The following is a 144179-nucleotide window of genomic DNA, read 5'->3' as shown; positions in this document are numbered from 1 at the left end:
TTATTCATATAGAACAAAAGTTGTATAGTCAAAATTCTTAACTTAACAGTTTTTACACGATGTGTTCCTTTGCCGCCGAGAATGCTACGAATCATAAAAGCAGATTATGCCATTGTACATTTAGTGGTACTTACCCGGGTTTGAACCCGATATCTCGGTAAGTTTTACGTCCTCTAACCACTGTGCCATTTTGGTACTTATTGCCAGATTCGATAATATCTGATAAAAACAACTGAACCCGTATTTAAAAGGCCAAAAGGATCACAATGCGGTTTTAATCAGAGAGGACAGGAGGAAAAATCGCGCTATTTGTACACGTCGACGCGTATACGATTCAGAGTTTTTACCAGTACTTTCAAGTAAAACAATCATTTACATAAAATAAAAGCGTATATTTCACGTTTAAACGTTCGGATGCTCGTACATTTTGTACGTATAATTTTCATTCTGCCATTTGATGGCACACTCGGAGGTATATATAAATAGAAGATTTATAAATATCTGAAGTGAACTAACGATAAGTCGACTAACGAATAGACGATACTACGTTAATAATCGATTATTATTATACTAATTTTTACCCGCGGCTTTGTACCGCGTATGAGGGGGATATGCAGATGCAAGTTTCATTTGTGTTCCTCTGACAATGTGTAGGCAACTTACAAACTTAAAACTCTTAATTATATTTTCCCAATTTCCGCATCTGTCGGCAAGTAATAATTTTATCCATTTTTATTATAAAGCTTTTCATTCATAAAATACACAGTATGTCGTAAACTCGGTACAAAACATTAATAAAGCTTAATTAAAATAAATCATAGTTAAAATACTCTTATCGTATATACTGTATGGACTTACATAAATTTTAATCTTTATTATTAAATACAGGTTCAGTTGTTTTTTAACAAATATTATCGAATCTTGCATTAAGTACCAAAATGGCACAGTGGTTAGAGGACGTAAAACTTCCCGAGATAACGGGTTCAAACCCGGGCTTGTACCAGTAAATGTACAATGGCGTAATCTGCTTTAGTGAGAAAGTATAACGTAATAACATAATATTATATACTAGTACATATACATATGCTTTGCATGACTTACTTGTTACTATTTTATCGTTGTTATCCTCATTAATTTCCACATACTTTAATTATTTGTATTTTCTTATATATTTTATATTTATTTATTAGCATGTCAGTGATTAACCAGCGCAACGCTCGGAAGCAAATTTTCACTTCACAAAAATATCGTAATTTATAAGTATTTATTGAGTTATATAAAAATAAGCCAAATAAAATTATGAAGGCCAATTAATTAAATGTTCGGAAAATATCCCCTTAGTAATAACTAATAAGGTAATTTTTCGTTTTGATCGAGTTTCTTTTCGGAGGTATACAATACATCCTCCAAAAATTCACGCTTCCAGAATTGTATTAAGAATTTATTTATGTATAATATGTACCGACGACATATTTTTTGTACGAGCGATTGAACAAGATTTCGTAGGAGATTAATTAATTATTATATAAATCGTCACCACTGCCCACAAATATTATCATCGGTTAAGATTCACGCGTTCTTACCACTGGGCCATTTAACTTATAGTTTGACGTTAAATAAATAATTTCGTTTAATTTTCGATAGTTAATTAATCAATGGGTTCAAAACATTTTTTTAATTGTATCATTAATCTGTGACGGCATTAAGTATTTGTTTCAAATATCACTATTTCATATGAATTGATTGTATCTATTATTGTATGTGTATATTTAACATATATAATGATAATATATGTACATTTAAATTGATACACCACCATGTTGATAATCAAATTTTCAGAATTCTTAGTGAGGTTGCCCGAAAAAAATACTAAAAAAACATATCTATTTAAAAAAATGCTTAGCTTACTTTTAACTTCTGTATGATACATAATAATGTCCTCCAGACCGATTTCGGCCACGGCGGCCAATCTCAAGAGAGATTAGCCAACTACGCAGGAGACATTATAGTGCACAAGTGTATGCGCAAACACAGGTGCACTCTCTTTTTCTTAACTCTCATAATCCGATGGGACGGCAATCCGACACGACCGGAAAGAGTTCAGGCACAGGACCAACGGCTTTACGTTCTTTCCGAGGCACGGGAGTGTACACACTTCCAACTTCCAGGGAAATTTTTCTGATAGAAAAACCCAATAACTTTTTATTGGCCCGACCCAGGACCTCCGGGTCTGCGGCCTTATATCAAGTCACTAGACCAACGAGACAGTCGTATGATAAATATACAGTAAACAATTAAGTAAATAATAAAATGTACACATTTTCAACTGTATTAATATATCATATAAGTAAATAAGCGAATGTTTGCTGTGCTACCAACCTTAACAAACGCGTTGGTGCATGTAAAATATAAATTCTCGTTTCAATAATAAATTCTTTTTGCGAATTGAAAATGAATGCGATAACGATTATATCATTGTTGGGTAATATCACATATTGATGGTTAATATTTAAATTAAGCGATCTCACGCACACGCTAACGCACTTACAATAACAAATCTTACGCTGACGTCATCTGATGCTCGAACTCTCAGTTGCCCCTACCGTGTACAGTACACGGTAACACGAACGCTAAAATGTGTACACATCAATAATTTTATTTTAATTAATTAGATTATTTCATAATGATAAGGTTGTGTCGTACAAGATTATACGATTAATGTAAATTTAATTGTTAAATTTTTAACATTTAATACTTAGTTATCATAAGAAATATTAGTTACTGTGCTGTATATTATAAATATTTAGTACTATTATTTTAAGGTTTCAGAGTGAGTGAGCCACGGACCGCAGCGCGGCACATCAATGATAAAAAACAGCTTAAATAAGTTTAAGTAATGGTTCAAATCTCTCCGGTCATCATCTTATTGAATTAAAGGAAATATGGAATAATACAATCGAGACATCAATTCGATATCATAATCGTTACTTTATATTATGAAGAAAAATACGTAAATACGAAAAAAATTAAACAGTTTTTATCAATAACTTTTTGAAACATTCGTGACCTGATTTCAGTGAAAATTAAACGCACAGTTTTCGTTTGATCTCGTAAAAAGAAAATTTAATAGAAAACATTTTGTCGTTTTTACTCATATACTTATCAATATATATTATAATCAATATTTATTGTTTTTGGAAAAAAGGTCTAAATGATATTATTTTATTTATAAAACTATTTGCATAATAATTACCACTTATGAACAATAATATTTAATTTACGAAACAATTGGAAATTTAAAATAATTAAGTAACACATCTAATTATTATTACAAAAGATAATTATACAATTATTATTATTACAAAAGATAACTACGTAAATTCCATTAATGACCTTTTTTAAATCAAATTTAAAATAGTCCCTCCCGATCCCCACCCGACGCAAAGCTGCCCATAATGCAGGAAGCATTTCCACGCTGAATAAAAAGAAAAAAGAGTTATGACGAGCCGGTTGGCGTGGTTGATGGATGCTTGCCTTTCACACCGAAGGTTGTGGGTTCTATTCCCATCCAGGACAGATATTTGTGTGCATGAACATATCTGTTTGTCCTGAGTCTGGGTGTAATTATCTTTATAAGTATGTATTTACAAAAGAAAAATAGTATATGTAGTATATCAGTTGTCTGGTTTCCATAGCACAAGCTCTGTACAAGCTTAATTTGGGATCAGTGAAAAATGTCATATGTTATTATTTTTGGAAAAAAGAGTTCTTGCCTAAAGAATATTCCGCCAAGGTTTTCTTAATGATAAATCTCCTCCCATTGATGTTTCTCCTATTGAGCCCTCTGGAATTAGTTGTACAGATAGCAAGAGGCTTGACGGATTGATGCTAGATCTCTGAAATTGGGGGCAAGCCCTTGTGACGCCACATCTGACACATTGACCCCGTGTCACGTCACCCCTGACAACGGCTTAAGTGACGAAAGTCGCGCTGGAAATTGTTAAATCAGATAAGCAGTAGATAAACAAATTATATATGTTATTTTTTTACAGACCCTTAGAATAATTATGAGAAATATCGAAAATAGCCCGTTTATCACTGTTACATGTATACTACAACATATATAAATATATATCAAAAGGATAAAGTCTATTTTGTTTCTGAAAACTAGACATTATGTATCCCTATACGATTTTATCAGCTACAATATAAGGCTTCGGTATAGGTGGCACGGTTGCAAAGTCACTGTGACAATGAAATTACTTGAAATTACGGCGAATATAAACTCACTTATTATACTTTTCATTGGTAGCACAAAACAGCGATAATGAGTTCGGTTAGAAGGGTGAGTGAGCCAGTATAATTATAGATATAAGGAACATATTAATATTTAATTATTATTAATGGTAGTGCATTAAGAGTGTATATGGTATGCTTAGGAATAGTTAATATATGGTGGTGTCCCTTACCAAGTGGCTCATTATTATCTGCTCTCCTTTTTGATGATATAGTTATATTTAAAAGCCAGAATTTTTTTTTTTATTATATTAAATCGTAGTTCATTTACAGGGTTTCTTTAATGGATTATTATATTGATAGAGTGTAACAACAGCCGGAATAGCTCAGTTGGGAGAGCGTTAGACTGAAGATCTAAAGGTCCCTGGTTCGATCCCGGGTTTCGGCAAAAATATCTTTTGCATAATAAACTATTTACATAAATTAATTATTAGAATCGTTTTTACACATTTTATTAATAGATTTTAAAATTCCATTTTGAATTTGAATCCCATAACATTGACATTGAAGTGGGCTTTCTAATTGTTATTTTCTTTAATATATGAATGCATATCGCAAAATCCTAAATTTAAATCCTGAGTAATAAAAAGTAATTAGAAGTATTTGTAACACAAAAATCTTACTTTCACTCTGAAATTAGGAAATAGGTAGTATCCCGATCCCTTAGAAAGACTAAATTGTCTAGTGGCCAGAACGCGTGAATCTTAACCAATGATCGTGGGTTCAAAACCAGGCAAGCACCACTGCATTTTCATATGCTTAATTTATGTTTATAATTCATCTCGTGCTTGACAGTGAAGTAAAACATCGTGAGGAAACTTACAGGTGTCTAATTTTACTGATATTCTGCCACATGTGAATTTCACCAAACCGCAATGAAGCAGTGTGGTTATAATTAGCTACAATCCTTCTTCCAAAAAAGGCGAGGAGGTCTTAGTCCAGCAGTGAGACATACAGGCTGTTACTACCTTAGAAAGCAAGTAAAGCTGTTGCGTTTATCGTGTCGAATAGCCTTCATATATAATTAAGTGAATAAAACATCTATACTTATATTATTAATAGGTAAAGTTTGTGGGTTTGTGAGGTTGTAAAGGGTAATCTCTAGATTTACTGAACCGATTTTGGAAATTCTTTTACCAATAGAAAGCCACATTATTTATGAGTGTCATAGGCTATATAATTACTCAAAAAATGAAAAGACTTTTTCGTGGGTAAATATATGATTGAGTTCTAGAGAAAAATTGTAGAGCTTGATAATGTCGACAGCGTATGTCTAACTTTCATATTTAAGTCACAAAAAGTAGTTTTTTTCCCTTGTACTGCATAGAATTTGGACGAATGGTTAAAGATAATACAACATAGTTATGGAACCGCGATCGCGTCGTAATCAATTGAATGATATTTCTATTCGACGGTTTTTTTTATACACATTACGGTAATATATTTAGAAATAAATTGCTTTATCACAAAGATAATTTTATTTAGAAAAAAATCGTTTTTTTAGTAAGTTTTTTTTTGCATAGCTTAAGAGATAATTTAAAATATCAAATATGCAAGACAATTTTATTAATGTTCGGCCAACGTGACTTTTGGCAGTCAGGTAATAAATCAAAGCACTCAGTACTAACCGAACCACACTCATAATTTGATCACAAGTAAAAATGTTTACCGCCAAACGAAGTGGGCACGGGTCAGCTAGTCATATAATAAACTTATGTTTGTACACAAGAACTGCTTCCATTGCATTTGATTAGCCCGCTAATCCGCCGATTAATAATATACTACTAATGTAATACTTTTAACGAAAATTAATAAATTCAATGTAAGTTAACTCTTGTCACTATAAACGCCTCTTAAATTATGCCCATTTGCCTTCTTGCTATTGAAAAACAACAGTTAAAAAAACGACAAATGTTGTTACGCAACTTCCGTTTCCTCTTATCTCCCTTTTTTAAGAAATTGTTTTTCCGCCCCATGTAATCTGTCACTGAATTTGTCGTGTTCGGGCCTCTAAAAAGTAAAAGAGAATATGAGAAAAGTATTTTTAAGAAAAACCTGTATATGTCAAAAAAAATGCTACTGCTTTACTTAAATGAGAGACAATTGTAAAACGTCGTATATTTAAATATTTAATTTGATTTTTTATTTAGATCGTCCGTGTGAACTTTGAAAATAGCATTTGGATACACTAAGATATATATTTATAATCATTCATATACAAACTCCCCATACTAGCCTATTATACTTCGTATTATACTTCGTATAATAGGCTAGCTTCGTATAATAGGCTATAATAGGCATCTCCCCATACTAGCCTATTATACTTCGTATAATAGGCTAGTATGGGGAGATGTTTAATTATTTAATATTCTATTTACAATGCACATTTTTGTAAAAGATCCGATTCTATCGATATCCACTTCAATATATTCATATTTTCTCAGTTTAACTCTCGATGTCACGAAATGTATTACTGTACTGTGACGAGCCGGTTGGCGTGGTTGATAGATACTTGCCCTTCGTGCCGAAAGTTGTGGGTTCGATTCCCACCCAGGACAGACATTTGTGTGCATGAACATGTCTGTTTGTCCTGAATCTGGGTTTTTGGGTTCTTGGGTAGTATACGTAGTATATCAGTTGTCTGGTTTCCATAGTACAAGCTCTGCTTAATTTCGGATCAGACGGCCGTGTGTCTCAACTCAGTAGTTACTCTTTCCCAACCATTAAGTTAAATATATAATTATTTAAAATTGAAATATAGAATATATGTCTTAACTGAACCTTACTAAATTTGTGATAATAATTCATTTTATACTTGGCGATGAGCTATAGTGCAAGCAAACTTGCACATGTCTAACCAAGCCGCAGCTCCAACACTTCACTTTCACAGGAGGAGGCCTGTTCCATTTTTTTTTGTCTCGACCTTAAGACTATCTTAAGATTAACTAAAAACTATTATTAATTATTTTGCGAACAATTTCCCATCGATCGGATTATTTATTTACTTACTAAGATCATCAGCAGATATTTAGACTTAACATAAAGACGGCCATAACAAGCATTATAAGGTACAATAATATACATTTATATTTTCTATATTACTTAAAACAAACAATAATTTTTATTATCTTAGCATGAGTTCAGAAAAAAAATAATTACTTACATCTTAATTGGTGGTTATAATATTCTAGTTATTCACATTGAAATAACTGATGTAAATTCTATGATTAAGACATACCTTATACAATTTTATATCTAAAGTTACATCATATGTTCAGTAATAAGAAACGAATCGTAGATAAAATGACAAGATAAAGAGACATTACTCTCACCAACCATGACGTGTGAGAAAAATTCGTTTGTTCTTCCAACAACTCAATACTGCGAAAGAAATTGGGAATTTGTCACGGTCTTACATCTTATTTTCAAAGTGGTATAAAAGATAAGGATAAAACCGACTTTCTTATACTGTTGACGGATAAACTTGTAATCTTACGTATAGGCTTTTTATTACAAACACGTAAAAATGTATAGAAGGTTGTACTCCAGTTTTCTGCTTCAATAAAAAATGTAATGATTGATTTTTCTTATACAATTATATTGATGATTTATTGTCGTGAGCAAGCCCGTCTGGGTAAATCCCGTCGTCCACCCACTCATCATTTATTTTAACAACCAAATAGCAATACTTAGTATGGTTGTGTTCGGTTTGAAGTGGGAGTCGGTCAATATAACTACAAGCACAAGGAACATAATATCTTAGTTTTCAGGCGATATAAGGAATGGCTAATTTTTCTGACAGCCTCAATGTCTATGGGTGGTGGTGCCACAAGCATCAGGCGGTTCTTTTACGCGTCAGCCTACCTATTTTATATAAAAAGGTAAGTTTTGTTTGTTTGTAAAAATACGCGGGGATTGTTGTATGATGTTTTAGAATATTAAAGATAAATAGATTGTTTGGCGAAAGTTTATTGGTTAAAAAATCTCTTAAGATACGATCCTTATTTTAGTAGAAGTTATTTATAGTCTTCCATAAGTATAAAAACAGTTGTATAATGCTGTCGTGTCAGATTTCCGTCCCATTGTGTTTTTGCACACATTTGTGCAATAGACTAATTGTTTCCTTAAAAGATAAAGATCACCAACTTTGCAGTTGTACTGATATTTTTGAAAGAACAGCTACTATTGATCTGACGTCATGATTTGTATTTATATATTATTAGTTAATAAAAATTAAATCAAATATCATACTTGTAAAGGCACTAATAAAATTCGATTTAAAGATAATATTTAGTGGTTCTTTCTTTACTGTGATTGGTGCAAGGTAAATTGATTTTTACTAAGAAAAATAAGCAAAAGCATTATTATTAAAAGCCTTATTATTAAAAGCCTTATGAAAACAATAGTGTTTTCATAAGGCTTTTAATAAATACAATACATCCATCTGCTTGTCAAAGTTGAGCTCAGTAACTTTAGAATAACTCTAAGTTTTACCTAGCGCCTCAACCTTCATGGATATTTAGACAAGGTAGCTATGAAGCCATTATAACTTGACTCTTAGTAAGGCAAAGAAGTAAAGTGATTAAGAGCAAGGTGTATCGTCTTTGATATAATATTAAGCCAACTCCAGCGCCCTAGAAGTTTAGATCTTTAAATAATGACAGTACTGGAACTAAAAACATTCTTATAAGCAGCTATGGTATAAATTTATGTAAAATAGACGGTGTGTAGAAGTTTAGTGTTCTGATAACCCATCAGAACACTAAACTTTATAATAGTCTGTAATTAACTGATAAGGAGTGATGCTTCTATAATATATTATGAAATTGAGCAAATGCAAGCGTTCATTTTAATAAGCAATTCTAAATGAAAATAATGGCAAATTTATAACTATGATATAATAATAAATGCTCTACCGCAAAATATTATTGTGCTTTCCTCTGCTGATTGGCGGATATCCATATCTATCTTTGTATTACTTGCTTGATAATGGCCACCACGTCTGCTGTTTGTCAGATTACGATATTTCATGGAGTAAGATTATGGCGTACGAATAAATAAATAACGCTTAAACAATAATATATCCAAGCAAGTTTATGTAAGGTAACGGGATCGAGCTATATAATAAAACGAATCCTACTTTTAAAGTAGACTTGTCAAAGTGCTATTTACTTCTTGCATTCAAATCGCAATCGCATATGACGTCATCGTAAGAGCTTTCGCTGGGATATTGTTCATCTCAAACAGACATGATACTGCACTTCGTTTCGTTCAAACGTTTTGCAAATATATGACGTTTATATGACAAATAGAGTTAATGCTATTGTTGATTTGCGTATATTTCGTTCATTACTATGAATAGGGATATAAAATTTAGCTTTTAAATTACAGGAATAAAATAATTATATATGAGAACTGCAATATGACGTGGGTCACATTTACTAAAATGAGCATATTATTTTATTAATTAATTATATAAATATACTGGAGTACAGTGATGAAGTTTTGACCAATTTTGACTAAAGTCATATTCAAAAGAGACTAGCTATCTGCACAGGACATGCACATGCATTCCGACTTCACAATTCCCTCACTCTCATAATGCGATTAACAAAAATCCGATGCGACCGCAAAGCTTTCGGGCGAAATTCAACTGCTTTACGTAATTTCGGAAGAACGACACTATAACACTGTCAATTTCAAGAGAAAAATTCAACAACTTTTTATTTGACCTTGAACCTAGGACTCCGAAATCAGCGATCTTATAAGCTAAACTAGACAGAGGCTGTCAAATTTTACTTAATATTTATTTAAAATACATATATATATATGTTCCATATTTATATATTTTATATAAATATTCATATACCGTAACCGTAACAGCCTGTGAATGTCCCACTGCTGGGCTAAAGGCCTCCTCTCCTCTTTTTGAGGAGAAGGTTTGGAGCTTATTCCACCACGCTGCTCCAATTGGCTGCTGGGTTGGTGGAATACACATGTGGCAGAGTTTCAGTGAAATTAGACACATGCAGGTTTCCTCACGATGTTTTCCTTCACCGTAAAGCACGAGATGAATTATAATCACAAATTAAGCACATGAAAATTCAGTGGTGCTTGCCCGGGTTTGAACCCACGATCATTGGTTAAGATTCACATGTTCTTACCACTCGCTCGGTTCGCCATCTCGGCTCTAATCCGGATCGAAATACAAATTGAATTTAACTTTTTAGTACAATTAGGAATTTATAAATTTTTCAATATCCCATAATTCTATGAACGCATTTACAAATCACAACATTTTTAATAATCACTTTTATTTTTCTTGAAAAAAAAACTAGTTTAATCTGTAAAGTTATTTTGAAGCATTACCTTACATTATTTTTTATTTAAAATCATGCCACCATTCCACGCGGCCACGAATTGTACAGTAACTATTTTTAATTTTTATTTGTATTTATTTAAGGTTTAAATGTAAATAATTATGGCCCAATAGTAAGAACGCGTGCAAGCACCGCTAAATTTTCATGTGATTCATTTGTTATTATAATTCATCTCGTGCTTGACGGCGAAGAAAAACATCATGAGGAAATGCATATGTCGAATTTCAATGAAATTCTGCTACATATGTATTCCACCAACCCGTATTGCAAGCCGTATTGTTTGGAGCTTATTCCACCACCCGTAAGCAGCGTGGTGGAATAAGCTCCAAACCTTCTCTTCAGAAAGGGAAAAGAGGCCTTAGCCCAGCAGTGGGACATTTACAGGCTGTTACTAGTTCCTATTACCGATAAAAATAAAATTAGTAAAAACTTCGAGATTTATAGATAACAATCGTCTTCTAAGTGACAGTAAATTTAACGCGACTGATTAATATTATTATTAAAACTAAAATAATTAAATTCTGAAAAAGATGAAATAATTTTTTTTATTATATATAAATTATATAATTTTATCTACAAAGATAATAGGGAATTTCGATTAATTTAATTAATAATGTACTAAATAACCTAAATGTATAAATTCGCCACTATTTAATTTGAGTAGCTGTTGATCTAAAATCTATGTTAGGTTGTCTATTATGTGCAATAAATGATTGCATTGTATTAGTAAGAATTTCTAAAGCATTGTGTTCAAAAACCTTTTTCAGTCTTCTTTAGATCAGAAATATTTGAGAAATTGATACTTTATTCAAACTATTTATTATATTTATTTAGAAAACGAGAGATAAGTTATATAATATGCTAAAAAACTTGTTCGCTAGAGCCTAAGGATGTTCTATACCGCATTATTTTAAAATAAAACAATTAGATCCCACTGTATTCCATGCTATGTTCAAAAACTTCCGTAAACTGTATTAAACAAAAAAGAAATCTTGCCATCGCGATGAAGAAATATCACAGTTATTACATAGCGTCAAAAGTACTCATAAGTGGAATCACAATGAATTCATACAGAAGTAATCACGGGATCAAAGTAGTTCCTGTTTCTTGTTTAGTCACCTCCAAAAGTAGCTAACAAGCGATATGTAAATTACTTAAGCTTACAAATATCACAATTAAATACGTAAAATTTTTAAAATATTGTTGTAAGCAGTGCTTATTAAAGGCATGTTTTCACAGTGAAGTAAAGATAGAAGATTAAGTAAACACTTGCAATTGATCGTATAAACACATTGCATAGCGTGTGTCCATTCAACAATTAGTTTTACAGGCTACGTGTGGTTGAATGGCAGAGAGTGAATGGAATCACGGGCAACAAAAGCAACCTAAGGGAAAATAGTTCTCAGCTGTACCATATGCCAATGTTGTAACAAATTTAGAATTCTTAATTCGTGATTATAGTTGGGATGTCAATTTAAGCAAAATACACCAGTTCAAATCCGTTTTCATGTGCTTGATTTGTGTTTATATTTCAAAGCTGAGGGAAAATATTGTAAGAGAACTTGCATGTATTGTATTATATTATGTTACATATATATCTTCTGCTCTGCCCCTCGTTTGGCGTCGGTGCAGTATATCCTTATCTTCAATTTCACATTTCTAATACTGGTTAAAGATTTGAAAACATTTCACAACCAGACATCAGCTTGACACTAACTAGGCTATTGTTTGAGGAAACTACAAACGCTGGTTATTCTGCCCCAATTATAGTACGGTTTCCTTGATTTCTCAGAACACCCTAGAGATAGTTAGAGAGACTTGAATCTAATCCCAGTACCTTATTGGATTAGAATATTTTTTAAGTATATTTGTATCCTCCTCGAATTACGGATACGGAAAGGCACGACGACTAAATTTTTTTATGCTTAATTTGTGCTTATTTTTTATTATAATTAATTTTGTGCTCGATGCTCTCGAGAAATTTCGTATGGATGTGTCGAATGAAATTAAGCCACAGATGTATTCACCGACCTGCACGGCATTAGCGTGGTGGAAATAGTCTAATCCTTTTCCTCATAGAGCTATAACCTCATACACGATTATAATATTTTACTGTACAAGAATATTTACGAGTTTTAAAATTATTTAAAAGTGTAATTTAAATCCCTCGCAATACTCTCGTACAACTATGTCGAGATTTGAGTGTCAGACTGACACGAAGGGTTACACAGATGGAAATGGAAATTGCAACTGCTCCACGTGCGGTTATTTGGCTAGAGCTAACAAAGTAATTTCGAATGACACCTATTTCTGTGTATCATAGTACTACTACTAACATACCTAAAATAACCGGTGTATAACGATATCGTGTATTTTTAAGATTAATTTGGATGTTTTCAAATACCAATTAGTCTGTTTTGAGCATATGCATTTGTATTCGTTATTAAGATATTTTTTAATTACCTTTGAAGTCATACAATGTCGTAAAATATAAATAATTGAAAACAAAAAGAATAATCGAAAATACACTTGCGTAAAAGTCTGTGGAGAAAAAAGTATATGCAGAGTTATGAGAGAGAAATGACCGACGGCATAAGAGATAGCAATGTTGTTTGCCGTCACGGCTTACGAGTCGACAGTACCCGAAAACGTTACGATAGATCACTCACATGAAAAAAAAAATTCTTAAAAATTATACGTTGAATAGAAAATTTCAAACTAAAAACATTCAGATATTCAATAAGCTTAAACGTATGCCGTCTGTTAATTACTGGTCCTCACCCATACCGCTATCAACAGGAAGCAATATTCATAAAAGCAATCCCGAAGTTAGGAAATATTTATTACCGAGGATAACGCCCAGGTTTTACGGGCATTAATGCTGAATAATGAGCCTAATAGCGGCACCTCGAAGCATTGAAAAGAAAATTATTATCACCGATGCTTTGACCCTGCTAATGACGTCATTTGCCTCTATCATCTCCATCTGTATAGAAAGAGTCTTCATGGCTGCTTATTTTCCATAATAATAGAATACGGTAAATCTTGTTCTTGATGTGTCGAATTCATAATGACTTGTTGATAATTACAACAGCATTGTTATATGTAGCGTTACCTAATTGTCTATTATTAGTTGCTTGCATTATTATGTAAATGTAACATCTATATTTATATCAAATGACATTATGATATTTTTTTTATTATTGACTCGCTTATATTCAATTACTAATTTCTGCCCGCGGCTTCGACTACGTGTAAAGGCGTCTCATGGAGGTAACCTCACTCTTTTATTTATAACATTAGAAAGGATTATACAATCAGTATAACAATCCATTGCAGGTAAGCACTGCAAACAAAGTTCCAACTTGAACGTATAAAAAGATCAAAAAAATCTAGCTAATTAAATATAATGTAAAGTAAAAAGCAGTAATACATGATACTAGCTACCCGTCCCGGCTACGCTCGGGTAGAATAAGGATCAGCATAAAACGCTTATGCCGTTATACGTATAACTCTAATGGTTTACGCGGCACAAGTCAGTAGAGTAAGTCTCAGTCGGCATTCCCAACATATTCAATATTTATCGTCATATTTTAGCGAATTTTTACCAAACTATAATGAATTATATATCCAATCCTTTTTAATCATTCCATTTATTGGCGAAAACCATATGAAAATCAGTTCAATAGCTTTTGAGATTATCCTGTTCAAACAGATAGACGGGCAGACGCAGTGGTGTACTTGTTTTATAATATGTAGTGATTATAAACATGCCATCATTAATTTAATTAAAAATAAGAATGTAACGGGCTAAAAAAATATTAATATATTCGCAAAATTATATTTAAAAGAAATAAATACACTAAAAATTTAAATGAAGAAGCGAGCTGTTTCGACAATTAACCTTAACATAACGAATGATTTAAATTTAAATATAAAGTTGTAATAAAAAGACGATTATATAATTTTATATTTCTAATTAAATTGCCTTTTTATTCATCATATAGGTATACCAAATATCGTTAAGTTACTGATAATACACAGAAGTGAACAACGCTATATTTTCGCGCAGTTTTGTAACTCATCATAGTAACACATGTTTAATTTGGCTCAGTCATCCTTTAAATCGGAACACAATGATTCTAATTATAGCTGTTTGGCGGCTGCATAAATAATGAATTGATGGCACCTCAGACAGGCTTGAACAAAACCTTGCCACCAAGTAAATTATATTAGACTTACACACCTTAATAAATTGAGTTCCATTACATTTGTCTTTAACGAAATCTTAATTCCACGCATGTTTAATGCATTTTAATTTTGTTTGGTTACTATTGACGAGACGATTCGTTTTGCTCACTTACTAAAAAAACACTTCGTAAGTTTTGAAGTCAAATTGCAGTTTGACGTAATATTTTATTGGAACACCTCAACAAGTCGTTACTAGTAACTCAAAAACGATCTGTTACAATTACGATTCGTGTATTATTTTAACAGTAAGTTAGATATTTGCCCATTAAAATTTAAATTAATATTTATAGTTTCCATGGCAAATTTTGTTCGTACTAATCCTTGCATTTGTAGCCGTGACCACAATCGCAATAATGAAATATAAGTGCAATTATAATAAACAACTTATTCAATTAACCCTGACATTTGAGCTAAGCTTGGCTTCTGACGCAAATAAGTTGAACTCCTGCCTCGTATTCGCAATTTAAAATGTCATAATTATGTTCTGAATATTTTGTATCATAATTACTTCTACACTAAAATTAATTGGCCGTTTTAGGCTGGAGACATACATCGATACGTATTGATGTGATTTAACCAACATCTAAACATACAAATTTTAACATTTATAAAAGTAATAAATAAATAAATATAAATACATTTTCAAAAGTCAATTTAATGTGAAATACCGAATGTGATGGTTATTGAAAGGATTTGTAATTAAAATTATGTAGTAAATTAAAAATGCAGTAAAAAATTAAAATATACAAATATATGAACTAAGTATATGGTATATGCAATACACACACACAAAGAAATTGAGAATGGCAGCGAAGAGATACATGACGTCATAAAAGAGCATCATGACGTTTGCCGTCACGAAATCCGAGTCGGCCTTACCCCTAGGCATGCTATAGATGTTTCACGCAATTGTAATGGTCTGAACAATAAGCATTTACTAATAGTAACAATATATCGTTGAACTTTTGTCTTTCATATAAGCAGTGGGGTGTAGTGGGGAGCCTAGTGTGAATACTTTCGGGGCTCCATCAGCCGACCCATAACGGGCGGTGTGGCTTCGCTAATCACGGGCTTTCTGCAATTTCTCACCAGTGGCTGAGGCCACTGTTGTTGTCTGAGGCCTGTACATGGGCGGCACTGGTGAAAGCGACCACGGTGTTACACACCCCCAGGTGTGTAACACCGTGGTCGCTTTTGCTCTGCATAGGGGAGACAGAGTAAACCCAGCAGCACCTGGAGTGACAAAGCAGCCCTATTTAGGGAGGCACTGCTTTCCCCGCTCAGCCGGGGAGGGGGCTAGAAAAGGTGCCCTAAACAAAAGCTCTTCCTAGTAATTTTTTTTTGAGGGTAATAACCAGGGCTACCTTCGCATCCTTCAATTTCGTGGTCGACGTTACAGAAAACAAAAAATAAAAACATCTACACTAACATTCGGCGCGTGGAACGTGCGAAAACTCCTTGACCGTGATGAGAATGCTTGCCCGGAACGGAAAACCGTCTTAGCTCGAGAACTTCGACGCTATAACGTGGATGTGGCTGCACTCAGCGAAACACATCTAGCCGAAGAAGGGGAGCTGGTAGAACATGGTGGCGGGTATACTTTCTTTTGGAAGGGACTTGCTACCTCGGAACCGCGGAGGTCGGGCGCAGGATTTTCAGTTAAGAACCAGCTCATTAATCAATTACAAGAGTGTCCAGTGCACATCTCGGACCGCATCACCACACTGCGCCTCCATCTTGAATATGACAACTACCTGAATGTCATCAGTGTCTATGCTCCAACGCTGGATAAATCTGATATCATAAAGGGTAAGTTATAAGATTTATAATATAATAATATGTCGATTTGTTTTTAATTTTAACAAATTTTCATACTCATTTAATTAGTGTAAACAAATCTTCACCACATAATGGAAAATATGATATTCAAGCATATTATATTATTAAAATTTTAGGTAAAACCTGAGCTGTATTTGTTGACTATAAACAGATCCCATCACGCACCAAAACTGTAATCCGCTGGTTATGCAAACAAGGACAGTTTAAAGTCGTTATAAAATATGTTTTATCTATTGAAAATTAAGCTTTAAACGAATATCACTCTTATGCAGTTACGTTTAGAGTTCATATTGAAATTCGAGCGTAATTTAATTTCTCTCCACACTTATGTATTCTACGGCAGCGCTTAGAAGGGTGGACATTACAACTGCCTTATGGACAGCGGTATTGGTTCTGACAAAGAACTTAAAAGCCGAGGTAATGTACTAGGTAAGTTATGTGCTATACGAGTTCCAGATTTGATGCCATATAACATTTTGAATTTATTGAATATACGTTGTTTTATGTATGTACGTTAGTTTATGACTATTGAAAATATTACGTAAAAGGTACTAATCTCTCATAAACATTATGGTAATGACAAAATAGCCCAGTGGTTCGATTGTATTTATTATTTGATTCGTGCTAGGCGATTCTTACTAATGTTTAAGCGATAATGGATACATGTGTTCATATAAAGTATATAATGATGGATTTAATAAAGGTAATTGATTTTATTATCAACAAATTATAATAAGTTTAGCAGTTATATTAAACCTCTTTGGTAACTGATGACAGGACATTCATCTGGAAAACGATAATAATGTTGTTCGATATTTAAATACGAAATTATACTCATCGAAAATAAATTGTCACAAACTTAAAGCGTTATACTCTTTAGGCAATGAAAATGTCAATAGTAAAAATTGACACTCAGAAAAAGTTTTTTACGACTATTATGTTCGTTAAAAACGAAACAACAGATAATTTTGTAAACAACAATCACTTATATCTAACAGCGGCGATAAAATTATGAGTGAACAACAAAACGTAGTTCAAATATATTTTTCGATATCAAAGAATGGCCATTCAGTCAACAACAATTGAGAATAATGATGGAATAATTAGGAAAACTGGGGTTGGAAAACGGCCAAGGGAGCAAGTTCGTTTTCCTTTGTATTACATAATAAACCGTATCCGTCTCGAGTTCGCACGGGTGCTATTATGTTTTTCTCCCGGGATATAAAAAAAACATCTATAAAATTAATATGATAAATATTATATGCATTTTTTTTAATTTACTTGATAGGTTCTTACGCTTTCATGTCTTAATTGCTCGTTCGATTATCATGTAATTTACAGAAACACACATGTACAAAAAAGGACATGGTATCTAACACCTCACACGAGAATGAGACGGGACGGCTTCAAGATAAATAATATATAAAAAGGCAATGAAGAAAATCTTCGTTTCGTAATGTAAGCATGGTAAGGATTTCACACGATTTTGCATTTATTGATGTGTAAACATCTTAGCGCTCAATACACGTCTGAGACTTCGAGCGTTATACAAGTAATCGTCAGATGACGTCAGAGTAAGATTTGATATTGTAAATGAGTTAATAAGCACCACACACTTACATCATTTTTTATTCTTGTACCCTCTTTAACTTCAACTTCATCCAATTGAATCGTTCCAAGTAAAAAAAAAATTTTTGACGAGCATATGGGCCACCTGATGGTAAGTGGTCACCAACACCCAAACGGGTATTATTTATTTATATTACATTGTAAGAAATGTAAGCCATTGCTTACATCGCCAATGCGCCATCAACTTTGGGAACTAAGATTTTATGTCCCTTGTGCATGTAATTACACTGGCTCACTCACTCTATAAACCGAAACACAATAATACCAAGTACTGCTTTGCGGTAAACTATATGATGAGTGGGTGGTACCTACTCAGACGAACTTGCACAAAACCCTACCACCTACCACTAAAATATTTTTTTATATTTCCACGTTCTTACGTCCTTTGAATACTTATAACCTAGTCGATTTTAGAATGTTTTTTAATAAACATAAAGTCCTAAAACTATAAATATGTAAATAAAAGACTTGATTGTTTTGGGATTCGTTCGAATCTTTGATGAGAACAAATAATAAAAGGCTTAGGCAAACTTAAGGGTGGACCCTTTTTTGAGACGAAACATTGTAAAGAATCTGAAGTAGATTTAATTTACTGGTTTAAATTTCTAAAATTCGTTAATTTCAAATTTTCCACAAAATTAAATTTGAGATATTATATATTTAATCTCTATTTAGTTCTAATGTTAGTTTAGTTGTAAGTATATAGCGGAGCGTTCAATCAATCAACAGCCAATCGTTGTCCACTGCTGAACATAGGCCTCTCCCAAGGTGCGCCAAAGCTCCCTGTCCTCCGCCTTCCGCATCCAGTTGGTGCCCGCCACCTTCTTAAGGTCGTCGGTCCACCTGGCTGGAGGGCACCCTACGCTGCGCTTGCCGATTCGCGGTCTCCACTCTAGGACTCGTCTGCTCCAACGGCCATCGGTCCTACGACATACATACGTGACCAGCCCACTGCCACTTCAGCCTGCTAATTTTGCAAGCTATGTCGGTGACTCCGGTTCTTTTCCGGATAATCTCATTTCTGATCTTATCCTTCAAAGATACTCCGAGCATAGCTCGCTCCATAGCACGCTGAGCGACTTTGAATTTGTGGACTAGTCCCGCAGTTAGTGTCCACGTTTTTTTTTTTTTTTTTTTAGCGGAGCGTTAGTTGAGATTAATTAACAGACATCATATATACTCATATTACATAAATATAAATAATAGACGAGTGCCTTCAGTGTTATTCCTGGACATTATAAGTTCTGTAAAATGTGAAGATATAATCTTTAGATAAAATTTAAAATTTACCATTTAGACGCATTTGTATTATACATAGAATAATTATTTACGTAAGCTTTAAATTGTTATAACTTTTGATAGACAAACGATTTTAATGAAATAAAGACAAAATCGTACCCGGGAATAGTTTCGATATTAGATAGACAGACAGAGAAACATATTAAAAAAGCAATTATTTTTATATTCCACATACATCACATAGTTGTTATTTATTTGTATAGATTACATAACAATACAAATCTAATATCCATTACTTTTTATAAGCTATTATTCTTTGAGATAAATAAATACGGAAATGTATTAAAAATATCAGTAGCTATTATGTGTTATAATATTCAATTATAATTATTTTTTAATAATAAGTTTCGTTCCTTCGTCTTATTATATATTTCGACCATTCTTGTTCGAGGTGTATTTAGTCTGTAGCACTGTCAATTCTGAAAAAAATGGCGTCTTAAATATTCCCGAAGTTGTTATCAAAAGTTTTGAAGTGAAATTATCGTGAATTTATGTAGTTAAGTGAAAATGTTTACTATAAACAAATATACATTTCTTAACAAATTTTTTAGTACATAATATCGCAGAGTTATCTAGAATTCGCAATGAATTTATTAATGTATTAATGTAATTTAATGTAACAGCCTGTTAATGTTCTACTGCTGGGCTAAGGCCTTCCCTCGCATTTGAGGAGAAGGCTTAGTGCTTTTTCCACTACGCTGCTCCAATGTAGGTCGGTGGATACACATGTGACAGAATTTCAGTGGAATTAGACACATGCAGGTTTCCTCACGATTTTTTCCTTTACCGACTGATGCAAATTCAGTGGTGCTTACCGGGTTTCAACCCACGATCATCGTGTATAATTCACAATTTCTGACCACTGGGCTATCTTTCCTCAAAGTTATGCCTCAACGTATAAAGGTTTGCCTATTATTACTATTCATTCCATTGAAATAGACAAAGCTTATATATTAAATTGTTTTTGGTATTTGCGGTCATTGTATTGCGGTTTTAATATCATTAAATCCTTTATATTATTTTATACAACCCATTGAGTTGGGTGAAGAGAAGACAAAAATCCAAAGAAGATCAATTCAACAGTGATTAAAATACAGAAATAATATAACAATCAACATACAAATAAGATCTTGTTCATGTCCCACTGCTGGGTTTAATGCTTCCTTACAATGATTTTCTTCACTGCCGACCAGGAGAAGAATTATAAACACAAATTAAGCACATGAAAATTCAGTGGTTTTCCTGAGTTTAAACACCCGATCGTCAGTTAAGATTGACGCATTCTATTCACTAAGCCATTTCGGCTTTTCCTACCATAAAAAAAACAAACGAACGTACAAATCATTACACTTGGATGTACAACTATTAGTTAAACTAGTCTGTACGTCATAAACTTTAAAAATTCAACATTTATGTTTTCACTCATCACCTTAAAGGATATCTTAAAAAGTACTAAACATCTCTTTATAGGTGCCACAAGAGATTCTTATTAAAAAAATCAACGTGACATTTCATTTATAATTAATAAGAAGTTATTGAAAATATTTTAGCCCTTGCAATATTATATTTTGTAACAGTAATTCTTTGAAGACTTAATGTAAAATATAAATGAAACCACTTATTAGAAAATAGTGAACTAATTAGTTTGAAGGCGTTTAATACAAGCGCAATATTCTTAATATAAAATAGCTTATAATAACGCTTACCACGACATGTACTTCTAAATTTCCATCTCAGAATACAGCATCGCACTACAGCGGTGCACATGCATTCATAATCATCTGCCATAAAAACACACGTGAGAAAAAACTGCTTAGGTGTCAACTTACAATTTTTAATTTACATCTCCTACCGAGACTAGAGGCGTTAAGAACATTGACCATTTTAACATGACACCTCTTCTTTGATCTTGGCACCGTGCCCGGTGTGGAAATCCTATTGTATTTTTAGCAGAAAACTCAAATACATTCGTATAAATTACTCGAGTAACGGGTAAGCCTAATGGGATTCGTAATATCTGAATTATGTACAATTTTACTGCTACTGTATTATGTGCCATGCTTAAACACAAGACCTTGTAATAAAATATTAGTTTTTCAAAGACATTAATTAGGCCTTAGTTATAAAAGTTGCTTAGCGACTGTTTAGTTAAACACTGATTTCGTTCTATCATTATTGATTTGACATTAGAAAGAAGTAGACGCGTTGTTTAACTACTCACCCCCTAAACATTTATATGTAATTAATTTTTATTTTTATTTAACGTAAAATCCACTGATAACGAAAATAACTCAGTTGAGTAACCCCAATAGCATAGGCAGGCAGGTCTTGAAGCAGCGAGGATCAATATCAATAACGCTTACTTTTAGTAATCATAGTAGAAACAGTAATGTTTTAGATATGGCAAAATGAGGCATTTTAATTTTCTCCGAGATTTATTTTAGCCCATTTACCATTAGGTGCAGAGTTCTATTATCCATCTTAATTTGTAATTGTTGTTATAAATATATAAGCATGGAATAAAATATATTCTACCGCGAGACATCTATACTTAGTTTGTTTGCGCTCTAGTTTGAAGGGTAGGTTAGTTAGTGGAACTACAGGCACAAGGGACATAACATATTGGTTCCCAAGGTTGGTGGCGCATTGGCGATTTAAAGATTATTTAATATTTCTTACATCGCCAATGTACTAATGTGGCACTTACCATAAAGTGGCCCATTCGCTAGTCCGCCTGCCTATAATATAAAATGCATGAAAATTAACGCTTATATATCATCGGACTTTTTAATAATCTTTCACAAATGAGAGCCTTAAAGCCAGACGAACGAATCTATGTCCGATAGACTTATATTGAAAAGAATGAAACGTTACAATAAGGACCCAATTATAACCCATCACCAAAAACACATTGAATAAGATGTGGACAATGTTTCTTTTCTCTTATCGCACTATAATATAACCACCAAGGACAGTGCCCAAGATAACCCATACATTCTATTTAAATCATCTACAAAGAGGCACAAGGCCAATTCAATCTATTAAGAATAATATTCTTTATTATTCTAATACTTTATATAAGGGTTAAAATTCCTTGTCTTATTTAAAATTATTTGCGGTAATTTATCAAAACACGTAATGAAATAATAAAAGCCGTGTGTCTGTTCATTTAATAAATTTATCAAAAAAAAAAAAAAATGAAGGCGATAAAAAAAGAAATGAACACGAAAATGCATTATTATATGCGTAATAAAAACGGACGTAGTTGCGGCCATCAGCTAGTTATAAAATAATATACCTAGGAAGGAGGTGTTGACTTTACGGAGCTAAAAACAAATTGTAACCTTAAATAAATACGTTAAAATAAAAAAGGTTGTCCTTTTACTCTTAGTGCGAAATATCAATATTGCAAGCGCTACATCCCTCGCCATATTTCGGTCCCCCTGGTCAAGCGTGTCCCGCAATTTAATGATGTTTATTGGTACAGGCAGCGACCGAAGTACGCCGATGTATTTAGTTATAGTTTTATGTAGTAATAATAATCTTTATTGAAATAATTTTATACATACTTTCAAAAATGGAATTATAATGGCACTGAACTTGGAAGAACCGTATCTTATGGGCCAGTACCATCCCATACAGTGATTACATTGTACATTAAATTACTGTTTGATATGAAACATTTCATGCGTCGTGTTCACCACCACTCTTTATGCCTTTGTGTGTGTGTGGCTTTCTATATATTTCGTTGCTTCGTTCGTTACTATTATTACAATAAAATATAGATTTTTTGTTTCTTTTCCACATTAATTTATTGTTTTTATTTTAATAGAAATTAATTTCTAAGTTATACATCCGCTGGGCGTCGTGCCATCGCACATTTTATTTAAAAAAAATCCAAATTGTAATTGTGATAAAAATATGTTAGTATCATTATTCTTCTCGGTTGTTTACTTCATTGGTGAAGGTCGTGTCCACTCTGATCTAGGGTTTGGGTCACGATCTCTGTGAATTTTCTCCAGTCCTTCCAGTCCTCAGCTTTCCTCAGGGCTGTGTTTACTTGAAGACCAGTGAGGTTGGTAACTTGGTCAGATCACCGTGTGGGGTAGTGGCCACTTGGTCGTTTCCCCTCTACTTTGCCAAGCACCATCAATCTCGAGGCTGTCAGGCTGCCTTCGCGCTATATGCCCAAAATAACGAAGGACACGCTGGTAGCAAATAATTGACAGTCTCGTTTTTATGTGCAGTTGTTGCAGGATCGAGACATTGGTTTTCTTGGCCGTCCACGGTATGCGCAGCACTTTTCGCCAGAGCCACATCTCGAACGCGTCGATCTTCTTCCTCTCCAGTGAGCGAATTGTCCAGGATGTCCGAGCCATAAAGAAAGATGGAGAATATCAGAGTCTGAACGAGCCGTTTTTTCGTTTTAATCGATATTTTCCTGTTCTGCCATATTCGGGTTAATTTGCTCATTGCAGACTTGGCCATTTGAGATTGTCGCATCATTATAAGAGTTTATAAATTCATTTTCACTAACAATAGGGTACTTATATTAATCATGTTTTTTATTCCTTAATGCGTGATACTTAACTAATTATTTAAAACTATGGTAGTTGGTTAATTTATTTACTTTGGTAAAAATGGTATACAGCAATAGAAAATATTGCGAGGAATTTCGCAAATATGTTTCTAAAGAAATAAAGAGTCCTTATATATCCAGCTAGCAAGTTGAGCTCCGCGAATCCCTTTAATGAGAAAGGGCTCTTTGCTACTTAATTTAATTTCAATTTTATTTCCTTTGTTATGCTTACATAAATGAGAAATCCTTTCATGAAAAGAGGCGAGCGTGCAAACATCCACAAACTATGAATGCTTGCTCGAATCAAAGCTTACATGGAATAAGAACAAACATTTCGACTTTTAATTAGAAAATACGAAGAAAAAAGTTAATGAACCCGTGACCAGAATAAGACCTTCGTATTTTTCATAGTTTCCATACATTCGTGTGCTTAATTTATGTTTATAATTCAGCTCGTGCTCAGCAGTGAAGGAAATATCGTGCCATAGTCAGCGTGTTGTCAGATGAAATTGTGCCACATGTATTGGTAGGGTGGTTAACTCTGAACCGTTACCCCAAGACGAGAGGACGATTTTGTCAAGTAATGGCCACATTTACAGGCTGTGACATTGTGTGTGACCTAGATGAAATTGTGCCACATGTATTGGTAGGGTGGTTAACTCTGAACCGTTACCCCAAGACGAGAGGACGATTTTGTCAAGTAATGGGCACATTTACAGGCTGTGACATTGTGTGCAAGATCATTTTTAGTAGAACTATATCAATATAAAATATTAATAAATCTTATATTTTAGAATAGCATGAGCAACATTTTCGCCCACCGTACTATCCCTGTGGCATCTGAAATTTACCTGCCCTTAAAGGCTCAGCATATAGCCTTGTCGTTGAACGTTTATTGGGTAGCATTGAATAGTTACGATTTGAGTACTCTTAGCAATATTTTGGTCATAAGAGCCGATTGCTTTCAATGCTTCTCGATAATGAAAATAGTAAATATCAAGGTTTAATATATTTATTTATAAATAAATATATGTTTAATGTGATAATGAAAATAACCCGGGCAAGCACCTCTAAATTTTTATGTGCTTAATTTGTTATTATAATTCATCTCGTTTTTAACGGCGAAGGAAAACATCGTGAGGAAACCTATCGAATTTCACTAAAATTCTGCCACATGTGTATTCCACCAACCCGCATTGGAGCAGCGTAGTGGAATAAGCTTCAAACCTTCTCCTCAAAAAGGAAGAGGAGGCCTTAGCCCAGCAGTGGGACATTCACAGGCTGTTACAGTAAATGAATACTATTAATGTATTTTGTTTTATTTTTCAACTAGTCAAGCTTGTGGCTTCGCAAGCGTTGAATTTAGTCTGTGGTGAAAATCTTTCAAAATCTGCTATAGTAACTCGCGAATAGCCAAATTCTATTAAAAAAAGACCTTTTAAAATCACAGAAATACCCTTAAATTTGTTTGTATAAATTATACATCTATTAGCTTGAAATGGTGGACAACAAGATACGTACGTGAACTATACCTGTCATAAATTTTGATAGACTCAAACAATTTTGAGGAAATAAAGACCATATAACAAACAGTTACTTATTTTTATAACCTAGTAATTCTAGCTTATATTAAAGAACGCTTGACAGGGAGATAACTTTTAGATATCTTTAGTTAATATTATTTAAAACACTATGTTAATCCTTGTAAAAATCATTAATATAATTATTAACTTGAAACAATTTCTATAGTTTTAAAATACCGCTTACACCACACAATTTGAACTATAATTTTGGATATATATCACGATGCTTCAAAATGATTTACAATCAATCAATCAATCAACAGCCAATCGTTGTCCACTGCTGAACATAGGCCTCTCCCAAGGTGCGCCAAAGCTCCCTGTCCTCCGCCTTCCGCATCCAGTTGGTGCCCGCCACCTTCTTAAGGTCGTCGGTCCACCTGGCTGGAGGGCACCCTACGCTGCGCTTGCCGATTCGCGGTCTCCACTCTAGGACTCGTCTGCTCCAACGGCCATCGGTCCTACGACATACATACGTGACCAGCCCACTGCCACTTCAGCCTGCTAATTTTGCAAGCTATGTCGGTGACTCCGGTTCTTTTCCGGATAATCTCATTTCTGATCTTATCCTTCAAAGATACTCCGAGCATAGCTCGCTCCATAGCACGCTGAGCGACTTTGAATTTGTGGACTAGTCCCGCAGTTAGTGTCCACGTTTCGGCACCGTATGTCATGGCAGGTAAGACGCATTGGTTGAAGACTTTCGTCTTCAAACATTGCGGTATAGACTTCCTTCTCGAAGTTGTTCCTACCGACTTGTATTATCTGTCCTAGGTAGGTATATTCACTAACAACTTCGAGAGGTTTCCCCTCGACGTATATCGGTCCCGGCACGACATGCCTATTGAACATGACCTTGGTCTTGTCCAAGTTCATACCGAGACCGACACGCCGGGAAGACTCGCCTAGGCTACGCAGCATTTCGGTGAGTTGTTCCAGCGACTCTGCTATGATGACGATATCGTCGGCAAATCGAAGGTGTGAGATGTACTCGCCGTTTACATTGACTCCATACCTAGTCCAATCCAGCGTTTTGAAAACGTCTTCCAACGCGTTGGTGAACAGTTTCGGGGATATTACATCCCCCTGTCTCACCCCTCTGCGCAGTTGGATCGCCTTCGTCTTACAGTCCTGGATGTAGACAGTCATTGTAGCGGCGTTGTACAGACATCTCAGTACCTCGATATATCTCCAATCGATATGACATCTCTGCAATGAGTCGAGCACTGCCCAGGTTTCGATGGAGTCGAAGGCTTTCTCGTAGTCCACATATGCCATACACAGCGGCTGATTGTACTCTTCGGTCTTCTGCACAATCTGCCGAACAGTATGGATGTGGTCCACGGTGCTGTAGCCTGATCGAAAGCCGGCTTGCTCTGGGGGCTGGAACTCGTCAAGTCGTCTGGCGAGACGGTTCGTGACGACTCTTGAGAACAGCTTATACACGTGACTCAGGAGGGAGATTGGTCTGTAGTTTTTCAAGAGGGTTTTATCACCTTTCTTGAAAAACAGTACCACCTCACTCCCGCTCCACGTTTCCGGGGTCTTGCCATGTTGGATGACGGAATTAAAGAGGCTTGCTAGCTCTTTCAGGACCGGAGTCCCGCCTGCCTTAAGCAACTCTGTTGTGATTCCGTCATCTCCCGGAGCTTTGTTGTTTTTAAGCTGTTCTAGAGCCGACCTAATCTCTCCTTGGTCAACGACCGGGAGCTCCTCGGAGTAATGGCGCATAATAGGGGCGCGCTGGTCATCAATACTGATTCCCACGGGTTTATCCGATCTTGAAGAGAACAACTGCCCATAAAACCTCTCTACTTCTCCGACAATCTCAGGCCTAGAGGTAACGACCCCACCATTTTCAGTTTTAAGTTTTGTCAGACGCGGCCTCCCAAACTTGCGAGCGAACACTTTCGATCCCCGATTTTGCTCAATCGCAGCCTTGATGGCACGGGTATTGGAGCGTCGGAGATCGCGTCGCGTCAGCGTTTTTATTGTTCGGTTTAAGGCCTTATCTGACAAAAACGATGGTAGTTCTCGTCGTTTTCTCATGAGCTCGAGTGTCTCAGCAGAGAGTTTTGGTGCGTTGTCTCTTCTCTGTGGCGGAAAACACTTGCGGGATGTGTTTTGCAGTATTTTGACCAGCGTGTCGGTTCTCTCATCAATGCTGCTTATGGTTTCCAACGCGGTGAATTGATTTTGAAGTTCCATTTGGAACTTTTCGGAGCCTTGAGCAGCTTGGAGCATGGTAGGTCGGAGAGTAGACCTCATCATTCTCGATCTTTCGGCTTTTAAGTTGATATTTAGAGTGCCTCGAACCAAGCGGTGATCACTTCCGGTATTAAACCTGTTGATCACTGAAACATCTCTAAATATGTGCCTTTTATTCGAAATGATAAAGTCTATCTCGTTCCTTGTCACGTTATCGGGGCTTCGCCAGGTCCACCTCCTCTGAGGCTTTTTTTGAAAGAAAGAATTCATCAAAAAAGCCCCTGCGCTTCGAGAAAGTTTACCAGCATTTGCCCCTTGTGATTTCTGCAGCCCAAGCCATAAGGTCCGACTTTCGATTCACCGCTATCTTGTACTCCCACTTTAGCATTAAAGTCTCCCATAACAACATTGTAGTGGGCCCTCGAGGTGTCGTTTAGGGCCTTTGCGATGTCCTCGTACATCGCTTCGACCACATCATCAGAGTATGTCGAAGTTGGCGCATATACCTGTACGACCTTCAGGGAGTAACTGTCGGAAAGTTTTAGGACAAGGTACGCTACCCGGTTCGACACACTACTGATTTCCACAATGCTGCTAATGAGATCCTTTTTGACTAAAAAACCGACACCACCCTGGGAGAGGTTATCACCTTCGCGGAAGTAGAGTAAGTTACCGGACTCTAGAGTTATCGTGTCCTCCCCCTGTCTTCGGACTTCAGATAACCCCAGTATATGCCAGTTTATATGACTTAACTCTACTTCTAATTCGGCGAGGTGATGGTCCAGCCTCATCGAGCGTCCATTATACGTTGCCATGTTCAGTCGTTTTATACGGTAGCCTGCCGTGAACCGATGATTCTTAGCACCCCCTGCCCTGCCGATACCGCGACCGCTACCTTGGTCGGGCCTAGCGGGCTTGCCGGTAACTGGGGGCCTTTTTTTGGGCGCATCTGCCATTAATGGAGGGGTTTGCCCATACTCGCCGCGCTGGGCAGGCGTGTTGGCGAGCGCAGTAGGGGGGTAAGATGTTTATGGGAGGGGGGACGCTGCTGCCCATCCCCCCTTTTCCCCGTCCCTCAGTCGCCTCTTACGACACCCACGGGATGAGATTGGGGGAGTTCTATTCTAAGCCGGTACTCCACGGCGGCTCCACGGCAATGATTTACACAAAAAGGTAATCCTTTTCAATATTACTCCAAATTTGCTGCAAACGTGTAAAAGAGGAATCCCAGCAGCAAATTACTTACAGGCTTTTACTTTATTATAGAGTAATGTAATAAATGTATATTTAGTACTATCACGATAAAAAAACGGTATTTTCACTAATCTTTCAATTCTGTAAAAAGTTTTTATTTCAATATGTAAATGACGGTAGAGCCAACGGGTAACGAAATGGAAACTCATAACTTTTTGTTCAACTCTGTATTATATCGCTCGTCAACTTTGAAAAAAAAATCCGTGTCAATTATACGTATATAATTAACATAAATTTATTTTGTATGTACAATAAAGTTTATAATGCTTTGACATAATTTGCTTAAGCGGTTAGTTGACTTTATTTCCTTTATAAGAATACTGTACACCGTTTTGCTCAACTGTAAAAGCGAGGAATTTACATACGTTGCATTGTATCTTCTGTTATTTAATAAAAGGTAAAAGCAATGTGTAGTCAGAATTTCTAGTTATAAGAACAGATTCCATTTGCAATTATATTGTAAACTTTATTTAACAATTACGGAGTCAATTTTTTATTTGTTATTTTTTTTATTGGTTTTCTATTAATTTTATATAAAATATGAAATATTTATTGGTTAGTTTGGTTTAATGTTAAAATATATTTTAAGTCGATTTCAAAAATACTAAGGAAGTAATCCGTCTTTATTTCATTTGTGTGTGTATTGCTTGAAAGCTTCGATTGTAAGCTGATTTAGATGGTTATATTTATTATTAATTAAATTATTATATTTAACAATATTTAACATATATGCTTAAAAGGTAAAATTATCATTTTTTTTTTTGGCCCAATTGGCCTTGACAGTGTCACCGGGCGGGCTATGTCATCCTGCATGTGCTCTTAAATTATAAAAATAATAATGTTTATGAATATTCACAATACCAAAAGTTACACCGAATAGCCGAGATATCCTAGTGGTTAGAACGCGTCAATCTTAACCGATGATCGTGGGTTAAAGCCCTGGCAAACACCACTGAATTTTCATGTGCTTAATTTGTGTTTATAATTCATCTCGTGCTTGACGGTGAAGGGAAATATCGTGAGGAAACCTGCACGTGTCTAATTTAATTAAAATTCTGCCACACGTGTATTCTACCAACCCGCATTAGAGCAGCGTGGTGGAATAAGCTCCAAACCTTCTCCTCAAAAGGGAGAGGAGGCCTTAGCCCAGCAGTGGGAGACATTAACAGGCTGTTACTGTAAAAGTTACACCGATTCTAAAGATATTACTTATTGTAAATATTTGGCAACACACTACACCGACCGCTCTTTTAAGGGTGGCTTTCCACGGTTTTCATAAGGGAACATTCATTCTCGATAAATTAATCTTTCAAAAATTAATAACATGTAAAGATTTGTTACACTTATTTTTAGGGGTCACTACGAGTCATATTTTCAACACCAACGAAGTGTTAATCAATATGAATTATGAATTGACTTACGCTTTCTTCTGTTCTGATTATTTATTAAGGAGAAAAAGTATTTTTAATAATTGTAATAAGGTTTGACACCTTGAAATTTATATATATTTGAAATAATTTCGCCTCTAAATCCAACCAAAGCGCTTAGTTTCAATTTAGGCTCGGCTTAGCGGCAATATATCAAGATTGCTGCCGCCCAGTGATTTATGGACACGAGTATGATAATTAAAAAATATATACATTTTTACTTTTCTTTTTGTTCTTACAAACAAAGAACATTTTCGGCCTTTGTAATTATCTCTCCTGGTTTCTTTATTTAATACCCGCGAAAGTATCAAAACTCTTCTAATATACAGACTTCAGATAAGGTTTTACGCTGCCCCAAAGTTGCAAGATAGTGTTTGTTGAAAGGCTTTAAATAAAATTGTGTTTCATATAATTTTATAATTCATTCATTAATCTTTTCATAATTGCATAAATAGTTAATACTTATTACAACTACTTTTTAAGATATAGAACATTGTCGATTGCAAATTTATAAACTACGGTGAAATTGAGCCCAAAAGCTTAATTTTTAAAGTTAAATTGTAAAGTGACCAAATGTAAGTTGGTTACATAAGGAGTTTTTAAGCAATACCCTAATTGAATTGTTAGTGTGACTATGTTTATGCATTATAATATGTTAAGTTTGTGATGCGACGTGGAAATAAAAAATAGGCATTTCAAACTATTAAACAAAAACTCTTTCAAAAATAATTGAAATATATAATAAAGGTAATACGGACAATTCGTGTGTGAAGGTTTATTAGTTAGATTTTGCACGATTTTCGCGGAAATATTTGGTAAGTAATGTTACTAAATTTATTCTTTCTTTCTTTGATTATTTTATGCGTAAATAATAACATGTTTATTTATTTTTTAAGTGAATAAACTTTTATAAATCCCATAAAAAGCTCGAGTAGTGTATTGTTTAGCTTTCTTGAATAAATATTCAAGATTGGTTTATACTTTATTGCTACGCACCGACTTCACCAAGCATATAACGGATTTGGCTTGTCGCAGTGCGACAATTTTTAATATTTGCTGCAGTGATGGAGTTATATCTTAGAACGTATTTTAAATGATTGGCCTTAGTATAGAGACATATCCCAATTATATCCCACAAAAGGACTAAGAAGGCCTCGTGTTAAAAATAAAGTTTGGAGCTTATATATAGCAACACGATACTTAATTGAGATTTTGTAGATTCGCACGTGTTACATCCAATACATGAAGGTTTCTCTTGGACATCACTGACATGAGATGTATTGGAAATAAAAATTAAAAATCGAACACTTAGTTCTAATTTATGGAGTTCTCGTACTAGGTTGTAATTTAAACTTTATTTTCATATTCTAAAGTTAAAAATTCTTACTGTTATTTTTTTCCTTTGAACGATTACAGAACACGTAGTTATTTGATGTAAGATCGGAAAGATCCATTTGTTTTTAATTATGATCAAGGTACTTTTATAGAAGAGAATCTTCCTTTACATTAATTAGATTATTTAATGCATCAATTTATGATGTTGATGTTTTTCTTACCGATTTCGATCAAACAGCGATCTACCGTAACCGTAACAGCCTGTGAATGTCCCACTGCTGGGCTAAAGGCCTCCGCTCCTCTTTTTGAGGAGAAAGTTTGGAGCTTATTCCACCACGCTGCTCCAATGCGGGTTGGTGGAACAGCGATCTGCACAGAATATATTATAGTGTACAGGAATGTACGCAAACGTACTCTCACTCATATAATCCAATGGCACGGCAAATCCGTCATAAGCGGAAAGAGTTCAGATGAAGGACCAATACTTTATGCACTTGCCGAGGCACGGGGCTGTAAAGCTGCTAACTTACAGTTACTGCTACTGAGAATTATTCGACAGAAAAAATAAATCTCTTTTTTGGCCAGAATTTGAATGAATCAAGTACCACGGCAGCCTTATACTAGGAACGAATTACTCAATTAACTCATTCTCATAATCCGAAGGAACGGCAATCAGAGTCAACAGCTTTAAGCGCTATTCTTATTATACCGTCTTAGTTAACTACTGTCATACAGTGTACCTGCACCTACCGTTTGCGTCTATATGATTTTTTTTACGGATTATAGGTTAAATATATAAATAAAGTACAATAATTTGTGCATAATATTTAATGTAAATCGATGTAGCACATAAAAATTTATCTGTACATGTTTTTTATTACTTAAAAACTAACAACCAATTCTGAGGTCAGTCATTTTAAAAATAATTGAAATAAAACTGCTATAATATATACGATATTATTTTTCTATATTTCCATCTTTTAAATTTAATATCAAGCTGCTGCATACTATAAATTGTTTACAAAAATTAAAAAAAAAAAAACTTTTTTTTTTAATTTATGAACGTGACTTATTGTCACATAATATTTATGAAGTATCATCAAATTATCATATTATAATCTATGTACACAATATATTTATAAAGTAATTTTCTATACAATTACCTCACTCAATTTAAATTCAGATCATGAATATTTTACAATCAATTTCTCTCATAATAAATACAATTATCAAGTGTTTTATGATGTTGAAATATTGGTATTTTACCGGTCTATAGATATCCTGCTTTTAGTTTTAACTAGGCTCTATAAAGTTAGATTACGGACAACATATTGATAAAAAAAATTATCTAATATCTATACAATGTTATAATATGCAATAGCTTTTGCTTCTCTATGCCAAATCTACATTCTTCTAAAATTTACATTTATTAAACATATTATATAAAGAAGACACATTTTATATGGAAAATTTTAATTTTATTCAAACATTCATAAATAATTTTAATCGTCAACCGCTTTTAACGTTTTCGTCACTTCAGAAATACGCCGTGTTTTTTTTTTAAATATTTTTGTAGACAGTGAATTTTAATCGGAATATTATTTTATTTTTTTCTATATACCAACACAAATACATTATTTTACAAAATATTTAATAAAAAATATACAAACACATATGAATGAAAAGTGGCAATCAACAGATATGATTTGAAATATATTTATTATACAAAAGCCTACCTAGTATCTATGCTTTAGTATTTACATAACGATAACTTAAAACGTATGTTTATTATAAATATTTATTAAGCTATTTAATAATAAAAAAATAATTACATATCAGACTTTCATTAACAAAAAATAATATCTAGATTACATCATAATACGGTACGTTTTTGATAAATCTATTAGCGAGAACCATTAATGTTAATAAATTTCAAATTACTTTTAAAAAGTGAAAAAACAATTTCACGACGTTTTCTATCTAAAAAAAAACATAATTGACTCGTCACAGTCAGACTCCTCAGAATTAGAACATCGTAAGTTTGAAATTTTAGCTATATATTGATCCAGATTGGTTCCTTTTTAAATTGTTTATACATTAATAATAATTCATCTGACCGACTATAGCATAGACTTTAAAACTAAAACATTTTATTACAATTTATTTTCACCAATAGTTCCTAACCAATAGCAACAAAATAGAATCAAAGACAAACTATCTGAGTTTTAATTTAAAATCTTGATAAAAACACAGCGCTTTCTATGTCAGCAGTTTGGAAACAGTTCTCAGTAGAATAGGAAAGTTTCAATTAATATCACAGTTTCTGTATTTAAAAGTAGGACAATACAAAGTTCTTTTCACTACACGATCCAACTAGAAACAGTAAGTCCTTGATACGTCCGAACATTGTCCATTGTCTTGCTGTCACCCGAAGTAGTACTGAGCGTTTGAATATCGATATAAACTTCGCGCGTTTGGATCCGTTTCTGTTTGCATTTGAATTCGAGGTAGGGTCTTAACCGCAACACCGCGTCCTAGCGTACCATGAGGCATCGTTCGAAGAGGCATTTCGACGGGGAATTCAGCCACCTGACCATACATATTTGTACTGACATGAGGATACGTATTAGGCACTGGTCGACCGACGTATCGATTAATTTTTGGACTAAGGTTCGTCACCATGCTCGAAATTTGCATTTCCTGCTTTAAGCTCGAGTCAACAGCGTCGACTGGTCCCGAGAGACTAGTGATGTTGATGTCGTTATCGACTTCCGATATGCTGTCGTTGAAGCCGTTTGGGATGTCAGTGGAAGCGGAAACGTCGGGTCCTTTAGCTTGCTCCGTAGTATTTTTGTGCATTACACATCGGATAACACCAATTATAAGGCACATTAAGCATACTCCTGCAGCGGCAGCGATGATATACACGTACATCATGTCGAATTGATCTGTTGAAGAAAATGTATTGATTTAGTATCTGTATTTTATATAAATGGCAGACGAGCAAATAGACCACCTGTTAGTAAATCCCACCTTTGCCAATGGTATTACAAAAGAGATAAGCCTTTTCTTAGCACCTCACCTCAATGAACCGCTAATCAATATTTCTAATATGTTACGTCATTTGCGCCCACGAGTATATACTCCGAAATATTTATATAAAGCCTTTATATAGATAAAGTAATCAATAAGTACGTTGTTCAATTAATTAAAAACAGCTGTTTTAATAAATATATTAATTAAGCTTATATTGATGCTTAAAGTACTTTTATAATAAACATCGCTTGATTAATTTTACGAATGTCGCAATTTAATAAATCGAATAATTTATTAAATTTAAAGTTAATTCACAAATTTATAAATGTTTTAATCTTTAAAAGGATTGTTGATGCGAAATCAACTAAAAAATGATTTCGTACAATGTAACTAAAGCAAGCACACTGAAACTCCAGACGAGTTTCAGTTTATGCGCCGCGGAGCAAATTCAACGGCCATGTTTTGCGGTTCGACAAGGGTAAGCATTGTGACCGCAAAGTTTATATACACATGTGTAGTTAAGCAGTTGTCTGTGTGTATTTAACGATTTAACCTAACATTTTCTCGGATAGAATGCGTAACAACGGATACACCAGTTTAGTTGTTAGACTTATTTTATTACACCCAAAAATAATAAAAAAATTGAATAAATAAAGTATTAGTGCTTTTTTATGTGACCACGATTAGCGTCTAAGCCAGAGACCATGTGCGTTATTATTAATCATTAAAAATATCCTCATCATTAACTTTGCAATATACAAGATGGTTTAACGCACAAAGTCGCGTATCTAGTAAAATCACGTAAACATCACTTTCACCAGATATTATGCGGCAATGTCCAAATCCTAGTGATTTTAGTGTTCAAGTGAAATTCTAACCCACACGTCGTTGGCGGTCACTGCGTCACGCTTACGTAGCCGTGCTTATATTGGACGTGTATGTTAGATATAAATAAATACGGCGTATTATTTATTTATTATTTATATTTATTTATTCAAGTATATTTTGATATTGAGTTTTCTATGGCACCTTTACGTGAATTTAAAAAGGCACTAAAATTATAAGTCAAATGACTCATATAAAAAGCGTTGTTTTTATATATCTAATGATTGTTATTAAATTATAAATTTCAATTAACTTAGATTGATTTGATTGATCATTGTTTACCGTCGTTAGACAAATGCTGTCTTGGTGGTATAGCTGAAGGCTCTTCTCTGCTTGTAGTGTTTGTGGATATAGAAGGTCGTTGTGGTGGTACAGCCGCGACTGCAGGTGCTGGCGGCACTGCTGATTCCCCCCACCATCTATCATTGGACTCATCTGCAACAAATATACAATATAAAGCATCTAATTGATTCACAAATTAAAAGTAATAGTACATTAACTACTTGTATAGGTATAAGATAATAACAAAGTCACATCCTTTAGTAATTTTCATATCCCCGGAATTATAATTAATATTACTAAATGAAATTAAAACCTGCGTTAATACATACATTAATATTGTACTAAAAATTAATATTCTTGCAGTTGTTGTTTTATAAAACAACAATAGTTGAGCTCATTTTGTTATCCTGTTATCAAATAACAAATACGAAAAATCTCCAATGAATTCATACAGATATACCATGATATTCATTTAAAAATATATAATGTAATTGTCTGCCTCGTTGGTCTAGTGGTTAGATATAAGGAAGCAGATTCCGAGGTTCTGGGTTAATCTCCAGTACGGGCCAATAAAAGGTTATTGAGTTTTTCTGTCGAAAAATTCTCAGTAGCAGCCCGGAGTTTGGAAGTACGTATACTCCCGTGCCTCAGGAAGCACGTAAAGCCGTTGGTCCTGCGCCTGAACTCTGCTGCACCAGGTCGTGTTGGATTTACCGTCACATCGGATTATATGAGTAAGTGAATAGAAAGTGCACCTGTCTTTGCGCACACAGTTAAGCACAATAATATCCTAGGTTAGTCGTGAAATTGGTCGCCGTTTGTCGAATTTGGTGAAGAGAAGATCATCAATAGCATTAAATAAGTTCAAATTTGCAATAACATTGATGTTATTATTTGAGAATTGAACTTGAAAGTAAGAAGGATTATCGTAAATTATTAAGAAACTAATAGAACGAGAAATGCGAGCAAGCTGATTCTGCTGCACAAGTTAAGTTTCCTATTGACTGGACATGCGATACAAAGTACGAATTTTAAAGTTCCTTTTAAAATATTTTTTATTTGATAAATATAAATTAAACGGCTTAAATGAACAAATATAGCGTACATAAAGCTAGTGACAAAAATGTATTATATTTTTTTTAGACCACAAGAAGAAAGTAACGTGATTTTGAAACTGAATAATTAATTAATAAGTGCTCGACACTAATGGAAGCCTTACTTATACATACATTAAAAATATATCATAAATAAAATTATTTTTCATTATATAAATAAAAATTATTACAACCATTGTAACTGAAAAGAAAAATTAAAAAAAATCACTTAAGGAAAATCTTAATTTCGGTATGATATAGTAAGATTTCGCGTCGCAGCGTTCTGTATACTTTCAAAGACTAGCTTAAGGACACGAACGCTTCCGAGCTTGCTCAAAGGGCCTTAATTCGTTTTTACACGGTCAAAGCAAAGAAACCGACGTCTGCAAACAAATCCCAGTAAATTGCACGAGTTCAAATTAAGAGAGGATTAAGCAAATTTCCTAGATCGTATCTTCGTAATGCCTTAATAGTAATGTCGGGGATTACAAATTGTTTACCGTTGTTATTCACAATAAGAAAGAATCAGACGTGTCAGGAATAATTAAGTAATGTAACTTTCATTACTTGAAACGAGTTTTTTCTTTTCTTGGCGTTAACTGACGTTTCTATATGTTTTATTATTAATGGATTGTTATGAAGTTGTAGTTGTGACTAAATACTAGCATATAAAATCTCCAGTAAAATCTCCACGCGAGGTTTAAGTGAGTATATAACATTGATGGTCAACGCAATTCAAGTTGATGATAATGATAAGCATCTACTAAATTTATAATCATTCCAGATTAGAAATTACTTGCAATTTTATAATTGTCCTTTCACATAATGAATCGATTTGAGAGTTGGTTATTTTATTTTTGCATAAATGAATTGCGAATATTAAATATATTTTAAACGTATTAAATCAATAATGAACACTAAAGAAAACCTAGACACGTTAAACGGGTATAATAATGAAAAAACAAACTTCAAATGCCTTAATAGCTCATAAGCTATAAAAAACTGGCTAGTAAATTATTAATATAAAATTTCCATAAACAGCTCATTAACTTTATAGCACAGTTTAGAATATAAAACGTCTCTGATGCGCATAAAGATGAAGCGTATCTAAATATTGAGGGATTTGGAGCTTAAGTGTTACTGTATAGAGAACTCATAATGAGCAAAAAATAGAAAGCCCGCACACAGATTGTAATTTAATTAGTGTTTTGCGACAAAAAAGGTTTGAACAAGGCGTTTTTACACCGTGTTGAGTGAAATGCACTTTGATTTGAGCATCATTTTTTTCACAATTGTCAAATTAACTTTGTAAAAATTGTAATGGATTAGATTAATACAATATATTGCGCATGATAAGGTCAGTTTTGTAATCAATTTTATGGTGATGACTACATTTTGCGGAGATGACGATAAAAGTATGGAAATGATATTAAGTTGTCCGAAATCACCCTCCATAAGTACTGAAATGATTTTATGGAAATAATGAGATATTAAGGATGGGGTAAATATTGTGGTGCTGATGCTAGAATCAAATTTTTAGGCTTTTTAATGAGAACTTTTACACATAAGTAAAAAAAAACTGGTAGGGGCTTTGTGTGACCCCGTTTGCGTAGGGAATAGTAACATTTAGTATAACAGAAATATGTAACATTGTTGTAATCCGTTTTGAAGGGTGAGTAAGCAAGTAGACCTGCAGGCACAAGAGACAACATTAAAATAATAACTATCCCTTACATCGCATTGGCGATGTAAGGGATAGTTATTATTGATAGGGAGGGAGATAGGGATGGCGATAAACGAACTAAAAAAATCGCAGTTCACAAAGCCAAAATTTATACCCTTTCATTTTAAAACAACATTTGTAATAACATAATAATCTTAAAATTGTTGTTTGAAAAAGACGCATTATTGACGCATATTATTGATCTGCAGTTTAAGATTGTATACCCCAAGTAAGGTATACAATAATTTCTTTTCAATATTTAAACCTTAACTTTTCAACAAATTCTATATTAAAATATTCTGCGTTTACGCTGAACGTTTCTTTCTTATTTTTTATGGTGTTGTATTATGTGAATATGTTAATATTATAGGAGTGTTTAAGTTCATTACTTCAATGGGTAACGTATGTGGTCTGTTTGGGTATTACTACTGTCGTTTTATTATACTGTTTAATATTTACAGTTGCCTTGTAATTAACCCGTTTATTAGGTGTAAAACTTGGATTATTATTAGATAATTCCTCATACAATATTCCTTATATACTTGTACAAAAGTACAAGTATATAAGGAATTTTGCAATTAAATGGTTCAAATTCATGTTGAGGCAATTTATGCTATATTACGTAAAGCACAGAGACCGCACAATTTTTAAAAATTGTCCTCTTTAATTATACGAGATTCTACAAACATTCGGTAGTCGAGTTTATATTTTTATGAATGTTTATCAAAATTAAAGCTGTCTACGTATAAAGCAAAGCTAAGCTGAATATATTTTGATACAAACTATTTTTGTAATTATTTTTGGGGTAAATTATAAGGTCATTTTTGTTACATCTACTTATTTATTCGAGTTTATTCGTTGTATGTTTGAAATAATATTGCTAACTTTGTTTTGTTTTTGGTTCTGTATCAAACTTATTTTGGATATTTTATTTAACGTTTCGCTTGTTTTTCATTTGATGTCATATTAATTCATCTTAAGCCCTTTTTCTTATTCTATTGTAATATTCATTTGTTGCTTATTTTATGTATATAACATATATAACATGTCGATTTTTTAACGTTTCTATATGATCTTTATCTTCTTCAGATTATAACAATATGCAGTTTTTCATGACTTTCATTTCCTCAGTTCAGGGTTTTAATTAATACTGTCTCTGGTATTGTAATTTGATTTATTTTACCTTTTTCCTTCTCTCTATCCTTCTTTGATGCATTTTAGCATTATAGTCTTTACAGCTCTTGATATATAGGTGATTATTTATTACTAGGAATTTCTTTAAGTTTATCTTCCTTTCATGTTCGTTTTGTATTTCATACAAATATAAATTAGTTTTAAGCACCTAATACTTTATCGTATACTTTTTACGAAATCTTACTATATCTTACTTATTGTATAATTTTATTGTAGATAGGTAGGTAGATACTTACAACATAAACTAGCTTATGTATCATCTTTAAAATTATATTTTATAATATAATGACTGCGACATATTACTAGTTGGCGAGTTTTCACGTGAATAACGGAAAACTTGTGACATTTTTGAAATTTTACATAATGCCATTGAAGTACAACAATAAATAAAAATAGGTATTTTTTTAAACGGTTTTATTTTAATTACCGTTCAAGAACTTTGACACCACAAGAAAGGGTACTAAGACTGTCGAACTAAGATGTCCCTTGTGTTTGTAGTTAAACTGGCTTACTCAGTCTTTTAACCTTAAACAATATTGCTTTTTGACGGAAGAGTAAGTGATAAGTGCTTAGTACCTACTCAGATGGGCTTGCACAAAGTCCCATAACCAAGTGAGTAATTATTTCATTAACTTACGACTAAACGCATATGCATAACCCGTGCTATTTACTAAATAGTACCGTTATCTAATATACTGTTAAGAAATAATATATTTACAGTTTTCTTGAGAGCATTATAAAAGCTGAAATATCTATTTTGTTCTCATATCGCATAAAAACTTATCTAACCACTTATAAAAGCTCATGAAAGAAATTGCAGTCTTTGAACTTTATTCATATGAACTTCTGCTTTGCAATTTTTAGTTATGATTATTTCGTTACTTTGCATTTCAGAGATAGTATTTGCTGTGACTTTATCATGAATATAAAAAAGCACATTTCGAAGAACGGTTCTTCGACTTTATTTAAACGGATAACAATGTTATTTTTATGTGTACTGTAACGATCGGTAATAACCAAGCTCTTTGGTGGCGACGAGACACAATCTAAATTACAAATATTTGTATTTTGCTTTTAAAGCGTTCGTAGGATCTGGAATTGTAAAATCGTCTGGCTATAGGTTTTTTTATTAATATTGCAGTGAAAGCCAAGATATCTTAATGAATAGAACTTGATATTAAAGTAAAGTTACGAGGTCAAATCTACCATCTAGATCTCTATAAAAATGGGTCTTCCAGATAATTTATTTTTCCGTTATAAGAATGTATTATGTAACAATGAATATATTATGTATATTATCTCAACTGCCTTGTTGGTCTAGTGGCTAGATATAAGGCCGAAGACCCGGAGGTCTTGGGTTTAAGTCCCAGGTTGGGCTAGTAAATAGTTATTGATTTTTTCTGTCGAGAAATCTCAGTAGCAGCCCCGATTCTGGAAGTAAGAAGTGTGTATTCTCCCGTGCCTCAGAAAGTACGTAAAGCCGTTGGTTCTGCGCCTAAACTTTTAACAGTCGTGTCGGATTGCCGTCCCATCGGATTATGCGAGTTAGGGAAAAGAGAGTGCGCTATAATATATTCTGTACAGTTGGCTAATCTCTCTTGAGATTGGCCGCTGTGGCTGAAATTGGTCCGGAAGACATTATTATTATATATATTCTCTTTTCGCAAAGAAGTAGTTGAAAGGAGAGAATCCTTGTTAATTATGCTCATAATAAAAATACATTTTTCCTGAATGCTCGACGTTTCATATGTTACTTTTACACTTTATGCTTATGTCATTATTCTCATGACAGACTTTTTTACTTTAATAAACATATATAAATCTTCAGTACAGGTACTTGACTTAGAACTCCCAAATGAAAGATCAAAGACTTTTAAAATTCTTTTGAAATACTTCCCACGATACCTTTTAGAGATATGATAGATTTCTAAAAATAATTTTAGGAATAATAAATCTCAGGAACGTATTTGATCTTCAAAGAATAAATTCTCATTTTATTTAAGTCAAGCGTTATCTTAAAGTTTGACAAAGACTTAGCTCTATGTAGATAATTTAATTACAAATTTAGACTTCAATATTGAGGTTACATTTAAATCTCGTTGCTTCTGTCCAATCACATATTATGTTACAGGTGATAGAAAACTGGCAATTAGTGTTACAATGACGATATCCCCAAGGAAGTTACCAAGTAACATTTGCGCCATTGGTTCACATTAATAACATATTTTTGTTCAAAATTTTACAACAGAGAAAATCCGCGCGCTATCGAATTTTTTCGACACGGTATTTTTGCGCATAATAATGGGTCATCGTCTGGGAATGCCTCTGTGCAGAGAGCACTGACGAATGACATAACATGACCGGAAAGGAGGCTTATGACTTTTACGGTATTTATTGTCCACGGATTTCAGTCCGTTCTTGTTCAAGAGTTAAATTTTGGACCAAATTAATCATTTCCATATTAATATCGTACCTACAATTATCAGACATTATAAAATCAATATACTCTACTATATTATAATATATTGATTACTGTATCAAACGTAAACACTGAAGCTGTACTTGCTTAGTGAAATCGATCAGCCAGCGATATATTTCTATTAAACATTGATACTTCAATAAACGTAGCTGTTACAATATTCATTTCTGATTAATACTAAATTCTAACTATCATAATATCACATAACATAGAGCGTGATTAAAACGCCTTTGTAACAATCAAAGCGTATCGTATTTTTAAATCAATGAATACAATAAACAAATATCTTACATATTAAATCAAATATTTAAGTTTATAAATTATGTTTTCGAACGCAATTATTATTTTCTTCTTGGAATTTCATTTATATTTAAAAAAAGTCTTAATGACACCTTTTCAGACTGAGATGAGTAATTAACTCTTGAATCGAAATTCTTTGAGACTTCATTATAAATTTAGTTATATTATGCGTTAGCTCGCGAAATTTCAATTAAAATTTTAGGCGGGGTAATTGGATAAGAGGACGGTAATTACCGCATGAATATCGTGTGTTCATATCTCATTCATAGGGCTCAGTTGGCTAGGGACTGATGTTAAGCCTGCGATAATTACAAACTTGCTTTCACCAAGTTATATAATTAAATAATAATATTTTTGCTATAATTATTAGAACCCGAATAATGGGATGTTTTTTTAATAAAATAAGTGAGGTCTATAAAAAGTAGTATGAACAAAGGTTCGACTAAAATTTTATTTTAATATATATATAAATAATTGACCAGTGTTTAACTTACCAAATTTCTGTATAATGCTTTAAACGCTAAAGATGCTATCGCGCAACAATTTTTACTTTAAACTTTTTGTCTTAATCGTTCGTGATCTTTTTAACATTCGTCATAGTACTAGTACTAAAATAGTTCTCAGTACTAAAATTTGTTAATTGCTATTCATCTACGGACCTGGTTGCTTGCCGGTGTTAATTAGCAACAAGATTAATTCCTGAACTTATTTGCCGCCAGACCTTTTGAAGATCCTTCGCGAATCTCGTGTACCAGATGTGATAATAAGTCAGTGTAAACTTAGGATAATTATAATAGAAATACTTAAATAAACATTAGTGCTAGTGACTTTTGTTGGCTTATTATAAAGTGTACTAGACTAACAAAACATATTATAAAACAAATAAATATAAGGAGACAAGCTAAATAAAATCGTTTCGTAAAACTCAAAGCATTTTTAACGCCAGCTTCGTAGGTTTCTATTATCTCGTTCCATTAATATATTTATAATATTTAAAAATCACTTACCAACATCATCGTGTTCAAGATCGGAAGCATCGTGAGCGACTTCGTCCTCTTCAGGAGCACTTTCGTACCGCTCCTTCAGAACCGTCCGAGGAACTGCAAGATAATCACCACTTTAATACAAGTAGTCAAGATAACAAGTCCTTTGACAATACACAGAAGTGGCAAAGTCAGATACTTTATTTTAAGTAATGTAAGATATTAATTTTAGATTCTAAATTGATTTAAATTGTTAAACATTTCTCACATGAGAACTTTGTTTTTATAAAAAAAGTTTTCTAAGTGTGCACGTTTTCTAAAAATGGAACGTTTAAGGTTTACGTATTTTGTATGGATTATTTGATGACTATAAAATTTGTTATTTATAGGTTATTATATAGTGTTATATAATATAATTACAGATATATTAAACATATTTTAAGAAATAATAATTCGTGTCTTATGTTATTTTATATAATATTCTACAAAAAAAATATCACTTAAATAAATTCCCTAATATTTTTACGTACTTAATAACGAATATATATTTATAATTTACATAATAAATCTTCTGTCTATTTTGGTATTCATTAATGCATAAAATATGCTGCGACAAACGGACGGACAGACACATGAGTGATCCTATAAGGTATACGATACCTTTGTTTTTTAATAATGAAATTTAAAAATAAACCACGCTATAAAATTAAGATTTGTAGACAATAACAAGTCAAAATGTAAGACGATTTATCATAATAGTCGAAGTTTCTAGTGGCTGTATGACGTCGACAAACAAGACCTGTATAATTTACAAGGATCTAGTACCCGTCAAAGTAAATAAACGTTCAGAAATATATTACGATCTTTGTGGGTGTCAATATTTATACAAAATGTAGATATTAAGTCTTTTTTTTACCGCCTATATTAGCTTAAGATAGACCACACTATTAATAAATAAAAATATTTACTAGAGGCGTTATTATGCTGCTATGTTATTAAGAACGTAGTGAGATTAAAAATATATTTTTTTTTTTATAAAATATACGACAGATAGGGAATTTTACTGGTGGTAGGGCTTTGTGCAAGCTCGTCTGGGTAGGTACCACCCACTCATCAGATATTCTACCGCAAAACAGCAATACTTGATATTGTTTTGTTCCGGTTTGAAGGGTGAGTGAGCCAGTGTAATTACAGGCACAAGGGACATAAAATCTTAGTTCCCAAGGTTGGTGGCGCATTGGATATGTAAGCGATGGTTGACATTTCTTACAATGCCAATGTCTAAGAGCGTTGGTGACCACTTACCATCAGGTGGCCCATATGCTCGTCCGCCTTCCTATTCTATAAAAAAAAAAAAATGAAACGGTTTTTCCAGGCTATTTCATATACTATAGTTGTATGCGTATGAAGCAATGTGAAAAAACACAGACATTTTTTTCGTGGTTTCTTTAATATCTATATATTATATTAAAATAAACTTTATTTAAGTATAACAGTAAGTAACAACCTGTTAATGTCCCACTGCTGGGCTAAGGTACTGAAGCCGAGATGGCCTAGTGGTTAGTACGCGTGAATCTTAACCGATGATCGTGGGTTCAAACCCGGGCAAGCACCACTGAATTTTCATGTGCTTAATTTGTGTTTATAATTCATCTCGTGCTTGACGGTGAAGGAAAACATCGTGAGGAAACCTGCATGTGTCTAATTTCATTGAAATTCTGCCACATGTGTATTCTACCAACCCGCATTGGAGCAGCGTGGTGGAATAAGCTCCAAACCTTCACCTTCTATTTAAGTATGCTTTTGATTATTTAAATTTTTACATGTAGATTAAACGTGAACGAAATCATGCAGATAAGAAATTCAACAGTTTATCTTTCATACTAATTTCAATAATTATTGAAACAAATAGAAACATACATTATTCAAGTACTTATTTTAAGAACTTTTAAAATATTAGAGAATGAAATTTATAGCTAAAATCGGTTCCCAATCTAGTTTAGAACTGACAAGTAACTCAGATCAAACATGAAATTATATATTACTAATGTCACGGACACATATCTACAAAACTAGCAGCTTTCTAATTTTATACGACCAAGCTCAGACGTGCTTAGTATTAGAGAAACATTAAAATAACTTTAATAATAAACTACTCCATCCGAGTTTTGCACCTCATAAATGAGCTGCGTAACAATGAATCAACCAAGGGAATTCCTCTTTCAAGTCCTTCCCTAAATTCAAAGTTGTAGGACAATAGAAAATCTTAGAATGAACTCGAATTATTCTGAGCCTCAACTCTATGAGTTGAGGCTCACGTCCTTCAACGCAACACGTCCTTCGCTATAATATAAAATCCCACTAATATTATAAACGTGAAAATTGTTTGTAAGGATGGTTAGATATTTGTTACTCTTTTACGCAAAACTGAATTGAATGAAATTTTGAATCTGATTTGAATTAAATTTGAAATAGCCTGTTACCCAGAATATAGGCTACTTCACACCTCCCCTCATACGCTCATACGCGGGCGTAGCCAAGAGCGGAAGCTAGTAAAAGATATCTGATATATTCTCTTATTTCGCTTTTATATAATAAAGTGACGCTTTATATTCTTACGGATAACATTGACCCTAAAATAAGATAAGTTCAATTCAGAAACTCGTTATAAATATGTCTGTACACGTCATAAATATAACTTTACAGGTAGTAGGGATTTGTGCAAGCTAGTCTGGGTAGGCACCATCCAATCATCAGATATTCTACCACAAAACAGCAGTACTTGATATTGTTGTGTTTCGGTTTGAAGGGTGAGTAGGCCAGTGTAATTACAGTCACAAGGGACATAACATCTTAGTTCCCAAGGTTAGTGGCGCATTGGTGATGTAGGCGATGGTTAACGTTTCTTACAATACCAATGTCTATGGGCTTTGGTGACCACTTATTATCAGGTGGCCCATATGCTCGTCCTCCTACCTATATTATAAAAAAAACTCCAAAATTTGTTATGAAAGATCTCACAAGATAATTGTAGTAGGGTGCTAATTAAAATTGCTTCAGAGGTCATAACCTTTAACACGATTTTCAAATTTGTAATCCATTATTACTACATAAAAAATTAGGATTAAATTATTAAACATTTCTAACATTTCTTACTTTAAAAATAAATAACATTACTATTGAAATTGTTTGAGTATTTTCTGGGATATATTGTAAAAGCATGAACTACTAAATATTTTTTTTTACTAAGTTTGTATATTTAGATAACAGATAGTTGTAGAGATAGGTCGCAGTTTATACTCTTTTTTATCATAATTATAAGTAATAGTATGTAAGTACGTCACAAATTAAAAAAAAACCTAAAGCTTAGGATCCTTTAATTTTTCAAAATTCAATATTGTTACGTGCTCATTTTTAAAATGTCAAAAGTTGATTTCTGTATTCTCTTATGATGAACACAATCTATTTACTGAGCAATGTATCTCTTGATAATAGATAACGCTTATATACGCCTAATTAATATAACATCAATAGAACGCTAGTGTTCTATCTGTAATGAGATGCCATTGTGCAGGCTCCGTCCTATACCGGATCATGGCTCGATCCAGAACGAAGGTTTTGCAGGCATTTCGAATTACTAACGGTTGGTTTGTCAAACTGAATCGTATCGTTAAATTGAGTCATTTGATGCGAATACGAGCCGTAATAGAACTTAGGGATTTGGTCTATAGTTTATGTAGATGTAATCAAAATATCACTCGGTAATAATAATTCGCTTTGTATACACTAAATTAAGTTTTTTAGTCTCGTAACGTTTCATCAAATATTCTCTCACAAAACAGCAGTACTTGGCATTGTTGTGTTCCAGTTTGAAGAGTGAGTGAGCAGTGTAATTACAGGCACAAGGGATATAACACCTTGGTTCCCGGGGTTGGTGGCGTATTGGCGATGTAAGCGATGGTTAACATTTCTTACGATGCCAATGTCTATGGACGCTGGTGAACACTTACTATCAGGTGGCCCATATGTTCGTAGGCCCACCTATTTTATTTAAAAAAAATAGTATTATTGTTCATTATTCTATTACGTAATCTAAGACTTATACTAGTTTAGCTATAGGAATAAGGAACATGTGCTTATTCCCAAGCATGGTGATGCGTTGAGGATCAAGATTAGTTCATATACCGGAAATCAGTCCTTCTAACTTTAAGGTACAAGACTAATATATAAACTTATACATACATAATAATGTATTTGTATATGTATTTTAATTTTTATTCCATGCATGTTTATTAGTCTATAAGTATGATACTGTCATAGATTTATGTAAATTTTTAGTAAGCCTAATACACGAAAATAATCTTGCCAATGTCTATAGACGATGGTGACCATCAGATGGCCAATCTGCCTACCTATATTAAAAATAAATATTTAACCTTGTGCTATAAATGATTCCTATATTTATTGAATTATTTTATAATAAAATTTAAATTGAATAAAGAAATGTATAATAAAATCACGTTTTTTTTTATCAAAATCGATTTAGTAATTTTTATTATTCGTCTTATTTCAATTTAGATATGTAGACAAATCCGTTTATTCACAAACATTAAGTATGAAAATGTTTTCAAAAACTAGAAAAATTAAACAATAAATAAATAAATGCCTGTATCGTTTAATCGTTGGAAAAGAATAACTAATTCGTTCCTTGTCAGATATTCTTGGTAAAAGTTAAAATCCGAACCAATGGTTATAAGAATCTACTTGGATAAAGTATATTTTGACTGTATTATCTAATATTATATATAATATTATATATGATGTTATATAATGTTATATATAATATTTTAAAATCTCAATAGCTTTAAAATTTGTATTGCATTCGATTTGACTTTGTAAATTTAATTTATTTCTTGTTTGTCTGATGAAATGCGCCGCAACTGTTTTCTATTACTCGCTCGAGTTGCTTCCGTCTATCCTCATTACTTACATGGAATGATATTTATTTCTGTCCGTATATATGCTTAGATATTGAAAGAGAATGCAATGACTTAGATTACTATGGTTGCTTGAAAGTTTGACCAAAGATTTTTCATTCGGCTTACCTTCACTATCGAGAGCTTGAGAATTAATTATAAACACAAATAAGGTATACGAAAATATAGTGGTATTTTTGTTAAATTTGGGCTTGTGATCTTTAGTTAAGGTCCATGTGTCCATGCCAATGGACTATCTCCTCTTTCTCTAGCAAGAAATAATTATTATGCTAAATAGAAGTTAAAAATAAAATCTATTAAGATTTTTGTTCTATATTTATTAAAATTTAATAAAACTATATTTAATAAAACTGATACCAGAAACTAAATAAATTTATATAGAATTTTCACTCATATTCAGTTCTTCATATTTTTAAGGTTTAAAGTAATATCATTTTTTATGATATTTACAGACAAAAGTATAATGACTTAAATTTAAAAAAAAACCTGCCCGATACGGTCAAATATAAATCCGAATTCCTAAATATTTTCGATTCACAAACAAATTTTCCAAACATCAATACTCCATGAACAAATGTTTGAGAACCAGGGAAAAACAAAATAATAAAAAAATAATAAAACACGACTAACTTTTTGAGTGATCGCTCTACTCTCGGTATGGAATATTGAAACAAAAAAAAAATACTTCTTCCATGTCATAACAAGAATGGATTGCTTTGTATAAATTATCTTTTAGTTAAAACAATAATTTATATAAAAATAATATTCACGAAGAAAACGTCAATTGGTTTTTGTACAGATTTATTGGATTCAAATTGAAGTTTTCATAACAATACAAACAAATGCAAGTTGATTTATTATTATTTCCAAATAACAAAACTACCTTGTTCATATTGTAGTGTCTAGCTAATATCGCTGCAGATCTACAGGTCCTTGGTTCGAACCTCGGCTGGGGGAATTAAAAAAATATTAGATTTTTCTATTAAGAAATTTTAATAGGTAGTCCGGAGTTTGTATGATTGCAGCGTGCATTCCTGTAACTTGAAAAGTAAAGCCATTGGTTGCGCTTGAAGTCTTTCCAGTAGTGTCGGATTTGCCTTTCATCGGATTATGAGAGCGAGGCAACAGGAAGAGCACTTGTATTATGCGCATACATATGCACTATAGTGCATATGTATGTGCGCATAATAATTTTTCTATCCAATAACACAAGAAATATGTCTATATCCAACAAAACAAGACACACAAGACATATGTCTTGTGTTGTTGGATAAAAAAATCTTGAAAAGGGCTTCATTTCCAAATTATGTCAATTAAACATTTTCATACATTTATATCTGCCCCGATTTAGCTCACATATAATTCTTTTTATTTCTACTATCCAAGAAAAACATATAACGTATACATATATATGTTTCAAACTTTCCTTGTACAAAAATCACGATGACCGTGCCAACGGATACCAGACGCAAAGGCACAGTTTGTCGACTATTCCCGGGTCGCATTTTCATTTCTATTTTATATTGCAAGGTTTTTTAAAAATTCTAGAAGCTTGTCGTGACGCATATGCAGATAGAAAATATTTTTTAAAATTTAATCTTCGCTCTTTGTTTCCATTACAAAGTCCATTTGAAAAATATACATTCGATATTGTTACGGTTTTAGATATTTAAAATATATCTACGATATTTTAAAAAAGAATTCTATCCATACTAATATATAAGCCTGAAGAGTTCGTTTGGTTGAACACGTTAATCTCAGGCACTACTATTTCGAATTAAATAATTCGTTTAGTGTTGGATAGCCCATTGATCGAGAAAGGTTATAAGATACATAGCATCACGCTACAACCAATAAGAGCAGAGCATCAATAAAAAATGTTGCAAATAGGAAAAAAAAATCCTTTTGAATGCTTCCATTGCTATCTACTAACTATCATATATTTACAGAATTGTTCTTCTTAAAAAGTTCTGAATAAAGGTAGCTTATCTGTTTATCTTTTTTCACTGTAACCTTTTTTATTAAAAATTCGTTCTAAAATAATGCATTATTTGCGTAGTCGTTTTAATAAACATGGTATTAATTCTTATGAAATATATCGAGATAAGATCATAGACAATTTTTAGTACTTTTATATAGTTTTACATATCTAACAGGTTGGTAGGTAGATAGTAAGTAGTTTGTAAAGATTGCTTGAGAATACTTATACTTAAGTATTTGCTTTCGGTTTCTAAATAACTTTGTAAGTTAACGTTTATAGGTTATGTAAGTATTTCGTTTCATCGTCACATAGATTTTCTACGCATTGTTTTGTTACATTTATACTTACTCGATTTTTTACCAAAATATCAGCCAAAATACCAAAATACCGGCATCATTTATTTTGTTTTTGATGTCATTACTACTTAAATAAAAAAGCGCTCGTGAGCAAATCGGGTAGGGCAAAGCGAGTATGTACCCGCTACATACATACGATAGTTCATTTTATTTTTTCAAGCATTTACAATAATATATTTACGTTTAAGATATATATATCAAATATAGTCCTAGGTGGACTATATTTGATATAACATCTACTGGTGCTGGGCGAACTAACCAAAATCTCTAAAATTTCTCGAGGATTTCGAATAGCATTATGTGATTTACTTTTCATCTGCATGCATCTTCCCACAACAGAACACATGCAGCTTTTGGATCTTTACATATTTACCTTTCAAAACCTATTTTGAACAGGTTACCGCAATTTATATAGATTTGAAACTGTAAATTATATACGACAAATTTATTTTATTTACCCGCTTTATCCAAAAGGCTTAGCCGCCCCTATTAGGGCTAAGGGGATTTTTGAAGAGCCTTTATTTTTTGACAATAAATAATTATGTAAAACAAAATTACACAATTGGGCTGTTTGTTCTGGGTTTGTTCGTTAACTCTCCTATAAAATAAAATACAATCTGTTAATATAATCAAACTAAAATTACAATTTTGAGACTTTCAATGTTAACATACCCTATTCAGGCCAACTGATTTATCCCTACTTTAGCTTTCAGTTTTAAAAGAATACAATTTCCTGTGAAGATTGAATTGTTGAAAGAATTGTTTGCAGTCACAATAAATAAAGCACAGGGACAGACATTAATGTATGTCGGAATAGATTTAAGGGAATGCTGTTTTTCTCATGGCCAATTATATGTTGCCCTATCTAGATTCGGGGGCGGCGAAAACCAATACATATAATACCACACGAAAATAAAGCTAAAAATGTTGTATATGCTGAAATACTATAAGTCTGCTCTTCGTGATTTCCTTAAGTTTTTTTTTATAGAACAGGAAGGTGGACGAGCATATGGGCCACCTGATGGTAAGTGGTCACCAAACGCCCTTAGACATTGGCATTGTAAGAAATGTTAACCATCGCTAACAGCCAATGCTCCACCAATTTGTTTTTTTTTTCCTTTTTTTGTCCTTTTTTCCTTTTTTATTTTATACGCGGGTAAACCGCGGACACAACTAGTCTTAAATATTCACCTTTAGTTTCGCGCTCATGAAAGTTAAATCATTAAATCTGAAATATAATTGGTCCATGGCAGCCGATGACGTAGTAAATCCGAATAATTATAATTTTAGAAGCTGGCCGACAATCTTGCGTTATTTACTTTTTATTTGGATTTCGGTTTTATTTTGCTATGAACGAAACTCAGAATGAATGAATCATCTCGTTACGATAGCTTTTCAAAAAATTCAATTGTAGTACTTCAAATATTGCATCACGTATGACGTTAAGAAAAGTAAACAATGAATAGGTTGCATTTATGTTTTTTTAAGTTTCCCAATTTATTTAACCTAATATATGTTACTAGAATATTCAAAGAATTAGTGCAATAGTATTATTTAAATTGCTAATTGCTATATTTGCAATCAACTTTTTCAATTAAAAAGACTTGTCCTCTAGTTAGTTATACTTCTCCTAGTCTAGTCCTGATACCAGATTGTATCTAAAACTGAAGTATCTAGAGTCGAATGAACTAACGTTCTAAATGAACAAAGTAAGCTATCAGAACTTATTCATTACTTTAAAGTTAACAAACTTTAACTTACCACAGGTGTATACAACTTTCAAGTAAGTCCGACTTCCTGTCCTGCAAGGTTTCCCGAACATTTTGCTGTCAGCAGACAGAACACACCGCCTTTTTCCATGACACTCTCTCATCGCTGTTTCCGTTGCGTAGGGCTCCAAGCATGCTATAAAATATACATATTTTTGAATTCAGTTCTTCAACAATGTTTACGACTGTAATAATAACTTTCATATTATTAATTTACGTATTTTTTTATAAAAAATGGTGGGGACCGCCCCATAGGCCACCTGACGGTAAGTAATTACCACCGCCCTTAGAAATAGGCGCTGTAAGAAATAATAACCTTTCCTTTCCATAGAACTTGCGCCACCAACCTTGGAAACTTAGATATTATGTCCCTTATACCTGTACCTGTAGTTACATTAATTTAATCACCCTTAAAACCGAAACAAAAAAATCTAAGTATCTAATCTGTTTGACGGTAGAATATCTGACGGGTAGTTGATTATTGGTTTACACAAAGTCCTACCACCAAATATCAGTAACATAATATATTTAAAAATCCCATGTCAGATAGAATTAAAAAAAACACATACATTTAATTAATATAGATGTAATTTAGTTTTTATGAGCAATTTTAAATCAACCCGTAAAATGTGCTGGTCTCTTCTTTCACGCTGCATCAATACTGCTTAGTATATATACGGAATAATTGATATTATACATCAAGCATTTGCCACTATTGTAAAAAAAGATAATAATTTTAATATAGTTTCCTAAGTTTACATTAATACATCTGTTATATATGTTATAGTAACTGTATATAGTAATGCAATATCCAATATACCGGAGTACAAATAAAATCAGCCTGAAATTATTCAACAAGATAAGAGAACCTTTTTCCTACCGCTATCGCTATAAGAATCCAAACATATTCCAGTACACAAACGTGTACGTACGATCCCAAAAAAGATCCGACGATACCACGACACGCAATTTTATCTGATGTTCTTTTATAGACAACGTTATAACTCTAGGGATCGGTACTCACTTTCTTCTTTCATTCCCCGCGGCTGTGGGCATTGTATTGAATCGTACTCGGTCCGCCCGTACTGCGCTGAATATATGGCTACTCTCGAGTGTGGGTTACAGCTTAAATGAAGCACGTCGTTCTCACAGCCCACTTTACTCCGGAATTCATCTGCCAAACGAAATGTTATCTTAAACCATTGTATCTAGTCTCAAATTCAATTACAAATACATTGTTATCTTAAAAGCTTTTAGCGACTTAGTCTTTTCTGTACGTTTCAACACTGTTTTAAAGAATTAAAACTCAGCACTCAACTATATTACTTTTATGTGATATCCATAATGAGATTTTAAATATGCAGACAGAATGTTATAAAAGCTATAAGATTGAACAAAGAAGTTGATTTTTATACGTTATATGTTTCATTGTTTGTAATTCTAAACACAAAGTAATTAACAGCCTGTAAGACCAAGGGTCTTAGAGCTTGGTGAAGGCCTCTTCTGAAAGACAAGGCTTAGAGTTTATTTTATCCATTTCATCATTCATTCATTTTATCTTTTTTTTTTTATAGAATAGGAAGGTGGACGAGCATATGGGCCACCTGATGGTAAGTGGTCACCAAACGCCCTTAGACATTGGCATTGTAAGAAATGTCAACCATCGCTTATAGCCAATGCGCCACCAACCTTGGGAACTAAGATTTTATGTCCCTTGTGCCTGTAATTACACTGGCTCAATCACCCTTCAAACCGGAACACAACAATATCAAGTATTGCTGTTTTGCGGTAGAATATCTGATGAGTGGGTGGTACCTACCCAGACGAGCTTGCACAAAGCCCTACCACCAGTAAAATTATCTGACACGATATGAAATACTCATGATGTTTTCTTTAATCGCCGAGAACGAAATTATTTATAATGAACTTTATGTATTGACTTTTTATTTCAACATATTTCGTTTTTAAGTCTGCCTTTTAAACTGAACCGAATTTTAATCATTTATTCAAAACATTTCAATTTACTTGATTGTTTTTTATTTTATGCCAAAATCGTATATAAATATTTAAGCTGCGGTCAAATAGAATGCATATAAAACCGATATAAGATGCTCAGTGTGCATGCGATACAAAAGAGGTCGTTCTAAAACAATATCAAATAAATTACATAATATAAAAATGCAAATAAAATCACCACAATCTCTTTGTGTTATCATTATGGTTACTCTTAGCTCTTTTAGACTTGCATAGAATTTTATTGGCAATTCCCAAAAGTGTTTCGACAAGAGCTGGAGGTAGAAATTCTATCACGGTGCAGTGAATACTGAATTGTTGAGATGGCATTTAGGTTAGATATTCATGTGGATTCTGTAGTTCGAATGATTCCTCTTTTCACGAAGAAAATAGTTTTGCATAATTTAAAGCGAACGTTAACATATAAAGATTATTTGCGCCAAGGAACCTGTGACCTGTTGGGAATTTTGCCAATCACGTCGATGCTGAACGGTGAACAGTTCTTGTTCAAAATGCCTTGATTTATTTTGTTATTTTTAGGTCATACGACGTTAGAACTAATAAGCTTCTTGGAATTATTAAATATTTTAATAGGATTCAGACTTTGTTGGTAAATATTATCATAACGTTCGCTTATTTGTTCAAAGTATTTAAATGTAAATAATTATAATCTATATATTGATAAAAATCTCTTCAGAGAGAAACATACATACAAACATACAGTTGCATGTAATTTATATTATGCACATTTTGAATAAGCGCGTCTTACAAAGTTCAGTCTTAAGTTTTAAAAGGTTTGCTAAAAATATTTTGATACATAAAAAAGAAATTATGATCACTTACATGGACGGCACTTGTAGGCTACTTCGACGAACCTTCGTGATCCTGGACATGGGTCTACTCCAAAGGCTTTAGGGCTGGTATGGAATTTACACTGTCGCTTCTTCTGGCACGCTTCCACCACTGTCTGCAACAATGAATACTATCCCATATAAGTTAGTATGCCGATCTTGTCATAGTTGAATTCCATTATTATTAAGGTTTTGTAGTAAATATTTATCTTAGCCCATCAATTTTGACACTATTAGAAGTACAGTTACCAAAATCTCATGTCCCCTGTGCCTGTTACTACACCAGCTCAGTCACTATTTAAACCGAAACGGAGCAGCTTAAGATAGAGGAAAGAAAAATTACGTGAGAGTTGTATTCATCCAAACAGGCCTGGTCAGAGTCCTTTTAAGTGTAATATTATGTAAAAATTAGTGTATTTAAATTTTTTATGTTAATAATTTTGAGCTAAAATATTATTTATATAAATCTGAAAATGTAAATATTTACACTTAGTATGAAGATAGAATATAATCTAAATAACTATTTAGTAATTATCATTAGGGTTTGCTGAACTTGTGTGTTTCTGTCATATGCAGGCAACTTACCAAATGACTAATGAGATTCTGTTAATCGTACTACCCTTGTGAAAGCGGTAGCTTATATACGCTTAATAGCTGAGATGGCCCAGTGGTAAGAACATGTGAATCTTAATCGATGATCGTGAGTTTAAGCCGGGGCAAGCACCACTGAATTATCATGTGCTTAATTTGTGATTATAATTCATCTCGTGCTTTACCGTGAAGGAAAACATCGTGAGGAAACCTGCATGTGTTTAATTTCACTGAAATTCTACCACATGTGTATTCCACCGACCTGCATTGGAGCAGCGTGGTGGAATAAGCTCCAAAACCTTCTCCTCAAAAAGGAGAGGAGGCCTTTAGCCCAGCAGTGGGACATTCACAGGCTGTTACTATATGTGATTATATTCCAGCGTATTATTTATTTATCTTAATAATAACTGTTATTGTGTGTTTGTTTCAGCATTGCAGTCGATAGACAAGTTGAATTTTAAATTTGGCACGAAATATACCAATACTCCTTAGTAAATTTAAAAAAAAAACTTGGATATAAACGGAAACCGACCAACGGTATTTAAAAAAGTATATTCGAAAACAATTTTGAAATTAATTTGCCACAATAAATTATAAGTGCTATTTATAGTTAAGATTTATTCATTAGGTATAGAAGTCTGTCTTATAAGAATTAAATCGATTTTTAATCTCGGCCGCATTGATTCATCTCTTTCCTGTCTTCCGCAGACTACGTGACATTGATGAAATAATCCGTGTTTTCTTAGCACGAGTAAAAGCAATTGAGCAAAGAATTGAATCGCATCGATAATCCACAATTTCTTTTAGAAGTTTTATGCACAATGATATGGTTGAATGGATATGATAAATGGATAGAACACTTGGATCTTAACTAAAGATAGCGGGTTACAATCCAGGTAACCACCACTAAGCTTTCATCTGGTTTACTTGAATTTAAAATTTGTTATTCAAAATGAAGAATGAAGCAGCGAGGTGAAATAAGCTCCAAGCTTGGAGAAAGTTGGGGCTTTGATAGAGGAGGACCTTTTCCAAGCAGTTTAATTAAGAAACTGATAACTTACCCATACGATTCGCTTAAGAGTTTTTTTTTATATAGAATAGAAGGCGGACGAGCATATAGGACCCTGATGTTAAGTGGTCACCAACGCCCATAGACATTGGCATTGTTAGAAATATTAACCATCGCTTACATCACCAATGCGACACCAACCTTGGGAACTAAGATGTTATGTCCCGTGAGCCTGTTATTGCACTGGCTCACTCACTCTTTAAAACGGAACACAACAATACCAAGTACTGCTGTTTTTCGGTAGAATATCAAATGAGTGGGTGGTACCTACCCAGACGAGCTTGCACAAAGCTCTACTACCAGTTCAGAATAGCGTAAATTTAAAGTAATTATTATTTTAAGTACATATAAAATAAGTATTCATGTTTTATTTTAGTTTACGCTTTAATGAGACTAGTGAAAAAAATAACTAAGGTGTGATTAAAGGTTTATGGTAAATATTTAGGCAATATTTGGTAGTAAGACAACAGAATCAACGAAGATTGATCCTTATGTTATTAAAAGAAGTACTTACATTGGTTTCTTACGACCCTGTGCTACATTTACCATATTATTGAAATAAGATAGCGGCATGTCTAAATTTATTAAGATCTATGATTTGGTTTTTATATTCACAGACAATATTATTATGTTTGAAGATTTCTTTGTCAATGATATCATTCCAACGAAGGGTATATTCAATATTATAAAAATAAAATATGATGTATTCTTTATTCAAATAACAGACACGTTTTTTTACAGATTAAGTATAATGTATATGTTATTTCTATAGGAATTAAAACTGTAAGTATTAATGGTAGTTGATTTATTTCTCTATTTTTCATAATCCTTAAAATGGTTTCTTTATCTTATCATAGGACATTATGTATATCTAATTGTAAAATGATCTCCTCCCGATTTCGGCCACGGCGGCATGTCTCAAGAGAGATTAGAAAACTGCGCATGGCATATATTATAGTGAACAAGTATGTGCGCGTAAATACAGGTGCACTCTCTATACCTCACCCGATGAGGCAGCAACCCGACACTACTGGAAAGAGTTCAGGTCAACTTCCAACTTCGAGACTCCGGGCTCCGAACAACATACTATTAACTATCAAGTCTATGTTTAAATCCGTCATAAAACAGTACCCTTTTTTAGTGAGAAACATATCGTATTAGATTTTGCGTAAAAAAAATACCTCCTAATATAACTTGTCGGTGCAAGTGCAAGTTATATTTGAATGAGATGGTACAACGTGTAAGTAATTGATAGATAGCAATACGCGTAACAAACGTCAGAGCGACAGTCAAAATGATAGCTGGCTGATTTAAGTTCGAAATTCGAATGACGCGGGAAACGAGCGATTCATCAAAAATGTCATTTTGTAAAATACGTTTCATATAGTTTTGGTTTTTTGTCGACTGTTATTTGGAAATTTAGTTTAAAAGTAAAATAAATTTTAAATTTTTGCGCGAAACGTGTAGTTTCAAGGTCCATGTTCAATTTAGAGAGCGACGTTATTACTTACTTAATATATAACGTTACTGATGCAAACGTTTCTGTCACAAGCTGCATATGTATTTTTATTTACCCAAACTTGGGGAGAGCACATAATATTTTACGACAGAAGCGTTTATTTAACACTTTAACATATTGGAATATTTAAACACGTCCCTTACAAAGCAAATATTTCATTATAAATTCAAACAAAATATAAATTAAAATGTCGAATACATTAAACTTGTATCAAAATTTTAAATAGTTATCAATTTAAAACATTCCATAAATTTTTCATTTCATATTACACTTGATAAAAATTTTAATCTAATACATACTATATCAAAATGTAAATATTTCATAGCTGGGCTTTTTGAAGTTTGGAGCTTATTCCGCCACGCTGCTTCAATGCGCTCCAATGCAAGTGGTTACACATGTGGCAGATTCATGTATTCATGCATTCTTACGATGTTTTCAATTTGGAAAATTCAGTGGCGCACATGGAAATTCACGTGTTATAACAACTGGGCAAAAATTATAAGCAGGCGTATTTTTTTTCTTAAATTAAATGACTGTGTAAATCAATCATAACGGTTGCATAGAACACATAAATAAATATTATATACATATATAATATTATATGCAAATTTACAATATAAAAATAATCCTCTGTTTTCAATCTATATAATTATAAATCTGTGTTCTTCTATTGACCAAATCAGTTCGGGTAAATTGTTATGAGGCCATGTTATTTCGCAATTATAATATAGTAAGAATACAAGTAGGTTTTTAGGTTAGATAAAAAAACATGCTACGCTTGTCCTAACAAAATAAAGTTACAATCTCAGCTGATATGTAAAAATACGGAAGTTATTCTGTATTTGTTTTGTCTATCTGTGCATTTCTTATACAGAAATTACGTGACGCGTACATTTTAAATGAACCTTAGTAAAGTAAGGCTGCGTATACTCTTATAGAATATCTACGATGGGAAAATAACTGAGATCGCCTGGGAGTCTATTCTATTATAAATTATTTTTTTAGATGACTGCTCAAAGAGCAGTGTTTTCAGGGAGAAGTGTATCAGATACTTGAATGTATATATGTTTGCGTGTGAATTTTTTTATTCCACCATAACTCTTAGTTACTAAAGCAGATTTTGATTTATGGGGTATCGTTACAATCTTTCATCATCCTAAGTGATACTAGCTATAAAATCATACAATTATTAATTCAGAATAGTTATGTTTTTAATTTTTTAAATAAAGCGGATGTGTATTTTTATTTTTATTATAGTAAAATATTTAAAAATAAATTAAACTATTATTTGTTATTGATAGAAAGAAAACACAACCACGAAAAATGTATTTTAAATAAAATGTATAATATTATGTTTTTATTAATAACAATAACAATTGTTCACTTCTTCTTAATATTAGTTACTTAAAAATGCCAAGACTTAAAATAAATATTAATATTTTGTTGAACAAATAAATAAATTTGTATAACGCGATATCTATCTAGCTTCTCTTGAAACGAAAACAGTTTTAGTTTTCTGTATTCCTTGTTTTTATTTTCGAGGTTTGTTGTACAGGTAAGTATATTTTTATTGTATTTTATTCTACGTAGAGTAAATAGGAGCGTAGTTGGCAAGCGTAGTGTTCTTTCTTTATTATATTCATCTATCATAAACTCCAACTACTATACCAATACCAACTCCTACTAGTTTTAATGACTGCACATTTAGTTGTGTTTATAGGAACACAATTATCAGTAAAAGAAAGATACTTTTTCTTAATTTATGGACTTTATTTTTTTATTACTTATTTAACATAATTATAGTAAATTTTTTTAAAGTAATTAAAAAAAACTTTTAAATAGCAAGTTTTGCTTTGATTTATGTACCCTGCTAGTACTTAGCAGGATTCAAAGTAAGTTTTACTTTAAATTAATTATAATTAAGAGCCTGCATCTCTTAGTTTTAATTAAATCTTACTTGCATTAAGGTATCAAGATTAATATGAAGTGGCCCAGTCGTGTAAGATTTGGGTTTATGCCTGGACAAGCATTACTAATTTTCACGTGTTTATCTCGTACTTGGTGAACGAGAGCATCGTTAGGAAACCTGCATATGTCGAAAGCATATCAACATATAAGACATGTTTAATTCAAAAAGGTTAGCCCAGCGGTGGGACATTAACAGACTGTTATTTTACGCGTAGAACTAATAATAAGATTTTGTGTAGTTCGGAATTCATCAAATAGATAAAAAGTTATAAAGCTTAATTTAGAAACACCACTTTACTTTATTTGAAAAATCCTTATAGTTTTTGTAAAGAAATAGTAATTTTGCTCTCAGTTATAATAAATATGAATAGAAATAGCTACTAAATAACAAATTTATTTTTAAAGCTAAGAACACATTGTTATACGTACGATTATTTCGAGAAGAGGAGGAAACCGTTTAAAACCATTAACAGTTAAAACGCTGACTTGCCACAAACCTTTAGTATTGTGGAACGTAAGAGAATGAGTCATAAAAGCCTAGCTAAAAAACGAACCAGCGCAGCGACATGCCAGAAACCGTTCAATTGACGGCTAAAAGCCTCATGAATGACCTACTTTAATAGTTGCTGACAAGCCAGCCGAAAATTACGAGTAATTTTTCGTTGCTTTAAAAGAATCCAGAATTTCTTCGAGATGCTTAAAGAAAATTTCGACGTGAAGTAAAATGCACGCAAATATCAAGTGAATAAATTCACTAACCATTTACGAGTGTTACGAGTGTATACACACGTAAACACACTGGCACACATATACATATTATTCGCTCATACTTCTGCAATTTAAAACTACAACTACAATTCATTCGGAAAATAAATTATCTCGTTAGAAATTATTGTTCAAATTATATACAAATGAGGTAAAAGCTTTCTAGCTTTCCTCCTTTGTATTTAATTGCAACAAGACATGCCAAGAAGTTGTTATAAATGCAAAATTTCTGTAAAGTAGGCTCCGAGAAAATAATTAACAATTTCCAACGAAACGCCGCTATAATGTTTAAATAAACATTATCCTTATTAATAAGCCTTGGTTTGGGAGCTTCGTTTAGACAAAGTTTAGTTGAAGCAAACTATATTAGCATAGTGTAAACATTCTGATACTTACTTAGCCACATACTATACATAATCTTATTGACACAAGAGCAAATTATTATTTTATCCCTGGTTATAACAATATCATTGTACAAGTTTTACTAGGTAATTGAGTCGAGTTTATAATCTTTGTGATAAAGAAAATAGCTGGATTATTATACATTTTATTGCAACGCTTTATTGTCAAATTACGGATGTATTTTAGTTAACGCTATATATTATAAATATAAGTATTTTCAAGCAAGTATAGGAAGATATATAGATTGATCCACAAAAACGCGTCCCACTCTTTTTTTGCAATCGATACAGTGCAATGTAACTATAGTGAGGCGCGTCTTTTGCTTTTCTTTGCTTAACTATATAGTTTTAGGTATTAATAACAATACGTTTTAAATTTATATATGGATAAAACCACTGTAAGTTTATTTAACACTCTTCACTAATTCTACCGTCAAACAAAACTACTAAGTATAGTTCTGTTTGAAGGGTTAGTGAACGAGTTTAACTACAGGCACAAGGGAAATAACATACTTAGTTTCCAAGGTTGGTGGATCATTGGCTATTCAAGGAATACTTAACAGCGCCAATGTCTATAAGGGATTTACCACATCCCATCATATGGATGGGCCATTTGCCAGTCCTGCCTATTTTATAAATATGTTTTTTATAAAAAAAAAATTGATTTCCTTCTCACCTGCAATGCACTAGGCCAGACACATGACGTGTCTCCAACAACTTCGACAGCAACCGGCTGATATTCCGTCAGCTCGGAAGAGCAGGATGTTTGAGAAGCAGAGGCCCCATACTGCGCCACTTGTATACTAATAGTGGTTCCCCTTGGACAAATGAGGGTCACCATTTCTTCGTCACAAGCGGCTTTTTGATGTGTTCGGAGTGTCCCAAGAAGCAATTCTGGGGACAATTGAATAAATATTGTAGTAATATAGATCATGAAAAGAAAACAAAATATTTTACCGACGTGAGACGAAACAATATGTGAATATGTGAAACGTATAAATATATGCTTATTAAAATAATTTATAATTGAATAAAACCAATAAATAAATATACAGTAAAATAAATAAAAAACATACGTTAATATAACAAATATATATTATTATAATTATATACAGCTTACAAGTATATTGCACATGCAACACAAAACAAGGATGCTGTAGAGAGTGGTGACGAAGCGTCATATCGTTTGCCTTCACGGCATAAGGTGCGCCAATAGATGTTTACCATCAAATATTCATAAAAAGAATAAATAGTCATGAATCATGAATAATAATAATGTTACTATAATAATACGATATATAAATGGGAACTATTTATTTAATAAGGCTTCTAGAAATGGTCCCTACTTAATAATAAACAGTGTTGTGGCTTTGACCTTGGATTCATATCTACAGAATTGTTAGGTTCGGGGTCAAATGTGTAAAGAGTAGAGCGTAATAAGCCTTTGCTCTGCGGTATAATGGCTAAATGGCCGAATAATAATAATAAGCTAGCAGCTGTATAGAAAGCTACTATGATGCTGTGTGGTGATTATACTTATGTTGAAGTTTCCTGTGCTTTTTTATGTTTATAAGTAAAATGCCTTTTTTATAGTATAGGTAGGCGGTCGAGCATATGGGCCACTTAATGGTAAGTGGTCACCAACGGTCATAGACATTGGCATTGTAAGAAATATTAACCATCGCTTACATCGCCAATGCGCCACCAACCTTGGGAACTAATATGTTATGTCCCTTGTGCCTGTACTTACACTGGCTCACTCTGATTGGTGGTACCTACTCAGACAAACTTGTACAATGCTCACCAGTAAATTATTTCTTGCCTGTGAAGATAAATATCTTAAGGAGACCTTAAATCCGCATTAAAACAGCGTAATGGTGAATAACTTCCAAACCTGAAGAGGAGATTTAGATATATTTTGTGAAAACAATTTTAAGTCATATAATATAAGTATATAATAATATAAGTAAGTAATGCATATAGTATAGTAATGCATATATAAGTAATGCATATAAGTATTTTTTTACGAAGTAATTACGGTTTATAAAAATCATCATATGTAAATTAATGATAATAATTAATTAGTATATTAGACAATGAGATTTTTTAATTGCCTTGACGAATTTGTAGAATTTTCTTCGAAAAAAAATTAAGAACCTTTATTATTATTGTTTTTATTATTATATTTATTGTTTTATTGTACTTTTTCTATGTATATTAAGAGTGTCATGTAATTATTTCATACTTTATTAAGTTATGTAAAGTATATGTTGTATCTTAAGATAATGTGCTGAGTATATGTTTGTTTTAGTTTGAATAAACAAAATACTTTTCAGATATCTTAAACACATAAAAATAAATGAGATAAATTTGATATAAAAAATCCTCTCATTGATCGTATTATTTGATAACACATATCTACTTGGTTTGGAATAAGCTCCAAACCTTCTTCTCAAAATGGTGAGGAGGCCTTAGCTCAGCAGTGGGACATTAACAGGCTGTTACTGTACTGTACCTATTTACTTATTAAATGAGTAAAACATTAAGTAACAGAGTGATAACAATTTAAACTATATCTATATCACGTCCATATCAATTCAATGATCCAGCACGTCACATATAAAAATAACAAATAGAATGTCAGCCTTATCTCAAAAGCGAACGTCGCCTTCGGTGTCATAATGTGACATTACAACGTTCGAACGTCCTAGTTACGCAAATATGCCCTTACCTGTGAAACAGGATTGTGCAAAGCCAATAGAAATTATGCAAATCTAGCATCGTGGTGCTAATCACGTCTGAGTGAAACAGATCACGTTCGACCATTCTGATTAACATGCTGAATTCAAGATAAACCTTATTGTAAATATTTACACTTTAATTGTTAATAGTTGGTACAACGTCTTCGAAATATTTTCGATGCGTGTAAAATTTTAAGGTATTTGAAATGCAACGTTACCAAACGTGACAAGTGAAAATGTCAAATCACGCTACTCAAAATGGATTAAATTTTTTTCTAACAGTCTTTATCACAAAAAATAGGTCATTTTTAAGCGGAGCCCTTAAAACTCTGCCACGTGTTCTGAGACTTATACCACGTGTTCCGATTTGAAAGTTTTTACCTACTTCTTATAATAATATTTTAAAAATTTGCAAGCTTATTACCAACCAGCATTTATATTTTAAGTAAATAAATATAACTTAAAAATTCTTTATTTTTGTTTTCCATAATTATTTAAAAAAACTATGATGTCTTGATTTTATACTAATCAGTCTGGATACGTGATTTTGGAAATAATTGCACTTTTAAAAGATCCAAGAAAATACATGAATTAATGCATTTTGCCTCTACGGGGACAACATGATATTTACTACTTAGGTAGTATCTATTGAATAAAAATGTATTTCACTTTATGTTAGTTTATATATAGGAGCAATAAGAATTCCATTTGTAAAAATTTTTTTTTAATTGTAAATTAACTAAAAATAAATATAACACCTTCAACAATATTGCAGAACTTGATCTTTGATTTGGATCTACGTATTGTTCCTGTGGGTAATCTCGGAAAATTACTAAAGTTGTCTAATAATGACGAATTGGTATTAATTATTATTATGAAACGCTACGAAATCGAAAAGAATCTATTGAATTGTTTTGCTTCGTAATGATGTATGGGTCCCGTGAGAGAACCTACGATGGATCATTTAAAATTCATGACAATATTGCACTTTTCATAATACTTCATAAAAATAGAAGTTGATGTTTAAACTACTAGCACTAAGAGAAAAAGATGTAGAAGTTTAATTGGTTGAAACCCAGAGTAAGCATTGAGTTTTCATGTGCTTAATTTATATATATTATTCATTCTGTACTCAAAGGTGAAGCTTAATAGTATGAGGATATTTGCATATGTTGGTTGAAATTCTACCATATGTGCATCCACAAACCACCATTTGAGCAGCGAGGTGGAATAAGCTCCAAGCACAGCAAAAAAAAACAAATTATTTTTTTCAATATCAAACGTATTGTTATAAAACTCAATATAAAATAAACAAAACACTATTTCACAATCAATATATAAATTAACGAAGCAAGTTAATAAATATAAGATAAGCATTTCCATACAATATTTTACTCAAATAGGCACCAGGCCTTAACTTTGTTATATTAAAAAAAGCCATAAAACGAAGTAATAAAATTCATATAATACATTACTTCACATGGAATACTTTACTTCTATCTTCTCATTCCCACATATCATATATCATAACTAAAATTGGATTTATCTATAAATCAAAAGCATGTTTATAACAGTTAACTGCTTTAGTGCTATCACATGCCAGTGACCACACACAAGCATATGTACGATAATAAAACTAAGATAAAAATATTTACAAGAGCCAACTGTTGGAACCCTCTGAACTTAAGTCGTTTAGACAACGGGTCATTAAGGGTTGTCATCTATTTATAGCGGAATATACCTACTCGTATTTCATACTCGGCGAGAGGCGTAATAGGGCGCACGTGGCGAATGATCGACCACGCTTTTGGAATGTGGCTTAAGTTAAAAGAGGTTCCTCTTATTACATTTTTTTTTAGTGTAGCTTCTTTGGATCATGATTTAATTTGTTTGCATCGGTTCTGTATTGTTTAGTATATTATAATACAATTTTTTCATAAGCCCTTATTTCTGCCAATTTGGACTGATCCTAATATAATTATGATAAAATGTGAACGTATAAACGAACCGCTTATATTAATTCTATACAAATAAAAAAAAGTTTCTGTTTAAAATAACTCCTTCTTTTTATGTAAATATAACTATTTGTTACTTACCACAATCACAGTTACATATTGCACGTTGATGCTACGCTAATAAGTGATTAATATTTCTTACATCGCCAATTATGTAGGACGGGGCGACCACTTATAATCAGGTGGCCCGTTTGCCAATCCACTTACCTATTTTATAAAAAATAAAAAAACCACTATCATCGTGTAATTAAATCATATTCACCTGCTTTGTAGTAAACATTGATTATAAAAAAAAGGTAGCTTACAGGATATATTTAAGTGTTCCGAAAATATCAATTTTTATATTTTAACAGCACTTATACCAAACAGTGAGCATCTGTTTCGTGGCTAGCATGCCTCTACTTAAGGGGAAACACTCAAGAATAATTAAAATTTAACGTAACGGTATACATAGTTAGCACATTATTCGTCTCTGTCACTCGAATGTGTCGTATTTCGGTGTTCGGAAATATTCAAACTGGTCCTTCCTACCTTGAAAATGTATTTAAAACTAATTTAAATGATGAGCAAAGATGACATATATTTAACAAGATGTTGCTTTTACTTTAGTTTTTAAACAACATGTAACAAGCATTTATATATAATATAATATTATCGGTTTGGAAGTTTTTATCAATTGTAAAGCTAAAAATATTAGCAGCGTTTTCACTGCCTAGCAATGGGCCCCTCTCCTACTAGTTTGGACTGGGAGTTTATTCCACCACGACGTATTTACCACGTAGACGTAGTGACAAAATTTCTTCCGGAAACTCGTTTTTTCCTTCACTACTGAAGACGAGTTGATTAATAAGCAACACTCATTAAAATTCAATTGCACAGATTTGAACTCGCGATCTTCAGTTAAAATTGACCTGTTCGCCTATTGAGTCATAACGGATCTTGGTTTGTGAAATGTTGACAGATTAAATATTTTAAGATAAGATATTTATTGTATCGAGATGTTAGTCTAAACATAAAAATAATTCTTTTCATTTGTTCAAAAATACAATACAGACTGCGACAAATAAACATAAATATACTTGTATTCTAAGTTTGCTTTAAGTTTTGTTTGTGAATTACAAATTTGATAAAATTTTGCAAATAATTGTTTAATTTCCAAATTGATTAATAAAAACTGTGATTCTTAATAATCAATTCTTAGAGTGCCAATATGAGTAGGTCTAAAATTGTAACAGCCTTGCGGCTTCGCTCTGGACACATTTCACTGAATATTTTTGCCTCCTTAATTGGTAAGGCGGTGTCATCTGCTTGTGCAGAATGCAATAAGAATGAGGATGTATACCATATATTAGCAGAATGTGTCCGATATAAAGCAGAAAGAAATATTTTATTAATAAGATTTAATATTAATTTATTAGATATAGGAGCTTTTAACAGCATACTGGCCTATCCTGTCTCGGATCAGGCTAGAATGTTATTAAGAGTAGTACAAGCTGAATTAAGACATAGAATTAATTAATTTTTGTTATTTATAAGGTTGATTTGTAAACTGATATATTATGTTTAGTTATTCTTATAGGGGTGGGTGATCACTCGGTGACCAAACCCCTCTAAAATCTTTCCTATCTTTCCTAGGTTCTGGATTCAAACCACATATTAAGATTAAAGAAAAATACTGAATTGAACTGCGCATAAGTATAGCAAAATATGACTGAATATAATTCTTAAAATATATCAAACTTAGGAGGAACCAATAAATTTTCAATTAGGGTTTATAGTATAACTCGTAAACAGCAGTGAGAAAAATAATAAATAAGTGAGTGTCAGATGAAAATCTGCATCCACCAAACCGCATTGGAGCAGAGATTAACAGCCTGTGAATGTCCTACTGCTGGGCTAAGGCCTCCTCTCCCTTTTTGAGGAGAAGGTTTGGAGCTTATTCTACCACGCTGCTCTAATGCAGGTACACATGTGGCAGAATTTCAATGAAGTTAGACACATGCAGGTTTCCTCACGATGTTTTCCTTCACCGTCAAGCACGAGATGAATTATAACCACAATTTAATTACATGAAAATACAGTGGTGCTTGCCCGGGTTTGAACACACGATCGTAGGTTAAGATTCACGTGTTCTTACTACAGGGCCATCTCGGCTCGGTGGTAAGAATAGGTGAATCAGAGTGGTGGTATAAGCTTCAATCGTTTCAAATCTTATCTTAGCGTAGGAGGCCTTGTGTACTGAAAGTAAAGTATGAACCTGTAAAAGTCCCCAAGCCTGGCAGAAAGAGATTTGCAAGCTTTTATAATTTTTATTTTTAAATAAAATATAATAAATATTTTGCAATTTTATATAAAGTACAATAAAACTATTTGTTAATTTCACGCTAAAAGAGATTCTTGAAAATTAAGTATCGCCTTTGCAAGGATATTTCATTCAAGTCTCGAGTATTAATAAAGGAGCCACGAAGGCGACGAAATTGCGGCTTTAAAAGAAAATAGCAACTCATTTTTATATGAGCTTGTAACGTTTTCTAAGACTTTTAAGTGAAAATATGATTACATTTTTACATTTAAATGGAATACTTAAAACTATTTAAACATTAACGAATATAAAGTCGTATAAAATGTTCACGCATACATTACCAAGAACAATATATATAAATATATAATTATGTATATATTATCAAAAATATGTTGATAGAATGTCAAATGTGCCATCGGATGATAAGCGGTCACCAATACTCATAGGCATTGGCCCTGGAAGAAATAATAAGTATCACTAACATCGTCAAAACACCACCAACCTTGGGAATAATTAGTTATGGCAGTTGTGTCCAATCTTAAATTAAGAAGAACAATAAAAAATAAAGCACCTAGAATTTGTCTCAGCATGTGGAAACATTATAAAATTTTACTTTCTTAAAGTACAACAGTGTAATATAATCTAAAAGTGCTTAAAATAATTACTGTTGGACTTATTCGACCTTGAATATGGCATTTTAACTCTTAATTCCTATATACTTTAATTATGGAGATTAGACAAGGCTAAACTTGGACATACAATAAAAAATAATATCAGCATTAACTCAATATAAAAAGAGATATACATATATAATACTATAAAAATACCACAATGCATTGTGTTAGTAAGAACAATTAATATTCGTTATATTATTGCCGAGGTGGCTCAATTAAAAAGGTCATTCTTAAACAAAGATTACGTGTTCAAAACAATCATTTAAATGGAAAGATATTATTACCATTTACAATTATTGTTTATTTTCCATTTATTTGTTAAGAGAAATTACATGATTCAGGGTGTCGTTTATTAAATTGTATTCGTAAAAACACTTCGAAGATCAAAGCGACTGTAGTCAGAATAAGCCCCTCAAAATCGTGTTTTCAAAACGAACAATACGTCTTTGAAGTCGGGCGTGGTGAACCGTATTATTTATGTTCCCAGGAATCGCTCAAAAGGGACTTACTTTAAGAAAAAAAAAATGTGACAGTGCAAGTATGGTTTGACATTAACGTTCGTATCCCGCCATCAAAACATTTTACGACTATACCGTATACGGTCAATACTAGAAATGGCCTCCGGTGACTGATTTAATGGTATACCGTTGAAAAGTATAAAGAACGCAGCTGAGGACATATGTGTGTATCTTGTTTTATGGCTTGTTTTTATTTACAAACGCTAAAGGCGATTTCATGTATATAATATCCTCTGTTACACAAGACAGCTTTAACTTGTCTCGTGTAAAATGTTACCAAATTTACGACACGAATAGTATAATTTTAGGAATTATGTCGCAGTGATTTATGCGTCTCTGTTAACAACGAAGTTGCTGACTAATTATGTCATCTAAAATTGTAAAGGCAAGCTTGAAACTTTTGGATTTATTTCACGCAATCAAATGTTAATGAATTATTTACTAAAATGATTGATGCTATGCTATGATGAATGCTAGTGGCTTGCTTAATAGGCTGCAGATTTCGATGTCTGGTGATCAAACACCGGGTCGAGCAAGAAATTCTCAGTAGTATGGAAATTAGTAGTATTTATACGTATGCCTCGGAAAACACATAAAGGTGCATGAAGTTTTTCTGGTCATATCAGATCAAACCAAGTCAATCAGACTAGGTGAATACTATATGATATATTGTATGTGCGCACTATATCTTATTTAAGATTATCTTCTTTAAGAATGGTCATCTTGACTTCAATATCAATACCTTATCGTCATTATCAAAAGGCTCCTAACATTTCCAAATTATTCATATTCTATTAATGTGATTGGGAAGGGTTTTGTGCAAACCAGTCAGTTGTCATTGTATTTCAGGTTGTTGGGATTTGGTTAATATTCCTTATAGCGTCAGTGCCTATGGGCGGTTGTGACCACATACCATCGGGTGGCCCAATTGCCCATCCACCTACCAATTTTATAAAAATAATGCATTATATATATAATTATATGTATAATTTTATTAATTTTATATTTATATAATTAACTATTATATAATTGTATAATTTTATATATTTATTTTCTTTAATAAATTAACTTAATATTATAAAAATTTTGAAAGAGCTATATTCAAATTATAAATCACCTCAATTGTTACTTTAAAATGATTAATCTATATAATTTAGGTTTTAAAACAATAGAACCTGAATATTCTATTCTATCGCATTATTCAATGTTTAATCTGCTACGAGTAAGTCACGGTTAAATATTCTTGGATCTATTGTACGGTTAGTGGAGAGCAACTTTTGTACTCAAACAGAGAGTAGGCTTATTTCTCTACTCGTGAATAATGGTTACCGAGCGTACGCTATTTTTGTGGGTTTTTTTTTTCTGATATCCATTGAGGTCAGCTAACAAAAGAGGTTTTATAATTTTTATATTTTTTCCAGTTTGATGACTGAAATATAAAGCTTATAGTAGAAGTTTGTTATTAGTAGACCGACTAAAATAAATAAAAAACAACTACTTTAGCAAAGATAGAATAAATAAATGCTTACATATATTTTACTTAAAAATAATAATATTAGTATAAAGTATTTACAGTAACGTCAAACGCGATGAGAAGTGCGACGAGAAAATTCGTTACAAAAAAAAATACCACCAAAAGGTTTGTTGTAAATTTTAACGGCAGAACAATTTTCTTAAAAAAGTGAGTTCATAAAAAATTGTTACCAATTCTTAAATAAAAATAAATATAGTTCACATTAAGCTCGATGTAATCTGACGATCATACTACTCGCTGTTTTGCAAAGTATAACAATGTTGGTTGATGCAATTTTGATGGTCCCGGGGGCATCGTGAACAAGTGCACTGTATCAATTCCTCTCAACAAGATACATCCTAGCGCAACTAATAACAATTATATTCCATCTACTGTCTCTGTGCATTTCACAGTTGCGGTAGTGGTATATTTGAAATGAATAATTTCTGCATACTTCAGACATTTGTGTGGAATATCGTAATATTCTAATAACAATTTTTTCTTGTTATTATTATTATTTATAAATGCAAAAGACGTACTTTGTTTATGATCTATCCTTATGTAATGCATTGGACCAACAGATCGGCGCAATTTTGTTTAAACGTAGTTTATTATCAAAAAAAACTCTTTTTAATCCAAAAAAAAGAAGACGAAACAAAAAAGAAGTAGCTTTTCAATATACCATTAAATTTTAAAGTGAGCAAGTCCTAAAAATATTCGTCTCTAATTCCAAATTATGCCGTTTACAGTCGAATCTCAGAGTAAAAGTGCTGAGATATTGCTGAAAAAGTGAACACTTCGTCTTTCGGACTTTCCCGGTAACTGGTTCATTTTTCTCCCATAGAAACAAAATTCCAGTTCAACGAGTAAATGCTGCTAACGCTGTTGTTAAAGTATAAGCCAGTCGTGATGTATTTTCTATGTGTAATGGAGCATTTAATGTAATATGGTTCACTGGTGGTAGCAGCATTTACTCGTTGAACTGGAATTTTGTTTCTATGGGAGAAAAATGATACCAGTTATTTGTATAAATTTCATTCGGATTTTAAATAGATAACAATAACAATGCAGCAATAAATAAAGTAAAAATTTAGTTAGATGTAGATAATCCGTGCAGTCGACAGGAGGACACGTGGAGCTGCGAGTCGACACGTGACAACGACGGATGCAACGCTATTTTAACGAAATAATAGAATAAGTATGACTTCGTTTAATACCCAAATCCTAACTAATATTATAATTGTGAAAGTTTGTTTGTTCAATTTATATTTGATATCACGTCTTAATCTTCATAAAATTTTGTATATAGTCATGTTACATATTATTAGTCCTCCAGACCGATTTTGGTCACGGCGGCCAATCTCAAGAGAGATTAGCCAACTGCGGAGGACATATTAGTATAGTGCACAAGTGTGTGCGCAAACACAGGTGCACTCTCCATTCCCTCACTCTCATAATCTAATGGGACGGCAATCCGACACGACCGGAAATTCAGGCGCAGGATCAACGGTTTTACCTGCTTTCCGAGGCACGAGAGTGTATACACTTTCAGACTACGGGCTGCTATTGAGAATTTTCGACAGACAAACTTGAACCCAGACCACCGAGTCTGCGGCCTTACATCTAGCCACTAGACCAACAAGGCACTCATGTTACAAAGGGCTTTTTATGGTCCTCCAAGCTCAGATTTTCAACCACTAGCACAAGTTATATCTATATTGTGAGTGTATAGCGTTAAATTATAGTTTGAGATTAAAAAATAATTGCAATAGTATATAAAATTTTAGTTTCTCGTTTGCCTACCTGATCTATATAAAAAAGCAGTCACAGTCGAAGCCTGGTGGTGGCCCGGTGGCTAGAGTTCATTCAAGCGCCACTTGTGCCTGGCGGTTAACGAAAACACCGTTAGGAATTGGCATATCCACCAACTCGTATTGGAGCAGCATGGTGGTAACCGCCCTCAGACCTACTCTTTAAAAAAAGTGGGCTTAGGCCCAGCAGTGGAATATTTATAGTAATCAGAAAGTAAGAGTAATTCCAATGAGGAATTACACTAACATGTAAAGTCAAACTAAGTCGGTACACATGCTTATGACCAGCATCAGTTTATGTGTTACGCGCAGATGAGCATTTGACAAGGGTAATGCTCTGTGGAGCCTTGGAGGTCACACGCATATCACCTCGATATATTATCAAAGGGTGATTCCCGAAAGCGCTTTGCTAAGTTAGATAAGATATTACAAACCCAACTAATTATAATTTCGGTCTTCGTGAACAAGTTTATTATTAGGCTACTGTTACCTTAAACTTGGAATTAAGTAATTCTATTATTAACTACTATTAACTGGGCTGCTTCCGTGTCAAAAAACTTTTATCTTTTCCTTTTTACGAAATTAGATCGGTTCTGTTTTATATTCAAATATTTAAAACAAGGGGAAAGATTCTTATAAAAAAGCGATTTTCACCTGACCTTTAAAAATGATTATGTTTTGTATAAACTAATTTCCGTTACATAAAATGAATAAATAAATTATTTTTTTACTAAGCCTTTGTTGTGGTAATATTTTTTATTTATTTAATTTTCCTTTGTGCAAGTCCGTATTTGTCGGTCATCATCATCATATATTCTACCGTCAAACATAAATACTTAATATTGTTGTCTCCTGATTTGAAGGGTTGTATGAGTCAGATTAACTACAGGCAGGTATATCCCTAACATCTAAGTTCGCAAGATTGGCGGTGCTTTGATGATGTAAAATGTATGGTGAATATTCCTTAAGGTATCGATGTATATGGGTCACCACACTTACTATTAGGTGACCCATTTGCCAGTGAAACTAACCTATATTAAATTAAAAAAGTTTTTTCGTTCTTTATATAAATAAGTTTTTATGTATAGTAAAACATATTTCTTTACAGATAATAATTATCCATTGAAGCCTGAACTAAATATATTGGATAAATGATCTTTTATTTAAATAATATTAATTAATTAATTTTCAAGAAAAAAAGATAAACTCGCTTGTTGAAATGAAAAGGTAAATAACTAAATTGGAAAAGTATTTATGTATTAAGTATAATAAACATTATATATATATTACTTTATATTAATAAAAGGCATTCTTACTGGTGGTAGGGCTTTGTGCAAGCTCGTCTGGGTAGGTACCACCCACTCATCAGATATTCTACCGCAAAACAGCAATACTTGATATTGTTGTGTTCCGCTTTGAAGGGTGAGTGAGCCAGTGTAATTACAGGCACAAGGGACATAAAATCTTAGTTCCCAAGGTTGGTGGCGCATTGGATATGTAAGCGATGGTTGACATTTCTTACAATGCCAATGTCTAAGAGCGTTGGTGACCACTCACCATCAGGTGGCCCATATGCTCGTCCGCCTTCCTATTCTATAATAAAAAAAAAAAAAAAAATTCATTCCAATTCATTCCAAGACATTAATTGTGATATTTACAAATTAATTGCTTAACAATTTTTTTTTCAAATATCTTTCTAATCACTGACATATAATATAAATGATGCATCATTACAATATACATTGAAAATGAATTGATACTTAGAAAATAAGATACGTATAAGCAGCATAATTAGAAAGAGCTGCGATAGAATAATCGTTTGGACACGTGACCTTGAATTAAAAATTTTGGATTGAAATCTGAACAGCACCACTTTTACTGGACTTTACTTTTAATTATTATATAAAAGTACTGACTAGCTTTTTCTTTTTTTTTTTGTTTGCTCATACACACCACATTTTTTTCATGATATTGCTAGCAAAAATATAATCCTAGAAAGTCTTATGGACAGCTGGTAGAAAATGTAACAGCAATTAGTGCACCTTTCATAATAAAGTTTTTAATTAATTAACACAAAATCGTTACATTTTTTTTAACAGTAACTTTCGTTTTTATTAAAAAAAATACAACAAAAAATTCTCGTTCGATATACTCTGCAGTAACTCAAACAGAGAAATTTATGAACATAAAAACTAGCATTCGGCTCTGCCATTAAATTTTTACAGCCCCTAGAGCACTTGGGTGATGTTTTTACTAACCCTATACAACACATATGTCCGTTCATGCTTAGATAGTAAAACTTTAAAACAAAGTTTAGTATTTTATACTCAAACATTCTTAACTAAAGTTTGAGAACGTGAGATTTATTAGTATTTTCAAGAGCCTGTACCCTTAAAATCGTGTAAAAATATTGCTTTATAACGTTATACTTGCAAAATAAAAGAAATATAATTGCTTTTTTCATTTTCTAGAATTAGAATTTAAATTTTGAAGCAGTGGTTTAAATAATCAGTATTTAAAAAATAATATCTTATTAATGTTTTATTCACGCATCAGACGGTTTCTTATTTAATCATAAAATTTTTACATAATAATTTTTTTATTTTTTAATTTTCGCATGAAAAGGTCAAGGTTCGTCGTGTAATTTAAAGGGTTCCGTAATATCAAATACATACATCGTACATGATTATAATTATATTAAGCGACAGTAAAAGTGCGCGTTAGTAAATTAAATTGCTAAAATATTTATGAAAAATAAAAATTGACAAGAAATAGATTTTGTTTCGTTATTGTTATTAACGAAAAACATTTATAATTATTAGTAAATAAAATATAAACTATCTCGTAAGACTTATTCGCCGGTCAAATATATTTGCTTAAGTGTAATAAAATAATAATTGAATTAAGATGTCAAAAGTTACCATAAACAAATTAATATTCAACTTCTTTATTATATTTGGTATTAAATAACAATCGAATTTAAAGATAAATATTTTTCTTTAAACCTTGATAGCGTTGGCCGTTTGATATTGACCTTGGCTTTAATATTAAATTTAAAAACAATTTCACCGTATCACATGAACGCAACAATATTGCGTTTCACAACACATTTACAGACGTTATCACATGTTTACTATGAATTTTATTGCTCTCATATTTTTAACCTGTTTTCGGAATCGTTTCTGAACAAATTTTATTGCTTTTATAGATTCCCGTAAAAATAAGCTTAATAGTGTTATTAGCAAGCGATAAATTTTAGTTAGCCGTTTAAGAGCTACCGTTAAAACTATTTATATTTTGTTAGTTAGTTTCTTTGCAATATTTACTTTTTAAACCAGTTAACTATTACAAATTATCACAAAGATAATTTAAGAGATCGTCCTCAGGTTAGATGAACTGACGACATACACAAAACAAAAATATGCAGTGTTGGTTTGAAAAATTAGAGCCAAAGATTTTTTTTTTATATAATAGGTAGGCGGATGAGCGTATAGGCCACCTGATGGTAAATTGTTACCAACGACCATAGACTTTGTCATTGTAAGAAATGCTAACCATCGCTTACATCGCCAATACGCCACCAACCTTGGGAACTAAGATGTTATGTCCCTTGTCCCTGTAATTACACTGGCTCACTCACCCTTCAAACCGGAACACAACAATACCAAGTACTGCTATTTTGCGGTGGACTATCTGATGATTGGGTGGTACGTAACCAGACGAGCTTTCACAAAGCCCTACCACCAGTAGTGACTTGATTGCATGTTTAGGGAGAGGGCTGACGATAATGACGATAACGACGAAAATATCGAACTGTAAACTATTCTACGAATAGACCATGCTTTATCGAATGCCTGGGCTATTCGTTGAATAGTTGATTTCTTGCCTACACAGCAATAGTGCTATTCTATAAGCACACACTTAGTAGATGCTATAATAGAAGTATATATTTTATTTATTTATTATGATAGTTTAAGCTCCGTTTTCTAAAATACATATTTTAATGCAATTTACGGACATTCTCAAAAATAAGATAAAAAAATTAGACGTCTTGAAATATTTTTAATATACTAGAAGTGAATGTTTATTTAAAGTCTTAAGATCCATTGAATGATATTGATAAATAATATATCTCGCTTTTCTTTAAGAACTCGCTTCGAATAACAGTTGTGAAATATTAAAAATTGACTTACGGCATTAACTCTTTGATGCGTGGGAGCTTTTCGGTATATGTTTTGCTCACGTTTCATATCAATGCGAATCACAACGCGTTCCCAATTTGTAAATATATAAAAAATATTTACTCATATCTGCTTCTGAGGCTACTCAGTCATCCTGGAAACAAAGAAAATCCTGGATGTCTGCATTTTCGATTTTCGTCATTTACAGAAGGAATCTGAACTTCAGCGTCAGAGGCAGACATGAGCAACCTGGCCATAGCATTTTCTGACATGTTATTTTCTAGAACAAACACACAGTGATAAAAGGCTGATCACACAATAAAAATAGAATCAACATCGTGATTAATCCTGTAGTCTAAAAATTGCAGATTGTTGGTACCACTACGCGGAATTATTTAGTATAGGTGGACTTGCTAATGGGCCACCTGACTGGAATTGATCACCAGCGGGCGGTGGACATTGTAAGATATACTAACCACCTTATATCGCCAATTTCCTTTGTAGTTATACTGGTTCACTCATCCTTCAAACCGGAACGCAACACTTCTAATTGTAAGTATTGCTGTTTTATGGCGATATTACAACAAATGAGTGAATTGTATATCTACCCAGACGACGGCCTTGTACAAAGTCTTACCATGTTCAAAATTAATTAAGAATAATTTTCAGTTCATCAAAAAATACGTTTCGTAAGTCTAGTCTCACAAAAAATACAATAAATGGTTTTACGTTGCACTTTCTTAAAATTAATGAAAGAAGCTGTACAATGTTCATATTATGTCTGCCCTATTATATTAATGTCACGTGCAGCATCAATATAGCTTATGAAAGCAGTTATTTCAAAAACACCCACGCAAAAAAATTTGCTATTGTACAATCTGTTCGAAGGTGAATCGAGTTTTATTTGCACAATGAATAGAGACGGAAGAATTAAAAAGCTGATCTGATTTATATCAATAATAAATCAAATCAAAAGGTAATTTAATAGAATATACCAGTCTTTGCTAACAGTGATTGGCATGCATTGCAATGCATTTTTAAATTTCAAAAACAACATCCGTGCTTAAATTTATACTGATTGTCGTGGCGTTCGATTCAATAGTAAAGAAGGTTATGTGATACAGCGAATCTGTGTGGTGAATTACGAAGTGAATTTTTCTTCCTTTTTTATATCTCCATTTACTGGTGGCTTGTACTTGGAGCTTTGTGCAAGCTTGTCTGGGTACCACCCACTCATCAGATATTCTACCGCAAAACAGCAGTACTTGGTATTTTTGTGTTCCGGTCTGAAGAGTGAGTGAGCCAGTGTAATTACAAGCACAAAGGACATAACATCATAGTTTCCAAGGTTGGTGGCGCATTGGTGATGTAAGCGATGGTTAACATTTCTTACAATGCCATTGTCTATGGGCGTTGGTGACCAACCATCAGGTGGCCCATATGCTCGCCGCCTTCATATTATATAAAAAAAATGTTGTACATGCCTTTAATATATCTTATCTTTAATTTGTATCAATATTATTTTAATGTTCCTGCGTGATTATTACCAGGCAACATCAATAAAAAACTTCAGTTATATATATATATATGCAGCGTAGGGCGCCCTCCAGCCAGGTGGACCGACGACCTTAAGAAGGTGGCGGGCACCAACTGGATGCGGAAGGCGGAGGACAGGGAGCTTTGGCGCACCTTGGGAGAGGCCTATGTTCAGCAGTGGACAACGATTGGCTGTTGATTGATTATATATATATATATATATATATATATATATATATATATATATATTATATAGATAACTATATAATATGTAAGAAGAGGTTATCCAAAAAGAATACCAAACGTGTTGAACCCTAATCTTCCCCTTCGCATACACAGTTCGTTAAGAATGACTTCACGTGTTTATTGAGCTAACAAAGAACCATTTGGGAGCTAACAGTTCATTGTTTGTAAACCGGAAGTTAGAGGAAACTTCAGTCACTCTCCAAACTTCCACTACGGGTTTAAAGGTGAAGATAAACCTCGGTTCAATTGTATAGTTCTTTCCACTTAAGTTTGTTTTGAAATGAAATTGCTTACAATTTTTATCAATAAAGAACTTTAATTAAACTTGACAGGGAATATCTGATTGAATTAAAGTTAAATTTATACTTATCCGACTGACTAATCATGCATATCCTAAAATTGAATCTAGAAAGCAGCTTGGAATATTTTTTATTTTATATCATAAGATTCCGCTAAGAAATGATTATTGGAAATATCCACTTCAAGAGTAGGGGGGTTGGGGGGTTTAGCAGCCAGTCCATATTAAAAGTGTTTATAGTTAACTCACTTTGACTCTTCTTCAAAACTGCAATAAGTATTAAACACTGTTTTATTCATTTCAGGAGTTATTGGAAACCTTTTTCATCCATCGCTCTGATAGTCGGAATTGCGATACAATAAATTAATAGCTATCATTCTTAGCATATTTAACACTTTTTCCTTTAAAAGGAACAAAATGATTGTAACATATAAATTTTATTATACAAAATTGTAAATTAATGATATTTTATGCAACTGTATACTAAACTTAATTTGTCAAATATAAGGTGAAAATAATATTATACAAAATAAAATCCTTATTGAAGCAACATTTTATCCAAACCGTGTATTGAAATAAATAAAATTGAGTCTATTGTTGTCACCGGCTGTCAATTGAAGATAAATACAGGGTTGAAAGAAAATGTCTATGTAAGTACCACTCATTAGATATTCTACCACTAAACAGGAATATTTAGTATTGTTGTGTTCCAGTTTGAGTGACCCAGTGATTATACTGACGTAAAAGGGCATCAGTGTCTTAGTTTCCAAAGTCGGTAGTTCATTGGCGATTTCAGGAATGGTTAATATTTCTTATACGTCTACGGGCCGTGGCGATCATTTTTTATCCGGTGACCCATTTGATCTATTCATATATAAATATGAAATGTCAGAAAGTTATATGTGACAAGGATTTATAAAAATTTTAACATTTAAAATATACGTGGAGCAAAATAACTTATCACCGTAAGTTACTTTAAAATATTTCTAATATTAAGAGAAAGCACTTCGCCTTTTTTCAAATTTCATGTAATATTTTATAACATTTTATTTGTCATTAATTACATAATTACATTACAATTTTTAATATCCAAGACAAACAAAATCAAACAAACGTTTGATTTTTAAAAATTCCAAATATTTTCAAATGTAGAAAGAAAAAGTACGAATGTTTTTTAATCTTATTTTGTGAATGTTATATTTGTTCGCTGGTTTTCATCTCTTCACTCAATCGCTTTGAAATATTTTAGAAAACTGAGTTTACTAAGTGAGGCTATCGGAATAAGTACACAAATATAAACTGTCACACTTTTATTAAAAATAACATATCACACACTTTCTACATCTGCGAGTGACGTGCTGGAAGGGGTCGTAATGGAAAAAAATTGATAAAGTAGAAATAGTTGCTTTGTCAACTGCCAAGTCTGTTATTTCTCTTTCTTTTCACGCATTTTATTTCTTCAAAAGCCAGATTTACGTCACGTAGGGATAAATGGAATAAATATTCGTTTTAGTCAACATTATGGTGACGTACCTTTTGGATAATATTGGATGTTTTGACATCAGTCACTCAGTTTTTTTTATATATATTTACTCTCAAAGTCACTTATTAAATTTAATAGTGAATAATATTATTCATTGTACTAATTTGTATGTTATGTTTCAGCTTGTTTATTTTATAAAATAGTTAATAATCGGATCATAAATATAATACAGTATTATTTTTTATAGAATAGGAAGGTGGACGAGCATATGGGCCACCTGATGGTAAGTGGTCACCAACGCTCTTAGACATTGGCATTGTAAGAAATGTCAACCATCGCTTACATATCCAATGTGCCACCAACCTTGGGAACTAATATTTTATGTCCCTTGTGCCTGTAATTACACTGGCTCACTCACCCTTCAAACCGGAACACAACAATATCAAGTATTGCTGTTTTGCGGTAGAATATCTGATGAGTGGGTGGTACCTACCCAGACGAGCTTGCACAAAGCCCTACCACCAGTAAAAAAAAAAAGTAATCATAAGTTTCTATTTATTATATAAACTTTATGAAAAAAATGAGCAAAAGATTAGCTACAATCAATTTTGCAAGGATTTTTACCGTTTTACATTTCGAAACATCAAACCCAAAAATAAATTACTTTATATTTAAAGTAATTTAATAGTGAATAAGTAGTAATTATTTTAACAGCGTGGTTGATTTTAAAATTAATTAGCGTCTTTACTCGTCAAGGAATCTCAGTAGCAGCCCGGAGTCTGGAAGTTGGAAGTGTCTCAACCCGCATAGCCATAGCCGCGGAAAGCAAAGCGTTGGTTCTACGCCTGAACTGTTTCAGGTCTTATTGAATTGTCTTCCCATCGGATTATGCTTTTGATTATGCCATTGATGAGTACATCTGTGTTTGCGTACACAGTTATGCACTGTAATATATCCTGTGCAGTTGGCTAATCTCTCTTGAGATTGGCCGCCGTGGTCGAAATCAGTCAGAGGGTCGTCAATATCAGAGTGTACTGGTACGTGAATGGTACGGTAAGTACAGTGAGTCACTATAACTGATTTAGTGTGGGCTCAAATTCTGTACATGAAAAATATATATGTTACCTGAAAGAATGATTGTTATATACTCTTTTGGGTTTCATGAACATAACTTATACGTGAAAGTGGAAACCGTTGTGACAAAATTGAGTAAGTGTGTTAAATGATATTCATTAAATTCTTTAACACGGCTCCATTTAAACTCATGTTCCGTTTTTATTACGGTTCCGTATCCCTATCTAACATTGGTCAAACTGATTTATTAACTCATATAAATGTGCTAAATGTATAAACGTCGCATAAAAAAGATATGGGTAGTAAAAGAATGAGAAAAAGTACGGTTTTCGAACTTGAAAATATAGACATCATTAGTTACACTATTGAATGGTCCACTTCGCATGAATTCATTTAAGTTTAGTGATTTATTTTTAGAAATAAATAAATAAAGGGTCAAACGTAGCCCAAAGGCTTATAATACCTAAATCTTAATTCTGAATTTTCCTGTGTTGTACTTCTGATAATTCGTCTCATACTCAGGGGTGAAGAATAACGTCGTAAATGCATAAGGCGTAATGTCACTTCATCACATGTAAATTTCTGGTTCCTTTTATATAAAGTTTATATAATAAATAGAAACTTATGATTACTTTTTTTTTTTACTGGTGGTAGGGCTTTGTGCAAGCTCGTCTGGGTAGGTACCACCCACTCATCAGATATTCTACCGCAAAACAGCAATACTTGATATTGTTGTGTTCCGGTTTGAAGGGTGAGTGAGCCAGTGTAATTACAGGCACAAGGGACATAAAATTTTAGTTCCCAAGGTTGGTGGCACATTGGATATGTAAGCGATGGTTGACATTTCTTACAATGCCAATGTCTAAGAGCGTTGGTGACCACTTACCATCAGGTGGCCCATATGCTCGTCCGCCTTCCTATTCTATAAAAAAAAAACTTTATTACTAAATGAAGGTCTTGTGTCAAGGATTGAGTTGGGCCAGTAATAGCTCTTATAAAACCAGTAGTTTTACAATATTTTCTCTGAGTTAGATCTTGAGATTTATTTATTAATTACATATACTTATGATATATCAGTGACAAGTGCACAAAAAAATTATACAAAACATACATAAATAAATATAATTATTATTAATCTATCTATAATATATATGTGTATCGTCTGTTATATATATATATATATAACAGACGATACATATATATATATATATATATATATATATATATATATATATATATATATTTTCATCTATAAATATAAAAGGAACCAGAAATTCGAATCTAAATAATGTTAAGCACACTTATCGGCGTCATCTAACTGCCCGGAGGATACGTGGTCGGTAGGATAAATTCAACCCATTATTTAGTAGAGTGGGCCTTTGTTCGAAGAGGATTATATCAAGTTCTTGTCACGTACAACATTCAGAAACAGTCAGGACAGCTCGATCTAGTATACGGAAGAGCTTTAGAAAATACTTGAGTGTATATAAATATATCAGGGGTTTCGATTTGAATAATCGAATACAAAAGTTGTATGGGTTCTGTAAGTAATAATACTTTAAATGTATTTTATTATTCAGTTTTTTTTTTATAATATAGGTTGGTGGATAAGCATATAGGCCATCTGATGGTAAGTGGTCACCAATGCCCATATACATTGGCATTGTAAGAAATGTTAATCATCGCTTACATTGCCAATGTGCCACCAACCTTGGGAACTAAGATTTTATATCCCTTGTGCCTGTAATTACACTGGTTCACTCACCCTTCAAATCGGAACATATTTGCGGTAGAATATCTGATGAGTGGGTGGTACCTACCCAGACGAGCTTGCACAAAGCCCTACCACCAGTAAAAAGTGTCAGTCATTGCTTCTTCTTTTGAGGAGTTTGTGAAATATTCAGGGTACTGCTAATATTTTTATTTTCTAATTGTATGGATGGCTCAGCTATGTTGAAGAATATTCTACGTCTGTCTGTGTTTAAAGCATTTTAACCTGCGTTTCTTAAAATCAGGACTAGATAAAATCTACTAGACAAACGTAATTTTAAGTAAATTTGTGCACTCTCAATTGCGTTGAAAAAAGTTCTCTTGGATTTCAGCAACGGCGGCTTTTTTCGGACGGTCTGAATAACGCCAACGTTCTTTTGGGATATTTTTGGAGAGTATACCAAACGATTAATTAACACATATTCCACTATATCTTTTTAATAAAAGTATATGGCTTTTTAATTTTATAATTTGATATCGTTTTTAATAAATCAATCAACTTTCCCACAACATTTGATTGATATAACTCATGTATATGAAATATCAATTGTAAATTTCAAATTAACAAAACGAATTAATTAATTTATAAATATTCATAAGTGCTTGTCGGAAATTATGTACGATCCGAGCTAATTTAGCTGCTTAAATGGCAATTTGTCAAAGTAATGATTGCGTGTAGCTCGCGTTTCATTCAATTATAGGTAATTCGTTTTCCGAAATGTTAAATTAATATAATATGGTATGATAAGAATTACATTTATTCAATTTTATTGTTAGCTGCAGCCATTAAAACAAAGGTTTCATGACAAAGCATCGTAGATCCCAAGGTTGATTATTAATTCAGCATTAATTATATAAGAGATGGTTAATGCCAATGTTTATAGGTGGTTAATGGTTACCATCAGGTGGCCCTATCGCCAGTCTAACTACCTATTTTAAGTAAAAACTGTCATAAATTTGGCTGTCTGTATATTGTCATAATATATTATATATAAGAAATAGTATTGTGTTTATGTGTCTACAGTTATAAGGTTTATTTTGTACTATTTTTTTTTTCTTTCTTTTTAAATATAATACATATTTAACTTATTAATATTTTGAACATTTTAAGATAATATTTATTCTAAATAATTTTAGTCGCCATAAATTATATAAAATTGATAATGAAGGATAATTATATTGTACAATAAAATAAAGAAACATACACAATGTTGATTTAGGACAATTACTTATCTTAATCAAATATTAACCAACCTGATTTTAGAGGGAGATACATGAATTTAATCAATTTTGTGAATAACGGTCGAGATGAACCCGGGCACCTCACGGATATTAACAATTAAACTTGTCCTAAACTAACACCTAAATGGGTTTTCAGGATCACTGGTCATGTTATAAGGTTAAATAAAGATAAGGGTGTATAAATAATCTATTTGTACTTCGTGTTCGAGACAACTACGTCTTTGTCAAAGCGTGTTTTTGTATTTCATTGTTTTATAGACAACATATTGACATGCAACTATTATGTGTACTTGTACTCCTGACCTTAAAAGTTAAAATAAAAAAAAATACTCAAAAATAACTTTCTGATACTACAAAATTCAATCATTTGGAAGTTTTTTTTACTTTTATTTATAGAATAACAAAAACAAAAATACCAAGTACTGCTGTTTTGCTTGCACAAAGCTCTTCCACCGGTAAAATATTGTTACAAATTATCAGATTTAATCATGTATTTCAATAGTGTGCATGCATGTATGTGTAGATTTAAAAAAATACGGGTATTTTTATTATTATTATTATTTTTTTATATTCGCCGGGAGGGCAAATGACTCTACTCCACCTGATGGTAAGTGGTAGTAGAGTCCAAACGCGACGACGGCCAGTACAGATAGGAAAAACGTTCTGCACTAGCCGCCTTCGCTTTGCCGGCCCGCAAGATGCCTCTTCTCGCCTCGTTTGAAGGAACCCGGGTTGTAAGAGGAGGGGAATATATTTTATAGTTTGTTAAAAATAATTTAATGTAAAATGGTTTATTCACATAAATTCTAAAACAAAATTTTGTCAAGTTTCTAAGAAGACTCTATTGGGAATGATTAGAATTACTGTAACATTAATGTTAGCCTATCGGGAAGTAGATTAGACCCAATTCTTCGTGCGCATGCGCAAGAAACAGACCTCGTTTTGATTTCTACAAAAACCGGTTTAATGATAGGATGACTCGCGTCGAAATGACATTACATTGTGAATATTGTATTTGTATAATAATATAATAGTATTTGTTAGAAACTTGCTGAGCTAATGTCTTTTGGTGATGCCTCAAATCTCTTTGTTAACAATTATCCTCGCTCTCTCGATCCTCAGTCTCGAAGGACCCATATATACTCTGACTTATAATAATATGATATTATTTTGATTTTAAAATTATTACAACTGCCCCGTTTATATTATAGTATCTATTTTGAACACTGTGTGTCTACTACCTATACTAAAATCTACTGCAAAAGTTATTAAAATTTTCTACCAAGAAATTATGAGCAGCAGCTCGTAGTTAGAACGTGTTACTATATCGAGCCCTGTTACAAAGCTCATTAAGTCGTTGATCCTTTATCTGATTTATACCTGGCCATGAGGGTATGGAGGCTGCATATGTGTTGTTCACGTGTATTAGTGCACAAGCATAATATTTCCTGATAAAAAAATCTAGTTTTTAAGATAAGCCACCATTGTTGATATATGATTAGAAGGACATTGTTACTGACTAGAATTTAAAATCAGTATTTTGTACTTTATTTGGTTATATTTTAACTTTTATATAAAATTGTAAATTTTAAATTTAACGAAAATTATACTTTTGATGATCACTGTGATTATAATGTTTCAAATATATTTATAGCTAAAGTGGTTATGAGAAAAACCCCTAAGGAACTGACAAACAAAAAAATCATCCTATCTGGGTCTCGATTTTAATTAGATATATGTAAGATTTAAAAATCGGTCTACGATTTTTTGCTTGATATCTTATCTTTTTTAAGGTAATTATACGAACGAGACAGAGCAGAGAAGGCCCATTGGTTAGAAAGCGTAAATCTTGACCGATGATCGTGAGTTCAAACTTGGGCTAGCACCACTGAATTTCTGTACTTAATTTGTGCTTATAATCCGTCTCGTGCTTGACTGTGAAGGAAAACAACGTGAGGAAACCTGTATGTATCTAATTTCACTGAAACTATGCCACATGTGTATTTCACCAACCCACATTGGACGGAGCAGCGTCATGGAATAAGCTCCAAACCTTCTCCTTGAGGAGAAGATTAGGCCTTAGCCCAGTAATGGGACATTAAAAATTCAAAAACGGTCGATCAACACAAGATCATTCATAAATAGAACAGGGACTGTTAAATATAGAGATAATTTAAAAATCGAACAAAAAATATATTGTTATAACTTCCATTAAAATACCAATTAAATATAATTATCCTTATCAGTCTGAAGTGAGAGTAATCTTCAAACTTGCGATCAAACATTTTGATCGTTGTATAAATCAAATTAAGATTAATTGCGAGGATAATTGTTAACAAAGAGATTTGTGGCATCACCAAAAGACATTAGCTCAGCAAGTTTCTATCAAGTACTAATATTCACAATGTAATGTCATTTCAACGCATTTTCTATAAAGGTAAGTTAAAATGTACAATCATTTTTCTGTTCCGCATTTAACGTTGACCAGCGTTCAAAGAATCACGTATATAATATGTTGGCACGTGCTTTCTCAGAACAGCTTTGAAAATTACGAATAGGCGTTTCTGATGTCATTATAAGCTTTAATTAAGCTATGTATGTAGCAAGTGACTTTCAATATTATGTATCTCTTTTATATATTTTTAATCAATAATAAAATTCCTCTACATCTAAGTGGGTGGAGTTTCTATCTCTGAAGTGAAAGCTAGGAAACTTGTATGTTTCATATAATAATCTATGAACAGGCGTCCACCGATCTGCATTGGAGCAGCGTGGTAGAATAAGCTCCAAGCCTTTTTTACAAACAAAAGATGGCCTTGACTTAGCAGTGAGACATTTACAGTCTTAGTAATCTGATCATAATGAGCTGTTTTCATTTAAAGCATACTTTGTGTAGTCAGTTTCCTTCACTTGGTGGTGGGTTTGTGCAAGCCTTTCTGGGTAGGTACCATCTACTAATCAGATAATCTACCGCTAAACAGTAATATTTCATATTTTTCCGTTCCGGTTTGAAGGGTGAGTAAGCCAGGGTTATGTCCCTAGCACACTATTCTTCGTTTCCAAGGCTGGTGGCGCATTGGCAATGTAAGGAATGGTTAATATTTCTTACATCGCCAATGTCTATGGGCGGTGGTGGGTGGTATTTAACATCAGGTGGTGCATTTGCCCTTGGGGATGGGCCAATAACATAAAAAAATAGAAATTAAAATTGTAGATATTTGTTATATAATAGAAATGAATGATAAAAAATAATAAAGGAAAAAACTATAATAACTTATAATAAATATATTAGAAACTTTTAGTTAGTTATTTCACACGAATAATAACTACTGTGATGCAGTTTTTCTTAAATATTTATCAACGAAATTCGCGAACCATTGATTTGAACTTAAAACATCAATCTTTTATGAAGCTCTCATAATTTAAATCAGTTGAATGATAAGAAAATTCTAAAATATTTTACAGTCTCATCCAAGAACGGAGCAAAACCACGTCAACGACGAAAGTTTTATTATTGAACCGAAATCCCTGGAGAAAACGTTCGAGTTTAACTTTTTTATTTGTTCAACCATTTTGGTGAATTCTAGATGGTTGGGGAGCTTTGTTGAATTTTTAACACGTCAGTTGGAACGTTTAAAAATCGAATTATTAATTTGTCTTTCATATTAAAACTATGCAATATTGTAATTATAAAAATATTCTTATAAATATATATATATATATATATATATATATATATATATATATACATTTATTTAAAAAAAATAACATTTATTTAGCAACAGCCTGTCAATGTCCCACTGGGCCTGGGCTCCTCTCCTTATTTGAGGAGAAGGTTTGGAGCTTATTTCACTACGCTGCTCTAAGGCGAGTTGGTGGAATTCGCATGTGGCAGAATTTCAGTGAAATTAGACACATGCAGGTTTCATCACGATATTTCCCTTCACCGTCGAGCACGAAATGAATTATAAACAAATTAAGCACATGAAAATTCAGTGGTGCTTGTCCGGATTTGGACCCACGATCATCGGATAAGATTCACGCGCTCTAATTACTGGGATATCTTGGCTTTTAAATCATTTTTTAAATCATTCTTAAATAATTATAAAAATTTAACTATACAGAGATTGATTATAGTAACTGGGCGGCCGAGCTTTGTTTGGCTTTCATATAATTAGTTAGTAAGTTAGCTTAAAAATTAAGAATGAAAAAGTTTATATTTTATTTTATATACGAATGACACACTTGGAAATATTTTTTAAAAGTAAAATAAAAGATCGCAATAAAAAAATAACTGAGCATTTTTAACAGCCGTACAAATGTGATTTGAATTCTTCCTTGGAACTACTAAAATGGAATAGAATTTATTTATTGCTTTCAACCGTGCATATTAGAGATGTCGAACATATAAATCAGCACATTCCGGTTGAACCATCTGTTTAAAATTTTAAATACAATTAGAATTTAAAGGGTATCCGAAACAATACAATAAAATTTAATGAAATTGAAATATTCACATTAAATATACAAAGTTTTCGTATGCGTAAAATTATGTTTACCTTAATCCATTAACACATTCAAACCAAATCAATAAAATTAAATACAAATATTTTTATAATTGAAGTAAATAAATATGAACGTTTTTTTATCAATAACCGAATAGAATATAATTGAGTAGTTCTGGAATATTCGAAAAGCGAATTGTATATACGCCAATACTAATAAGCCAGTTGTATAATATTTGACATTTATTATGTTCGTTCTTGCTACCTACGTGATGTTATATAGATATTCTATTGTTACTATCACCTCCTCTGACGATCGATGTCGTAACAATGCTTCGTGATTGTGTCGTGCAATTGACGTTTGTAAGGGCTGTTACACAAGTGACGAGAAATTATATTTAATACCTTATATTAACATTATAAATTTATTTATTATCAATTCTAGAAAACATCGTTTGTTATGTTTTAATGATATCTATAAAATATAATGACGTTGTTTTTGTTGTATCACACACACTGACCACTTGACTTTACTAGCTTAATCCAGTTAAAACCGGAATTCAGATTTTTCTAACGGTGAATTTTATTTGACTTATTACACTGTAGTCGGATTTTTGTTTTTAGTAACATAAAATAGGATTATTGGTATATTACAGAGGATAGTACGTTGTAGACGATATAACACTTTACCGTTGGTACTGTTCATCAATTGTTGATAACCGCAAATGCTATAATGCTGCAGTTTCGTTCAAATGAATACTAAGTGAGCCAGGGTAGATGTACAAACGATATTACGCTATATATTTCGCAAATACACTCAATATTTAAATGTATATTAATTAAGCTCAAAAAAAGTAGTCAATTTTAAAGACTGTATTAAAGGTACATAAGCTCCCGCTTGTTCGGAATTTAAGTTCAACCGAGACGCTAATGACTCTATCCACCATTTTTTACATTTATTTCACATTCAAAAAGATCTCAGCCCTCGCTTTTATCATCTGAGTACATAATCTTGTATTAAAAAAGCATATTATTTTTGTTATGAAATAAATTTTTAATTCTATTATAAACATTTAAAATAACTGCTTAAGTTAACAGATATTCTCAGAACACATAAAATTATTTGGCTAATTAACGCATAAACTACTTTTTTCTACGGTAGAAATACAAAGAGTGTAACTAGCCACATTATATATAGCTTTACCTACATACATTGTCATTGTAAAATGCAGTAACCGTTACCCACATTGTCTACATGCTGCCAACCCTGAGGTCTGACTCTTTTACCTGTAATTACACTAGCTCACTCAGTCTTCGTATAGAAATACGTTCGACGTATTGTGGCTTAGAGATTCAAGATATTATGTATTATTGTAATGTATTGATGCAACTTTATTAAATGAACTTCAAAACAATAAAATTGACAATATCAATGGCATTGACCTCAAACCGTGAAGACGTTTTTAAAATAAAATAGCCACATTGCCATATACCATATTAAAATGAATATTACGAGATAGTCCAGTTAGAGAACGTAAATCTAAACAGAAGATCGCGGTATTTTATAATTCGAGTAAGCACTACTTACTTATATGTTTATTTTCGTAATTGCAGGATATTTGCATTTATTGAAGTAACTATTAAGGTATACATAAATTGGGGGTTGGTAAATTATCTTCTATAATATCCTTCACAGAGGTTATCCAAGTAGCCCATGAAGGATAGTGAGTTCCAGTCACCGAATAAATTAAAGCAAAACGAATAATTTTAATGTTATGCGTTAGTACATAAGCTTAACAGCTTGTAATCCATAGGTCAACTTATGTTTTATGTTTGTGTGTTTAAATAAATTATTATTTGGTACTACAAAAGCGTTTAAAATATTTATAAAATATGATGTGTAAAAAATTATAAATTTGTGTGAAAGTTGAGATTACCATAGACACATTTTTTTTTTAAATGTATAGACTTTGCTTGACTGTTATCACACCTGATGGAAAGTGAGATACAGTCTAAGATGGAGCGCGCTTGCCTTGAAGATGCGTATTCACTCTAGACTTGAAGGTAACCATATTGTAGGTGGTGGGGAAAACGGAGGTCGGGAGGGTATTCCAGACTTTGGCGGTGCGTATCAAAAACGAGGAAGCAAATCGTTTAGTACCTGTCTTAAATACGTCAACCACGTACTGGTGTAGATTTTTTCGATGCCTCGCAGTTCTGTGGTAAAAAGGTGACGGGGGAACCAAATTAAATAGTTCCTGAACACACTCTCCGAAATATATCTTATAGAATACCGACAGACAGGCAACCTTACGACGATGTGCTAAGGTCTGGAGTTTTGTGACCAGTGTCTGGTAGTCAATAATTATTATGATAAAAACAAATACCACCACTACCTCGTTCTTACCTAAATTGTCAGCTCGGTGTAGCGGGATTATAGCGATCCACATAACTATGAGATAACAAATCGTTGATTCCATCGTGTCCACTTCACGTCCGTCACTTAATACATAGTTTTATAGTTTCACATTTCACTTGTTCAAAGTTTCTACACCATTATCGCGGTCCATCATTTAGTACCTGAAAAGAAATAAGGATTATTTAACAAAATATATTTATAATATAACTAGCGGACTCGGCAGATGTCATCCTGCCAAACAGACATTTTTCTCATTTGGTGACATGCCGACAGCAGTACTATTTACCGGGTCCACTTGTGTTTTCAATCCAATCGAGAACCCATTGAAATATACAAAATTTTAAATCGGTCCAGCCATTTATAAGGAGTTAGGTGACAAGCACAGAACAAGAAAAATTATATATATTAAGGTAATATCGATAAGTGTTTTTTGGATTTACTAATATTCTTATTTAACACTCCAATTAAGTGTATATAATTTATTGAAATATGGACGATAATATCCCAAGGGGTTAAGGATCGAACCTGGGATTTTTACATCATACGTAGAACATTGTGCTTAAAATATTTAATAATAAAACTCAAATATTTAATAGTAACCTTCTAAACTTTTGAGTTGCAATCAGTTATTTATATTTATTTTATTATTATGTACTAATCGTTTCCTTAGAATATATTTCAAAGGATAAACAACTTACATAGGAAAGCTTATTCTTTACAGTCCTAGGAATAATTACTATAGAATTAAATATATATATATAAATTACTTCAATTTATCATCATAAAAAAATAACTGTAGTAAATAAACAATAGAATGTTTGCATCAAGATTGCTAGCAACGGGTCAAAAGGTTGGTATTGTGATAAATACAGTAAAGTTCTGAGAAAATCTTTTGACAATCAAGAATCGTATTCGCTTGAGACGAAGTGAATCGAGAGAGACTGCAACATGCTATTCTTTATAAGGGTACGGTCGTATTGGTAAATCAAAGCGATCGCGAGGTTATAATTTCGATAACAAGATGGCTGACCAACACAGGTTATTAATAGGCGGTACTACTGGTAAATCATAGTGATCACATACAGTATACAGTCATTGCGATCGTATATATTATAATTTTTATAACAACAAGACTGACTATCAAATGACGCGTGGCTTAGAGACAAATTGTATTTGACCTTAGATTATATATTTCCTATGTTAATCTGACTAAGACTTTTTGAATACAAAATTTTGTATAAGAAAAAAAACATGCCTTTTAGGCAACAAGCGATGACTTAATAAAATCGAACGAAATTAAGTTTTCGTAAGTATATTAGAGTTTAATAGAAGTCTATTAACATCGACATAGTTTGACCGATCACCATGAAAGTTTTACATAGCTTTTAAGCCATCCAATTCGTTGCCATTAGATGGCGCCGCAGTACATCAGCTTATATCCTGTTCAAATGATCATAATCGCTTGGTAGTAGAGCTTTGTGTGGGTTAATACGGGTGGTATCTCATCTCTCTCTCATCACATATCCGCCAAACACCAATACATCCGTTGTGTTCCGGTTTGAAGGGTGAGTGAGCCAGGATAACTACAGGCGCAAAGAACATTATATCTTAGTTCACAAGGTTGGTAACGCAGTAAGGCTGTTTTGCGGTAGAATATCTGATACCACTTAATTGACGACCTTGCACTTGTTAAAGTAATAAAAACTTGTTAAAATACATTGCGACGCATACAAGACTTATATTTTTTTATATCTGTTAAATATTTTATCGCTTGGTTCCACATAATATGACCTAAGCTTTAGGCTTTTGGCCGACGTAAAAGTATTTTTGATTATTTATCTACCAATCGGGAAAAGATGCCAAAATATCATTCATTGATCATCACAACGTATTTGGTTATGAGTGCTTAAATTATATTATTATTTATAAAAATATATTTATTAGTAACATTAAATCATTTGTTTAATTAAAGATATAATTAATTTTTATATATATTTGTTAGTTAAAGAAAATCTTTTGTTTCGAAATTTCTAATCATTTTAATAAAAAAATAACCAGTTTGCTTTCAATTTTCGGTTCGGTTCGAGCTTATAAACAACAATTATTCGACTGCCTAAATATAATAGGTCCGTTTTTAATTAAAATCCATAGGTTAGTTCTTTGTTAATTATGTTATGACCATTATTTTGTAAATATTTTAATGTTACTTAAATATTTTTTAACTCAATTTGTGTGGAAAAACATATAAATTAGGTAGACGTTCAATTCTCGCAATCATAAAAATATATACAGTAACAGTAACAGCCTGTTAATGTCCCACTGCTGGGCTAAAGCCTCCTCTTCATTTTGAGGAGAAAGTTTGGAGCTTATTCCACCACGCTGCTCCAATGCGGGTTGGTAGAATACACATGTGGCAGAATTGCAATGAAATTAGACACATGCAGGTTTCCTCACGATGTTTTCCTTCACCGTCAAGCACGAGATGAATTATAAACACAAATTAAGCATATGAATATTCAGTGGTGCTTGCCCGGGTTCGAACCCACGATCATCGGTTAAGATTCACGCCCACCACTAGGCCATCTCGGCTTTCAAATGACTTACTAAATCGGACTTACGGAAATCGAGAAAAATAACAATACGTGCCAATACAAATAGCGGTAAAACTTCAAACGAGCGCCCTCCATCCACGCTTGTCTATTTTCGGACGGCCTTCGCTAGGAACAAACGAAAAATACTATACAACTATAAATCTTTTATTTCGACCACACCCAATATGGATGGATTGTATCACGCTAACTTGTTTTTATTTCATTCAATTTGAGATTAGGTACGTAATCTTATCAGGAAAACTAACATTAATTTTGTCCTGTTTTCCTGTGGAATTATTTTTTTAAACTAATTATACATTATATGTATTTGTACGCAATTGTATAATATAATGTGTAATTCAATATTCTTAATTCAGCACAAAAATATTGTCTGTAACAATTATATGCAAAACAAAAAGTTAAAGTATATATTACGTAAAATTCAATAAAAAAGTAGCTACTACTTTAAAAATCAGGACCGCGTGGAATAGTGGAAAGAATGCTAGATTTTCCCCGTTGAATTGCAATTCCGATTCTCTGGGCGAAAAATGAACTAGCTCTTCCGTCACTGATCCGGCAATAAAAGGTGGTGTTCTATGTTTTAGTACTATCAGTTGGTTTTAAAACCAGATTATACTGATAAAACTTTGATTTACTTCCTTGATTTTATTGACAGATTTTTGATTGTACCAAAATTTAAGGAACGAAAAACAAAAAAGCCGAGATGGCCCTGTGGTAAGAACGCGTGAATCTTAACCGATGATCGTCGGTTCAAACCCGGGCAAGCACCACTGAATTTTCATGTGCTTAATTTGTGATTATAATTCATCTCGTGCTTTACGGTGAAGGGAAACATCGTGAGGAAACCTGCATGTGTCTAATTTCACTGAAATTCTGCCACATGTGAATTCTACCAACCCGCATTGGAGCAGCGTGGTGGAATAAGCTCCAAACCTTCTCCTCAAAAAAGAGGAGAGGAGGCCTTTAGCCCAGCAGTGGGACATTCACAGGCTGTTACGGAAAAACAAAAAACCTTTATACGATTTATAGAAACCCGGCTATGATCAATTACGGGCATATTTTTTGCAGTCGAATTTAGCTCATGATTTTGATCAATCATAAAGATTCCAGGCCAATCAGCCAGCTATAATAAATTATTTTATCATTAATGTACATCATAAGTCACTTAAACATTGTTACGTATTATATTTTTTTGTAACATCATAAAAAATTTTGGTCACTGTTTTAAATTTTAACGATGCATGGAATATTTTTCTCCCACCAGGTAAGCATAGCTTATGCTAGGACTGAGCACAATAATAGTCCAACGCGTTACGTTTTGTAACTTTTACGTAATACGTGCTTTTTTGATTGAAAAAAGGAATGTTCCTACTATAATTTGATGTAATTTAATTTAATGTGATTTAATCTAATTTTATTTAAATATATATTAGATTTAGTCTAATTTAATATAATTTAATATGATTGCTTGTTTTGATTAGTGTGAATTTGAATTGATTTGATTTAATTCAGATTTTTATTATTGTAATTTTTGTCTTTTTACTATTTTTTGTATTTATGATCCCTGTTTGGTTGAAATAAATGATTTATTATTATTATTTAGAAAAGGATACATTTACTGTATATAAAAAATCCATTAAAAAAAGTTTAAGGTTTATAATTCCTCAATTCAAGTTTCGATGTGATTTTAATAGTTTTGCCATTATTGCTAGGAAAGCGCTTAGGTTGTGTACATAAACCTCGTTCAAACATGTGAAATGACAGATAATAACGTGGTTAAACTGGATTAAAACTAATAATTTTCCCAAGAATTTTTGTGTTTATCAAAAATTTATTAAATAGAAAACCTCTACTTGAAACATTAAAAAAAAACAAGTACGCGTGTTTATTAATTAATTAAAAACGCACACACAATAGACATATAAAACATTAATTATAAGGTATATATTCAATATTCGTCGTATCGATTTACGATATATATATATATTATGATTCAACAAAGAATCATGTAATCAGTCAAACATACAAAAAAAAACGATTCGAGAACTTGGAGAATTACTTAAAGAGAGAACTCACCGATAGGTTATTGTAGCTCCATTACTTTAAAAACAGCGTATTAATTGTAGAACATGTCAATGCCAGGTGCTGATCGATATACTTCATTGTGTTTACTACGTGCAGGCTATGGGAGCATATTTTCCGAGAGGAGTTCTAGCGAAGGTTATATAAAAGCATTTACGAGTAGAATTATTTTGCAGTTAGTATAAACTGCAATCCTATAGGCGTTAGATCAGCGTTTAAGCTCCTAATTCTTTACCCTAGAGAATAGGAAAACATTACCATTTTATTCCATTTGGTAACACAATTTGAATAAAAACTCCTGCGTGTGTCGTAAAAGGTGACTGTTATCCTATAAAATCGCTCAAAAAAAGCGCAGGACAGCCAGCATTTGTGGTTTCACCTAATAAAAGTATTCCCAAAGAATATCAACGTCAGGTTGGCTGCCAGTTGTGAGAGGGTACCAAAGTATGTAAAGTATGGTCACCACCGCCCATAGACATGCGATAGGCAAGCAATCTTACATCGTCATCGATTTAGGAAATTTCCTTGTATGTGTAATACAAGAGTTTACAGATGACTCACACTTCAAACTGGAGTATAAAAATCTTAGGTATTGCTGTTTAGCAGTAGAATATCAGTCTGATAAGTGGGTGGTGAAATGAAGTAAATTTTACAGAAAAAAGTGACGAGAATAATGAGAGTATCTATTATTATGTTTTCTTTGAGAAAAATAATACGTCATGATGGTAAGCTTAAATAAATAACTGCGCCTATTGTTATACTACTTACTTACTTACTTAGATATTAGATTTATTAGCATTTCCATTTTATTATAAATTTTTAGAACTTAAAATATTAGCAGTTATTATTACATGAAAATCTTTATTTAATCTCGAGAAATCTGCGATCAAAAAACAGATTTTAATGTAATACACAAACCTTTATAATCTCGATGATGCTGAATTATTTCCTCAAAAATATTTAAAAAAACCTCGCTTTGAAAAATAAAAACTCCATTCCTACCGAGATTGCTTCATTTATTCTAAACATTTTTACAAAAAAAAACATGTCTTCATCCCTAGGGAAGAAGGAAATTAGCGTCTATTTCCTTAAAGCGCAACATTTTCCTAAATTACAAGTATCGGAGCCGGTGGAGTTGTTTTACGACTGTTACATTCTATCATTAAGATTTCTTCAACACCAGCTACAGAAAACGGCTTACTTTTTGTTACCATTAAGAATAGTACAAAATTGTGCAAATACTTGGAACTAAAGGAGCGGAGATTACATTGCAATACATATGCTGCATAGTATACTCAAATAACATAATATGTATTATTATTTAATAATAATAAAAATAATATGTACTAATTTTGAAGAAATAAACAAATATTTATTACAATTGGGTTTTTGAATGAAAAATAAAATCGTTTTATGCATAAACAGAAACAAAAAATTATAAATGATTATAATTAATTAGTAATTCTTATAATTTAAAGAAATATTTCGATGTTGATTTGATTTATCTTATATCTTTCTATTTATATTGTTTAGTCAATCTTTTATGTAATATAATATAGAATGCATTAAAGATCCACGTAAGTTATAATAAACATTTGACATAATTATTATCAAAATATTTTTGTATTGTTTTTAAGTTCTTATTATAAGGCATACTATATTTAGAGAAAACTTTTGTCGTATGTGAATATGAAATAAAACGTCTAAATCTTTTAGAAAATTCATGCGTAACAAATTCAAACTTGGATAACTCACTTTTAGTTTTCTAGAGCTTACAATTCGATTTGCATATTCTTTACAAATTGATAAAATATTTTTCGTTCTCGTTATAACACGCAGCGAACATGTACTTGCTCTTCAAATACCTATCTTTGGACAAACTTTCAAAGTGTCTGAAACAACTTTTACTTCATAAAATTGACTTCAAAAATATTCAGTTAAATGTATCGATTCAATTGACATAGTCAAAAGCTACGATTGTCTGTTTTATTTTGAAAAATATTTAAAAACAAACTTTCTTAAACTAAGTAAAATTCTTACTTGTATTATAAATGCGATAGATTGTTTGTTACTCTTTCAAGTTCTAACTGCTCAACCAATCATCATAAAAATTTTCATACAGGTTTACAGGTGTACAGAAAAGGACCCATATGTACCTTACACCTCCCTTCTAGTAAAATAATAACATAATTATCATTAAATAATAAAAACACATATAGAAGTAATCCCTTAGATTTTTTAAATTAACATTATAAATAATATGTATGAATAATAAAACTATATAATGTTGTATTTATATAAAATATAAATAGTATTATCATTATAAAAACTATCATTTTATAATACTTTAAGTTTATATTGTGTAGGTGAAAACTACTAAATTAATTAGGATAGAACTAGTCCGCTGGTCTGGTGCAAGTTTCTAAAGCTGAGTCAATAAACCCAACTGGTGGTAGTTTCTAGTTAGACTATCAATAAGTGACTGTTCAATATTGAATAAAGTATTTTGATTTTGATTTTTTGAATAAATAAAAATGACACGATTTGAACCAAAAAATATTTTTCTTGAATTTCTTTATTATTTATTTTATGGTAGGGCAATACTTAATATTATTGTGCTCCGGTGTGAAGGGTGAGCGAGCCAGTGTGCTACAGGCACATGGGACATAACATCTTAGTTCCCAAAGTTGGTGGTGCATTGGCGATTACAGTGCTGAAGTCCAGGTGCTGGTGACCATTTACCGTCAGGTGTATTAGCCCATCCAGCTATCTATATTAAGAAAAAAACTTAAAAATATGACATATTTTTTAACAAATAAGGACCAATAATAAATTTACATGCTTTTGTCGCAATAAACTTAACGAGCTATGCAAATCTTGTGGTTTGATCGTTTGAATCTTAACCGAAGACTAAGATTACTAACTTATAATTACTTACATAAAGAAAACATGTTTTTCATCAAATTAGGAAGGATATTGGTTAATCAACTACTTGCCACGTGATGGCCAGTGGTAACCTCTGCCTATCCGCAATATCACAGTAATAACTAATAACCATTTCTGATACTAACAATGCGCTACCAAATCTGGGATCGAAAATTAATGGTAACAAACCTCGATAAAGTAATTTAACGAAAAATAGTTCAACACTATAAACTTATTATCCAAATATAATAAGCTAATTATAATTGTTTTTACAAGAAAATTGAAATACATACAAAATACACACTATTTTTATATTACTCAAAATTCTGTTAACCGCCCTCATTTATAATCAAAGCACGAAACGGCTATTTTCTAATTGAATACGTAATTGGCAGAGTAAACTAGCATTCTAAATTACCCTTTCAGCGATTTCATTTTTGGGTTGACCGCCTTAATTGTGCCCTAATTTAGTACCCTTCCCTTATCTATCGGTAATTTATGCGACGTTTCCAGTTATTATCGGTTTTTAATGACATCGATTTAATTTATTACATTTTTCTGTTTTTTTTTTTTTGTAAGTTTAACCTCTTTGAGGGGTAAGAATAAAAAAAAAGCATATGGGCCACCTGATGGTAAGTGGTCAGCAACGCCCATAGACATTGGCATTGTAAGAAATGTTAACCATCCCCTACATTGCCAATACGCCACTAACCTTGGGAACTAAGATGTTATGTCCCTTGTGCCTTTAATTACACAGGCTCACTCACCCTTCAAACCAGAACACAACAATATCAAGTACTGCTGTTTTGCGGTAGAATATCTGATAGCGGTACCTTTCTAGATGACCTTGCACAAAGCCCTACCACCAGTAAACACAGTTTGCTATTTTTACTAGAATATTTGATGATTAAGTGTTACCTAAACAAACAAGCTTACGCAAAGTTCTATTGTCAAGTAGAAAGGCCTACAGGCCATAAAATAAATAATAAAGAAATTCAAGAAAAATATTTTTTGGTTCAAATCGTGTCATTTTTATTTATTCAAAAAATCAAAATCAAAATACTTTATTCAATATTGAACAGTCACTTATTGATAGTCTAACTAGAAACTACCACCAGTTGGGTTTATTGACTCAGCTTTAGAAACTTGCACCAGACCAGCGGACTAGTTCTATCCTAATTAATTTAGTAGTTTTCACCTACACAATATAAACTTAAAGTATTATAAAATGATAGTTTTTATAATGATAATACTATTTATAATTTATATAAATACAACATTATATAGTTTTATTATTCATACATATTATTTATAATGTTAATTTAAAAAATCTAAGGGATTACTTCTATATGTGTTTTTATTATTTAATGATAATTATGTTATTATTTTACTAGAAGGGAGGTGTAAGGTACATATGGGTCCTTTTCTGTACACCTGTAAACCTGTATGAAAATTTTTATGATGATTGGTTGAGCAGTTAGAACTTGAAAGAGTAACAAACAATCTATCGCATTTATAATACAAGTAAGAATTTTACTTAGTTTAAGAAAGTTTGTTTTTAAATATTTTTCAAAATAAAACAGACAATCGTAGCTTTTGACTATGTCAATTGAATCGATACATTTAACTGAATATTTTTGAAGTCAATTTTATGAAATAAAAGTTGTTTACGCACTACGCACAACAATCCCACCGTCAAGGTTTGGTGCGTTACATAAAGGATACTTTAACATATTTTCCTTCATCATTAACACAAGATTATTATATGAATACAAATAAAATAAAATTACTTGGTGGTAGGATTTCATGAAACCCCTTCTGGGTGGGTACCACCCATTCATTACATATTCTACCACCAATTAGCAGTACTTAGTAATTTTGTGTTCCGTTTTAAAGGGTGAGTGAGCCAGTGTAACTATAGGCATAAGCAAGGGACATCACGTTAGTTCTTAAGCTTGATAGGGCATTGACGATATAAGGAATGGTTAACATTTCTTATTATTAACAATCAGGTGGCTTATGTGCTCATTCACTTTTCCTATTGTATAAAAAAAACCATATAAACTCAGTCACTCGACCTCAGTATTGATAATATTAATTAGATATACACAAAGTTCACCTTACCGCTAAGCGTGAGAAGAATTATAAACATAAATTAAACACAGGAAATATTAATTTTATGGCTGGCTTCGAACAGGTGAGCTTCAGTTAAGATGTATGTACTATTCACTGGACCATTGCGGCTCTAAATGATATACGTAATTTACTTATTATTGTGTTAAAACACAGTCTTATTATTTTAGTATGGGTCGCTTTTCGTTTTATATCTTTCGTTTCTTTAAGTAATTCTCTCAAATATTTATTCCTGTTTATTATCATTTTAACTTTTGTTATCCGCATTTTAGAGCGAACGTTTAAGAATTTATGTATCCAGGGCAACGTTTATAAAATCCAAGATGTTAAATTTTACGAAATATTAACTTTAAGTTATTTAAAGATTTCTTGATAAGTTAGAATTATCTGTTATAATTTTAAATATACTTTTGGAATTTGTTTAAAAGTTTTATTTAAATAAAGTTAGTTCCTTGATGAAACTAACTTTATTTAATTTAGACTTTATAGAGTCAAATCAATTAAACATAATAGAATTACATAATCTTTTTAAATTACGATTAAATTATAGACGACTCTTACTACCATTTTATTTTTTAATTCAATTATGTCTCCAGACTTGTTTCCGTTCGTATTTTCTAGGTTTTTTTTCGCTCTGTTATATGCGAATTGGATTATATATTGTGTCCGAATATCTGGATTATAGATTTTAAGGATCGTTAGTTGGTTTAAATTGTTTTCGATATTACGTGTTAATTTAAGTTAAATTACAAACACATGAATCTAGCCAAAATCAAATTTTATGCGTTTTATTTTAATTATTATATTACAAAACAATTTACTTCAAACAAGAATTTGATTCAATTCAATCAATATAGTAATAATGATACGGTTGTGTGCTGTGTACTACATTTTAATTATATATCTATAGTTAACATATAATATATCTATCAATATAATAACTATATGTATATAAAGTAATTTTTTAATATGATATATATTTACAAAAGATTATCGGATTTTTTTTCTTGAAATAGACTAAAAGCTAGTACACATGTCTACAATTTGTTTAAATGACTAATTTGTGATTATAATTCATCTCGTGCTTTACGGTGACGGAAAACATCGTGAGGAAACCTGCATGTGTAATTTCATTGGAATTCTGCCACATGTGTATTCCACCAACCCGCACTGGAGCAACGTGGTGGAAAAAGCTACTCTTCAAATAAAAGGGGGAGGAGTCCCAGCAATGGGACATTCATAGGCTGTTACGGATACTAACGCGGCTCTTGATTTAAGACGTAACAAGTATCTACAATCAACATATTTACTTAAAATGTATTATATTATATATTATTATATAAAGCTGAAGATTTTGTTTTTTTCTACACGCTTATCTCAGGATTAACCTGTCTAATATAAAATAGTTTTATATAGTATTTACACAGGTTGTGGAGTATAAAACAGTGCGCGACCACCCACGGAGGCAGAGTAAGCATCTAACATGGATGGACCACAAGGAGAAACCAGCAACTGAATATAAATATTATACAATACTGAAAACCGAAATGACCAAGTACGTCGAACGCGTGAAACTGAACGAAGATGCGGGTTCTAACTCGAGCAAGCATCACTGAATTTTGAATTTGTATTTATAATTCATATCATGCTCGGCGGTGAAGAAAAACATTGTAAGGAAATTGTAAGGAAATTTCATGTGTCGAGTCAAAATTTGTCACGTGTGTATTAACCAATCCTGAACGGAGCGAATAGGAGGTCTCATCCCATTGACACATACACAACATATGACGTAAACATAAATGAATTATTACGAAGTAATTATATCTTAATTCATTTTAAATAAACTTGAAATAATTATAGATGTAATCAATATCACCAGAGATTTTTATTCTGAAGTGATTCATACTAATTTATTCTTAAACCTACATACACGTATAAAGTAATTCTTTGTAGTAAAATAAATAGGACATATGTAAAAGTAAAGCATATATTAAAATCTTTTTATTTATTATTGTTAATTCATTTTCCCCCGAGGCTTCACCGTGTTAGATTGGGTATTAGGTAGTCTTTATCCTTTCTTGGATTTCCAGCTTGCTTCATACTAAATATTATTAAAATTGGTTTAATGGTTTAGCCGTGAAAACGAAACAGACAGACAAGTTACTTTAGCATTTATAATATTATAGTATAGATGAGTTTCGTGTATTGGATACGTTTAAATATTTATCTCGGCTTCACACACCGATAAAATATATTGTGGCTATATATTTATACAAGTATAAAAATTGCTACTGTAGAAATCATAGCCGCGTCAAATGCTGGTAAAGATGCTAGAATAAAATGGTAATAATAAGTAATACTAGAATGCAAAGTTTAAATTGATATGCTATAAATTAAAACACTGTTGATTTATTTCAATGTGTTAATCTCTGGAACTACTAATAGAATTTAAAAAATGATTTTGTAGATACTAAAAAAGTTCTACATAGACGTACAGGGGCGTAGCAGAATTGACGTTAAACGCCGGTTGAACCGCAAATAGCAGTAAGTAAATAAATATAAATATAATTAATATTAAACACATACAATGTTTACGGCCCCCGATGATTCTGAATTTTAATAAAATATCTTTAATATATGAAAATCTAATCTTATTATTAACTCAAATGCAACATCTAGTGTACAATATCTTATATAGAAACTTTATGTGAAGTTTCAAATTATTAATCCCAAAATAATCCTACACGTTCTTATCAAACCAATCAAAACTTAGTTCACCGAGTGCTAATATATTATGTAAACTATTTATATTTATATACACAATAGGTATATACATAAACGAAGGACGAGGAAGAGAAACTGAGGGATGATTAATCATCTTCACGACTGACAAGCACGCCGAATTATGTAAATAGCCCCATATTACCATATAACCAATACCGAGAGAATTGCTATATATATAATGATAATAAACCTTATAAACTATATATAAATATTTATAATATAAATTCATGTACTGGCTTATGTATTTGAGGCATATTTTTTCACGTTTTTTTTTAAATTTTCTCTTGACTTAACGGTTCATTATAAATTTTGTACAACATCTCAAAATCTTCTGAAATTGATTTATTTATATATTTTTATTTCTAATATTTGAATATATATTTCTAATATTTATTTGAAATAACTTTTAAATCAAATGCTTAAAAGCACGAATAAATTTTTTTTTGAATAGGTTACTAATTGATTCAATTAAAATTATCACACGGCTTAAAACGTGATTAAAAGTACTTACTTAAGAAAAATCAATTCCAATCCTGAACACAAAAAAAAAAACAGTTTTTTTTCAAACGATATTCATTTTTGTACACCAAGGAACACTAGTAGAATTATAACAAAAAAAAAATCTTTTCACTTTATAATAATCACTTGCACTATTACGAACGTAAGTTTTTGTCGGGTTTCAACAAACGGTCGAAGCAGCATGCAACGACGGCGGCGCGCAGACGACTGACGCTGGGATGAATATCAGTAAGCTTTCGACGGAATCCCGCCCGCCTAAGTGCGCAGCGTTCGTAGCTAACATTGTTATAAATATAACATTATTAAAACTATACTGTTGTCTGTATACCTTCAGTAATTATTTTTATTAAACGTATATTCTTTGTTTTAAATGTTATAATAAAAGTTAATAAGATGTTTAAGCAGATCGATAGATATTTTCCACAAGCGCACGCGATATTTTTAGTATACTATAAATATACTGTTGTAACGAGAATTGAATGTCTTAAAATCCCTGAAATCTATCCTAGCGAATATAAAAATACGTAACTGAATTTGTTACGCTTTTACGGGTTAACTACTCAACCGATCGTCATGAAATTTTGCATACATTTTCAGGGGTACCGAGAAGGACATTGCGTAGGTAATACATAAATACTGTTTTTTTCATACATTGATAGCCATTATATTCCTTTTCAAGTTTAGTTTGATTTAATTTAATTTTATGTTCTAGGTTTTATGATGCGCGTAACGCAATTCAAATATAATTTAAAAAAGTATTACTTTTGAATAGATAAAATAAAGAATACAAAAAACAAAATATTGGTGTTTTTTTAAATAAATATTATAGCACGTACAATTATTATAAATCATATATAAACCGCGCCAAGCGAACATCGCTCTCACCAAGTTCGTATTACCCTGCGGTAATACACCGTACCATTTGCCGTATTTTTCCAATACTTGCACAACTTATCGAAATTACAAAGTTACAATTTCCATTTTTTAGATTAAATATCTTCAGTTACAAATGAACAGAGTGAGGTTGTTATACAGATAAGTAAATACAGATGTATATTTTAGTATATCAAGTTTATTGCTTCCTAATTAATTAACACAAAAATTAAGAATAGTTTTTTTTACGTATAATCTTTTCGCGTCTTTAAAGAGTTATGTTTAACGTTAAGAAAATCAAAATAAAAACATAATGAATTATTTAAGTAACAGCCTGTGAATGTCCCACTGCAGAGTTAATGCCTCCTCGCCAGTTTTAAATATATACACATGTAGCAGAATATCAGTGAAATTAGAAATTAGTTTCCTCACGATGTTTTCCTTAACCGTGAAGCACAAGATGAATTATAAACACAAATTAAGCACATAAATCAGTGTCGCTTGCCCCGGGCAACCCACGACCTTCGGTTAAGATTCACGCGTTCTAACCACTAAGCCATCTAGTTTATATGAATCACTTAGCAATGCTCATTGTTACTCAACGCCTTATTTTAAATGCATATTTTATATATTTTACCTACAATATTTATTTGATTTTGATTTGATTCATAGTTTTCGAAATTCTAATATCATCGTTATTAACAGTTTGAGGAAAACATAATATTAATTTGCATTATTCGCAAAATATTATAACTTCTTATTTCGAACATATTTTATTGATAACACAAAAGCTCAATACCAAACAAAAAATAAAAATAGAAAATCGTTCTGGCATCTAAATACCAACAGAAAGCTCTGCCTATAGACATTGGGACTAATTAAGGAAAAGCTGACGTAACTGTTGCACTAACTTTAAGATCAAGAACATTCAGAACGTAATTAAAAATAACTGTAATTAAAAGTTGACGAAGTTAATTCAATATTCGAACACTGTGTTTGTTTCAGAATTTGCTATTAAAATATCCGATGTTCCGTTATTTAAATAGATGGTAAATAATACGTTTTGTAATGGATATCATTATGAAACTTTTTTTCCGTAATGGCTGGAATTTCTTAACAAATTTAGATGTTTATTTCTTTTAGGCGTAAATTAGGCACGATTTTAATGTAATACAAACTTTCCTTTATCTTGACGTGTTTTATTTTATACTAGCTGTCCATTCCAGCTTCACATGTATAACGGAAAAATCCATTTTTATTATTGCCAGCTATCCGGCTGTTGCCTGCGGCTTCACTCTCGCTTATTTATAACTAAAGGATAAATAATTGTTTGGTCTATGAATTTAAAATAAGAATTATGAAATGTTATTCTGCTCAGAAAGTATATGAAGAGATTTATTATTATTATTTTTTTTATTCTATCAAAGTCACATAAAACTATACTATTTAACTCACTGAAAACTTAATTTATAATTAATCGAAGCACCTCTTTGTAATCGGTGGTAGGACTTTGTGTATCTGAGTAGGTACCACCCACTCAGATGTCAATTTTTACAGTTGTAGATAAAAACAAAAATACGTTTTTATAACTTTTGATAGATCAACCTACTTTGATGAAAAAAAGACTGAACGAAACCTTGAAATACTTCTTACAGAATTTTTTTTTTCAATTAACCATTAGTAAGTTTTAACCATTTCAAAAATAATTTAATGAGACTAAGTCGTTTGTTGTATTTTGAATTTCTAGTTGAGGCACTTTAAATATTAAGAATAAAATACTGGTGGGAGAGCTTTGTGCTACATACCCAGGTAGGTATCAGGTACCCACTCATCAGATGTTCTACCGCTAAACAGTAGAACTTGTTATTGTTTTGTTCCGCTTTGTAAGGGATGGTTAACATTATCTATTATCTATTAATCTTACAATGCCAATGTCTATGGGCGTTGGTGACCACTTACCATGAGGTAGCCCATATGCTCGTCCGCTTTCCTACTCAAAAAAAGAAAAATATTATACAGTCGCATAACAGTTAAAAACAGTTGTCTCCTTATTTGGCAAACATACTCCTAAATTTAACTTTTAACAACAGGATTTTTTTTATGTTTCCTAACTTGAAATAAATACATGTAAAAGAAGAAAATATTACAACGTTTAACTAAACAACGTTTATAAGTAAAGGCGTGAGTCATTAAACTCCTGCGGAATATCTTAATATGAAATTGCCAACCAAACACGTATACATGTTAGAAAGAAGCAAGATCAAAGGCATAGTTCATGTTGTTTGAATTTTTTATTTTATTTTAAAAAACAACTAATTTCGAAAATTTTGTTCTTTTTTTAAACTTTCAAATCATGCTTAGCAAATAATGTATATATTGTTTTAAATTATTTAAGGTCTTTTATTCAACTTTAACAGTTAGAATGTTGGGCAAATCTTTCAACTCAATTTTAATCCAGTTCCGCCCAACTAATTGAGGTGATGCAATGATGAAAACAATACAATTTGGTACCTACATAAAATAAATTAAAGCTTATTTATAAAATATCTATTTTATGTAGTACGAATCACAATTGACCAGTATTATTTCATTTCCTTGTTACGTCATCAATGAAATTGCCAATTGAAAAATCATTAGCACACAACCATGCCTTTGTTATTTTTTGTTGAAACAATTGACAGTCGTTTTGCTAATTCAATTCTCGATATCCGATGACCAATTTATTACATCGTGTAAATAAACATACGCTCATTACATTAATCCTCTGTTACCGGACGCTCACACGAACCGTTGAAATTAAAACGCTTTTCATCCAAATATTACAACCGGAAATTAATTCTGTTCACACAATCATTTAATGGCTTCATTTCGAAGGTAATGTTTCCAACGTCATTGTTTAATTACGCATTCTTAATAATGCAATCGAGTTTCGTTTAACTGAAAACATCGATATGTTTTTCTTTCTCTTTTGTTTATTCATGTACCCAGAGTCACATATTAAGGTTCCTAAGAATTGGAAACGTCTTTCAGCGTGAAAGTGCCTTCATCGAGTGCCTTGTTTCCAAGATAAAGTGAAGGGCACTGGAAACCGAAGATCAGCCATGCAATGGGCCGACCAAATCAGTTTCTTTATGGGTGATTTCTTACACGAGTGTGCTAGTATTTTGGACCGGTAGGGAAAGATTGTGATTAATCTTGAGAAAAATCACATTTCCCACTAAAGACATCAATTCCTTTACACGACCGCTCTATTAAGAGTGCTTATAATAAGAAGAATTTACTATTTTATTTATTTATTTATTTAACACTTTTTGCACAACATATACATAAAATGAGTGAAGTAGGAAACAATCAAAGAAATAGAAAATAAAAAATGGTGCGCAAAGGCGGTCTTATCGCTTATAGCGATCTCTAACAGACAACCTTTGGTGAAAGAATTTTGTAAGAGAACAGGTAAGTGCATTTACATATAAAAAGGAGATACTAAATATTTAATAGTACACATATCTACATCCCACTAACCACATATACATACATACATACACACACATACACATATACATTCATACAAATATATATATATATATATATATACATATATACACATATATATATATAATTATTACTTAGCATATACATATTATATATAATTATAGAGTATAAAATTATATATAGAATTTACTATCAACTTAATAATCTATTATCACTTCTATAGCGGCAGTCATCAAACTGTCAGCTGTTGAACTCTTCAATAAGAGGCACTTGATTGCAGTTTTCTGTAACTGGCAAAATTTTATTACGAAATGCATACATTATTTAGGTTAAATTAATACATTAATGTCTATTACAATAATGGAATAAGTTCCAAACCTTCTCCTCAAAAGGGAGAGGAGGCCTTCGCCCAGCAGTGGGACATTAACAGGCTGTTACTGTAATGTCTATTACAATAAAATGTATAAGGAAAACAAACATTTTACTTTTGCCCCTCCAAGTAATAGCCTGTAAATAGCACATTGATGGCAAAAGGCCCTTCACTATTGATAAGAATAAGGCTTATTTAATTACGATCTTCTACTGTGGGTTGGTTGGTTGTGAATATACATGAGGTATAGTTTCCTGTATGTGAAGATTATCCTCAACTACCTCATCCTAATCAATCCCCTTAACATTCTGGTATTAAATAAGTAAATAATTATAACAAATTAATAAGCCTGTAGATATTTGACTTGGTGATAGGGCTCTGTGCGAGCCAGTCTCGGTAGGTCCCACGTGTAAACATATATGAATCCCTTAAGGATTGCTCACGATGCCTCGATGATAAGAATCCTTCCAAATAAGTAAACGTTTTATGTATTTGGTATTTGAACAAATCAAAATGAAATTGAACGATTGAAGTTAACTGGGTCATGTATGCTTATTAGTTACAATATTATTTTGATAACCTATAAAATTTATTCAATTTCAAGACAACGTATAAAAATATGACATTCAAAATAATTGCATAGTTATAAAAACTGAATACTGATGCTTGCTATCCAGTAAATACTATTTACTTCATAAAATTGCTATAGAATAAAGATTCACAAGATCCCATTGACCTAAAACTCGAATGAAACTTGATCTGCTACTGGGGACGTTTGATTGACCAAATGCATCAACCGTTTGTAGAACGACAAATTGCATGTAAACGGATTTGGTTCTGCTGCTATAAAATGCGGTTTGGTTTTATTGAAAATATACAGGAGATATCTGAAAAATGTATTCAAAATACACTATTTCGAATACAGTTTAAGATCAAAATATATTTTTTTATAGTATGGGTATGTGGACGAGCTGATCGGCCACCTAATGGTAATTGATTACCACTATATCCATGTACCATCTATGCCCAAAGTTAATAGAGCATGAAATATTAATTATTCCTTACATTACCAATGCGCTAAGGTTGGTGACCTTAGGAACAAAGATGTGTACTTTGTCCCTTTATGACTTCATGTTATTTTAAGACTTAGGTTAGGTTAAGGTATTGTTCCCATTGGCTCACTCCTAACCCTTCCAACTAGAACACAGCAATTCCACCAAATAAATCCATTTGGATGTAATTGTTATGAATTGACAAATATAATAGTTTTAGGATTGTACGTTTTATATAAGTGATGTCTTGAGTGGTGGTGACACTCAGTGATAAGAAAAAGGTGATGATATTCATTTGTATTGATGCGTTAAGTCAATAATTTTAAAGAGATTTTTTGAGCGTATTAGAGCAATTTCTTAGACATTTTTTTAAGGAAAATATCCATTATTGGGACATAAACGAGTATTTGTTACAACCATACATTAAAAAGAAATTGAAATTAAATGTATATCTTAAAAGCATATTTATAAAACATTACATTCAACGGCAAAGCGTTTCACTGAGGATCGCTGTATTAACTGCTTATACATATTTGAACACACTTCACCTACATTGCATACTCACAGTTCATACACTCGAGTTACGGGTGGTATAAATTTCTTTTGTTAAAGTTTCCCCGCCTAAGTGAGTTTTAATGAGCCAGCTTAATGAGTACCCATAGCTAAATTATACTGATATCTTTTTGTTTGACAATGCCTGACTACTAAAGTTTTATGACGTCTGTTAATATAGAAATATACTTACGTATAACCTTCAATCAGAAATCGAAATTGATGTCAAGTTATTATTTAGCTTTCGAAAAGATTTTATAGTATTTTACTCACTCAGGTTTTTTTTAATGCATATGTAAAACTTTATATTAATGTGTTTTAATATAATTTATAATAACTTGACGTATCCACGGCTTTTAAATTTTCTTTTACAAGAATATTTAGTAGTGGTCCAGTAGTATTCAATTATGTGTTATTACGAATGATGCTTCATAAAAATCAAAAGCAATGAGTATTCTAGTGGGACCTACCTTGAAACGAAATAGAGACATTTTAAATGCTTATTAAAAATTAATACATGTTAAAAAATATTTAAGATGGAAAAACTAATGAACTATTATGAGTTATTTTATTTATTTAATTTATAGCATTTTGTTATAATATTTCTCCATGTAATATAGGTATATATTTGTTTTAATGCTTTTACTATAATTAATCGAAAATGTAATGTAATGTTATTAATTATATTAGCTTAAAATTTACCCGGAGTCACGAAACATACTGAATATTTGATTTCTTTTTTTTTATTGTTTACAATAGCAATCTGTACACTTTCGTCTGTTTAATACTGTAAATATAAATGTATTATTTTCAATCTAGCAAAATTCTTAGTAAGGTAAAACCTGCACAAAAATGATTTTACTCTAGTGCTTGGAAGCACTGCGAAGAGTAAATTTGAAGAATTAATCAATCTTTTCTTTCAATAATAATAGCATATAACTCATTATATTTCTAGCGTTAACGAGCTCTTACTCACCAGTTCGTTCAGAGAACGTTGGGTTTGAAGATGTTGTTTTTTAACTACCCTCAAAGAATCCATTTTTATTATCAGGTTAAAAATATCCTTTATTTTCTTTTTCATCTTTGTATTGTAAATAAATCAATAATTGTTTTTTAAATAAAGGAAGGATACTTTGGCCACCCGATGGCATGTAATCTCCATCATCCATAAACACCGACGTTGTTAGAAATATTAACAATTACTTAAATTGCCAATGGAACTGTAGTTACACTAGCTCACTCATAACAATATATATTAAGTATTGCTTTTTGCCCTACACGGGACATATCCCCACAACCAAGAAATTTCACACGTCCACTGAAAGATTGACTCCTCAAGCTAGAATTGTATAGCAACAAGATGTATTGCTTTTTAAAGAATGACTACATTCTACTGTTAAAAGGGATTTTGTAGTATTTACGTTGGTATCATTATCCCAATGAACACAAATGCTTATTAATAATTCTGTTCTTCGATTCGACATTACTTATGCTATTCATTCGGAATCGGTGTTATATATTAAATGATTGAAATAAGAATGTGTGAAGTTAATGTATAAATAAATAGGTGACTGCTGGGCAAGGAAATGAATATTGAAAAAAAATCCTTCGTTGGTTTTTACACCCATTGGTTAAGAGTGGGTTACTATTTATAATACAGCCGGAAACCAGGAAGATAAATAATAAGCAATATTTTCAAACAATAATTTAATTGAATAAAAAGCCTTAATTTATCTTACATTAAATGCAAAATCCAGATTCGCCTAACAGTCATATTTTAAAGATATTCATTCGTCTGTATTTTAACGTTACGTGTATAAATTTTGCGGCTCGGGGATGTCGACCCTTATCTTGGTACTCGAAGTAAGGGACGAGTGCACACTTGTAATGTTACATAAGTTTTGTTTTTAAAGATTTGATAAGCTTATATTAAAAAATAAAAGGGATGAGTACACACTTGCCATGTGCCAATTATATTTCTGAATTTAATAATGTTTATAAAATTACTGTAGTTACCTATTCATTTAATTATCCCTATCTTTATATTAGGTCTAAATTTTATCCTTTGTACGGATTATTTTTATCAACAATTTTATATACGGTAATGTTTGTTTTAACTAAGTCGTTGGTCTGGTAGCTATAGTGACGAACATGGACACAATGCGGACGCTCGTATAAAAACAGTTCAGCATTAAAGCGGCACTGGATGGAACTAGTTGCTGCGACCACATCTATGAAAACCGGTACGCTCTTTAAACGAAGTGTCGGCCTTCGAAGCCAAGAATAAATTAAAGAGACACCTAGCTACTTACTCCGACACCGGTAATGCCTGATCATGGTTGTTTTAGTGAGTACATGTGTACTATTAAACGCGAAGTGAGGACGCTTTGCCACGACTGTGGCAGGGAATTGAACACCGACTGGCATATGCTAAAGGCATGCCCCTTTTGAGACGCGGTGAGGCAATTTCTGGTACGCAAGCTTGTATTAGATCTTTACCTGCGACCTATCGCGTTAGTAATTCTCACCTTCGTACTGAGTAGCTTGCTTTTTTGAGAGAATCGTGGTTTTTTTTCTGCCAGGGGAAACATTTTCACGCTAAGCCTGAGGCATTTCACGTCCCTTTACGCTACTTTTATTTTTTAAGCCCCGGCCGTCGAGGTTTGTCGAGGTGATTGAAGCACGACTAATTTATCCTAACTGTTCTGCTTTGTTAAAAGTAGATATATATTTGCTTAATTTATTTATGATCTATAATAATAATTATATATTAACAAGGAGAATTTTATTAATTTCAGTACTGAAATTGCTTTCAATGAAGCGTTACTTTTTGAAGTTATTAAATTCCTGCTTTACGTCATGTTTTCATAAAATTGTATCTTGCCGTGTCAAGCGGAGAGAATCGTGTTGCCTTTGATATTGAAGCGTTTTAAATTGCTACAAATTTTATTATTTTGCTTATAATCGAAATATCTACATATTTGTGCAAAATCCTGAGGAGTGGCACAAAATAGAGGAGGGCTATACTCAGCAGTGAGTTAAGTCTTGCAACGGATGACTGATGATGATTTTTAACGTTAAAAGTTTTCGGTATTTTCATCTCTAGTTTCGACTTCTATCACGTATTGTGAGTTACACGTGCTTTATTTTATACAAAGTTCCACAATGATGTCTGTACTCATCAAGAAAAAAGACTAGGAAGTTTGAGGTTGAACTCGGTTCAAAAGGAGTTTTATTAGGTATAATTAGAAATATTACGATAGAAAATAATGTAAGCTCTTTATTACGCATTAATTTAAACTTGAGTTTTGATGGTCCAAATGTTCAGAACTCGTGATAAAACCTCAGATTGCGGGTCAATCTTGCATTACTCAGTTTAAAATACTAAATTTGTATTTAATTATTATTCATCTCGAGTTTTGCACCATGCAGCTTCATGTTTTCGATGCTGCCACGTGTATATTCACCAATATTGGAACAATATGGGCAATAGGATCTAAACCTTCTCCTCAAGACTAGAGAAGGAATTAGGCTAGTAGTTGGACATTTACTTTAATTTATTATATACTTTATTAGAATTGATAGGTAGTTTTCATTGAGCAATCAAATCAAACAAGCACGTGAACGCTTTGTAAGATCTTATAGTTATTGCTTTTAAAAAAACTAAATATTTATATTTGACGGCAGAACAACGACGCGTGAATGATACCTAAACTATATACTAAAAATCTAAACGGCCTTATACTAAGTAACTAACCTATCACCGCTAAGCCTTTATATTATGTAAATTTGAACAATGCGTCCTTAGTACTTCTATTGCCTCCTTGAACTATATGTTAAACTTGACTGCCTCGTTGGACTAGTGGCTACGTATACACTGACGAGGACGGCAGCCGGGATGGCCTCGCGCTGCCGTACGCACTAGCGAGGAGTGCGGGGGGCGGGGGCGGCATTACCTTTGTCCCCACGAGCGGAACAAAGCACAGGAGAGGCCGCGGATGCGTTATATATACACGATCCCGCAGCCTCTCCGATCCGTGCCGAGGACGGTCATCGCAGTGGTTTTAGTGGGTAAGAATCCCACATAACCCAGTTCCCCCCCCATGCTGGGTACCTTTCTGAAGGTTTCCACTGCGTGAAAAAAAAGTGGCTACATATAAGGCCACTGACCCAGAGGTCCTGGGTTCATTTCCCAAAAAAGTTATTGGGTCGGGCCAATAAAAAGTTATTGGGTTTTTCTGTCAGAAAATTTTCAATAGTAGCCCCCGGGTTATTAAGTTCTGAGTTCCAGACCCCGGTCTGGAATTTGGATCTGTGTACACTCCTGCACGTAAAGCTGTTGTTCCTGCGGCTGAGCTCTTTCCGGTCGTGTCGGATTACCATCCCATCGGATTATGAGAGCGAGGGAATAGGGAGTGCGCCTGTGTTTGCGCACACACTTTTATTCTATAATATCTCCTGCGCAGTTGGCCTATCTCTCTTGAGATTGGCCGCCGTCGCCGACATTGGTCTGGAGGACCTTATGTTAAACTAACTATAGGAACGTTTTCAGCCCAAATGTGAAACAACACTATGACGAACTTGCTAACACATCGTAAAATACTTTTATATTACTAAACACGTCTGATCCAGCCCTAAAAACCCATTTGGTTCCATACGCTCACCCTAATGAGTAAAAATATTAATAGCGCCGTTATTAATTACAATAGCGAGAGCAATTTATTATGTTACCAAAGCTTAATCGCTTGTATGTAGAACAAGCTGGAGTGTATGTACTAGGAACCACAGGTATATTAACTGCACAATTATAGACCTTAAGTGTATAACATTAAGAGTTATTTACTTTTGCATTTGGCTGAAAAGTTTATATGAAGGTGAAATATAAGTAGTTCCTATTGTTTCAGTAATAAGAGTGATATTACCTTAAATGTAGATAATATTATACATTAGTAGCAACATAATTGCTGTATAAAAAATGTACTACGTCCATTCTGTTCCTCTGTTAATGAAAGTTATTAGAGTAGGTAATAACTAGTTAAATATTCAACAACTATTAAACAAAGTTGACTTACACTGACTTTATCCGAGAAAGTATTGTATTTATTGTGGTTGAATTTCATAAACGATTTGTAAACGAAGATACCGTCAGCTTGCTGCTATAGTAAGATTCAAGTGTTCTAGTTCTTATACTAGGACTACATCTGTGCTTACGTTATTATTAGTATTTGTCCACCTGCGCTAACATCAAAAATGCCACAGGTCTGCGGCTACATTTATGTATAACTCCATCAAAAGTTATTTCACAAGCTAAGTAAGCTGCTTTGCTTAAATACAGCGTTTTGAACGAAATCCCGTTCAAATGGCCAACAAGACTTCATGCTTAGTGTTAGTTTAATTAACTACACTAAGCGCCTTTATTGAGAAACCTCCCCATACCTTTAGTAATTTTATCAAATTTACGTCTTTAAATTTGACAATATCTTAGAGATATTATAAGCCCGGTAATGCATCCGTAAAACAGTAGATAAAGGTTATTGGTGTACTAGACATAATAATGAGTACTAATTCTGCATGTCTTGACATGATGGGTTTAATTCCTGGATCGAAGCGATAAATTGTACTTACGTACTATATATATTTATATGATATTTAGGTATTCGAGAAATTCTTAGTAGCTACTCGTTTAGAAGAACACACACATACATAATATACTTGTGGATCGAGACTGGCCAAATGCTCAGCATACTGTAATATGTACGTCTCGAGAATAGACGCCATGGTCAAGATCGGACTTGATGATTATTACATAAATCTCTGAAGAGATTGAAGCTATGACACAAACTTCCTAGCGCGATTACATTTTGGTTACATTCTGTTTTATTATAGTCAATAGTACTTTCTTATTTTACATAGGTAAAATTACTAAGGAATTCGTATTATTGTACAATATTATTTTTCGAAATAATATATCATTCATTTCCTGAAAGCGAGTCAGTTTTGTCTTTGTTTTTTCTGTGTTTTTCTGAAACTCCTGTTTCCGCTTTATTTTCTGTAAACAATAAAATGTTGAAATGTTGTTCACGTTATAACGCAACTATGAACGATTATTTATATAACAAAGATAATGTTTTTATTACATTTGTATTTTTATTGACCGTTTAAACGTCTTAAATAATTCTCTAAAAATGTTTCTTGATGATATTTACTTGGTGGTAGATCTATGTGCAAGGTCCGTCTGGTTAGGTACTACAAACTCATCAGATATTTAACCGCCAAAACGGCAATACGTAGTATTGTTATCTTCCGGCTGATGTGAGTGTGAGTGAATTAGTGTAATAACAGGCACAAGGGATATAATATCTTAGTTCCCAAGGTTGGTGTCGCATTGGTGATGTAAGGAATGGTAAATATTTCTTACGGCCCCAATTTCTATGATCTAGTGGTTAGAATGCGTGAATCTTAACCGCGGACAAGCACCACTGAAATTTCATGTGCTTAATTTGTGTTTATAATTCATCTCCTGCTTGACGGTGAAGGAAAACATCGAGAGGAAACCTATATGTGTCTAATTTCATTGAAATTATGCCACATGTGTATCTACTAACCTGCACTGCAGCAGCGTGGTGGAATAAGCTCCAACCCCTCTCCTCAAAAGGGAGAGGAGGCCTTAGCCCAGCAGTGGGACATTAACAGGTTGTTACTGTACCGTACTGTACAAATTTCTATGGGCGGTGGTGACCCCTCACCATCAGGTGGTTCACCTGCCGGTCCACCTACCTATAATACAAATAAAAAAATAAATATCAAACAATATAACTATCACAGTATAATTATCTACTTTGTTCGTTCTCTTTCAAATGTAACTTATTATTTCGTTTAACCGATGGGTTATTTGAAAAAATAGCAGTTGGTTAATCTAATTATTAGGAGGGTTAGAATGACTCTTACTCAATTAGTTGAAATATACCGATATATTTGTTGTTTTTTTTTTAAATATTTTTATTGTTAGGCATGAAATGGACTACAACATTTCATCTGTCCAATTTTTTTATAGCTGCAGAATAATAATAGTGAGGTCGTTAATGATTAAAATAAAAATATTGTAAGCGATTATAACGCTTTATTGAATGGAGAGGTAAAGTGTTTTGTGATATCATATTGTGTGATTTTCGTCTTAATATAAAAGACAATACAGAAGATTGTAACTTGAGGGATAAATTTTTCAGCTGATTTTTGAAGAGGAAACATTATAAGTAAAACTTATGTTGATTTAATTAAAATTCATTACTCCATGCTTTATTTTTGTATTAAATAAATTCCTTTATTTTAAATGTTACATTTAAAATGAAATATTCAATTAATCGTATTTATCTACAAGCTTAAATATTGGATCTGCTGTATACATATCATGTATTTTTTTTAATTAATCTCTTCTATTCGCTTATTCGCGAAATAAACATTTTTATTTATTTACGTAATATACACACACGAGTCCTGTAAAAGGTTAAAAGTTAACTATATTACAGTATTTATACTTACACAATTACTTCTTATGTGTAATTAATAATAATATATATATATATATATTATAATTCTATTGAGATGGATAATGGTAAACCTACCTCTAGAAACGTCATCGATCTAGGATTTCGTAAAAGTTAAATATAAGCATATATTTAATTAAATTTAACAATTGATTTAAGCTAAAAAAGGATATTCAATATACAATTTTGACAATTCGTATTAGAATATATTTTCGCAATACGTTCATTTTCACTGTTAAACAGCTTTTGTTTTAAAAGCTGTCATGTTTTCCAGAAGCGGAATAATATCAATAATAATATATATTATAGCTATAATGTACATTAGCTATGTAGTAAAAAATATAACTATACACTAAGTTCATTATATTAGAACAAACGAATGAATAATTCTGACTTGATTAGTATTACTGGTAATGTTTGTGCAAGCCAACACTAGGCACCATCACATCAGCCATTCTACAACCAGACATTAATCCTTAGTCAATACGTTGTATTGATTTCAGTTTAATTGATGTGAGTCATCCAATGTTATTTCAGGCAATAGGTATCTTGAATCGAATGACACTTACCAATCCAGTAAGGATTGGTTTATAACTTTTTATCTTATTTGGTTTATATCTTATAGTAAAATTATATTTGTGCCGAGAAGACCGTTATTCATTTATAGATTAAGCTCATTTATCTATCTTTTATTAATAGAAAATAAATAATTGAAGGAAACTTAACTTAAAAATTATATATATATGACGGCGCGCTGATTTTTGATTAGTTTTAATGATAAAATTTACGAAATTATATTATGATTTAATGTTAATCAAAATTAGATTTTTCAATATTGTTTTAGTTTTAGTTGTGGGGTGGACAGCGGCGGCACGAGGTGTACACGTGCTAACCTATTGGCTCGTAAAGTTATCATCCAGTGTTAATTGTGTGTATCTTGTGTGTTAAATTAAAGAACAATAAAATAATAAGACTTTGGACAATACGAGTGTGCCTTTTTGTTTCTTATTTTCAAAATACCTACCGTTACAACGCCCACCATGGATAACGACAGCCAAGATCACTATAAGGCCCCTTCTGACGCTCCTTTATATATATATTGACTACACATATTTTTTTTGGTTATATATATATATTTAAGAGGATTTATTAAGGAATGCTCAACAGGCATAAAAATCAATGAAACGAATGTTTTGTTTTCAAAATGAAATCCGTCCACGTAAATAAAACAAACATTCAGAATGCATAGTTTCCCTCCGTGTATTGCATTCAGCAATAAAACTGCGAGAATGTTGGACACATTAAATTTTTAGAGCCTCGTAAAAAAAAAATATATCGGTTGATTTTTATTTGGCGCGGAGTTAAACGCTGAATATTCATAAGCGGTTTGATGCACGGCTACACAATTCAGCGCCCGAAATAATATTTTATTAAAAGTTAATTTTGAAACGTGACGTCATGAATTGGGTATGTCCATGTTCGTATTTAAACATGAGTATCGAACAGTGAAAATTGACGTTTTAAACGATCCATCCCTAAAATACTAACGTGTAGTTAGTAAATAGTGATGTACGTATCTCATAATATACAAGTAAATACTTTTTATTGTGTTGCAAAATTTTCAAATACATTTAATATTTTATTTGAAAGTTTTGAAATGCAATAGATTTTCATGTTTGTTTTAATTTTTCAGATTAACGTTTTTTTTATATATGTAAATATTTAACAATTCGAATGTTAATTTATTCGCTTTTTGCAGGATTTGAGATTTACACGAAAAATACGTACTTTTGAAATATTTCTATTTTTTGAAACATCTTATGTAATTTTTACCGATATATATAATAGTACGCAACTTCATAAAAATAATATAATTTTGACTACATAAATAAATGTGATATATTTGTATAATATTTTATAACGTATTATCATCATTATTTATTTTGTATATGTAACCTTAATATGTGTTATATACAGTTTAAGAGTACATATGCCAGTTTTGTTAGTACACACATAAGTAATGTATTAGAAGCATCCTTAAATACATAATACGTTTCAATAAAATGAATTTAATATTTGAAGTATCATAAATTACTTTAAAACATGAATTTGAAGAAAATATCTTCGAAATTACAGATTTTACGATCTTATAACATTTGGCACCGTTCCCATTTGATATGGAGTTACGATGCAATCTGAGTTTAGCCAAAATGAGAATATGTATGTTCATGCACTAAATACGTATTAAGTACGTACGTAGTAATCTACTTATGTCCCTCAGCTGGGCAAAGATCTCTTCTTTTCTTAAAACTTGGAGGTAATGTTATCACACTCATGTAGTGCGATTTAGCGGCTACTATTGTGACTGAATATCATCAGACACAGGCAGGTTACCTCACGATTTATTCCTGTCAGTAGTTTCATTTTTACAGATTTTTTTTTCTATAATTTTGTTTTATTTTTGTATAAAGTTATATTTTTTAATAAAGTTATTTAAAAAATCTAAAATTGTATGTCTTTTGAGATATTTTCGGATATTATAGAATAGATATTTTCGGAAAAATTAAATGTTTCGCGCCTTCATACAACTCAACTACAAAAAACCATTTCTTCATCAGTACTACCTATACTTCTACTACGATTCTTAATCTTTGCTCGCATTTCGGATTGAGACAAATCAGAAAGGCACAAGGGACGTAACAACATAAACATAATTGTTTACAGCGCCTTAACAGTCTATTCTCACTATTTATTTGTATATATACAAAGATATATAAGTCATGATTTAAATTACGACAAATTAAAAACCAAATAATAGTACATTTACATACACACGGCCATCTGATCCCAAACTAAGCAAAGCTCGTACTATGGAAAACAAACAAATGATATACTACATATACTACTTTTCTTTTGTAAATACATACTTATTTACATAATGACATTCAGGCTCAGGGCAAACAGACATGTTCATGCACACAAATGTCTGTCTTGGGTGGAAATCGAACCCACAACCTTCGGCGTGAAAGGCAAGTATCTACCAACCTCGCCAACCGGCCCGTCACGGCCACATTATATCAAAATTGTCAAACATTAATACCTATATTGTTAAAATTTACAGGAAGCATATTTAGCTATATTTTTAATCTATATTGGGCAGAACAAAGCAGTCCGCTTGCATAAGCTGTTTCTATTCTTGGACGGATACAAATCTGAACACGAATTGGAAGGTTTCCTCCACGTGGGTAACGACTACGCAGTATTCCTCAGAAAACCTAGTCCACATGCCAAGTTTTTGATCTACGAATTATACGAGGCGAATAACGAAAAGTCTAACAACAATAAATCAAGATTACTCGCTATATCAAAGATACCAATTACTTACATTAAGGAACAACTGGATATATTCAGAACAGAATTATACAAGGCGAAGTATGTTGATGATGATATAGTTCCCGGTACTCAAGTTAAGACGTTAAGAGAGTGGCAGATAGACAGGGCGTTGGACTTGCAAACCAAAGAAGTGGGTGCTGAGAAGACGCTGTTGAGAGCAATTTTGTTGTGATTTTGCAAAGTAAATATTTATTTTTTTGTTTATTTGTAATAGCACTTTTACAACATACATATAAATCATTGAAAATAAATTAATAAAAAAATAATAGTATATCCAATATGCATGTCAATTACAAGTGTACATAGCACTTCCAGATTCAATCTAATCAAATTCAAATTTGAAAACATGAGGTGCATTTGTATAATCTCAGCACTACATAATAACTTCTAATTCTTCAATAAAAAATTTGTAAGAAATTGTGTGTGTTCCAGTTATTGAACTAATTTTAATTTAAAGGGTATTTTCAAGATGGCAATAATAAATAGCCGTGGAGTACCGGCTTAGAATAGTACTCCCCCAATCTCATCCCGTGGGTGTCGTAAGAGGCGACTGAGGGACGGGAAAAAGGGGGGATGGGCAGCAGCGTCCCCCCCCATAAATATCTTACCCCCCTACTGCGCTCGCCAACACGCCTGCCCAGCGCGGCGAGTATGGGCAAACCCTTCTTAATGGCAGATGCGCCCAAAAAAAGGCCCCCAGTTACCGGAAAGCCCGCTAGGCCCGACCAAGATAGCGGTCGCGGTATCGGCAGGGCAGGGGGTGATAAGAGTCACCGGTTCACGGCAGGCTACCGTATAAAACGACTGCACATGGCAACGTACAATGGACGCTCGATGAGGCTAGACCATCACCTCGCCGAATTAGAAGTAGAGTTAAGTCATATAAACTGGCATATACTGGGGTTATCTGAAGTCCGGAGACAGGGGGAGGACACGATAACTCTAGAGTCCGGTAACTTACTCTACTTCCGCGAAGGTAACCTCTCCCAGGGTGCTGTCGGTTTTCAAAAAGGATCTCATTAGCAGAATTGTGCAAATCAGTAGTGTGTCGAACCGGGTAGCGTACCTTGTCCTAAAACTTTCCGACAGGTACTCCCTGAAGGTCGTACAGGTATATGCGCCAACTTCGACATACTCTGATGATGTGGTCGAAGCGATGTACGAGGACATCGCAAAGGCCCTCAACGACACGTCGAAGGCCCACTACAATTTTGTTATGGGAGACTAATGCTAAAGTGGGAGTACAAGATAGCGGTGAATCGAAAGTCGGACCTTACGGCTTGGGCTGCAGAAATCACAGGGGGCAAATGCTGGTAAGCTTTCTTGAAGCGCAGGGGCTCTTTTTGATGAATTCTTTCTTTCAAAAGAAGCCTCAGAGGAGGTGGAGCTGGCGAAGCCCCGATAACGTGACAAGAAACGAGATATACTTTATCATTTCGAATAAAAGGCACATATTTAGAGATGTTTCAGTGATCAACAGGTTTAATACCGGAAGTGATCACCGCTTGGTTCGAGGCACTCTAAATATCGACTTAAAAGCCGAATGATCGAGAATGATGAGGTCTACTCTCCGACCTACCATACTCCAAGCTGCTCAAGGCTCCGAAAAGTTCCAAATGGAACTTCAAAATCAATTCACCGCGTTGGAAAGTTTGGGAGGCCGCGTCTGACAAAATTTAAAACTGAAAATGTTGGGGTCGTTACCTCTAGGCCTGAGATTGTCGGAGAAGTAGAGAGGTTTTATGGGCAGTTGTTCTCTTCGAGATCGGATAAACCCGTGGGAATCAGTATTGATGACCAGCTCGCCCCTCTTATGCGCCATTACTTCGAGGAGCTCCCGGTCGTTGACCAAGGCGAGATTAGGGCGGCTCTAGAACAGCTTAAAAACAACAAAGCTCCGGAAAAAGACAGAATCACAACAGGGTTGCTTAAGGCATTCGGGACTCCGGTCCTGAAAGAGCTAGCAAGCCTTTTGAATTCCGTCATCCAACATGGCAAGACCCCGGAAACGTGGAGCGAGAGTGAGGTGGTACTGTTTTTCAAGAAAGGTGATAAAACCTTCTTGAAAAACTACAGACCAATCTCCCTCCTGAGTCATGTGTATAAGCTGTTCTCAAGAGTCATCACGAACCGTCTCGCCAGACGACTTGACGAGTTCTAGCCCCCAGAGCAAGCCGGCTTTCGATCAGGCTACAGCACCGTGGACCACATCCATACTGTTCGGCAGATTGTGCAGAAGACCGAAGAGTACAATCAGCCGCTGTGTATGGCATTTGTGGACTACGAGAAAGCCTTCGACTCCATCGAAACCTGGGCAGTGCTCGACTCATTGCAGAGATGTCATATCGATTGGAGATATATCGAGGTACTGAGATGTCTGTCTGTCCATAGCACGCTGAGCGACTTCAAAGTCGCTGAGCGTGCTATGGAGCGAGCTATGTTCGGATTATCTTTGAAGGATAAGATCAGAAATGAGATTATCTGGAAAAGAACCGGAGTCACCGACATAGCTTGCAAAATTAGCAGGCTGAAGTGGCAGTGGGCTGGTCACGTATGTCGTAGGACCGATGGCCGTTGGAGCAGACGAGTCCTAGAGTGGAGACCGCGAATCGGCAAGCGCAGCGTAGGGCGCCCTCCAGCCAGGTGGACCGACGACCTTAAGAAGGTGGCGGGCACCAACTGGATGCGGAAGGCGGATGACAGGGAGCTTTGGCGCACCTTGGGAGAGGCCTATGTTCAGCAGTGGACAACGATTGGCTGTTGATTGATTGATTGAATAATAAATGCTTGCAAACTAACCGAGATCTCGTATAAATGACCAAGAAAAAATTATATCATCGAACACACACTACATAATGTATATTTGTAATACCATTTAAATTTAATTTGGCCTCTCAAAACCATTGACAAAAAAATCTCTAATAACTATAGTTTAAAAGTTTCAAATGCTCAATCGTAAATTATTTTTGACTTATCTGTGGTCAAAATTCGCTATTATGTTTTTTCTTGTATTCATCATTGGATACCTTCATATATTTCAAATGATAACTGAAGTTTTATTTTCTTCTTTATAATAAATACAAAAAAAATATTACTTAGGAAATATTCATGAATATGTAATATAAATCTGAATATCCAATTTCCGTTAACTTAATATCAAAAACTCGGGTGGTTTTTCTTTATTACCTGTAAGAGACAGCTATTAGTGATAAAGCCATTTTTCATCCATTTTTATAAGATTCTTTACATTTTATTACTTAAATGTAAATTACTTAAATACAAAATCGGTATACATACCTATATATACATACATAAATAATGTATACATACATAATGTATTTTGTGATGTATCTTACTTAAATTAATAAAGAACTAAATCAGCGGCTTAAAAGCGTCTTGGATATAATGTCAACAAATTAATTGAACGTTGACCATAAACATGTCAATACATTTGTCTGACATGTCTACACATTTTTATACATTAAATAGAAATTTATTAAGAAAAAAAGAAGATTTTAAATGTGCAACTTTTGTGAAACTAAAAATAATATAATAAGATAAGAATTTTACTAATATTTTATACAAGTAAAAAATAAATAAGACAAAAGACAGGGCGAATGTTTTATGTATTAAACGAAGCAGTTTCAATAAATAATGTATCAGAACACATTTGCAAGGATCGTACCTCATCCATCATCCGCACTTGATAACAGTTCACTGTGTAAGGAGTTCCTTACCGTCATATTTGATAAAATATCATCTTTAACCTCGTTTGATAAAAGTATTTACATGTTGAATTTTTATATGGAACATTATCAATTTAATTTTTGATAAAATTAACACAAATAATATAATAATATCCTGGGACATTATTCACTTTCTCACTAAGTAGAGCTTGTACTATGGAAATCAGACAACTGATATACCATAAATACTACTTTTCTTTTGTAAATACATACTTATATAGACAATTACACCCAGACTCAGGACAAACATGTTCACACACATATATGTCTATCTTGGGTGGGAATCGAACCCACAACCTTTAACGTGAAAGGCAAGTATCTACCAACCACGCCAACCGTGACTGTCAATAATATATATGTCGTCGATTACGAATAATTAGTAACTCAGTTGATTTTGTTGTAATGGTGGGGTGTGAACGCCGTGACGTAACGATTCACGTGATCGGCATCGCTTGGAGGGGCAACTGTCACATTTTAATGGTTTGAGAGCGGTGAGTCGGAAGCTCAATTCATTACAGCGAGCGATACAGTTTGCACCTTCCAAGTGGGACCGTTCACGCAACTCTATCAGAGTTATAATATACCTACTTCGTAATTTGTGATTGTTGATTACATACATAAAATATAAGAATTATCATACTGTATCTTTGTGGTTAATTGACTGAGACCTAGGCCCTGAACCCCGTACGAGAAGCTCCTACCGATGACGGGCGTGCCGCTGATCTATCGCATTCGCCGTCGTCAGAAGTGGGATTCACTCGTGCATCGCAACCACCAATTACCCATGAAAGTCAATGGCAGATGATGTTTGAACTCCAATAACGGAATATGGTGCAGGTTATTAAGCTATGAAATCACATCGAGCTGTGCCAACTCCCAAAGTTCAATCCTGACTCTAATTATGCTGATGCACGTGCCTGGTGCTCGATCATTGATATTTGTATGGCAGAACAAGTGCTGGAAAGAGGTGCCTTTATCATTGCGCTCAGCAAGTCCTTGAAAGACAGTGCTTCTTCGTGGTTGTCACAAGTATCAAATTCTGGTATGACGTGGACTTATTTCAAGGAGCTATTACTCGTTCTTTATGATAGTGCTGACGTCACGGCAGCTCTTATAAACATCAACAATGGTCGGCCAAAGGAAGGCGAATTTATAGCTGCATATTCCTTAAAATTCAACACTACACTCCATCGTTTGGCATGCACTACCGAAATTTCCAACAGAAGCAAAACTGTCTTGTCTTGTGTGTGTCTTGAAGCAAATGCTTTTTTGAAACGCAAACTAAATGATCGTAACAACAAAGTGCCGGATAACAAGCGTTTCAAACCTTCAGGATCGGAACCTCATGTGGTTTGATTCGCTCAGTTTCCTGAAATAGGACCGTTAGTATGCAAATTAAAGCAGTTATGATTTATTTTACTACCCTACGAAAGTTTTATATGTAATTATTTAGTGAGTGCAGAAAATTTGTGGTAATGTATGAAAAGATCTGGTGAGTACATTCCAATTTGTTTAAAAGTGATAAACATTGTGTCTTACTATGTATCGTACTTTATAACTTTCTTAGTAACTTTATTTATTTTTTTGATTATTAATTGACAGTGATCTTGCGCAATGGTAGCAAAAAAACTTGCCTAATAACGGTCGCATGACCGTGACTCTCGTTCCAGAAATCGATTAATGTCATTAGAGGGATAAACGCTGCCAAGACCGCGGTTAGTGACTGTGTCTATGGTGGAGCATCGAGACTCTACGGTATTGTCTTCGCCAGGGCGTTCCTTGAGTGCTGCCACGAACCACAGTACTGGTACGACTGATCGTATCGTTGACGCGATACGACCTATCTATACTACGTTGAGATCCAACCAATTTTCCAATTCCAATTTCGATCCTAGCATTAATATTTAATGCGAGGAGGTAGTTCGCGCTAAAATTCAAAAGCTAATGGAGTGCACGCAGAGATATTTCGCAGCAAGCGACGTGTCGATTTATGCGTGGTTGACTCTCCTGAAGTAACTTTAAAACATGAAGAAACATTAGGAGATCGTTGTTTTGAGATCGCTAAGAAACAAACGTAACTACAAGTATGCCCATGATTGCATAAGAAATATGGCACAAGACCATATTCCGAGTGAATTAGACCTGTACAAACTAGTGAATTATTACACCAAGTATGGCTATAGCTTACCAGTGAGAAGGACTCTTATGTCTATCCTGTTTGGGTACACGTACCAGAGAGAAGGATTGGTACTGTCCCATGTGTTATCGGGCTTAACAGAGAGAAGGGCTGTTATTGACCTATCTGCTGTCTCGGGCTTACTGGCAAGAAGTGCTAGTAATGTGTGTATGCCATGAACCCTGTACCAGAAGTTCATACCAATGACGGGCGTGCCGCTGATCTATCACATTCGACGTCATATACAAATATTATATTATAAATGCATTTTCTTGTTTTTCTTAATCTCATGTGGCAGCTGCATAATAAAATATACTAATTAATCACTATTCTAGCGCTAGACGATAATGCTATTAGATAAACGTGAGTCGCTTGAAAATGTCAAATGTCATCAAGTTAAATAATATTAATCTACTTTACAATTAACCTATATATTGACTGCATGTGTAGTAGCCACCTTAAAGGTCGCATATCCATTGGTCTTAGGTTCAAACCCGATTGAACCAATAAAAAATAATTAGGATTTGTGTCGAAAATTCTCCAGTAATTCTAAAAGCGATTAGTCTTGCCTGAAGTCTATCGGGTCGCAATAAATTTAACCTCCCGTTGGATTATGAGATTGAGGAATAAAAGGTAAGCTGGTATTCGCGCATTTTACTCTACGTAGCTCTGTTAGAAGGAGATCATATATATGCGTAGCAATCAGTCGGACACATACAAATGATTCTTCTTGAATCCGTAATATAAATACACGTAGCGAAGTAATTAATTTTTACCGAGATAGCTATTCATAAAACTGTCAAATCATAATGTCTTTGTAATAGCAAGATCAAACCTCACTCCCCTTTGAAAATATAATGAATGAACTAGATGCATCTCATCCTAAGCTTATCTCAGCGAGTTTCTCGGATCTTTTTATTCAAGGAATGTTTTCGTCCGAGTAACGGCTAAGTAGACAAATAGCTTTAATAATATTTTTCTTTCCATTCCCGTAATGAATTCCATCATTTTTTATTCCGTTTTATTTAACTTTGTTTCCATAAAATGTTACTCAAATTAATATTTTTTTTCTTAAAAAATATTCGATTTGCTTAAGCCAAGGATAATTTTAAAGTGCAGTGGCAATTACTTTTATGCTTTAGATATCGAGCAACTACAATAGACTACTTTTAATTATAGTTAAAAAAGACAAAACAAATGCTCTAGCAGTAAAGTACCAGTAAATGTCCCAGTGCTGGGCTAAGGCCTTCTCTCCCTTTTGAGGAGAAGGTTTGGAGCTTATTCCACCACGCTGCTTCAATACGGGTTAATGGAATACACATGTGGCAGATTTTCTATGAAATTAGACACATTCAATTTTCCTCACGTTGTTTCCTTCACCGTCAAGCACGAGATGAATTACAAACAATAATTAAGCACATGAAAATTCAGTGGTGCTTGCCCGGGCTTAAACCCACGATCATCAGCTAGGATTCACGCGTTCTAACCACTGTGCTATCTCGGCTCGTTATGCTCGAGCAATGAACGAGAAATAAAAAAGTTATAGCTATAAGGATAACGATAAGCTGGAAAACTACCAAATTTGTTAGCATTAAAAACACCTTTAAACCATATGTAAGAAGGTATAATATTCTTTATTTGCGTATGGCACATTAAGCTGTTGTGGCATATAATAACTACTCACAATGATATTTATCTCTGTGATTTATTTACCTATACCTTATTACGTCTATAATTCATTATTAATAATTTCGTTAATCATCATAATATTAAATTAAATTATTAAATAAAGCCCACAAGTGTTAACAGAAGTATTCCTTTCGAAAACAGTAGATTAATATGCAAATATTCCACTTCTATATTGACTAAAGATTTTGGCTGAACTTTGAAAAATCTTCTATTTCGCTTCTATTTTTCTTATACATAGATATAACAGTATATGAAGATTACGTCTACATGTATAAAGTACATTTAAAAAAATAAAGTTAATAATACACGAACAAATCGCAATATGAAATATTTATTGGACAGCCTAATCCCCATTTCCATGAAATTTATCTGAGTGGTAATGTGTTATTGTAGAAATTAATACCCAATATAATGATGACTAGCATTAAAATCACTCAATCACTGTCAGTTAGAATCATTTGTGTTGCCCACTGTATTAGCAGTAAATCAAACAATATCACAGTATTGTTCGTTTTAATAAACATCGACATAACCATATGCACATACAATGAAACATTATATTTACTCAAGTTTATTTATGAAGATGAATGTTTAGAAATTTCCAAACCAAACCCGATTGTTGGATGGATTGTAGGGTTTAAGTTTTTATATAATACAAGTATGGTATGGATTTAGTCAGAAACCTATCGAGGTTTTATTGTATAAATCAAGCTAATATTAAAGATTTTGTTGCTTGATAAGTTAAGGGATTAATTGTGGCTTATTTGAAAATAATATGAACATCACTCGCCGGGCTGATGTAAATTATTGTCTAAGTTATATAATAAAAGAAAACAAACAAATAAGTATGAAGTAAAATAAATAAATACAATGGCTTTAGTTATATATTTTTGTTCTTATTATTATTTTAATAATATAAAGCAACGAAGGAAAATACGATACACAAATGAAAAAGCGGCGGCGGAGAGCATGACATCATAAAAAACGTTATACCGTTTGCCGTCACGGCATACGAGTCGATATACCGTAAGGCGTAACACAATTGTGCCTGGTACACTGGGTCACTCACTCTTCAAATCGGAACACAACAATACGTATTGCTGCTTAGCGGTAGAATATGTGATGAGTGAGTAGTATCTGTCCCTAGACGAACTTGCCACCAAGTTACTTATATTTCTTATAAACCTAATGACCTCGTTAGTAATTTCTGAAATTATGAATAAAGTCTGATTTACTAATCTGACTAAATACTAAGCTTTCATTAGTGGCTATGAAATACGTCATCGAAGTCCAATTACCAACGTTCAATCAGATTAATATCAAATTAATTAATTGAACTTAAATCAGCAACGAATCAAAGGTTCCGAATCTACCAGACAAACGTGAAAAAACCTTAGAATTATAATAACAAAATATTTATATGGTATATTCAGGGAAATAAAGAAACCTCTTTTGATCATTGTCTGGGATATAAGCTGTTTTATTGCTTTTATTAAAGTCTATAAATCGCTGTCAACCAGATACTGCCAGAAATCTTTGACATAATATATGTTACTAACCATAAATACAATAACTTTACGAAATTGACATATTTTTCGATAATAATAATAAGGCAACTTTGTATAAAAAAATATTAATAATAACTAATTATTATGTAAAAATGTATAAATATGGTATTTTGTTCGTGTTGGCAGCTGTGTGTTATACGAAATAATGACTACGAAAATCAATTTTTTTTGTTGGAAAGTATTCGTTTTATAATAAACTTCTCATTTGTCTTGTGGCTACATGACAAGTCGCAGATATGGAGGTCCTAGGTTCAAATCCCAGGTCGGGCTAATAAAAGGTTATTGAGTCCGTCGAAAATTCACAGTAGCCCCCCGGAGTCTAGAAGTTAGTGCCTACTACCGTGCCTCGGAAAGCACTTAAGTCCGTTGGTCCCGCGCCTTAGCTTTTTCCCGTCTTTTCACCGTCCTATCGGATTATGAGAGTTAGGGAATAGAGAGTGCACCTGTGTTTGCACACACACTTGTGCACATGTATTTATAATTTTTTTTTTCATGGACTGGATTTGAATGAGCCTATTTGAATGTTTTCAGCGTTCATACTTTTTTTTTTCTGGACAACAATTTTTTTTTGTCTGTTACATGTAAGTCAGAGATGGCCTTATATTTTAGCATCGGAATATCGACCATTAAAAAGTTTATTTATTATTAACCAATTACTTTTTTGTAATAACCAATAGCGTTTTACAGATAAAACATAAAATGAAAAATACAAAAAGGTCACTTTCTGTGTAAATACTATAAAGGGCAGGTACGTACAATGTAAAGAGTAGGCACAACTTATTTACCTTACGTAAATTTTTTTTATAAATTATTTATTCTAGCTATAGAGAATAAAGACAAGAGCAAAATCAGGGAAACAAAAACAAAAAAAAAGTCAAAGTATTTTGTATTGGTATATTTTTGTGTGAAGAAGTAAAGTAATACAGGTACTTGAAAATGTCGTAACACTTGCGTGCATGTAAAGTTCACTTTCGAAAATGACCGGTTAAAACCAGATCACCCATTATCCTCTCTGAACCTAACTCAGTTGTGTGCCAATATGAACAGTGAGACCGATTCACGAATACAGGACTTGTGGACAAACAGCCTCATAATTAACCGCGTATTGATACGATTACATTAGATGGCGAAGCATACCTAGGTGACATCAATTAACGATTGAATAGAAAGACGTCCTAAAAATATGTCGACTGGTAAACTAAACGTGACTTTTCTAACAGATTGTCACCAATCCACATACGAGCAGCATCGCAAAATTTTTGTGTGCTGAAAAAATGGAATTCCTTACCAGCTCACATGTTCCCCTCCTCTTACAACCCGGGTTCCTTCAAACGAGGCGTGAAGAGGCATCTTGCGGGCCGGCAAGGCGGTGACGGCTAGTACAGAACATTCTTCCCGACTGTACTGGCCGTCGTCGCGTTTGGACTCTACTACCACTTACCATCAGGTGGAGTAGTCATTTGCCATCCCGGACATATAAAAAAAAAAATATGCTAGCATAATATATGTTACTAACCATAAATACAATAACTTCAGGGAAATAAAGAAACCTCTTTTGATCATTGTCTGGGATATAAGCTGTTTTATTGCTTTTATTAAAGTCTATAAATCGCTGTCAACCAGATACTGCCAGAAATCTTTGACATAATATATGTTACTAACCATAAATACAATAACTTTACGAAATTGACATATTTTTCGATAATAATAATAAGGCAACTTTGTATAAAAAAATATTAATAATAACTAATTATTATGTAAAAATGTATAAATATGGTATTTTGTTCGTGTTGGCAGCTGTGTGTTATACGAAATAATGACTACGAAAATCAATTTTTTTTGTTGGAAAGTATTCGTTTTATAATAAACTTCTCATTTGTCTTGTGGCTACATGACAAGTCGCAGATATGGAGGTCCTAGGTTCAAATCCCAGGTCGGGCTAATAAAAGGTTATTGAGTCCGTCGAAAATTCACAGTAGCCCCCCGGAGTCTAGAAGTTAGTGCCTACTACCGTGCCTCGGAAAGCACTTAAGTCCGTTGGTCCCGCGCCTTAGCTTTTTCCCGTCTTTTCACCGTCCTATCGGATTATGAGAGTTAGGGAATAGAGAGTGCACCTGTGTTTGCACACACACTTGTGCACATGTATCTTTAAATGTCGTAGCACGAGATAAATTATAAGCAGATTGAAGAACGTGAAACTAGATTGAACATGGTATTAGCCCGGGATTAAACTTGTACCTTGTCTTAAGATTAATATGTTTGGACCACATCTCACAAATCAACTAACCATCTCACAATCTCGAGACTTTTATATCTCTATCAAACAGAAAAACATACATATAATTTTAGTAAAAATAATTTAAATTATATGTATATATAATACAGAAGCAGACGGAGAAATGGGATACCTATGGCAAATGGTCAAATAGCCACTACGGTCCATAAACTTCTCTGATCAAAGACAGATGGCACCGTAAAAATTATTAACAGTCCCATACATCAGCAACCAACCATCAGCATCCTTAAGAACTAAAATGTTATGGCCCTCGTGTCTGTAGTAACCCTTTAAACCGGAACACAATAACACTTATTGCGGTAGACTATCCGACTAGTGGATTGTACCTTTCCAGGTGGGTAATACAATATAAACGTATATAAAAATAATATCATAATTCAATTATATACAAAATATCATAAATAAATTATATTGATAATTTTAATATGTTCTACATATATTCTCATCTAATGCTACTATATCAATCCAGAAATAACTCCATCTGTACTGAACTAACAACGTGAGCTTGTGGAAGGATATGAATACTATCACGAATGCATTTACGTACTGAATACCTTTATATCCCCCATACGTGAGGTACGAGAGGTTTTCAATATCTAACTCAATTTCTCTAAAAAGAAAAATTGTTCATTTTTATAACAAATTATTCGTATTAATCTATTCCATATAATATTCAAAGTATAGCATATTAGTTATAAATAAATAATTAAGCAATTTGTAGAAAGAAATAACATCGAATAAAGATTTTTATTAACTATTATATATTTTAGTATATGTATTTTTTTCATTATTTAAATTCTTTGTTTATAGAATTACGGGGTATACTAATAAACCGACCTAATTCTAGTAAAAACATTTTTTTTCACTAAATTTTTCCTACAACCCTAAGTTATATTATAGTTCATTTTTGTAACAAAATCCATCATATCAAATAATAACATATATATCAATATATTATATATATACATTATGATAAATTTATTTGCTTTCTTCTAAAGCCTAGCAGCTCTTAAAAAGCTCATAAAATTTTATAAACAATTTCTTTTGTAATATTATATATGGTATAAGTATGGTTATTAAGATGTATTTATGCCACTTGTAATATTGTTCATGTTCTTAGTACACAAGATGCAAACTCAACATGTCCATTACCGGAATAACTTTCTCATGGTAATAAAGCACGAACTTATTATAAAATGTGCCTGTTAAGCAGCACTGGCTTCAGAGTACGCTCCGTTGAAAGGATTTTAATATTTATAAGCCTGTTATAATGTCTAATTTTCCGTGAACAGTTAGTCAGCAAAAAGGACATATTTGCAACACAGGCTTAGTTAAAACATAGCAGCAATTAAACCAGTGCCGAGATTAACGTTATTCATATAAAAATATAAATAATGTTATCTTTATGTATTAGGTAAATACATTTAAATTTTTAAATACGGATCGTATAATTTTAATACTTGGGGGGTTTGTGTGAGACCGTCTGAGTAGGTATCAACCATTGTACTCTTAATTTTTGTGTTATTAAAATATTTTGTGACACCATAAAATTCCAAAAAAATAACTATAATATATAAAATGTTACAATATATGACTTGATTTATTAAACGCATCCAAGCAAAAAAAAAAAACTACAAAGAAAAATAACACTAGAATGGGGGTTCTTAATCTTCAATACAAGATCCAATATTCTCTTGAAAAGGAAAAATAAAACGAAACGTAAATATTCCTTCATTGTAAATAATTTGGGGTCAGAGAATATTGCAGGTGTTGGAACCAAACGGTTGAGTATTTGGGAATATTGCCCGTCTTGATACACGCTACGGCCAATATGAATCGAAGTTATCATAAAACGAAACTGTTACATGTGATATAAGAAATATAATATTATTTCCAGTATTGAATTTTCTATATCCAAGTAAAAATATGAAAAATCCACATTTAAGCCTATTCACATTCCCTTCGAACATATACCATGAATGCGAATAAATATCTAAGATTCTAGTTTCGATGCAGTGTTTTTAAAGGCTTGTATGTGTTTTTTCTGGCATTTGAGAAGATTATGATGAATTGACAAATGTAATAAGTATAATAAATTATTTAGGTTTTTTTTTAACTTATAAATATAAACAGAACTGTTGCATAATTTAAAAAATAAACTATCCGTAAGTTTCGTAAGGTTGAGGTTGTACAGACTCGCCACGCACCACTTCTGAGGCTTTCCAATCTATTTGCGCCCCACTTTGTACGCTACCCAATATGATGTAAAACAAAAACATATGTTGATATTATTGTAATCTAATAATTAATTGAAAAGCAAGTTTTAAATCTGACTGTTAATATACATAAATATAAATGTGGTTATGGTGTTTTTTATCGTAAAATTACTCTTGAAAGAAAATAAAAAATGAAGGTATGTTTTTAGTGGTTTTAGTAGTGACACGAGGAAATGCAAAAGTGATTATGATAAAAAAAAATCTTAATTACCTCTCGTCTCTTGTCTCGCACGAAACCTTTAAGTTTGGTCAAAAATACAGTTCTTGGAATGCTCGACGACATGTTAGCTCTTAACTTAAGTGTATTATGTCTTACCAGAGGAGAATTTTTTTGTTTGAGAAAATATGCGATATATGGACGCCTCAATCATGAACTGCCTCTGATCCATACAGATACAACTTAGTTCTTTCAATGCATCACTATAAGATCAAAGACGATATCCCTTGAGCTAACAGACCTTCAAACTTAAAAAAAATATATAATAATTTAATTAAATTAGTAAAACCTTTACATCATTAAGTAATATTAAGTTATCAATGCCAGTCGCTAATCTGAATGTAAAATTTGCTGCAAATAACACAACAACGCCTGTAATTAGCTACAGTCGATAAGTCGATCCAATTAATAAACGAGCTATACTCGACTTCTGAAACGAAGTTAACAGTAATTTTCAAAACAACTCCAATAATTTACAGCTCATAACTTGTAGAAGAATATACTGGTGTAAAGCGTGAATCTTCACAATTTATCTTTTGTTTAATGGAGAGTACTGGCTTTCCAATCTAATTCAATTAGCAGAGCGAATATAAAAAATTGATAAGCATCTTGTAGAAGTACGTTAACCTCGTTAACTCTGTATTTATTTTCTTTCATATTATGTCAATTTGCATGCAAAATTTTTATTTCGCTATAATTATTGTACAATTTAACGGAAACGGACCCCTATTCAATCGTCAGCAATACAGCGCTTTAAAGCGCTTCCTATTATATTTATTCGGAAAAATGAACTCCACGAAGATAAGATAGGACTTAACAAAAACATTTCGATAGCATCGACATGCAATATAGAAATATAATATTTCCATTTACCATACTTATGTTTGATATTGACTATTTAATTTTAATAAGTTAATGAGCTTAAATGAAGAAAAACATTGTGAGATAATTCTAACACATATATGCTACCTTCCTTCCTTTTCATCGTGAGGACAAGAGGCTTTTCACATCTGTGTAAAATTAACGGGTTCCTTATTGCACGTTAGCTAAAACTAGGACGCTTCAGATTCTTGGTGAATGAGAACGAGGCCGTAATAAGTGTAACTTCGACCGTTACAATACTGTTTTTATAGTGTGTTTGTGTGAATCGCATATATAACCTATGTTTTAATAACATCATTTTTTTTTTCATTAATTATTGTCAAACTTTGTTAATTTATTTCATAGTACTTGTATTTAATAAATAATTTATAAAGCGAAAGAAACTTCGTTCGCACCGAGTGCCTCAAGACACATCTCGTTCTGTTTACTTTCACTACAGCTATGACTTTGTTCCGTAAACATTTATAAGATCTAGAAATACTTTTAAGATTTGGTATTTATTTATCCTAGCTAAGTCACTGGTGAAGTGCAATCAATGAGTAAATCAAGAATAAAAAGTTATTAAAAGTAAAACTTGTAATATGTATACGTACATTCGTATGTTTTGTTATAGGTATATAAAATATATTCCGTATTCGAGCACAAGTACAGCAAATACATTTATTATGCGTTAAATAACCTCACAAAGTCCGTGCTACTCTATGATCACCTGCAGTTACTTGAAATAGGAATGTTCAGTTACATATTGAATTTCGAATACATTCGAAATTCTATATTCAACTAAAATGATATTTATATAAAATTTTATTTTTGTTTTATAATTTTTTTTTTCATGGACTGGATTTGAATGAGCCTATTTGAATGTTTTCAGCGTTCATACTTTTTTTTTTCTGGACAACAATTTTTTTTTGTCTGTTACATGTAAGTCAGAGATGGCCTTATATTTTAGCATCGGAATATCGACCATTAAAAAGTTTATTTATTATTAACCAATTACTTTTTTGTAATAACCAATAGCGTTTTACAGATAAAACATAAAATGAAAAATACAAAAAGGTCACTTTCTGTGTAAATACTATAAAGGGCAGGTACGTACAATGTAAAGAGTAGGCACAACTTATTTACCTTACGTAAATTTTTTTTATAAATTATTTATTCTAGCTATAGAGAATAAAGACAAGAGCAAAATCAGGGAAACAAAAACAAAAAAAAAGTCAAAGTATTTTGTATTGGTATATTTTTGTGTGAAGAAGTAAAGTAATACAGGTACTTGAAAATGTCGTAACACTTGCGTGCATGTAAAGTTCACTTTCGAAAATGACCGGTTAAAACCAGATCACCCATTATCCTCTCTGAACCTAACTCAGTTGTGTGCCAATATGAACAGTGAGACCGATTCACGAATACAGGACTTGTGGACAAACAGCCTCATAATTAACCGCGTATTGATACGATTACATTAGATGGCGAAGCATACCTAGGTGACATCAATTAACGATTGAATAGAAAGACGTCCTAAAAATATGTCGACTGGTAAACTAAACGTGACTTTTCTAACAGATTGTCACCAATCCACATACGAGCAGCATCGCAAAATTTTTGTGTGCTGAAAAAATGGAATTCCTTACCAGCTCACATGTTCCCCTCCTCTTACAACCCGGGTTCCTTCAAACGAGGCGTGAAGAGGCATCTTGCGGGCCGGCAAGGCGGTGACGGCTAGTACAGAACATTCTTCCCGACTGTACTGGCCGTCGTCGCGTTTGGACTCTACTACCACTTACCATCAGGTGGAGTAGTCATTTGCCATCCCGGACATATAAAAAAAAAAATATGCTAGCACCAATACTTAAAATTGTCTTTTTCTTTTTTGGTATAGGAACTTGAATTAAAATATAAAGAATAATGTGTACGCCGACACTTTTTCATCTTTATAGAACAATAAAATTTTAATTAATTTATAATTTCAAAAAATGTTATGTATTTAACGTAATGTATTTAAAAAAATGTGTTGTTAGAGCCACACCAAATACAAAACATTAAAGTATGAAGTTCTCAAAGGAAGAAAAATTGACAGATTTTGATTTAATCACTACAAATGTGTAGAATCAATTTGTTTACAAAAATGAAATTAACTTTAACGTGTACACATAAAGAACACTATATTCATATTAAAATTGTAATTAAAATAATAATAAACAAACCAATAGTTTATGCATATTTACAAAAAAATAATAATCGAAAAAATTCAAACACACCATTTCACATACAAACTTTGTTCAATAGCGTTCGTATCTTTTGACGCGACATTGGCCCAACTAAATCCAATTTAATCGGGCCGATGAAATCTAGTCAACCTTTTAAGGGCTGTCAATGGTAGAATAAATTTAATCCATTCAAAATCATAAATATAACTATAATGATATTTCATTATGTAACTTTGAAAAGTTATCTAGTAGAACATTTTTAATCTATGAGTGGACCTAGCAATACGGTATTATATTTCTTGTAGCGGAGCCAGCTCGTGCATGCGCGCTACTCCGCATATTTGTCTACTTTAAATTTCTTGAGGTGCAGCCATTCTGTTTATTGATTTTATCACATGCAATCCCAACCTCTGGTTTGTCTGCCTACTTAACAAGTTAAGGCGAGCATAGACGATTTTTTGTGGTTGATCGGTGTGTTCGTACAGTGCCAACGCTATATATGCCATAGCTATATTTTAAAATTTAGTGAAATTTGCAATCCCAACTAAAATGAAAGATATTCACACTAGCCAGTTTTAAAACTAATATAATTATTTTGATTTTCCTTCTAAATTTAGCCGACATTTCTTATCAATCAGACAGAGTAACTTGCTTATAATAGAAGTCTATCTAATTGAATTGATTGTTTTGAATATTTTATATCTATTTAATTTTCATCTAAATTTCGTTTTCTTAATTATAGTATTTAAAGACAAATTACATTATAATACATAATATAAAACAATTGCTTTGAACTGATGGAATATTAATGATATCTTACTTAATAGTTGATTAAAAACCAAGATAAATGTTCAAATTACGCTACTTATGTATATGTAGCAAAAGAAACGTTATGGCTATAAATATCGAGACAAAAGTCATCAATTCCAGCAAGTGTAATGCGATGGGAAAGGTTTCTCCTATTAATTTTATTAGCGCGATAAAATGATAATATTTCAATATAGCATGACCGGAAGTAATATTCTGGGGCGTGAAACAAAGGGAATATAATGACCGGCCATTCTTAACGATATTGGGAATTTCGCGAGGTGTGGCCTCAGCTATAAGTCAACGCGACCCGAACTTTATGAGGGTACTAAAATTAGCCAGCGATTTTGGATTTAATTAACCTAAGTACAGCTTATCAGTTATATTTTCGGTCACGATGGATTTCAAAAGAAAATTACCTAAATATGATGAAAGAGGATATATTAAAATAATAATTTAATAAATTCCTGATTAACATAATTAAAGTATAGACTTAAATTATACATGATTACGGTCGCGGTTTCGACCACGGATACTTACGATAAAAAGCAAATGTGTGTATCTTGCAAAATATTTTTTGGTTCCAAGATTCAAATTTATTTATATAGTTGTTTCAAATCATCTGATGTGCTGAAATTGTGCCACTTTTTATTTGATTTTTTATAATGTGATGATATAAATATTATTAAACTAGTTTGATATAAATATTATTAGACTAGTTTTTTATTTCCAGTAATATTGACATCTTACGACTCTAGACACAATATTCATCCAACCTTTATTCTGTTTTTTATCATAGTAACTGTTAAATCAAATTTACAGACATTTTATTTTATTTATTTACTTGTGGTCAACAGCTTTACTAAAATGGTTGTACAGATAAATAAAACAGTCAAATTTGTGATTCAATGCAGAAATTATAATGCTATTTTTTAGAAACGCGACGCGAAAAGCACTGTTACGTGTCATACATAGATATCTTCAAAGAAACGCATATTTAAGATCGCTTAATTGATTCTCTGGAGTAATTAGGTATACAAGTAAAATTGTTCATTTTTAATACTACGCAAAACTGAAAACTGTCATATATTATGATAATCTAACCTATATAAATAAAAGTAAATGTTTGTATGTTTGTCCTGAATGCATTCCTAAACCACTCATCCGATGTCGATGAAACTTTGTTCAGTTACTTAGCGTGCACCGTGTATGTTTATCCTTTAACGAATATATATTCTATGTCACGTATTCTACACGTGTAAAGCCTGGACAGGTAACTAACTGAAATATACATATTTACAAAACAAAACTAATTTTATACACGCACATTTCAATTAATTGTTATGTAAATATATTATTTATTTGCATGTTATTGGCTACCACCCGAAACGTAATTGTAAAAAATTGTTTCTACTTTCGATGATTTGAATTTCGAATCGAAATGATGACGGCTTTTTATTGAATTAATGTAATAGATTGAGGAGGAGCGTTTAAAAAATTTGATCAGCCACATTGGTTTTAAAATTCATGTTCAATTGAACATGAATTTCAAGCATGAGATAAGTTGTAAACAAAGACGAGTTGTGTAAACAAAGAAGAGCGTGATTATCTAAGCAAAATAAAGACTTATTTTTAATAAAATATTTTTCTATAAGTACTTTTGATTATTCTTATGAGAAAATATGATAAAGAATCAGTAGCTTCTTTTTATATAACAAATAAAATCCGTTAAATTCCATTAATTATTATTCGAAATACAAAATTTAGGATAGGAGTAACCTTACTGACGGGAGTCCTTTAATTTATTTGCGTCAAAGTAAATTTTATTAAATGGTTTTTAAGTAGATTTATTAATGTATTTCGTATTACATAAAATAAGTAAGGTAGGCATGGTGCTCAAATGACCTAGTTTAAAATACGTGAAATGAAACCGCAAATTGTGGGTTCAAACCCGGGCGAGCACCATTGATTTTTCATCTCGTGCTCGATAGTGAAGTAAAACATCTTGAGGAAATCACACACTGAAAATCTGCCTCAATAATCTCCAGGCCGTCGCCTCAAAGAGGAAAAAAGGGCTCACATTCGCGATATATTATGTCACACATTGAAAGAAATAAATAAGGCTTATTCACCGGTCATTAATTATTGCTGTTTAGCGGTGGAATATGTGATGAGTTGGTGGTACCTACCCACTTGCACAAAGCTCTACCACTAAGTAAAGTAAACACTATACCAGCCTTTTTGAACAAATCAATTCAGTGTAACACAATCAAATTTTTGTAATTTATTTTCAAATATAAATAATCATACGAATTCTCAACATTTGTTGGAAACGCAAATAATATTAATGAGTGTTTCAATAAATTTGTAATCGTGATTCATAAACAGTTATTGTTACATGATAACTTGAAATTGATTACAATTACTGTGTGGAATAATTTTGCAATATACATATTATAATTGGTATAATTCATTATTGTATATTTATGTACGTATAAGAGTTGTTTTAGTAATTATTATTATTTGTGTATTAATAACTGTATGTGTATTCTGTAATTCATTGGGCTATGGCCTCCTTGCCTTTTGGGGAGAAGCTCCAATGCGGTTTGATGTGGCAGAATTGCAGTGATTTTAGACACATGTAGGTTTTCCACGATGTTCTCTTTCGCCGCCAAATACGAGGTGAATTATAAACACAAATTGAGCACGTGAAAATTTAGTGGTGCTTGCCTGGATTTTAACACGTTATTATTGGTTAAGATTCACGCGTTCTAACCACTAGGTCATCTCGAATCATTCTCTGTTAAGGGCATGAATATTTAAGAAAAGAAACAAAGATTTTATGCTTTGATACTTTTAAATAATTTATTCTAATATATGCAGTGGAGTACCGGCTTAGAATAGTACTCCCCCATTCTTATCCCGTGGGTGTCGTAAGAGGCGACTGAGGGACGGGGAAAAGGCGGGATGGGCAGCAGCGTCCCCCCCCATAAATATCTTACCCCCCTACTGCGCTCGCCAACACGCCTGCCCAGCGCGGCGTATGGGCAAACCATCCTTAATGGCAGATGCACCCAAAAAAAGGCCCCTAGTTACCGGCAAGCCCGCTAGGCCAGAACAAGTTAGCGGTCGCGGTATCGGCAGGGCAGGGAGTGCTAAGAATCACCGGTTCACGGCAGGCTACCATATAAAACGACTTAACATGGCAACGTACAATGGACGCTCAATGAGGCTGGACCATCACCTCGCCGAATTAGAAGTAGAGTTAAGTCATATAAACTGGCATATACTGGGGTTATCTGAAGTCCGAAGACAGGGGGAGGACA

General features: G+C 32.6%; 2 protein-coding genes and 1 non-coding gene across 3 annotated transcripts; 2 read left to right on the top strand and 1 right to left on the bottom strand.

Moving 5' to 3' along the window:
* Positions 1-4611: 4611 nt before the first annotated feature.
* Positions 4612-4684, top strand: Trnaf-gaa (transfer RNA phenylalanine (anticodon GAA)). The gene has a single exon. It is a non-coding gene; the product is annotated as a tRNA-Phe (tRNA).
* Positions 4685-33975: 29291 nt separating this feature from the next.
* LOC126770793 (uncharacterized) lies at positions 33976-105783 on the bottom strand. Its single transcript, XM_050490357.1, has 9 exons — positions 105709-105783; positions 92650-92822; positions 63010-63227; positions 56013-56151; positions 54181-54330; positions 53149-53292; positions 44078-44170; positions 36281-36433; positions 33976-35025 (listed from the first exon to the last, which is right to left on the bottom strand). The coding sequence occupies exons 2-9, from the start codon at positions 92720-92722 to the stop codon at positions 34502-34504; spliced, it is 1494 nt and encodes a 497-aa protein (XP_050346314.1). The 5' UTR covers positions 92723-92822; positions 105709-105783; the 3' UTR covers positions 33976-34501.
* A 15103-nt stretch (positions 105784-120886) lies between these two features.
* On the top strand, positions 120887-123409 carry LOC126770844 (uncharacterized). The gene is made up of 2 exons (XM_050490445.1): positions 120887-121066; positions 122721-123409. Exons 1-2 carry the CDS (start codon positions 121058-121060, stop codon positions 123162-123164), a joined length of 453 nt encoding a protein of 150 aa, XP_050346402.1. The 5' UTR covers positions 120887-121057; the 3' UTR covers positions 123165-123409.
* Positions 123410-144179: the final 20770 nt, after the last annotated feature.

This window comes from Nymphalis io, chromosome 9, assembly GCF_905147045.1.
Source record: "Nymphalis io chromosome 9, ilAglIoxx1.1, whole genome shotgun sequence".
NCBI classification, from domain to species: Eukaryota; Metazoa; Arthropoda; class Insecta; order Lepidoptera; family Nymphalidae; genus Nymphalis; species Nymphalis io.
The sequence above is the reverse complement of the archived record's forward strand: the minus strand, read 5'-3'. Positions and strand labels throughout refer to the sequence as shown.

Coding starts and splice junctions, on each gene's coding strand:
- LOC126770793 (XM_050490357.1), bottom strand. CDS start 92,722: ATGGAATCAACGATTTGTTATCTCATAGTTATGTGGATCGCTATAATC. Junction 44,171..53,148: donor GAAAGTTGTATACACCTGTG/GTAAGTTAAAGT, acceptor ATTATCTTGCAG/TTCCTCGGACGGTTCTGAAG. Junction 36,434..44,077: donor TCTTGAACACGATGATGTTG/GTAAGTGATTTT, acceptor TATTTGTTGCAG/ATGAGTCCAATGATAGATGG.